We start from the raw sequence: 144,179 nt of genomic DNA, 5'->3' as shown, positions 1-144,179 counted from the left end.
AACAAGACAATAGATATTTTGACCGAGTTAGGGCAGACAGGGTCAAAGTACCCTCCTGCACAGGCCAGCAGGCTATAACTTAGCCAAAGAGCCATGAATAAACAGGAAGAGAGAGTCAGAATTGGCCCATAAAACTTACTTAAGCCGCTAAACTGAAGAAGAATATGAAAATAGAAGGCATTTGGTGAAGAGAGTAGCATTTGGTACCAAGCTTCAAAAGTTCATGAAAAAAATGGAACTGAAAGGTAATGCCATTTTCCCATGAACGTTTGGAAGCTCCACCCTGTGCATCTGAATCAAGCAGCGGGTGAAATCAAGGAGCAGATAGAAAAACTGTAATAAGAAAGCAGTATCAGTTGATATCAGTGAGGTGAATGTGTGAGGTGTAAATAGTTTGTCATGAATAGTTTTTTGGGTTTTTTGTACAATAAAGGTAATCCTGGTTCTCTGAAAAATTTTAGAAAACTCACAAGGAAACTTGGAATGTAAAACCTGTCTACAACCCAAAGATGATACTTAGGACATGTTTTCCTCTCCCTGGGAACACAAACACTGACATATTTTTGTCTATCTATTTATTATAACAGTAATTGAATGTTTACTGTGTGTCTAGATCTATTCTAAACATTTTACCTATTTTAACTCATTTAATCCTCATAAAAACTTTATGAAGTTAATATTATTATCACCATTTTGTAAATCATTTTACTGAGGTGCAGGGAATTTAAATAACCCACAGAGCTGTAATTCAACCTAGAAAGACTTAACTCTATAAAAAATTGTAATATTATATGTACATTTATCCTGAATATAAATAAAATGAAGCTGGTTCATTTCCATTAAAAATGTATCATTAAAGCAACAAAATAAAAAAAGAAAAATATAACCATCAACCACTTATCATAAATACATATATTTATAAGGCAATACACTGAGGTAGTGGACGGACTTCGGGCCAAGAACACTTTGCACTAACAACCTGGCATTCGGTTATGCTCACCCTCCAGGCACAATTGCCGAAGAAAGCTGATGGTGCCCAGCTATCAAAACTTATTGCATCTGGGGGTCTTAAAGGCTTGAAATTAAACAAGTGGCGATCTAGCAGAGAAGCAAGAAACTCACATGGAAGAAGGACATCAGTCTGTGCGATGAGGTGTCCACAGGATCAGGAAACATGCGCCAGAAACAAACAAACAAAAACATATTGTTGAGAACGAGGGGGGTCGGAGCAGAGAACCCAAACCCATCTGTAGATAATAGAACATGCCCGCACAGAAGGGTCACAAGGAAGGGAGGAGTCAACCAGGGCGCAGTATCGCACTGGTGAAGCACACAGTATTCCTCTGGTTCCTTCAGCAGCCCCCCTATCATGACCCCCGCTCTGCCTTTTACTTCGGGCTGGACAGGAGCATGTGCATGGGGACAGATAAGAGATAAGAGCTCAGGACGCATGGAATCCAGGAACAGGAATGAGAGTAGTCATACCAGGAGGGAAAGCAAGAGGGAACAGATCACAATGATCAGCACATAACTACCACCCTCACTACCCCCAGGAGGACAATCAACAGAAACCATGGGGGAAGGGAGACAGCGGTAGGTGTAAGATATGAAAATAATAGTAATTTATAATTTTTCAAGAGATCATGAGGGTGGGAGGGAGGGAAAAGGAACTGATAACTAAGGGCTCAATAGAAAGTAAATATTTAGGTGTGAGAATGATGATGGCAACAAATCTACATATGTGTTTGATGTAATGGATGGATGGATTATGATAAGAGTTGTACAGCCCCCAATAAAATGATTCTTTTAAACTAAATATTTAGAAAATAATTATGGCAACATATGTACAAATATGCTTGACATAATTGATGTATGGATTGTTATAAGAGGTGTAAGACCTCCCCCAATAAAATGATCTTTTAATAATAAAAAAGAACATTATCAACCAAGTCAAAAGACAACTTATAGAATGGATGAAAATATTTAGAAATCACATTGATGATAAGGGTTTAATATCCAGGAATATATAAATAATTACTACAACTCAAAAGCCATAAGACATTTTCAAATAGGCAAAGGACTGAAATAGCTATTTCTCCAAATAGAATGCAAATAGGGGAGGGGAAGCCCATGAATAATGATGGTCAACATCATTATTCATCAGAGAAATACAAATCAAAACCACAATGAGATAGATATCACTTCACACCCACTAAGATGGCTTTACCACAAAGAAGAAAATAAGCAAGTATTGGTGAGGATGTAGAAAAATCAATTGTCCATTGCAGCTGGAAGTATAAAATGGTATAGCCACTGTGAAAAGCAGTTTTGACAGATCTTCGGGAAATCAGACTTAGAATTACCTATGATTCAGCAATTCCACTCATCGAGAGATGCTCAAAAGAATGGAACAAGGGCTTACATACCCATGCTCATGGAAGCACGATTCACAGTAACTAAAAGGAGGAAACTACCCATGTGCGCATTCACAACAAATTATGAACCACATATTTCATACATAAAATATGATTACAAAAACAAAACACGGAAATGAAGTTCTGGTACTTGCTACGGTATGGGTGAAAACATCATACCATGTGAAATAAACCAGACACAAAGATCAATGTTGTATGAGCCCACTTAAGTGAAATATTTAAACTAGATAAATACAGGAAAACAGATGAATGATTAATAAGGAGACTGGAGGCTAGTGCTTCGTGGAGACACCGGTTCTGTCTGAAGTGAAAATAGAATCAATCACATAAAGACAGTTATTGTATGACGTCACTGATATGAATTACTTAAAATAGGAGAACAGATTTAATAATGGTCACTACAGGGGAGTCATTTTAGTTGCACAGAGTGCTTACTTCTGGTGATGGCAATTTAGCATTGGGTACGGGGGATGGTTACCCACATAACTGGTGTGATCTGTTTCGTGAATTGTGCATGTGAAAAGGTTGAATTGGCAACTGTTATATTATCTACATTTTCATAACAATAAAGAGCTTAAAAAATAATTAGTGCCTGTCTGATGTCATCATGGGCAAGCGACATCTCTGACCATTCATGCCTGCTGAGTATAGGAGTCAGAGAGGATGAAACCATCTCACCCCAGACAGGTGCGGACAGCACAGAAAGCACATAGAAAGGCTTCAGTGTGTTTGTGAGAGAGATTTTCATAGGGATTCAAACTAGTAATATCATTTTTTAAACTGGAGCTCTTGTATCAGAAATGCTATTGTCATACATCTGGCTTAGCACAGTATTGAGTCTTGAGATGCCAGTGACCCATTGTCTTGGTGTTCTAGCTCATGCTTCCTGAAAGAAAGACACGCTCTGGAATTGCCAGTGTCCACCACAGCTCCGCATGGCAGTTGAGGAACATTTTGTTGTCTTGTTATGAGGGGCCATTGATTCAGTGTCAACTCATAACACTCTTAAAATCTAATTAAATAAATAAATAGTGCATATGTGTGTATATAATCATCATGGCATATATACATATATGTGTTTAACATGTATGCATATACATGCTTCATAATCTTGTGGAAAATTTAATTATTGTTTAATTCCATTTTGTATAAACTTTTTGAGCCCCCCCTTTGTACGTGTGTGTGTGTGTGCGTAATATAAGTGGAATGAGAGTTCCAGAACAGTTACATGTGCACATGCAGAACCAGTACACAAACCAAGAGGCTGTTTTTTGTTCACACAGAACACGGGGATACTGCATAGCAGGGATCAGGAAGGGCGTGTCAGGTTGTATCCTTCCACCATCCTAATTCAATCTGTATGCTGAATCAATAATGAATAATTAGAGTGGACTGAGTATTGGAAGAAGAGTGTGGTATCAAGTGGAGAAAGACTAACAAGTTGTACTATGTAGATGAGACAGCCTGGCTTGCTGGACTGTAGGCTTCAGTAGGGATTGTATTTCAACGTCAAAAAGACAAAAACGCTCACAACTGGACCAAGGCGGCAACATGATACACAGAGACAAGATTGAAGTGGCCAAGATTGCACTTTGCTTGGATCCACAATCATTGCCTCTGGAAGCAGTAGCCAAGAAATCAAAGGACCTATAGTTTTGGGCAACTTTAAAAAGTAAAGATGGCACTTTGAGGACTGAGGTGTCCCTAACTCAAAGTGTGGCATTTTCAATTGCCTCTGAGGCATGCAAAAGTTGGACAATGAATAAGGAAGGCTGTTGAATAATTGGTGGCTTTGAATTCTGATGTTGGTAAAGAATATTCACTATACTATTGACTGCTCAAAGAATGAACAAGTTTGTTTTGGAAAGAGTACAATCCCAAGGCTTGAAGATGACAGGACCCGGGACTTACATTCAGGAGGCAGTAGTCCCATGAGAGGAACATCAGGTTTGATAGGATGTCAGCAAAGAGGAAGACCTTCGGAGTGATGGACTGGCATAGGGACTGCAACACGGGCTCAAACATGGCGATGATTGTAGCAGGGTGCAGGACCATCAGTATTTCTTTAATTTATGCATGGGTAACTGAGTCACAACTGACTCAACAGCATCCAACAACAATAACATAAATATATATATATACGTATATTTAACTAAACATATGTATTTAACATAAACATAGGTATTTAACATAAGTATATGCATTTAATCTAAGTACATATTTAAGATATACATTTCACACAAATATATTTAGCATCTTTCCAAGCATTACATATCCACCTTAGCTTGATACATTTGCTTATTATGTGTCTGATATGTCTTTATTTTTCTTTCAATCTGCAATGACAATTTCACTCAGAATGAAATTGTGATGACTAATTATTTTATTCCAGCAGTTGAAAGGTGTTACTTCATTATTTTCGGGTATCTGAAATTGTGGGTGGGAAGCTTGTTATTCATAAAATTGCCGTTTGTTGATAGACAATCTGCTCCTTTCCTTATGGGAGCCTACATTTCCTCACCTCCATTCCCTTACAGACTTTCCGGTCAGGCATTCATGGATCCACTTCATTAAAACTGCTGTTGACTAGTTTAAGACAGACCTAATTTAACAGTGACTTTTGGCAGCACGTGACATAGTTAGGTGCTCAAACTGGTTGATAAACTTTATTCACTTTGTTTCAAAGATCCCAAACCATCTATTTATTTCTCCCCTAACTTAGTAGTCATGTCTTCTCATTCTCCTTGCAAGTTCCTCTTCTTCTGCCAACCCTTGAGTCAGCCAAGTTGTCCCAGTCAAGCAGTAAGGATGTTTACGACCTCAGTCAAGATCAGCCAAACTGTGTCTTGGCTGATACTTGGCTGCTGGTACCTAAGGGAACTGACCTGCAGCCAGAACCATACAATAGACCTATAGACCCATGAGTAATCATAATTGATTGTCATTTTAAGTTAATGAGTTTTGAGGTGTTTGGCTTCAGACACCTGGCTGCCTGATACAGTAACAGACTTAGCAAGCCAGAAATGCTCATAGTGGGAAAGCCAACAAAAACCAAGTTGATTTCTCCTGGAAAATCTCCCTGTAGAATCAAAGCTATCATGTTTCATTAAAGGTAGGGGTGCATGGTGGAGCAAAAACTCTTGTTCAACATCAGTAAATGGAGTGTTTGGAACCTTAAATAGTTTTTCCAACCCAATCACCCAACAACTTCTCCGCAACTTTGACTTAAATGAGGTGTGGGGGGGTACACTCTGGAGTGGTTTTCCACTCAGGTACATTAGGCACATTAGGAAACAGAAGTGGTGAGGAATCACATTAAAATGAGGAATAATTAAAAGTTAGAGGTAAGGCGCCACAATGGTATAGGGCATTATACATTGGGCTTTTAAATCACAAGTTCAGTGGTTCCAACCCACTAGTGAACCTGCAGGAGAAAGAGGAGGTTGTCTGCTCCCATAAAGATTTAAAGTAGCGGTTCTCAACCTGTGGGTCGCAACCCCCTTGGGGGTTGAGCAACCCTTTCACAGGTGTCGCCTAAGACCATCAGAAAACACATACCATATATACTCATGTATAAGCCTACTTTTTCAGTACATTTTTAATGCAGTATTTGCAGTAAAATTAGGTGCCTTGGCTGATACTTGGGTTGGCCTATATGCGAGTATATACGGTATTTCTGATGGTCTTAGGAACTGAGACACCACTCCTTTATCTCCAGGTGGGTCTGCCCACACGCAGATACACCCACATACAGGTATACAGCGTGATGACATCATCTCACCAACCCCATCACATATACCCCATACAAATACAGGTGTATGTGACAGGGTTGGCACCATAATGTACTTATCTGGACCAGTCACACATGTAGAGATCAGCTACTGTGTAGAGAGCAGCTACTGTATAAAAAGCAGCTACTCTGTTAAAAGCAGCTACTGTGTTGAAAGCAGCAGTATTGGCGGTAAAATGACACTTCATGAATTATATTTACTGGGTAAATGTAAAATCACATACTGTAAAATCATCAACTACTGAAAAAAATATCTGTACCATGGGAACTTAATCTGGATGCTGATCGGTCTTTTTATATTCAGCTGTGGTTGATGTGAATATTTCCCCCTTGTGATAGTAACAGGTATGTAAAAAGAAAAAGAATGTTAACTCATAGGAAACTTTAATGAACTGGATTGACTGAACTATGCCATGTATCATCTTTTGTATTATTAAAGCAATTTTATCTATTATTTTCATTAGCAAACATCCCATGACAATGGACCATGTAAAGAAGAACATTAAGAAAAGAAAATATAGTAAGTATTTTTTACAGTATGGTTTTACCTCAATAATTACAGCAGGAATTAAGAAACTGCAATGTGTTATTTGTTGTGAAGTTCTATCAGCAGAATCTATGAAGCTAAAAAAACTAAAACACCATTTTGATAGCAAGTATCAGAGCTTTGCCAGTAAGGATACCAACTATTTTAGAAGCAAAACTGACGGACTCAAGAAAGCCAGACTTGAAACTGGTGGCAAGTACCACAAACAAAATGTAGCAGCCATTGAAGCTGTATATTTGGTGGCACTCAGGATCGCCAGAGCTACTGTTGAGGATTTACTGTTGCCAGTGGCCAAAGACATTGTTCGAGTTATGATCGGAGACAAATTTGTTATGAAATTGAATGCAATCTCCTTATCTAACGACATTGTCCACAGGAGAATAAATGGCATGTCTGTTGATATCCTTGATCAGGAAATCCAGGAAATTAACTCTGCTCCACTTCCAATATTTAGCATCCAGCTTGATGAATCTACAGACGTTGCAAACTGTTCACAGTTACTGGTTTATGTGAGGTGTATTCATGATGGCGACTTTAAAGACGAGTTTCCTTTTTGCCAAACTCTTTAAACAACTACTGCACGTGATGTGTTTGACACAGTTGGTTCACTTCTGAAAGAGCATCGGATCTCTCGGGAAAAGGTTGGTGGTGTTTGCACAGATGGTGCTCGAGCTACGCTAGGATGTGGATCTGGATTTCAACGTTTGGTGCTGAATGAGTCACCAAAAGTCACCAGAGCTCACTGTGTGATTCATCAGCAAATAAATATACGAGAAGTAATGGAGAGCATCAATTTTTTAAAGGCAAGCACTTTGGTCGACGATTTTTGCATCAGTGCAACAAGTTGGAAGCGCTGGATAATGCTTTATTACACACTGAAGTGACATGGTATCGAGAGGAAATGTTTTTAAATGTGTTTTTGAGCTTCGTGATGAACTGAAACGTTTTTTAAATCAGAACTCAAAACTGCATTTTGAAGCGCTTTTCGGCGATAACAGTGAACTGCAGAAAAGAGCTCACTTGGTTGGCGTCCTTGCCATCCTGAATGAGTTCAATTGATCACTGCAAGGACCAAATGCAACATGCCTCGATTAGTCTGAAAAGAGCTGGTGAATCCAAGTGAAACTTCAGCTTTGGCAAAAAAATTGGATGAAAATAAAATTTATCCCACCAGGCCCTGAGGGTGAGGTTCCCAATTAAAGCAGCCAGTCCACAGGGACGACCACACGGCTGGCCCCACTATGAGACATGACGCCCCTCACTGCCCCATAGCCCTACAGGGGACAAGCACCCAGGCTTAAAATCTTACAAAAGGATATTGGAGAGAAATATGTTCCTTCCAATTCCATTCAAGAAAAAAGTTTACACATATGGCCATGTGTTACTTAATGACGCTTCAGTGAGCTCCACCAGTTGACAAGCTCTGCTTCTACATACAGAGGGCTTGTGATTAGTGTTTAAATAGGAACTTCCCACCCAGCATCCTAAGTGAGGGAAGTCTTTGACATGAAAGCCAGAGACCAAACAAACAGCAAGTAGAATTGCAGATGAAATGAAGACAAGGAAGAAAGCTTATAGCAAAAAAAACAACAACAACAAAAACAAGACAAAACCAGAAAACCTAAAATTAATCTCAAAGAGAGAGGTGAGAAGATGCTGTGTCTATGAAACAAGATGAGGACACTATTTTAAAAAGGAATAATCAAAGGAAAATGAATACGCAGTTGCGAACAAAATGTCTGAACTAGAAAAAAGAAACTTAAAAGGCAAGTTGAAAGATGAAGCTGAGGAAATCTTCCCCCAAGTAGAACCCAAAGACAAAGAGATGATGGTAGATGGGTGGGGAGGTGGGGCAATCAGAAGAGCAACTCCAAGGGCTTAAATAACGTCCAATTGATTAAATCAGCATTGGATGACTTAAAATGGTTTCTAAGTTTTGCAGTTATCACAGCAGTTGTTTCAGAATCTAAATTTTGGTCTATGACATTATGATTTCCTTGGGATAAAGTTACAGGATGGAATTACTAGATTAAGATATATAAACATTTTATGGGCTTTTGATAGCTATTGCCAACCAGAAAGATTGTTTCAATTTATAATACCAGGATATGAGATCAATTGTTTGTGGATGTTTCTTAAATTCAATCTTGCTTGACTCAATTTCCTGGTAATGGGTTCCCATTGTATCAACAATAGGTATGGAAATTGGCAGTCGCAATTTAATTTTACTTTCCAATTGGATTAAACAAAATTTCATTGTATAAATTGTATACAATGTAAAAACTTCATTGTATAAATCCTAAATTGTCCTGCTTTGTTCCATAGATCAAAAACCCTGAATGAAAATACAGAGAAACTCAGTACTGCTTGGCAAAAGCTCCGTGACATCCATTTTCCTTCATCTCGCCGTTACTATTTTAGTGCTTGTTGATATTTATTCTGGACTTCTGTTATTTAGGTCACAAAACGTGACTGTCTGATTTCTGGCCAGCTTATGTGAGAAAGGAGGGAAAGTCTGGATTAGGTGAAACAAAAGAGGGCCTGAGTGAAGAGAAAGCCATTCTGTTCCAGAGATTTAGCTCCATTGGTACCTTAGAGCGAAAAACATGCTGATAGGACAGGAAAGATAGCGTTCCCTAACCAACATCTGGCCTCTGTGGCATCAACCAATTAGAAATGTTGAACTCGGCTGGAAGGTTCAATATTGATGCCTCCCAATGAGACGATTGAGGCACTCGGAGATGGACCATTGTGAGTGGGTTGCAGATACAGTGAGCAATTGTTAGACCAATTCCTTTTTCGTTTATTAAGTCGTTTTATTAGGGGCTCATACAACTCTTATCACAATCTATGCATACATCAATTGTGTAAAGCACATTTGTACATTCATTGCCCTCATCCTTCTCAAAACATTTGCTCTCCACTTAAGCCCTTGGCATCAGCTCCTCATTTTCCCCCTCCCTCCCCACTCCTTCCTCCCTCATGAACCCTTGATAATTTATAAATTGTTATTTTGTCATATCTTACACTGTCCGACGTCTCCCTTCACCCAGTTTTCTGTTGTCCATTCCCCAGGGAGGAAGTTATATGTAGATTTTTGTAATCGGTTCCCCCTTTCTACCCCACCCTCCCTCCACCATCCCAGTATCACCACTGGTCTTGGGGGGATCATCCACCCTGGATTCCCTGTGTTTCCAGTTCCTATCTATACCAGTGTACATCCTCTTGTCTAGCTAGATTTTTAAGGTAGAATTGGGATCATGATAGTGGGTGGGGAGGAAGCATTTAAGAACTAGAGGAAAGTTATATGTTTCATCATTGCTACACTGCACCCTGACTGGCTTGTCTCCTCCCTGAGACCCTTTCTTAAGGGGATATACAGTCGCCTACAGATGGGCTTTGGGTCTCCACCCTGCACTCCCCCTCATTCACAATGATATGATTTTTGGTTCTGATGATGCCTGGTACCTGATCCCTTCGACACCTCATGATCGCACAGGCTTTTTCCATGTGGGCTTTGTTGCTTCTGAGCTAGATGGCCACTTGTTTACCTTCAAGCCTTTAAGACCCCAGAAGCTATATCTTTTGATAGCCGGACACCATCAGCTTTCTTTGCCACATTTTCTTATTCACCTGCTTTGTCTTCAGTGATCTTATCATGGAGATGAGCACACAATAATATGATTTTTTTTGTTCTTTGATGTCTGCTAACTGATCCTTTTGGCACCTCGTGATCACACAGGCTGGTGTGCTTCTTCCATGAAATTTCACTTTTGTTTCCATATTTGACCTTGAAAACAAATCTCCATAAGACTAAATGATGTTGTTATTATTAGGTGCCATGGAGTCAATTTTTGACTCATGGAAACCCCATGAGACAGTAGAACGAATGACCCCATGGGGTTTTCTGGCTGTAGTCCTTAAGAGGAGTAGATTACCAGGTCTTTCTCCTGTGGACCTCATGGGAGGTTTGAACCGCCAACCTTTCAGTTAGCTGCTGAACACTTCTTAGGCAACCAGGCTTCTTTGATACTAGATTATCTGGTGAGATTTTTCTAGTAAGAGGAATATATCCCTCTTTAGAGGGATAGATGCTATTCATAATTGCCTAATGGACAAACTTGAATATAACTTCCTATTAGTATTAGACAGGATGATGACATTAAAATACTGCCCCAACACACACACACACAGACACACGAAAACATTAAAAAATGTAAAAACATAACATTTTAATGTTCAACATAAACCTTCAACTATGATCAAATTAATTTCACTTCTCAAAGAACCATTTGGTGGAGATTTTTGCCATTCATGCTTCAGGTTCCTCCAATCTAGCTTCCATTTTCACTATTCTGCAAAAACTGATCTTATCAAAGTCATCAGCTTCCACGATGCCAAATTTTGCATGTCTTTTTCTCAATTTATGGTTCAATGAATGGGTGAGTTTTTGTTAATTCTACTCCTATCTTACAATGAGTTTCAAAAAGACTGGGTTAATTAAACCCAAACTCATACCCTCAAGTCCATTCCAATACCTAAAGCTCCATCTGTCTCAGATCAGCTGAGGGTTTCAAACTGCTGACCTTGTGTTTTGCAGCCCAGTGTGTAACCCCCTGTACCTCAATGACTGCTGAACTAGGTTAGCAGGACATACTAATGAAACTCTTAATTCAAGGGCTGGGATGTGATGTTAGGTGTTTACAAGGGATGACCTTTCTTTCTTTTCTTTTGTCCTTATCTCCTCCCTCTCCCCTTCCTCCACTTATTCCTTTATATCTTCTTTCTCCAAACATTTATAGCGCATACACTTTATTAAGTAGACCAGTGGTTCTCAACCTTCCTAATGCCGCGACCGTTTAATATAGTTCCTCATTTTGTGGTGAACCACCCCCACCCCCAAAATTATTTCATTGGTACTTTATAACTGTAATTTTGCTACTGTTATGAATCAGGTGACACCTGTAAAAGGGTTGTCTGACCCCCATAGGGGTTGTGACCCACTAGGTGAGAACCGCTGAAGTAGACTTTCATTGCTATCCCTGTATGCTTAGCACTGGTACGGTGTAGTGAGTCATACAATGGCAGGACCAAATTTAGGTCCTAATGTGGGGCGATGTCATCCTCAGCTAGTATTATTTCCCTTTAGGCCAACTGAAGAATGTCAGAGTTGTAAAATGGAAAAGAACATTTTAACCTATCGTTGTCAGTCACTACCTCACGTTATATACCAGAATCACTCTGGCTAAAAAAAACTGTTGTCATTTTTTAAAAAAACAAATTTGTGATTCAGATCCTAAGACAAGTAATTTGGTGATTGAATTGTTTTTTCCTTGCCGTGATAAAGTAGAAAGTACATTGAACTTGGGAGCATCGAGCCACTGCTCTGACAAGGAGTTCCGTTTCAGATAGGACATATGACCTGGGAAAAGTCATTTGAGCTCTTTCTTTGACACTTGGATTCCACTGTTTAAAAAACAATTCTCCTGCCAGGGTGCTTGTGGATGTTCCAGATGGCAGAGCTTCCACTGGGCAGGGTTCCCGAGTGACGCTACCACAGTGGATAGGTAGCATGAGCAAGAAATTTGCTTTGTTCCATTGATCCAGTGAATTGGGGGTGGAGGTTGAGGTGATGGAGCTATTCGTTATTACAACATCTCTTGGACTATACAAATTACTAGAGAGGAAGTAGAGAAATAAGACAGAAACAAAGAAAATGTAAGTTTTAGGAAAAAATCATGTAGAATGGAAGAAAATTGAGTCTATTTCTAAGCGAAAATGAAAAAACTAATAGAAGTAGAAGGACAATTTGAATCTATTGGAGAAAAAGACCCCTGGGGGCAGAGACAAAAGGGTCATTGAAAGACGGGAGTCCATAAGCAGCTTTTGTCATATCAGAAGTCTTCATCTCTGCGGCTGAGTGCAGAGAAGTAAGGATGACTGGATGGAGATACTTGGGGGAAAGATGTCAAGGGAATTTACTCCTGGTCCTTCAATTGATTTCGTTGTTGCTGCTGCTGTTGTTAACTATTGAATACTGTTCTTTGATGAGAAGGAGGCATATAGGGAATGTCTAACAAGCACTTAAGAAAGTTGGATTGGTGAAGATTCCGAATAGTTGCTGATGAGAGAGGAATCTAACCAAGGACAAATGAAGGCTGCATTTGCCTCTCCCACTCAGCTGGGAGCTCTAGAGAACCAACGCTGTGTCTGTAGTTCTTTCTGTGTATTGTTTGTTGGCTTTAAGCATGGCGCCAAACTGGAAGTACTCAAGAAATTCTTGTCAAATGACTGTTGGTTATCACTCTTAAAACAATAGCTTTGCCACGGAATGGATGAAACTTTTCCTTTCCTTTAAAATATCAGCGTTCCCTCAGCCTCCCCTTACGTGTTCCCTATAAAAGTTGTTATTAAAAGAAATAAAACAAAATCTACTTCCCCTTTAGAACACACTAAATTCTAGCACTGGGCACCCAGAAGGCTAGTGTACAGACATTGTCAGACTCTGATTAGCCATGTTTTTCCTGTTATATTTCAAATTTTTAGCTTGATGGCGGCAACCTTCCAAAAGGACAGTTTTGTTTTTTTATCAGAACCTTTGTCACATTATCATTTCATCCCAGGCAGGTATAGTTAGAATACATTTGCAGTGTGAATTTCGGTTCATGTTCTAAAGAAACGTGAATTTTTTGGATGCCGAATGTAGCACGGTGGCAATTAAGCTCTGGAGGAGTTACATCATGGTTTCATTTGAAAGAAAGTGCATGCATTAAAAAAAAAACAGTTGAAATTTTTATCATGATAATATTCGCCCATTGCAACTGGTGAAACAGTGCAGAGCTATATAAATAACTTTAAAAGTCCCACCTTCTCCATTCCCCATCTGATGGAGATAATATTAATAGATTCCTTTTGCTTTTCTTCATGCTTACACGTGATAGTCCATGGAAGACACAAAGGAGCTCTGGTGGCACAACGGGTTAAGCATTGGGCTTGTGATTCATGAGGTTGGCAATTCAAACCCATCAGCCTCCCAGTGGAGAAGATAAGGTTATCTGTTAGAGTAAAGATGTACAATCTTGAAGTCTACTTTATGGCACTTGGTTGTTCTTTTTTTAGTTTATGGAGGACACAGTCCAATTTGCAACTGCATCTACAATTTGCTTATGTAATTGTATGACGTATCACCATAACTTTCCACGGATGAATTGTAGTTCTAATTGTGTTAGTAGGGTATTAAACTATTTGGCTATTTTCATACTCATGGATATTCAGAGATTTTTCTCATTTTCTGCTACAGAAAAAGACCAACAGACAGACATATTCAGCAAATGGACTTGATGTTTATATTTTTGTTTATTCTATTTCATAGCATCCCCCAGAAAAACCCTTTTTCCCTTTCTTTATGGCTGAATCTTTTTTTTTAAACATTTTATTAGGGGCTCATACAACTCTTATCACAATCCATACATATTCATACATCAATTGTATAAAGCACATCCATACATTCTTTTCCCTAATCATTTTCAAAGCATTTGCTCTCCAATTAAGCCCTTTGCATCAGGTCCTCTTTTTTTTCCCCCTCCCTCCCCGCTCCCCCCTCCCTCATGAGCCCTTGATAATATATAGATTGTTATTTTGTCATATCTTGCCCTATCCGGAGTCTCCCTTCCCCCCCTTCTCTGCCGTCCATCTCCCAGGGAGGAGGTCACATGTGGATCCTTGTAATCCTTGCCAACCCACTCACCCTCCACTCTCCCAGCATCGCCCCTCACACCTCTGGTCCTGAAGGTATTGTCCACCCTGGATTCCCTGTGCCTCCAGCTCCCATATGCACCAGTGTACAACCTCTGCCCTATCCAGTCCTGCAAGGTAGAATTCGGATCATGGTAGTTGGTGGGAGGAAGCATCCAGGATCTGGGGGAAAGCTGTGTTCTTCATCGGTACTACATCGCACCCTGACTGACCCATCTCCTCTCCTAAACCCCTCTATGAGGGGATCTCCAGTGGCCGACAAATGGGCCTTGGGTCTCCACTCTGCACTTCCACTTTCATTCTCTATGGTATATATATATATATATATATATATATATATATATATATATATATATATATATATATATATATATATATATATATATATATATTGCATGATGCCTTATACCTGGTCCCTTTGGCACCTCATGATTGCACAGGCTGGTGTGCTTCTTCCATATGGGCTTTGTTGCTTCTGAGCTAGATGGCCGCTTGTTTACCTTCAAGCCTCTAAGACCCCAGACGCTATCTCTTTTGATAGCCGGGCACCATCAGCTTTCTTCACCACATTTACTTATGCACCCGTTTGTCTTCGGCGATCGTATCATGGAGGTGTGCAGCCAATGATGTAATTTTTTTGTTCTTTGAATGGCTGAATCTTTGTTTTGGTTTGTTTTTTTTTTTACTTTTAATGGTGAAGTAAGTGGGGTCTTACATTTCAGATCATTTTTGTTCAGCTTACCAAACCCTTGCTTTGTGCCTTCTTGTGGAAGATTACTTTCCCTTTCGCCCAAGCAAATACCCGCCTGCCCTCTAGCCCAGCGGAGGGAAACCTGCCCTCTAGCCCCGCGGAGGGAAACCTGCCCTCTAGCCCAGCGGATGGAAACGCTGGGGGCTTTTGGTCTGGTCCTGCCAAGACAGCCACAGACGGAACTCAAAGTTCAATAAATCTGGAAGCTTTTTTCATAGCCACATACATTTATATTAGGTGAACCCTAATAATAATGTAAAATTGAGGGACAAGCAAGGAACACCCATTACGGAATAGACAGGACACAAATGAGTACATGATGAGACAGACACTTAAGCGTCTTGTCAGCTGCCCGCGGCTCTCCTGCAGGTATGTAATGACTCAGAAGGCAGTCAGCGCCAAGCAGGTTGAAGTGTATACTTCACAAAAATGTTAACACTTTACATCAAAACAATGGTAATCCGATGATGATGAAACGAGATGCAATCATATGCTTCCTCTGGATGTTGATGGTCTCCCCTCCAACAATGGACGATGATATTGTTGACTTTTTGGTTGACTTCTTTGTCCACCCAGCTGATACCTCCAATCCCCCTGTATCCTGTATCCACACACCTATAGTGAACAATCCTCAAGAGAATGGAATCTTAGATGAAGATGAAGGAGATCACAGTACACAGAAAAGACCTCAAGAGTCAATGATACAAACCGTGGATATGTTCCAAATCCTTGATACAGGATTAGAACAACGATCAACGCAAAATGACCATGTCCCTGGGGACACAGACAATGGGTAGTTATTGCCAACTTAAGCACTGTGACATCTTACAGATGGAAAATACAAAGAAAAGAAAGTCAATGCAAAGTGCCGATCTTTGTAGAGAAATGGACAGATGATTTTTGCTTATTTGGGGCTGACGTTGCAGGACCTCCTGTGTGCCGGATGCGTTAGCAGTAGCAAAGAAGCCAGTCTAGAAGGTGACTATAGCTCCCACCATGCTGAACCCAATGCCTTGGGGGGTCAAAGGCGTCTGGGTAAAAGCAATGCTTTCCGTGGGTTGGAAATCATAATAAGCTGCGTTCACGGGCCCTAAATGTGACCGAGACGATGCTATTCAGCTGAGCTGTGCAGTGAGTGGGCTAATTTCAAAGAAACCGAGGCCTCCCTCACGTAGGGGGAGAGCGTGTGCAAAGGTACGTGGTGGCTGCTGCGGCGGTGTTAGCACCAGAGCGGGTGACTTTGTCTCAGAGTATTAGTTTGCCTCAGAGAACCGTTTCAGGAGAAGCCAGGGCGGATGATCCCTTCAGGACCAGGGGTGTGAGTGGCGATACTGGGAGGGTGGGGTGGAAAGGGGGAACCAATTACAAGGATCTACATGTGACCTCCTCCCTGGGGGACGGACAACAGAAAAGTGGGTAAAGGGAGACGCCGGGCAAGATATGACAAAATAATAATTTATAAATTATCAAAGGTTCATGAGGGAGCGGGGAGCAGGGCAGCTAGGGAAAAAAATGAGGAACTGATGCCAGGGGCTTAAGTGGAGAGCAAATGTTTTGAGAATGATGAGGTCAATGAATGTACAGATGTGCTTTACACAATCGATGTATGTACGGATTGTGATAAGAGTTGTATGAGCCCCTAATAAGACGATTAAAAAAAGAGAGAGAGAGAACCATTTCACATCAGACTATTGACTTAGCACAAGATATTGAAAAACAACACTCAAGTATTCTGCAGAAGATTTTCCATTTTCCTCTCTGGTTTGTGACGAGACAATGACATAGCATTGCCCAACTGGCCATTTTTTCTTTTTCCCTGAGGGGATAAGTACAGTTTGACATGAGAGAGCTACTGTTACTGGGGAACATGCATGGTGCTACAAAGGGCAAAGACTTGTTTGAGAGACTTGTTTTATCAAATAAAAATATTTGAGCTAACGTTTAAAAAGTTAAGTGATCCTACTCCAGATCGAATTCCAGCCATGGTAAGTTAGACAGGGTTCTCTAGAGAAACAAAGCCAGGACACTTATGATTTTCTATACATTTAGATAGCTAGATATACCATGAGAAATAAACAGCTAATTAGTCTATAGAGCAGTACAAATGGCTCAGTGCAACTCACTTCTGTAAGACAGCTAATACACTGGCAGTACCTCAAGTCTTGAGAGCCACTGGGTGCAAGTGAAGGAAGCAGACAGCTGAGTCCTCTGTAAAGCAGTTCAGGCAATCCAGCCACAGGCAGCAAACAGCAAAGCAAGTTAAGCCAGATGACAGAGTCCAACAGTTTCCAGCTCAAGCTCCAGTAGCGAGACGAAGCAGGTCTTGAAGGAACCTCAAACTACAGCAACACAGTCCATGGGTTCGGTGTCCCACAGGTAGTGTAGCTTGCAAGTTGAGGCAGAGAACCAGCTAAGGTAACTGCACACTGGTCCGATCATCAAAGAGCAAGACACAAGAAAGGTGAGGCTCACTGAGCCATTTATTTCTCCACCCTTCAATTATTCCCACATGTTCATTGTTCAGGTTGGCACAATAAGCCTACCTATCACACCTGGTTTTATTGAAAAAAGGGTTCATTGCATTTGTCAAGAAAGAATAGTGGGGGGCGAGGGGGAAATGACTAATTTTGTCAAGAAAGAATAGTGGGGGGTGAGGGGGAATGACTGAATCGTCCCAGTCTTGATCCAAGTGATTTAATGATATGCCACTACATCATACACCAAGGAAGTCCCTGTGTTTAGTGGTCGTGGGTCAACAGTAGTATCTTGTATAAATTTTGTCCAAAGCAGAGGGCTTAATAGCCAAATATAGCAGGCTAATTTTTAAGTTGATAATTTTGTCTGGCTCATGAATAATGTTACAAATATTCAAATGGCCTTTGGCAGGAAAGATAGTTCCCCCATCCTGTTTCTAGCCTGTTGCTTCAGCTTGCTTCCTTTGCCCTCTCCCCCCCCACCCCCCGCCGATCATCAACATTCTGGTTTTTTATTATGAAAATCTTTTGCCTTGATTTTTTCTTTTATAAAGCAGTCTTATACGCTATTTGTCCATTTGTGATTGACTAACATACTCCACATGAAGCCTTCCAAATCTGCCCATGTCATGAAGTGTTTCACAGTTTCATCATTATTCTTCAGTGATGCATAGTATTCCATCGCACTATGGTTGTACCATGGTTTATTTATGTATTATAGTTTCATTATCCATTCCTCCACTGGTGGGCATTTAGATTGTTTCCATCGTTTTGCCGATGAACATGGGTGTGAATATATCTGTTCACATGGCTCTTGTTTGGCTCTTGTTTCTTCAGGGTTTATACCAAGTAATGGGATTGTCGGGTCCATGGTATTTCTACTCCCAGTTGTTTGAGGAAAAATCATACTTCTTTCCACATTGATTGTATAGTTTTGTAATCCCATCAGCACTGTATGAGAGTTTCAATCTCTCTGCATCCTCTGGCATTTGTTATTTTATTTTATTTTGAATTTTGTTATTAACGCCAGTGTGGTGGTATCTCATGGTCATTTTTATTTGCCACTCGTGGATGACCAGTGACTCCGAGAATTTGCCGTCTGTCTAGTGGCTGCCTGGAGAGCATCTTTTGTTTATCTTTTTCTTGTTGGGCATTGCAGTTTCTTTAGATTTTAGAGATTAGGACCTTGTCTTGATATTTCATTGCCAATTTCCCCTAGTTTATGAGCTCTCTTTGAACACTTTTGATGAAATATTTTGATGCATGTGTTTTTAGAAAGTTCCAGTCATCTATTTTATTTTCTGCTGCGTGTATGTTTTTCCTCTACATTTGCCAGTGTGTTTTTTGATGGTATCGAGGTGCTCTTTTTAAGTTGTCCTTATTTTTTCATTGATGTTCTTTAAAGTCTAGGGTTTATATTCAGATCTCTAATCCATCTTGAGTTTGTTTTAATATAAGGAGTGATGTGTGGGCCCTGTTCAATTCTTCTGCAAATGAAAATTCAATTTTGCCAACATCATTTCTTGAAGAGACTATCTCTTCCTCTTTAATGTGTTTTCAAATTTGCCAAATATTAGTCCGTAGGAGGATGGACTTACTGTGGGGTTCTATCTTCCATTCCTTGGTCAATATGCTTCTCCTGGTGCCAGGACCCGGCTCTTTTGACTGCCGTAGTAGAATGGTGTTGAAGGTGAGAAGTAAGAAGGCAGAAGCGAGTTTCTTCTTCTTCTTCAATACTGCTTTCCTTATCCTGGTCTCTTTCTCCTTTGTATAAGGAGAGCGATTTGTTTGCTTGTTTTCATTTTTCCAAAGAATGATGCTGGGATCTAGATCAGAATTGCCTTATATTGATAGAGCATTGGGAATAGTATTGGTATTTTCACAATGTTGAGTATTTCTACTCATGAACATAGAATATTCTCCCATTTATGTAGATATTTTATGGCTTCTTATAGTAGTGTTTTGTAGTTTCCTTTGTACATGTCTTTTGTTTCTCTGGATAGTTTCATTCCTAAGTACTATCATAAATACTATTATTTTCGTGATTTCCTTTTCAGAACTCTCTTCCTTGGTATGAAGAAATCTGGTTGATAGAGTCACCATGAGTCAGAACCAGCTCCCTGGCCCCACACAATCAGTGGTGATACAGCTTTCTGACTCCTTGGGTGGTTTGCTTGTGCATTCAACAACTGCTCATGGAGCACGCACTTTGTGCCAGGCACTATTCTGAACCTTTGGGATCTCCCAGTGAGCCAAACTGAGATCCCTGCCTTTGTGAAGTTTACATTCTAGTGAGGTAAGGAAACGCAAACTAATAGAGCTGATAAATAGGTATATTGTATATTGTGTTCTTGTTGAGTGCTGTCACATCTATAGCTGCTCACAGGGCCCCATCCAAATGTCAGAAGAGTACTGTCCCACAGAGTTTTGGGGGAGCAAGCTTTATAGGAATAAATCAATCATCAGGTGTTTCTCCCATGGAGCTGACATTTTTAAGTCAAGCACTTTACTGTTGCATTAGGAGGGCTTTCTTATAGATTGTATGCTAGATGATCACAAATCTTATCAAAAAAGAAAAAGTAGGCTAAGTGGGGGTGGGAGCAGGGTGGATATACGTTTAAGCTGAGCAGTCAAGGTAGGCCTCTTTCAAAAAGTACAATGGAAAGAGAGGTGGGAGATGATCGTTCGACACCTGAGGGATAAGTGCGCTGGTTAGAGGGAGTAGCCACCTCTTTAACAGGAGTGTGACAGGCACATAGTAGGGTGACTTGCATGACAAGGGGAATAAGACAGGGCAGCAGTAATGACTGCCATATGGGCGAGCTGTAAGGTTGTGTAACAGTTCTGTAAGCATTTTATATAGTCCTTTTTTCCTCCATCAGAATTATCCAGAATGCATTTAGCAATGCTTACATTTTTTTGATACAGGAATCATTCAGTAATAATCAATTCATTAATTTTTTTCATTAAATTTTTAAAAACTTGCTTGAATTATTTGAGCATGATACCAGAATCATACTAGCAAATAAATGCCCTTCTGCAGCTCACTATATCTCTAAATTTCCAACAAATTTGGTCTTGAGTTACAGCGAAACATTTATTTCTGCTTCACATTCATATCTGTGCTTGTTCTGTTGGCAAACCCTCAGTCAGTCAGCAAGAACATATTTACTCCGTGCTGGGCCCTGGTTCATTAAGGCACCCAGAGACCACATTCCAAGGGAGGAAAAAAGCAGGGTTCCCAGTGGTGCGTAGCCCAAGAGCACAGAGCCTTATGGGTAACAGATGTTTCTGCCCAAAAGAATGGCATTCTTATTTAATCTTTAGGTAAAGCAAGCGACCGTGAATGGTCATCTCTGGAAATTCATTGCAGGAATTTGTCTCATCTGCCCTGTGGAGACACTTTAACTTGGTGATACATATTTTACACCTGTGAAGTTGAAGGTTTTATGACAAATCTAACAAGGAAGAAAGCAGGTGCCTCCCCTGCTCAATAATCTCGAGCCCGGAATCCCATATATGTCAATTTTATTCAAACTTGTTTATAAAGGGCTCTGATTAAGCATCCAGTAGCTGGGAGTCTAATAAGTTACTTTTCTGTGTTCTAACAACTAAAGAAATATGAGGCTCATATTGAAAAAGAGGGACTGTACTTCAGGGCCTATTAAAAATTAGCTGTCCATGTGCTGTCCACAAGTACAATCTGTAAACTATCACATTGCTTGAAGGTGCATTGAAACTCTGAATCCACCTCCATCTGATACACCTCTTGGGCAGTCCCACGGGTGTTAAAATTATGACAGTGATTTCCCCAGTAACACAATCACAAATTCGTATGTGTGTGGGGGGAAAAATGGAAAAGAATTCACAAATTGAAAGCAAATCCTTCTGAGCATTGGCAAATCCATCAGCTACATGAGGGACCCTCTTTGGAGCTGGCCTCTGCAGGACAGAGGGCCCCCTCTCCTCCAACCTGGCCTGGGCTCTAATGGCCCAAGGGTTCGGTGTGTAATTGAACTTCACATCCGAACACCATTCCAAAGGCCTTCGATGGGCAGTTTGTTTTTGGCTAAGCACAATTTCAGGTTGAATTTGAGTTGTTTGCCTTTCCTCTCCTTGAAAGCAGTTTCCTGGAGCAGAATTGTTTTTTTGTGCCCTTTCGCTTTTCATGCCCATTTCTGGCTGGCTCTTCAATAGTGTGGCTGTTGGCACGAGCTGTGATCCTTGGGTAACTGGGCAAGCAATTAGTGGGGCCGGACAAATCTTCCTTCCTTCGGCCAAGCTTTCCTTGGCCCTTCCAAGCACGTCGGGCTAAACAACGCAAAGCATGGGAGGAGACCAAACAGCAAGCTGCTCCTTTCTTTAAAAGAAACCAACTCAAAACATTATTAATAGTTGCCTTTTTGTGTATGAGGACAAGATGCTTTAGAACCATTGCTATGGGGACAGCGCTCAAGGGGATGGCTGGATGTCGTTGGAGGCCGGCATTTCCCCTCTGGCCCCTTCCTTCTTTGCAGCCCATTGCCATAGCGGCACACATTCTGCTCCTAGATCAAAGCAAGGCTAACAGAAGAATCCCTTGCAAACCTCCGCAGACATTCACAGGGGTCAGTGTGCAGAGTAAAAACTGAGTAAGACACCTTTTCAAACATCTTGGAAACGAATAACAGATTAGAGCTGGCTGTAATTAGAGCCTGAGATTTCTTCCATCCTGGAAACTAAGCAAACTAGAGGAAAAGGGGAAAAAAGTTTTTTAAACCTCTGAAACATCCGAGTGTAATTTATAGACACAAAAGGGACTATTGAATTAGTGAGAACAGGCAAAAGCTCAAAGGTAAAGCTGGGCATGGATTCTCCAGGCACAGGATCAGATGAAATATAATTTTTAAAGCTTTCAGAACAGAATCCTTTTGCTTTGGGAGCACAGGTGAAGAAATGGAAAACAAAAAGAAAACCCCTCCACCGGAAACACTCTTGATGTCAGAGGAGCAGAGGCTCGGTTCTCGCCGGCTGGGCTTCTTCCTCTCAGGGATGTAGAGTGAGAGGCAGACGGAGTTGTGTTTCCACATTGCCCCTGCGGAATACGCAAGAGCCTCACCCCTCATCTTTGTAGACACCATATGGAATCAATCTTGGTGATGATGATAGGTCCTTGGTGACCATGATATTTCCATTTAAGATCCCTCAGACTTGACACGGGACTGGGGTGGAGTTGCAGGGGGAGGGGGGAGGAAAGGGGAGGAAGAGAAAGGGATCATAGGGGATGAAAGAGGGTAATGAATTTCAAACAAACCACAAGAGACAAAAAAGATTGGGTTCCTCTGAGAAGTTTCAACACTTTCAGAACAAGTAAGGCAGGGAGGCCTTGGTAAACGTTCCACCATGAATTGAAGGTAGTGAGAGGGGGGACTCTTCTGCATTCAGCTCTCTAAAGCCTTGAATAAGTTCCCACGGGCGTTTCTGTACATCGTACTCTAAGTCTTAATTTTTCAACTTGCTGTAGTTTGCCACTCCAAGGGGACACCTAACATGAAGTAATTTTGTGTGTTTCTCCAATTTACTAGAAGAATCCTGGGGAAAGAGCATGGTCTCAGGAGGTGGCTAGATGTAGGTTCCTGTCATTGTCAGCGTACTGTTTCTGCTCTAACAAAAGGGTGGGACTGGCTCTCAGCCTTCACTGTCCCCTGGTCAGGAGCCTGAGTGCAGACCCCCTGCTGGCGACCAGACACAGTAGCCCTTGCTTTATTTCAGAATGACTGTTGAGGTCCATCTTCCGGACAAAACTCAAATTGCCACCCATTAGTCAGCCACTCAGCAAAACGGAGTAGCACGATTGGGTAATTTCACAGGGAAATGATGTTAGTGTGGTATGACCCTGGTCACGCAGGAGGGAAACTCAGTTCTCAAAGAGCCAACACTCAGTTTTCCTTCTTCAAACCTCCTTTGAAAGTGAACTGCTTTAGCAAACCTAAACCTCTTTGCTGAAAAGAGAGTGAGTGTGTTAGGCTGGGTTCACTAGAGATGCAAATCGAGTGACACTCGTCTGTATATACGAAAGAAACATATCAAGAGGTAATTATAAGTGGTGAAGAAAGCTGATGGTGCCCGGCTATCAAAAGGTAGCATCTGTGGTCTTAAAGGCTTGAAGATGAACAAGCAGCCATCTAGCTGAGAAGCAACAACATCCACATGGAAGAAGCACACCAGCCTGTGTGATCACGAGGTGTGGAAGGGATCAGGTATCAGGCATCGAAAAACAAAAAAATAAAATCATTGTGAATGAGGGGGAGTAAAGATTGGGGACCTAAGACCCAGATTTAGGCAACTGGACATCCCCTTACAGAAGGGTTGTGGGCAGGAGATGAGCCAGTCAGGGTGCAGTGTAGCAAATGATGAAGCATACAACTTTCCTCCAGTGCTTCCCCCCCTTATCCTGATCCCAATTCTACCTTACAAATCCAGCTAGACCAGAGGATGTACACTGGTACAGATAGGAACTGGAAACACAGGGAATCCAGGACAGATGATCCCTTCAGGACCAGTACTGAGAGTAGTGATACTGAAAGGGTGGAGGGAAGGTAAGTTAGAAAGGGGGAACAGATGACAAAGATGTACATATAACTTCCTTCCTTGTGGCTGGACAACATAAAAGTGGGTGGAAAGAGACGTCGGACAATGTAAGATATGACAAAATAATAATAATTTATAAATTATCAAGGGTTTATGAGGGAAGGGAGAGTGGGGAAGGAGGGGAAAATGAGGAGCTGATAGCAAGGGTTCAAGGAGAAAGCAAATGTCTTGAGAATGATGATGGCAACAAATGTACAAATGTGCTTGACATATGGATGTATGCACAGATTGCGATGAGTTGTATGAGCCCCCTATAAAGTGATTTTTTTTAAATCACTATAGAAAAATTTCAAGGATGGTATAAAAATCCTTTTCTTTTGAATTATCTGAGAGTAAGCTGCCCACTGGGTACCTCCTCATCCCTGGATACCATGGTATCCCTTGCCTAGGTGGACAATCACAGATCAAGTGTCCGATTCAGCTTTAGGAAGTGAACAGAAACATCTCTGACAACAAAAACTCAGGCTTCAGTGTGGTTTCACCACTTGTCCCAATCAGGCCTTTTGTTTAGAAGATCCAGTACAGCACCACACATTGTGTGTGGTTGACTTTCCCCTTTGGTTCGTCCGTGGCCTCTCATGGTCATCCCCCACTTAAGATGATGGGCTAGTCTTTAAGAAAACGTCCCTCGATCTGGATTTCTCTGCTCTTGTCCTCTCGTCATATTGACTGTCCATCTTTGATATCTGTGATGCCGTCCTCCGACGTCCGGCATCGTAGCACAGCGCACACAATTTTGATGTGTTCTCCCACTGATAACATTCACGTTGCTCCCTCGATGTCTGCCAGGCTTCTTTCCTGTCCACTCTTCCTCGTTGCGAAGAGCAACACCCCACCACACCACCCCCACCACCACAGCCATCACCACCTCACCCACCACCACAGCCACCACCACTACAGCCCACACTTACATTGATTGATTTCTGTGTCCAAAGTCAGAAAAATCCTACTCATATTAAGGCGCTCCTCAAGAGTTGTGAGATAGTTTGGGGGCTACTCTATTGAAGATGTTTAATCCAGGATCCGAACACCAGAGCATTTAAGTGCCCTCACCCACATTATTTCCAGACACCTCTCATTCTGCTGGAGGAACATCCTGGTGTCAGGGGATCCAGTTCATTCAGAAATTTCTTCTCCATTTAAAATCATTGCTCATAGATCCTGTTTTTAAAGGATTTCCGAATGGTATCCCTAGGCATCTAGAACTGTGGAATCAGCACTGTGGGGACACACGGAGCCGAGGTCAGAGCCGGGACCTCTTTAGTGTTACGGTGTCTGTCTTTAAGGCTGCTGCTCTCGGGCATTGTCAGATGGACTTCAACTCTGGTGACTTCGCGTGACCCAAGAGAACAGCACAATGGGATTTCCTAGGCTCTAAGCTTTCTGGGAAAGATTCTGGTGGCATGGTGGTTTGTCATTAGACTGTGACCCAAAAGTTCTGCAGTTGGGAGACAGATGAAGCTTTTTACTTCTGTAGAGGGTTTCAGTCTCGGAAACTCTCAGGAGCAGTTCTACCCTGTCCTACAGGGTCGCTGTGAATAGGTACCGTCTCTCGGGCAGTGGGCTTGGTTTTTGGAATCTTTACCAAAGCAGACCACCAAGTGTGTCACTTAGCTAGGCTTGTGCAGTGGCTTCAAACAGCCCACCTTTCAGTTAACCGTTTAGCACTTAACCACCACAGTTCCTTCTCGTTAAGCCTAGACATAAATCAACATAAAATTCCTCATCATTTTTCTGGATCCTATGAGGCTGTCTGCTCCTATAAAGAAAGACTTGGAGCCTCAGAACGCTTACCGAGGATTCCCATGAGTAGGATCAACTAGATGGCAGTGGGTTTGGGATTTAAGCCTTGCTACACAGCCTCCCCTACCCACTCCCAGGGAGGGCAGTTCTGACCGAGGTATAGTTACTTAGTCACTCAATTTGCTTATTAAATGCCTGTGTTTCTGTCAGTTACTAGGTGCTATGAAAATATGAGCCATATCAACCTTATCTGCCACATAACCCAGTGCCCTGCTATAATCTTGATGGAAGCAGACACTAGGCCTTTCACCCATGGAACACATAGTCCAGCCTTAAATTTGTTCTTGAATTGATTAATATTTTCTGAGTATCTATTAAGATTTTATTGACTTCACATTATTTCATCTTCACAATCATCTTTCTAGACTAGGAGACAAAACCTAGGGAATTTAGTAATTTGCACAAGTGTGGCCTGAATTAAAACTCATTTAGAGAAAGAGCCCCTGATAGAGATGAACAGCAAGGCCTCCATGTCTACGTGCTTGCATTCAGCAGTCGTCTAGGTTGCTGTGGGAATGGAGTCCCCGGGTCGTACCAATGGTTAATGTGATTCACTGCTAACTGAAAGGTGTGGGGTTTGAATTCACCTAGAGGCACCTCAGAAGAGAAGTCTCAAGATTAACTTCTGGAAAGTCAACTAGTGAAAGTCAGCTACTGAGCATGGCTCTTCTCTCTCTGCGTCACACACACACACACACACACACACACTGGACTCCAACTCAGAGTAACCCTATAAGACATAGGTTTCCAAGACTGTAAGTTTCCAGTCTTTACAGCAGTAGAAAGCCTCACTAGTCTCCCAAGAGGTAGCTGGTAGGTTTGAACTGCTGACCTGTGGTTAGCAGCCCAACTTGTAACCTCCTATGCCACACACAGTGTCTCCATAAATCAATATCAAGCCAGTGGCAACTAATTTCTAGTGAGAACTAGCCCAGCTGATGCATAACACTTGCAACAGAGCCTGGCATAGAGTCAGCGCTTGAGAAATCTTAGGAATTAGCATAATTTTGGATTCTTAATCTGTGCCCTTTCTACTCTATCATGTGATTTCTTTTTGTTAATTAACAGACCCCCTTATTAGCTAATCCTCCTCCTTCCTAGCTAAAAGACTAACCAAAATGAATATAGCACTTAAGTCTGTGATTTAAAAAGACCAAAACCACAAAGTAAAATGGAAGACGCCTGGGTCCCCGAGACACCACGTAGAGAAAGCTGCCCACCCACCAGGAACATCTGCTCTAAATTTCTATATAAATGGCAAATTAATTTGTATTAGATTAAGCTCTAATTTATGGGCTTATTAGTTACAGCAGCCAGTGATACACTAACTAAAACATCTTTTTTGGTGAAACAGGGAGGGTGGGTAAACTAGAAAACAGCTGCCTCGTTGAATTGATGGTCACTGTCTCTTTGGTTTATTTGGGTGTTTTTCCTCTTTCTTTCACTCTCTTTCCATGTTCTCTTTATTCTTGTTTCTTTCTCCTGGAAATAGCACTCAAACATTATTTAGATTTTAGGAGTAATTGAGAAAGAAAAAAAAAAGGAGAAATCCTACGTAAGCCTGGGAGTGTAAACTAGCTGTGCACTGGGGAACCGGGCATTTGTAACGATGCTGATGAATTGAGTTTGGTTCGTTGAGTTTCCCTCGTTTCTCGTGAGTGTGGTTTCCAGAGCAAGTCTGTGATAAGGAAGGACTTGACCTTGGTGGAGCGCTATTTAGCATGATTTCAGTAGCACCAAAAACTCAGTTCTCAACTCAGCAAGAGAGTTTGTGCCTTTTTATTCAAAAGTGTGAATTTAACATAAGATTTTTCTGTGTTTTTTAAGTCATTTTCTTGGGGCCTCGTACAGCTCTTAGCACAATCCATCCATCCATTGTGTCAAGCACATTTGTACATATGTTGCCATCATCATTCTCAAAATATTTGCTTTCTACTTGAGCCCTTGGCATCAGCTCCTCATATTTTCCCCTCTTTCCCTGCTCTCCCCTCCCCCATGAACCCTTGATAATTTATAAATTATCATTACTTTGTCATATCTTACACTGTCCAACGTCTCCCTTTACCCACTTCTCTGCTGTCCATCCCCCAGGGAGGAGGTTATATGTAGATCCTTGTAATCGGTCCCCCTATCTACCCCACCTTCCCTCCACCCTCCTGGTATTGCCACTCTCAGCACTGGTCCTGAAGGGATCATCCGCCCTGGATTCCTTGTGTTTCCAGTTCCTATCTGTACCAGTGTACATCCTCCAGTCCAGCTGGATTTGTAAGGTAGAATTGGGATCATGATAGTGGGGGAGAGGAAGCATTCAAGGACTAGAGCAAAGTTGTATGTTTCATTGTTGCTACACTCTCTTGATAAGGAGCCCTGGTGGACTGGGGATTCTGAACTGCTAATCACAAGACTGGCGGTTGAAACCCACCAGCTACCTGCTTTATGGGAGAGAGATGAGCCTATCTAGTCCCTTAAAGATGCACACTCTTAGAAACCGCATGCAGGACTGTGATTGGTTGGAATTCATGCAATAGCTCCCGTCGGGGGTGGCTAAGTAGCCTCACAGTGAGCCTGTGTACAAAAACAGAAGGAAACAATGCCCAGTCTGAACCATCCTCACAAACATTGTTGTATGTTTGAGCCCATTGTTGTAGCCACTGTGTCAATCCACCTCCCTGCCAGTCTTGCCTTTATTTTTTCTGACTTGCCTCAATGGCAGTGGGGTTTTTTTGGGGGGTGGGGGGGGGTTATAATGGGTGCTTGACTGCTAACCATTTGGTTGGTCATTCAAACTTACCAGCTGCTCCTTGGAGAAAAATAAGACTGCCTGCTCCTATAAGGATCTCTAATCTCAGATACACCAGACAGAGTCCGCCGTATGAGTCAGAACTGACATCCACTCCATGGCAGTGGGTTTGGCTTGTGCGTTGAAGAGTCCCGGTGGTTTGCAGGGCAAAAAAAGTGATACGATTATGGTGGCTAGCTAAAACCCCAGACTAGATCATTTAGAATATAAGATTTATTACTTCAAACCAGTGAAAGGCAAGACCCCAGCATGCAGTATAATTATGAGATAAAGATTATAAACAGTAGCTATGAAAGCCAGCAGTACCAGGCTTGTTTTCAGAAGGTTTCATGTCAGATGTTAGAAAAACGCTCCCGTTGTCCCCTTCTCTGGTTGCCTCATTTATTTAGGAATTAAGTTGGGGCATTTCACATAGAAGATGAATCACCTCTTCCCACCTCCATTCAAGCCGAAATCCGATGATTCTTCAGTTGTTCACACAGCACCCTACGCACACATGCAGCCCAAAGAACTGTCACCCTCAGACAAGACCAAAACCCTACACCTCCTGTCATCAAGTTCATTCTCACTCATGGCAACTCATGTGTTTCAGAGCACTACGTTCTATTCGGTTCCCAGTGGCTGTGTTTTCTGAGGTAGCGTACGCAGGGGCTTATTCATCTCTGGTGGCCTGGTAAGTTATTCACTGTGCTGCTGGCCACAAGGTCAGCCGTTCAAAACCACCAGCCACTCTGAGGACAAATACCAGACTTTCTACTCCTTTAGAAAACTCACAGAGACGATTCTACTCTGTACTCTGTCCCAAAGGGTTACTATAAGTTGGAATTGACTCAATGGCAGTGAGGGGTTTGCTTTGGTTTGTTTTTCTGTTTGTTTGCTTGTATTTATCTCTAACACTCAGTAGGAAGTCAATAAACAACTCTGATGTAATTAAGTGAACGAGCAACCATTTAATCCTGCAACTACCTTTGTTATGTAAGTATTGTTGGATATGAAGATCATTATCCAAGCCCCTACAGAAATGGTAGATGCAGAGCTTACCCTTTAAACCAGAAACCCAAACTTTCTTCCATTAGTCAGTTCTGACCCTAATCGACCCTCTAGGGCAGAGTAGAGCTGGCCCTCAGGCTTCCATGACGAAATCTCGGTGGGAATGCAAAGCCTCATCTTTCTCCAGTGGAGGGAGTGGTGGTTTTGAACTGCTGACCTTGAGGTTACCGGCTTCCCTTTAGGGAGGGAAATTAAGTTTCCAGAAGCCTTTCAACGACTTGTGGGTATCGGCTTTTGATTCCCTAAGGACTCTCTTTCGTGTTCATCACTTCTGATGTGTCACGGGCCAAATTGTCCCGTCTCTCTAGAGGTTCAACATGTTCTTGGCTACAGAAAGCTGAAATCCTGCTACAAATTGAGCCTTGCAGGAACTTAAAAGGTTATGCTTCCCGTGGAAACCTGTCGGGCAGTCTGTCTTAAGTGAGACTCGGAAGCTAAAAGGAGATTAACAAGAAGGCGGTCCCAAGAGGGAATCGGAAGCGTTAGATCCCAGAGGAGCCTTCCACTGAGTCCAGGGACAGTGCTAATGAGCACCCTCCTGATTTCTCTCAAGGTGTCATGAAAATCAAATGACTCCCTTTCCTGGGCGTCCATGTGCACTGTAATTATGCTGGTCTTTTGTAGCGACTTTCATGGTTAAATTAGGCAATTCTCCCGCGTGTGTAGATAATGTAATGACTTTTTAATCATTTGTTTTCTACTAGCCAAATTGTTTCCATGATCCCATTAGCAAGTCTTCTGTAGTGAGTCCAGTGGAGTTATGGAACTCCTGGGAATAACCACCCTGACGAACTGCAGGCCGCCTGCTGCTGAGTCAGCCAATGAATAGCAAAGACCTTCCACTTGCTTTGGAACGCAAAAAGAAGCTAATATTTTTGATCAATGGACATGTTTCCTGGCATTCACCATGGAAGTTACAAAGAGTACCCTGTGGAGATGGTGGTTAATTTTTTTGGACTTATTGTTTTGCTCTGACTTTAAAGTAGTTATGTTATTACGATAAAAATTCAGGGAATAAACAAAGTTACCAAGAACATATAATAATTACTGATAATTTCACCAATTACTTAAAAGCATTTAGTATTTAATGTGATTTCCTTGTAGTTTTTCATCTTCAATTATTTCTACATCTAGCTAAGGAGTCTGGAGGTGCTCCAAGACAATGGCTGAACTGCGAGCTCACTGCTTTGGGGGAAAGAGGAGACTTTCTGCTCCGGCAAAGGTTTGCAGCCTCAGAAATCCTATATCCAATTGCTCTGAGTTGGAATCAACTCAATGCAGTGGGTTAGGGTTATCTATCGTCTATCTATTTATATTTACTTTCTTGCCTCTCTGTCTGCCTATCTATCCAAAATTGGGGCCATAACTTAGCTGGGTTATCCCTCTCCCCCCATTTTCCCATGTCATTGAATATTCTTTGAAGTTATAAATACTAATGTTGCATGGTATTCCATTATGTATATTTGTTCTCTAAATATTTGAGCTCTGATATGAACAAGCGCTGGATTTACTGTAAAGCACTTACCTCTTTTCCTATTGTTTGAACAGTTAGATCCTTTAAAAATACAAAGTACATCATGTTATATTCTTATGATTGCCTGTGAGGACCTTCATAACTGTGGCCAGCCCTTCCCTCTCCGACTTCATCTCCTATCCCCCTACCCTATTTATATCACTTCAGCCTTATTTGGCTTCCTCAGTTTCTCTTATTGTCAGACTGACTCCTGCCCCTGAGTCTGTTCCAGCTGTTCCCCTGGTCTGGGATGCCCAAGCACCCGCTGCTCAGAATCACATCCTTCCTCAAGTGGCAGCTATAAATAAGTAACCTGGCCTTCCCCTCCTCTGCCGCAGATGACTCCTTATCTCGCACAAAGTGTTCTGGTGTTTCTTTTTCTCATAGCATCTATTCCTTTCTGACGTACTTGCGTTTTTTACAACCTTTACTACTCATTATCTACTATTACTAAAATGTAAGTTCCACGAGGTCAGCGATTTATTCAACAATGCATTGTAAGTGCCCAGAGTACATCATGGCATGGAGTAGAGGTTCAATAAATATGTGGTGCATGAGTGGGAATATACTCCTCATTTTGGCTACTATAAATGATACTCATTGAATCTAAGTCTTCAGCTGAATCTCGCCTTCTTTTCTTTGGATAGATCTTAGAGATGTCATTGTTCTTTTCCCAAATTGCCTTTAAGAAAAAATACTTCCAAAAGAGGAGCTGATACCAAGGGCTCAAATAGAATGTAAATGTTTAGAAAATGATGATGTCAACATATGTACAAATATGCTGATACAATTATGTAGGGAATGTTGAAAGAGCTGTAAGAGCCCCCAATAAAACTATTTTAAAAATTAAAATATTGTCTGGGAGGCTGGTCCCAGCACCATAAATTAAGTGGATTCCTGCCCCTCCCCCAAAAAGAATTTGTTCCAAAGGACGACATTGACTCTGCAGCTATGGGAGATGGACATATTTGATCAGAGCACACGGGAGCAGATGAAGGGGCAGGAGGAGAGAGTGGAGCACAGCCTGGCCCACCAGGCCGTGATGATGATGTTCCTGAGTAGAGCAGCCAGTCCACAGAGAGAACAACATGGCTGGCCCCACTATGAGACATGATGCCCCTCAGTGACTAAGGGCGATACAGGGGACAGCACCGGAGACACAGTGTGGGAATTGCACCTGACCTGATCCCACCACACCGAGGCAAATCACTGGGGGAGTGCAGCGGAACAGCAAGGGAATGGAGTGGCAAGGTCCCCAGGGAATGCTGAAAGTGGACTTTGGGGCCAGGGCGTGGTGCCCCAACAGACTGGACTGGAAAATGCTCCTAAGGGCCAGCAAATGATCCCTGAACTAACTACAAGCTTTTCTCTTGTGAACTATTTTGTTCTGTTCTTTGTCAGTGGTTTGTTTTTGTTGTTTTGTTGTCTGGTTATATACTGTTGCTTTGTTTTCCTCTGTCTCGTTTTCGTGCATGTTAGTGACTCCACAGGTCTGTCTGAATAGGACAGGCTGGATGAACTATCTGGAGGAAAAACAACGGGACCGACAGTTCTGGGGGGACTTGGGGTGGGGGGGTAGGGGGGGTAAGGAAGTGGTGTTAACAAATCCAGGGACAAGGGAAAAACATGGGACCCCAAATGGTAGAGAAGGGGGAGTGGCAGGCCTGGTGGGAAATGATCAAGGGTAAGGTTGCTTAGAGAAGAGGTATACTCTAGCCCAGGTGGCGATGAAGCATGGTAGTAGGGCAGGAGGAAAGTCAAGGGAGATGGAGGAAAGAGCTAGGAGTCAAAGGGCATTCATGGAGGTCTAGACAAAGACATGTACATGCAAATATATATAGGAGGATGGGGAAATAGATCTATGTGTCTATATTTATAGGTCAAGTATTAAGGTGGCGGAAGGACCTTGGGCCTCTACTCAAACACTCCCTCAATGCATGAATACCTTCTTTTATTAAATTGGAACTCTATGATGCTCACTCTCCCGACACAACGGCTGGAGCCAAAGTGGGTGAACACGTAAATGTGGTGAAGAAAGCTGATGGTGCCCGGCTATCAAAAGAGATAGTGACTGGGGTCTTAAAGGCTTGAAGATAAACAAGCGGCCATCTAGCTCAAAAGCAACAAAGTCCACATGGAAGAACACACCAGCCTGTGTGATCGAGTGGTCCCAAAGGGATCAGTTACCAGGCATCAAAGAACAAAACATCATATCATTGACTGCACACCTCCATGATAGGATCGCTGAAGACAAATGGGTGCATAAGCAAATGTGGTGAAGAAAGCTGATGGTGCCCGGCTATCAAAAGAGATAGTGTCTGGGGTCTTAAAGGCTTGAAGGTGAACAAGGCGGCCATCTAGCTCAGAAGCAAATAAGCCCACATGGAAGAAGCACACCGGCCAGTGCGATCACGAGGTGCCCAAGGGACCAGGTATAAGGCATCATGCAAAAAAAAAAAAGATATAAGTGTGTGTATGTATGTGTATATATGTGTATATGTATATATATATCATATTAAATGAAGGGGGAAGTGCAGAGTGGAGACCCAAGGCCCAAGTGTCGACCAATGGAGATCCCCTCATAGAGGGGTTTAGGAGAGGAGATGAGTTAATTAGGGTGTGAGGTAGTATCGATGAAGAACACAGCTTTCCCCCGGATCCTGGATGCTTCCTCCCCCCAAATACCATGATCCGAATTCTACCTTGCAGGGCTGGATAGGACAGAGGCTGTACACTGGTGCATATGAGGGTTGGAGGTAAAGGGAATCCAGGGTGGATGATACCTTCAGGACCAAGGGTGTGAGGGACGATGCTGGGAGAGTGGAGGGTGAGTGGGTTGGAAAGGGGGAACTGATTACAAGGATCCACATGTGACCTCTTCCCTGGGAGAGGGACAGCAGAGAAGGGGGGAAGGGAGACTCCGGATAGGGCAAGATATGACAAAACAACGATGTATAAATTACCAAGGGCATATGAGGGAGGGGGGAATGGGGAGGGAGGGGGGGGGGGAAAGAGGACCTGATGCAAGGGGCTTAAGTGGAGAGCAAATGCCTTGAGAATGATTGGGGCAGGGAATGTATGGATGTACTTTATACAATTGATGTATGTATATGTATGGATTGTGGTAAGAGTTGTATGAGTCCCTAATAAAATGTAAAAAAAAGAAAAAAAAATTAAAATATTCTGATTTATACACATCTACCAGAAAATTATAACTGTGTTCTTCTCATTACATTAACACATGGATTGTTATTTTAAATATATCTTTGACAATGATTCGATTACAAGTAAAGCTGAAGATCTGAAAGTTGAGGTTTATTAGTCATTGGTATCTCTTGGGGGAGGGGCAGATAATCACATTGGTGCTGATTTTTCCATTGAATGTTAGGAATTAATTTTTTTTATTGGGAATAATTGATACATACCAAAGACTCTATACAGAAAGAAGTTAAAGAAGAGTCCACCACCCAGCTTAAGATGTCGGGCATCACCAATTCTGCTGAAACCCGTGTGCACCTCCTGGTGACATACCTCAGCATCTTCACAAGGAAACCAGGGATATTTTTTATGTGTCCCTAAATTGGCTATCAATTAATTTTGCCTTTTGAACTGAATACAAATGGAATCCTACTGTGTCTAATCTTCCATGTTTCTAAAACTTCAATACCATATTTCTAAAATTTGACAATGCTTGATTTCCGCACGTCTAGTTCTTAACTTTTTCCTGAGGTTTGGTATCCTGTGGTGTGTGTATTGTGAATTTTGGTGGCGGCCTGGATTGTTTCTTATTGCTAGGGTGAATAGCACTGCTTCAGGCGTCCTTGCTTCTGAGTCCTGGGGCAGTATATGCACAAAGTCCTCGCTAACGTAAGGACCTAGGTACTGAGTGTGTCATGGGGTGGGGGGGTGTTTATGTTCGACTTCACAAGATCATGACAAACTCCTTTCCAAGTTAGGCGTGTGCATCCATGCCTCCACTAGCGGAGCATGGGTATTCCTGTTGTTTCATGTTCTTCCCCAACACTTGGTACTATGTTGAAGTTAGTGAGAAATGGTGTCCCACTGTGGTTTGAATTTGCATTTCTCTGACTACTAATGAGATTGATTTGCCTTTTCAAATTATCCGTTTGAAACCATCAGCCACTCTGTGGGAGAAAGACAGGGCTTTCTATTCCCATAAAGGGTCACAGTTTCGGACACCCACCGGGCCCGTTCTAATCAGTCCTATAGGGTCACTATGAGTGGGCACCCACTTGATGTAGTAAGCTTGTTTGTTTGACTTCTATTTAAAGAATGACTATTATCATGACCACAGTCACTTATTGCATTCGACTTTTGGTGCAGCCCCTGGGTGACCCAAAGGGTTAAGTATTCTATTACTAGCTAAAAGGTCCAAAGTTTGAGTCTACCAAGAGATGCCACAGGGGTGAGAGAGAGAGAGAGAGAGAGAGAGAGAGAGAGAGAGAGAGAGAGAGAGAGAGAGAGAGAAAGAGAGAGAGAACAGAAGATAGTCCTGGTAACCTGCTTCCAAGAGATCACAGCCGTGAGCACCCCAATGGAGCAGCTCTACTCTGCCCACATGGGGTCACTGTGAATCAGAAACAACTTTCTGGGGTGCCATCCCTTGAATGGTCAATGTTATCCCCCACCACCTGTATGGAATGGATGTATCATATGTGGGTGGTGCAGTGGATTACTCATTGGGCTGCTGGCCACAAGGTCAGCAGTTTGAAACCACCAGCTACTCTGCAGGAGAAAGATGAAACGTCTGGTCCCATAAAGATCATAGCCTTGGACACCCAAAGGGGGTGGGCAGTTCTACTGTATCTATCTATAGGGTCATTATGAGTCAGAATAGACCCTCTGGCAGGGAGGTTTTTTGTCTGAGTTTTTTTGAGAGTGAGAGATTGCTATCGGAGTGTATGTTACAAACTGTGTTTTCTGAATGCTGGCCTCCGGGCCTTTATAACATGTGACATGAGGCCATAGACTATCCTGTGATTCCGTTAGGCTGGAATTTGTAACGAGAGGTGGCCACCTTCCAAAGCGTGTCTCACTATTTTTCAGAGATAACGTTTTAAATTATAATAGTTATATGAAAGAGAAAAATCCAAGCTTTACTCCAAGATCATTTCCTTGCTGCCTTATTGGAAAGGTCGAGGTCATTTTTTGAACTCGAGTCTAAACTGATACAAATTAGTAAGCAACTGTGTAAAAGTATGTGTGTGCCGGGCCAGCACACACTCCTCTCAGACACCAGTCAGTGACAAGCAGCCAATATTGTTTGTTCAAGGAGGGATTCTATTTGTTTGGTTCAAAAAAACCGAGCTGGTTGGTGATTAAGGTGAGTCAAGAATTTTCAATTGAAAATGGGAGTTACTGTTTTTTTTGAGTGAATCAATCCAATGAACTTGTATTTTGAGTTTGTGTACAAGACCCTATGGCATGCTCAGAGAGAGGAGACCAAGAGAATCAGGTACAGATCTTCACTCACTTTCCTGCTTCAAACTCCCCAAACCATGCTTCTTTTGTTTCGACTAGTTACAGTTGCATTTCTGGAGTGTGACTGGTATGTTATGGGTTGTTTTGAGGATCAGTACAGAGAAATTATAATCCATTTGTACACAATTCTTTTGTTGTTGTTGTTCGGGTTCACACTGGCTGTATTTGGGATGTTGGGGGCTGGGAGGGACGGGAGGGTGGGCACTGTCCACTTTGCTGCCATCGGCTGCAGTTGTCCTCCAAACGGACTTAGCTTGGAGTCCACAGCCAAGGGCAGACAAGAGCTCTGCTCCGGATCTCCAGCCTGTTCTGCGTGTTTCTGTCACGTACGTAGACCTCTGGTGCGTGGCAAGTGGAGAAGAGGTCAGTGCAATTCCTAATGCTTTCAACCATCTTATTTGCATCTCAGGTTAAACACCAGTTCGGAATGTTATCTCAAGTCCCCTGAGAGAGCACCAATAGGGAAGAGTCCTGGGTCCACAGAGACAACAAGAGATGTTGTCACTCTACTAAGCAGGCTCGGAGCCCTGGTGGTGGAGGGGTTATGTGTGGGGCGGTGATCTGCATGGTTGGCAGTTGGAAACCACCAGCAGCTCGATGGGAGAAAGAGTGGGGCGTTCTCCTCCAGTGAACAGTCTCAGAAACGCACAGGGGGTTACTATGAGTCAGCATTGATCTCATGGCAGTGTTTGGCTAAGCAAATTGGATCACTCATAACCTCTCTCACTTGATGGAGATGGTCCAATTAGGCCTGACTGTAGGAGCCCTGGTGACATAGTGGGTTACTCATTGGACTACAAGGTCAGGAGTTCAAAACCACCAGTCACTTCCCAGCTTCTACTTCTGTTAAGAATTATAATCTTGGAAACTCCAGGGGAGCTTCTGCCATGCCCGGGAGCTTTGCCTGTGAGTCAGCATCCACTGGGTAAGAGTGAGTTTGTTTTGGTTGCTAACTGCTGGTAGCAGTGGAAAGGGCTGAGACTTCCTAGTAACTCATCTCTGGGCCAAGCTAGCCTCAGAAAGTCCACTGGGTCATAGGGTCCCTGAACCCCAAGGTGGGGTGAGAAGATGAGCAAGAGGGACTGAGAAATGATGACACTCTGGGCCGGAAGTGACTCTGACTTTCCCCACGCAGCCCTGAGAGCTTCCTCCCTCCATTGTGGATGTGCTCTGCAGGGTGGTTTTCCTTAGGAGTAGAATTCAAACAATACTTGGATCTTAGCTCTCTCTCTCTCTCTCTCTCACTCACACACACACACACACACACACACACACACACACACTCAGCCCCTCCTCAATGTTTGTGTCATTCTCTAATCTTCAGCATATGTGGCCTTGTGTTATTAATAGCACTTTCAAAAACAACTTTCTGGGCATATAAACACTATGAAAGTCATACATTGTAAATGCACACTTCATAATTTTTAATAAATGTATCAAATAATATAACCCAACTCAGTTTGGAAACATCTCCATTGAATGAGATCTCTGGAGTCCTTTTGCAGTCACTGTATTTTCCGACTCTAGATATTTTATCTGCACGTGAAAGCTGAAGAGTGAGGAAGGAAGACAGGTGTCACATCGATGCAGTTGAGTTCTGGCATTGGTAAAGAATGTTGAACGTATCATGGGATGCCACCGAACAAATCTTTCTTAGAGGGCGGACAGCCAGAATACTCCTTGGAAGTGAAGTGCGGATGGCAAGACTTCGGCTCATGGTCCATGGTCAGGAGGGGTCAGTGCCTGGGAAAGGACTCATCTATAGTAAAGTGAGAACAGAAGATGAGCGGACCTCACCAAGATGAGCAGACGCACTGACTGCAACAATGGTCTCGAACGGATCAATGGAGAGAATGGAATAGGGCCGGGCAGTATTTTGTCCTATTGTACGTGGGGCACAGAAGTAGGACTGATTCAATGACCCCTAAAACACACTATTTTATGTCAATGGAAAGGAAGGATATGTAGTCTTTTGTGGCTTACTTCTTTCGTGCAGAATAAAGTTCATCTAGCTCGTAGCAAGTTTCAGTACTTATCCGTTCATTACTGGAAACAATTGTATTTTGTTTGAATATAGTGGTGTGGTTACGTGTTGGGCTGCAACCCACTTGACTGGCAGTTCAAAACCACCAGCGGCTGGGCTTTTTGCTGCCGTCAACTGTTGTTAGTCTTAGAAATCCACAGGGGTCACTGAGTGAGAATGGACATGTGGGCTCTTGCTTCCTTTGGGCTACTGTGACGCATGCTGCTGTGAACACCCCAGTCTAAGTCTTTACATCAGTTGCTGTTGATGTCCGCATAGGAAAGGGATGGTTGGGTCACGTGGTAATTTCTTAAGTTTTTAAGAAACGGGCAAGCCTTTTTGCCAGGATGGGTGTACTATGTTATAGGCCTTGTTATTCAGGTTTAAAATTTTTTTTAATATGAGTTCTGTCTCTTCAAGCTGTTGACCTCTCGAAGGCACTGCTACCTCTAGCCCAGTGTAGCCTTAACTCTGGGCCATGAATTAGTCAATAGCCCTTGACAATCATTCCTAAAGATGGTAGCTGAATGTGGCCACAGTAAAAGCTGAAACAAAGCAAAACCTTGGCGATAGTAAACATACTCCTGGGCCCAGGAAACAGAAGTTCTCCTTTCCTTTGGAGAAAGACTGTCTCATAAATTAAATGAATCCATTGGCTTATTCATCCATTCATTTTTGATCGTGCCCTTAACTCTATTTGATTGTCCTTACTCCATTGTGGACATATTTTTATCCCCATCTGAAAAGAAAATAGGCATCTGCCATTGTTTGGCTATGCTTTATTTTCCATTGTATCTAAGACACAATGATGGTTACATTATTGCCTATAATCATCAGGTGTGTAGGATTCTGGAATTAGACCGCCTTTATTCAAACACTGGCTCTGGGCATGTCATATCACCTGTTTGTGCATCATGGGTATGATAACTGCATATACCTCATAAGGTTGCTGTGAAGATTAACTAACTAGCAAATATTTAGCAACTTGCTTGCTGATAAAACCAAGCAAAACACAAGAAGAGTTCTGCGTTGTACATTTTTCCGACCATGGTTGATGTCAAGCTACCAATTTAACACCACTGAAGGCAGAGTTGGAAAGAGAGGAGCAACAGACCACTGTTAAGTATTGTCTGTATGCACATACCATACACATATATCACCTCAAAAGCATAAATTATAGTAAAATGGGAAGAGATTCGTTGTATTTGTTAGACAAATATAATTTACTTAAATAAAAGTTTACGTAACGTAATTTTCTACAATGGTTGAGTTTAACAAGTGAATCACCAATTACCAGAAAAGTAATAATTGATAATGTGAGCTGGTATAGACTGTCTCTAGCATATCTAAGTTAGTGTATGACCAGCAACAAAACCTGACATAAAGCAAATGGCATATTCTAGGCAATTACTGCTGCTATGACTGTTATTTGGACTACTGAGTACTGTAAAGTCTGGAATTAAACTTAAAATATATATACTCGAAGATCTCTGGTACTAACCTAGTGCCACCTGGTCTTATCCCCAAGGGCACTTTGTTCATTGTTCAAAGAGTTATTAAGAGCTTGGTGCCCAAGAACAGCACTACATTGGTAGAACAATGGGGGAAAATGGCACCTTCCTTATCTCCTTATCAACCAGAGGCTGGAGGTATTCAAACTACTTTGAACTTGAGAGTCATTGTTAGGAAGGTAAAAGGGGTCCACAGAAAAATATGGGGAAGGCAACAGTTGGGTTAAAATGTAAATTATGTGTATCTTGGAATAAACAACAGCTAGTGAGCGGCATAGTTAAAACTTGGATATTTTCCTTCCAGTTTACTGCGCACCATACTCCCAGTTCATCATGGGATGTGCTCTTTTGGTCTCTGCTCATCGCTTGATTTACAATGGATGGAAATAGGAGCAATGTGGACATTAATAATTGATGAAATGATCATAAATATAACTAAAAGGCATCCGATTTAAAGAAGTCCTTTGGCCAGGTTGCTGTCATGGGTTTAAATATCTTAAATACCTAGAAAATTATTTTAATACACATACTCCTTACTTATTGACATGGTTAAGTTACAAGTCATTATAGGGAAATAAGTGAAATTAGGCGATAACACATCAGATCACAAAGTGAAGGATGACCATATCATCACATAACTACTAGATCACATCATTACATAACTGCCAGACTACTGAGAAGCATCGCATACTGAGAAGCAGACACATAACCTTACTCCTACTCTTACTTCAAGACCTTGGTTTTCATTACTCACAGATGTATGGTGTTACAGGCAAAGTAGAATTTTCACTGTTATTGTAAACATGGAATATCAGAAAATGAGGTAGTCTATAAGTGAGGACTTGCCCTCCTATAGAGATCACTTAAGATGTGGATGCTACAGCAAATTAGATGGTGCCCGGCTATTAGAAAGACTAGCGTATGGGGTTTTAAAAACCTGTCTTAAAACAAGCAGTCATCTAAGTGAGTTGTCAGCTACATCCTCACAGAGGAGCACACCAACTTGTATGCTCCAAGGATTATAAATAATAAAATACAGGACTGGAGGAGGGAACTGTTTTAGAACGTAAATTGTGAGCACCTGGTTTTCAGAAGTCAATGGATGACAGTGAAAGCCCCAAATCCATTTGCAGGATCCCCACGTAGATTAAGCCTCCAGTGAATTCCCTTTAACCACTGACCAGGGATGTCAGCAGCCTTACTGTTTGATATAGTGCATTGGAAAGTGAATTAATGCAGATATAGTTAAGTTACAATTTAGCATCTTATTATCATTTGTTCTCCCGTTTGACCCATTTTAAATTTGTTCTAGGTTTTTATTGTTTTCTCCTTCTTTCTAAATTGAGAATTTTCTCTATTTTATTTTGTTGGTTTGGGGTTTTTCTTTTGTACATTTTTCTTAATATGAAACCCAACAAAGGTAAACCTACAGAGACAGTAACTGGATCAGTGGATTCCTCGGCAGCGGAGGCGGAGGGGAAATGGAGAGTTAATAATAATGAAGAGAAGAATGAAGAAAATGTTCTAACACTGCTTGTGGCGCTGACTGCCCAGCTGTTTTTAATATGTTTAAATCACCGAATTTCATGATACGTGAATTAGATGTTAATAAGACCGTTAATTGTTTTTAAGTGAGGAGCAGGTAAGGATTTCATTTATCTTTGTGTTGATGGGACGACTTTCATAAATTATCTAAAGCTTGAAATGCTCACAAAAATGAAATTGCTCTCTGATCTTCCTACAAATTAGAAAAACTAGGTGAAAACAGGTCCCTTGGCTCTGGAAAACATAGTGAAGAAAATAGGGGATTGACCTAAAACAATTGATTTAGAATTTAAACTAGGCGTGTGTTATGCTTGAAAATTGTGAGTTTCAGTTATCTCTGAGTTAGCAGCAAACTTTCTGTTCAAGAGCTGAGGAAAAGGCGAATGTGATAAACACCCAATTTTAGGGATTTCAAGTGACTTTCCCCCCATGTTTACACTTCCCAAAGTATGCTGTGTGGACTCGCATGAGACTGCTATCGCACCATCAGCGATCAGCGGCTGCAGCCCGCCCTTGGGAGATTGGTGAGACTACTTGCCCCCGTAAAGCTTTACCTGATCCCACAAAGTCCCTTTCGCGTTGCTAAAAGTTGAAATGACTCTATGACATTGGGGTTTGTGGGGTTTGGGCTTTAGGGAAAAGTTATTTTGGATCAAATATGTCAGAGGATGTTATATCCTGGTTCTCCATTGGAGATACATGAGGGGGGTGATTAATAAAGGGCATGGAAAGAATGGAGTTAGAGATAATAGAATTTCCCTACAAACTTTCGGAAGTCCTCTCGTATGATAGATACGTGGTAGTATGTATCTACCATGCAGTAATGCTTGCATTAACAAAGTCAACACCCTAACTTAGCGTTAGCCACCCCCGGCCCATTTCCTGGACATGTTTGACCCAGAATCCCATTTGCTTAATAACTTCTATTCCGATCCCAAGCAACTAGTGTTCTACAGGACACACTTTAATTTTTTAGCAGGCCTCTTAAACAGTAAAGTCAGGTTATACTGTGGACAAACACCCAGCGGGTCTGCATTACAAAAAGGGTGAGTGTCCTGAAACCCCGCCCAGAGCTAGCAGACCCTTTTGATACTTCTGGCAGGGACCATTGACCTCAGGGCTGGGATTTTTCCCCAAAAGATGGTTGTCCCTGATTGGCTGGGATGCAAGCTGTAGGACATGGCACAATTTTGGAACATTTGCAGTAGATTGCTTACAGCTTCTGAATCGGTTTGTTATCTTCGGCAAACCCTGGGTCTTGATTTTTTTTTCTTGAAATTAACAACCACTTACGGAGATGCTGTGAACCCGAATTTCTACAGACGGTCTCTAAAAAGTTCAGAATTTCTGTGCACCCAGTTTCAGCTATTTCTTAAGACTTTATTACTCCACTAGGACTTTGAAAAGTAGACGTCTGTGAAATGTCAACCTTGCTGTCTCTGGGTTGGCACACACCCCACTGTCATCGCTGGACTGACTCTTGGCAGTGCCAAGGAAGCTACACCTTGCTTTAATCTCAACCTGATGGTCTGTTTCAGAGGTCATTTGCTTCTTTCAAAGGAGTAACCATCAAACAAACAAATTTCCTTTAGTACACTTTTAGTCACTTACACCGAGACCAATTGTCACAGAATAACCTGTGTTCCCATCATCATGTCAAGAGCGCTTAAATGTGCAGCCAGGAAGACGCAGCCTGAGGCTCACCTTGGCTCTTTACTCCGAGCTACCTCCTCAGTCTGGTTTTGGTTTAGAAACAACATAGTACGTAATCCAAACAAGCTTGGTCAGGAAATCTAAATGACTGAAAAGCAAAACTAGCTTTAAAACTCCAGTCGACCACTTCAGAGTATAGCTCTTCTGGCAGAAGCCAGGGATTGATCATTCAAGATGTCTAGCGGATGAAGTGTCCACGGCTGTCCTTGGTTCTGTGTGGCTTGGGGCTCGAATGCACACTCGAGTGAATATTCATTGTTACAAACTACAACACCACAGACGGGCTTCTTTTAGCTTCGGCTGTTTCTAAAGTGAGATGAAGCTAATTTGGGCTCTAGGGATTTTTTTCTTTGGGGTTTCTGTCTTTTCATTGAATCAAGCTTCCATGAGTGAGCGAGTGAGTTAAAGTTTATTATGCCAACCTGGCCGATAAACACATGTGGGGTTAATTGAAGAGTGGAGCGATAAATGACTCGGTGAGCCTTAGTTTTCTAGTTCTCAGGTCTCGTGCTTTGTGATGGGCAGATCAGGGTGCAGCTGCCTTAGCCAGTTCCCTGCTTCAGCTTGCAAGGCTCACTTCCTGCAAGACATCCCTGAGGAGAAGCCACACATGGACCTACCCTAATGCAGCCCTGGGTGCTGGAGCAGCTGTGGGGAGACCCCTGACAGTGCTGAGATGTTTACACGTTCACTGATTTGGCTTTCCTCCTGCAGTCAGTGTAATTGCTTGTCTTGTGAGATGGAGGAGTACTTTGTGGATTGGTGTCAGACATATGGGTTAATGTTGGACTTGTGGGCTTGGGCAGCACTGGGTTGGGATGTTTTCTTGATGTGCACTTCCCCTTTATATAAACTCTCTTATGAGCCTCTGTGGATTTGTTTCTCTAATGTACCCAGACTAACACAGTGGAGATAAACTTTATTTCTGTCACAAGGCTTAAGATCCCAGCTCCAGCCAGGTTTCTGACTTTCTGTCTGCTAATAAGGTACAACAGTTATGATTTGGAATAATCCAAGACTATCCTTTTGGTTAAAGCATATTGTTTACAGAATTCAGAAAAATCTCTTCCCTGGTGAGCTATAAGCTTCAAGCTTCACATTCCTTCTTAAGCAGGAACTGAGGTTCGAAGAACTTGACTTGATACAAAGCAATCTACTTTCTCCTTAATTTGCCCTCCACTCTCTCTCCAATTTTGGTTTGCAGTGTTAATAACATAAGAAATTCAGTAACTCATCTATGACTTAACCAGTCTGGTGGCCAATGAGTCTTCATTCACAGGGCCTGGGACCCAGCAGCCCAGCATGAACTAGAGAAGTGTCGGGGGAAGATAAGGGAGGAAGAGATCGTTTGGCCTGTTCCATTGGTTTGTCATTAGGTGCCCTTGAGTCCATCCTGACTCATTAAGCCGTGTACCCAGCAGAATGAAAGCCTGCCTAGCTCTGCACCATCTTACGTCATTCATGAGTCTCAGTCCACTCTTGCAGCCACTGTTGATCCATCTTGTCGAAGGTCTTCCTCTCTTTCGCCGGCTTTCTTCTCCTTTCCCAAGCATGACATCCTTCTCCAGGGTCTGCTCCTTCCTGACAATATGTCCAAAGTGTGTGCGATCCATCTCACCAGTTCTTAAGGAGAGGAAAATGTTTTGTATTTTCCTTAAATGTTGCCCCTAGGTAGAGTCAACCCCAAGGGCATGTGAACCAGGAGTAGTTGCACACTGGCCTGAACTAAGGACCCCGATCAAAAACACTCAGAACCTTTTGCTGATGAATCCACCTGCGATTCTGAGCAGACCCGCATTCAGTAGGGTTTTCCATGGCCGTGCATCAGAAGAACAGCCTGAGGCTGGGTTTGATGCTCAGCTTCCCCAGTCTTGAAAGTCTTAAGGAGTTTTGAGCTTCGCTTTCATTCTGGGCTCATCAGTTGATGAAGCGGGCCCTGAAGTGGCTCGCCTCTGCTCTTGTCTTGTTCTTCTCTCAGCATGGATCCACATCCAGTCTCAGTTCCAGACTGGCCTGCCCATCACCTAGTCCCCAGGAGCAGAAAGCAAGAGTATTCACCATGCAGTGACCAGCCTGCGGTCATCTGTGGATTTCCTAGGCTAATTGTCATCTCAGAGTCGTTTTCTCCCATCACCCACTAGACTTCCATTTGCTTTCAAGAAATGCCAGGGAATTTCAACAGTTGCCCAAGACGCACATGATTAAGAAGGTAAATCTGTTGCCAGGAAAAAAAAAATCTTGCCATGCCAAAGCTTAATAAAGAGGGATTTTTCATTTGTAATTTTTGTACTCTTATTGACAATAAACCAGTAAACAGGTGCAAAATCAACTTGCATTTGGAATTTACATTAGAATCTTTAGAACCCGTACAGAGCACCTGACTACTTTGTTTTCTTATGTCAGTTTCCGGTGTGGGGTTTCTTCTTCCTGTCATAACATGTTGAGCCATATGGGGGACATTTAATTCAGTATATTTATTAAACATTTACATTTTCACCACTTGCCCACACTGCTGAAGACTTGGGACGATGAAACGCCTGTGTTTGCAGACGCCTTCATTTGCTTGCTGGCTTTTCCTATCGCTGTAGGAAAGCCTCTGGAAAGGGCAGCCTTTTTTCGGTGCCCAACTTAAAAGCCGCTCACCTCGATGTTCTCAGCCCCTCCCCCTTCATCTCCCCTACCGCGGAGGGAATGGTTTTCCTCGGCTGTACTTGACTGTGAGCATCTGTGCCTTCCCACGGAATATGAAAGGGAGCCATCTTATCTCGGATAACTACTGCCCATCTTACCGAGAGCACCGACCGTGTCACCGCCCGCTCTGACCCCCTTATGAGAATCCACAAAAGGCATTTCACCTGGTTCTCACGCGGAGCTGGCTGTATCGAGCGGAAACTGTGTCATAAACAGCTCTGGCTATTCTATGGGGCGGCGAAAAAAGAAGGTTCAATTATGACAAGAAGCCCGGATGATGAAATGGTTAAGTGCTTGGCCGTCAACTGCAAGGCCAACAGTTTGAACCCTCTAAGCGCTCCGTGGGGGTGGGGCAGATGAAGATGAAGCGGCTTCCATGAAGATGACAACCCTGGAAGCCTGGGTGGGGGGTACTTCTGTGCTGTCCCACAGGGCCGCTATGGATGGGAGGGTGCTGGAGGGCAATGGGTTTGTGTTTTCTAGTGTGTATGGCTGAATTGAGGAGAGGGTAAGACTTTAAAGTATCCATAGGTTCAGCCAATGTCCCTCCCAATAGCTCGGCTGGACTTAACTGTTGGTGTTCTGTTTGCTGAAAGGGCCCTATAACTTTAGGGATGGAGGCGAATGGCCTGGGGTCGTGGGCAGGAAGCCAACCCTGCCAGCAACTTGCTGTGGGTACTCTTGCTTCACACAGTTCACCTGCAAACAAACGGAGGGTGCATTTTGAAGATGATCCGTTTCAAGGGATCCCGCAAATTAGTTTGCTCCCAGCACTGGGAGGCTCTGCGGGTGTCTTTGGAGAAGTAAGACACGGGGAGAGAATGGATTATCTCATCATCTTCCTGCGACTGTATAACATGTCCTGTATCATATGTCCGTGCTACAAACAGCAGTCAACTTGATTTCCATAGATGGCCCGCGCAAAGATCACTCGATACCACTCAGAAAACTAAAGCAGCACTTTTATTTTATACATACAAATAGTATAAACGTCTATTATGTAAGAGCTGTGTTTTGTTTACAATATATTATATTGCTTCAAGCCAATGCAGAGTTCATACATTATAAGCCCCTATTTTATTGTGTTTACAATATATTATATTGTTTTAATGCCACTACTACAGTGTCTTTGCTTGTTTACTTTTGTTTTAATATCAAATTCTCTAGAATAATGGTAAAGTCAAAATATATTGTTTTCAGAATTAAAATAGTAAGAACCATTTTAAAAAATGCAAATATCTAAATACACGACATTAGGCTTTGAGATGGTATAACTTCAGCACGGTTCACCGCTTCACCCAAACCCTTGCCACTTCTGCATTTTTGGCGAAATTTACCTTCTCTAATGTTCCCCAGCCCTGGGACACCATAAATGTAATTGTGAAAATTATCTGCCAACTACACACTGAAAAGGCAACATTTTAACCTGATCAACTGACAATATAAAATCAGTACCAAAGCACCGAAACAAGAAAATCTATACCATCACGCTACAGATGTACTTAGAAAACTTAAAAGGAAGAGTAAATATCAGCTCAGTGATTTATAATGAAGCTAATAAAATTCAGGCCAGTATTCGTAACTGTAATGAACATTACTTGAACATTCAACACATGAAAGGTTAGCAAAGGCTATGAACTTGGTGTAACTTAAAACGTTTCAGATGTCGAGTTCACCAGACATAATTGGATTCAGGTGGGTCCTGGCGGTCCTCGGTCTTTTTAAGTGAGGGCGTGTGCTGCCTGAGCCGGGCGCTCACTGGCCTGAGGGAATGCACCAGGCTGGCTCCATACCCTGCAAAATGAGTCACAGCTTAAAAGAAAAGAAACTACAAAAACAGGCTCTTCGCATTTGCTATGAACCATGCCAATGAAACCATTTTCCCGCTTGAACCCAGAGAGCAAGACCACGGTGACCACAGAAAGCTACCTGAAGGAAGAGGCATTGCAGGTTCGAGAACTCTGCTGGGGGAGGAGAGCGGGAAGCAAAATGTGCCTTATTAACTCCATCGAATTTGCCTGCCACGAACTCTCTGACCCGCTATGCACATCATGGACATGCAGGAACTCATAAGGCCAAGTTTGAATGGCTGTGAGGGAAAGGAAGGCTCTTCCGCGCACGCAGGGACTGCCCACGCTCGGGGCCCTGGAGTCTCGATTCCAGTGATGCTTCTGCAGAAGGACGGATTGTCATTTCCTCTGCATCGCAAAACTAACCAAGGGAGATTGACTCAACTCAATATGGCAAAACCCACTCTTCCTGTAGATCCCACAAGCCAGTGTGGCTATTGCATGGTAACGAAATAGGAATTTGATAAGAATGTGGGGCTTCTAAGGGGTCACCATCAATGGGAGCATTCTGGTGGGCAGTGGGTTTGGTGGGTGTTGGTTACACTTGTTAAGAGGATGAGTTATGATTGGCATCAACTTCTTGTCAATGCTGGAAGCAGGCATTCTAACTGTTTCGAGCTAGGCTATAGGTGGATTGGTACACTGAGTTATACAATTGAAGAACCACCCAAGGCTCCCCTTCTTTTAATGCATGGAGCTTTAAAGGTGAGAGGGAAGAACTCGTAAAGGTTTTCATGGTTGTAACGCGATCCTACCCATTTCCTAAAACTGATCCGGGACACAAAGTGCGTTTTAAAAGTCTGTCTCCATCTTCCTGTGCTTGCGAGTCAAGGTTGGCATTTCATTTGTCCCGTCGGGGTATTTAAATGGAGGGTGCCCTTAAACAAGCACTGTGAGCAGAATCCTTTGTTCCTGAAAGCATCGCTCTGCATTGTCAGCTGCAGGCTCGTAACTCAATGGAATGGTCAAACTCGGAGCCATCCCTACCACGGCACTTTATATATTATTTGCACACACACATGTTTAACAATCTACATAGTATATTATATTACATGTCTATATGTACCTCATCCTTTCTAATTTCTATATCGGGGCTTATATTACAGGGTTGACATCATGTCACTCTGCTTGAGTAAATCCCTACCATGCTGCTTGCTCTGCCCCCCTTGCAGTGCACACCTCCCTGATGGCGAGGGTTGCCCAGCAGCCTCTGCCCTACTAACATGCCTGGAGTCCGTTCTTAGCAGAACCCTGTGCCTCAGAACTCCCTTGTCATCTCCCTCTAGTCAAAACAAACCCCATTCTTTCAGCTTCATTCTTTCTGTGAGTGTACCTAAAGGTTGGCAGTCTCTCTCCAAAAACACAGTACTGGGGCATCTTCCAGATGCAATGCTTTGATCTGACAGGTGTATATTGGTGTCACAAGACTCTAGCAGCATAATTTACAAATGGGGGCAGTACTTGTCAGCTGGCTCACGCGTTACATGAGGGTCTCCTATTTATTTCCATTTTGGAAGATAAACCAATATGCATTACCCTTTGCTTGTCTATTCACCACTCTTGGTAGCCACCAGGGCCCAGATGTGGGTTCCGGGAGACTTCTTCAAAAGTGCTCTGGGCTGTATGATCATATCTTAGGTCATCCCTGGGACCAAGGACTTCCGGAAGATTAGACTGGCTAGGAAAAGCCTGTATCCAGTTCAGGATCCCCTAAAGTGGTCGGTTTATTATTTTCCAAAACCTCTCCCAAGGAGGCTAGTCTCCTAGGGATCATTTAATCTAAATTGGGTTTTCCCCCTGTGTCCTGGAGGGCTTCCATTCAACCATTATGCTCTGAGTAAAGAGTTGGTTTTTTTTTTAGGTACTGTACTTTTATTAGGCTGTGCTCACCTGAAGCCAATTTTATTACCAATTCAGTCAGTTCAGTGGGGGGGGGGGGGGAGGAGAGAGGGGAAGAAATCAATGGTTTAACGGAGCTAGGCCAACTACCAACTTACTTTAAGTGAATATGCACATATATAGGACAGTGCTTCAGAGAGTTCATGGAACCGTTCCATTACCTTTCCATTCCACTTTCATGAACTTTTTGAAAGTTGTACATTATATGCACTTGGAGTAACATAATGTCAACCATGTAGTATAAGCTCCCAATTTAGAAATTAGAAAGGATGAGGTATATATAAACATTTAATATAATTACTATGTAGATTGTTAAACGCTTCTATATTTGTGTGTAAATATAATTAAAATGTATATGAAAATTAATTCCTCCTTTCAGGACCCCAGCTGGTTAGGGATCCCCTGGTGGTCCAATAGAAAAGCACTTCACTGCTACCTGATAGGCTGGTGATTCAAAACACCGATGGCTCTGCTGGACAAAGACCTGTCATCTGCCAGCTGTGAAAACCCTGTGGGGCAGTCTCACGAGTCACAATTGACTCAGGACACCCAACCAAACAACAACAACCCCAAAGACTTGGGTCCATAGTCGGTGGGATATGCTACCCCATGTACCATTGTTCTAGGATCACATCTGACGGCAGTTGGTGATCGATTCTCAGCCTGTGGAGCCAGGGAAGGAGAAGTGAAAAGGACGGGCTCCCAGACTGGCTTCTACTCACTTTTATTGCAGTGTCGTCCATGCCAGCCCTCTTGACACTGGCACTGGTTGGGTTCGTGGCAGGTTCCGTGTGCTCCGCAGCCGGGCTCACAGACGGCTGGAACCACAGCAGAGACAAAGCTTTGTTTCCCAAGCTCCCCTTCACAGAATCGCCCAGCCGCTGTCCTGTGGTTCCTTACGATGCCCTCACATTGGCCTCATGCCCTGATTTTCGTTCCTTAAGCGCCAGCTATAGGTCAGCTTTGGACGTTGGGGGAAAGCCCTGCGTGCTCTTACGCTGTTGCTATTTCCCATTCACAAAAGACACTAGCAAAATTTTGAAACAGGTAAGCAGGAGAAATTGATTTTCCTTAAGGAAAATAAAAGTTGGATTAGAGGTGTGAGTGCGTGTGCATGGCCTTCTTTCAACTCTTTTTGGTCCACATCCCAGAAGCAGATATGCCCATGAAGGGCAGGCTGTGAGCCCTAGGCACCATGCCAAAGGCCCGGGAGTTATGTAATAAGAGACCACTGCTAGTCTAATTATCCCCTAACCAAGATTGATGATGTGTACGGAGTACTTACGCTTTGAGCAGAGGTCTCCTTGGTAACCTTTGGAGCACTTACATTTACTTTTACCAATGCATTTACCTCCATTTCGACAGGGCTGTGGACATTTGCCTGAAGTAAGACAAGGGTACAAATCAGCAAGGGACGCACTGCCTCTTCAAGAGGTGGTAACATTTTACAACGGAACCACAGGCTTTGAGAAAAGAAAAGCTTTTAAATAGCAGCTCTTTCCATGCTACAATGGTTTTATATGAGCTTCCTCGTTGAAAACAAACAAATAGGCTACTTATGATTTTAGATCGATATCTTTTATAATCAAAATCATGTTTACATTACCCTTTAATAAACATGAGAATATTTTAACGGATGCTAAGTGCTTACACCTTGAGCTATATATTTCTAGAAATGAAAGACAGTTCCTGGTCCCTGCCAAGTAATCTTTTCCCGAGTTCTGAGTTTTGAATATCACCTTTCTGAAAACTAGGCCTTCATCTAATCCGAACAACATCTGTCTTAACTGAGGGGACTCGGGAAAGCAGGGTTTGCTTGCAGGTCTTGTATCTGAGGAAGCAATGCTAAGAACTCGGGTGGAGGGGTGGGAGAGCCCACACGGAGGTGTGTTGGAGACGGGTTCCTATGCCGTAGGTGGGTAGCTAGGTTTGATCTTGCTGGAACCTTCGTCCCGAGCTGTCTGACTGAGCGAAGGGACTTAGGGACAAAGGGACTTAAAGCAGTGGCTGTTGAGTCCACTCGGCCTTGTGACCACCACACACTTGTCGGTATAGAACCATATTTCACAGGGTTTTCAATGATTGCTTTTCCCAAAGTAGATGGGTCACCAGAACTTTCTTCTGAGGCATTTCCGGGTGAACTTAAAACACCCTTTGATTAGCAGCTCAGCACCTGTACACCATCCAAAGACTTCTGAGGTCAGGGAGTACCTGTCTACTGTTGGTCAAGGACATGCTTCTACACCGAGACCGTGGGGGGGGGCAGGTCCCAGAAAAGGCTCTGAGTGAGAGTGAAATAAGTGTGCACAGCTAAGAGGAGGTGCAGTTGGGTTGTGGCCGTGTAAAACTGGAAGCTGTGGGCATGGCTGGAGCAAACAGTTGAAAAGATATGAGGCAGAAAACACCCCAACACCACAGTGATGTGTTTTTCTGGAATGTCTTAGATCCTAACAGCACATTCTTTTTCTTTGCACCAAATAAGTATTGCTACTGTTTTCATGATTCTTTGACTCTTAGATGTAAAAGTTACATATTTTTTTCTTTCTTACTCCAGTCTATTTACTCCAGAGTCTATTCATTCTAGCCTCTGTAGTCTAGAATTTGCCATCCTTAAACTGTTTTCGAGGCAAAACGATATAGTGCAGTTCATTCAGCCCTGGAGTCGTGTTTTATCATTGGTTTACTACTACAAAGAGAGCAAACAGTCATTATATTTTGGTTGAAGACAACTTTGGATTTGTGGTTTGTTGGTTGGTGTTATTTCTCTTGTTTTCACTTTGATAAAACTCATTACAAAGGTCTCTGGATCAAACTCAAACCACAAACCCACCGCCATTGAGTTGATTCGGACTCATAGCAACCGTATAGGACAGGGTAGAACTGCCCATGTGGGTTCCCGAGACTGGAACTCTGAACAGGAGGGGAAAGCCTCCGCTTCCCTGCAGAGCGGTGGCTGGTTTCACGCGGTGTGCTATGCCATGAGCGTCCCAACTCCGCCCAGTACAGTGCCGCTGCGCTCCGTAGCTTTGTCCTTTGGCCCGTAGTGTGTTCACAGTGTCCACAGAAGGCCATCTTTTGCGATAGGTAAAAGGAGAAGTCATTTTAGCAACTGATTGCCATTTAGGAGCCCCGGTGGCATGGTGTTTGCGAGTTGGCTGAAATCCACCGGTCAGCAGGTCAAAACCATCAGCTGCTCCATGGGAAAAAGAGTAGGCTTTCTACTCCCGTTAAGTTCAGGCTTGGAAACTACACGATCATTCCACACTGCCCTGTAGAGTCGCAAGTCAACATCGACTCTATGGCAGCGAGTTTTGAGTTTTTAATATTTTGGAGTTTTATATTCATCAAGCATAGTACTTGTCAATAAATAGATATCAGTTTGCTTGTTTGAAAGCTTCATTTGGCCATAGGGGGCAAAAAGGCCTTAGAGAATGTACGATAGGTTTGGAATGAGGATTTCATTAATTCTGCTTATGGCCCTAGGAAACAGAGGTCTCTGAGATAAAGCATGTGGCTGAGTCAGTCAACAACTTTGGAAGACCCCGTTGTAGATCTGCCAAAAGTAAATTTGTCAACAGGCACAGCTTCTGGATAAATTAGCAGGAAATATACAACTCCTAAGGGCATACAAAATTAGCGGGAAATATATAACTCCTAAGGGTATACAAAGCATACCCTCAGGAAGAGAAATGAATAAATATCCATTAACACGAATACATATAGGATTCAAAGTCTGAGACTACGTATGGAGAGAAAATTGACAGGTGGTAGGTTCATAGACATCTTTTTCATGTTAGACTTATTAATAAGAATAGAAACCACATCCTGACGGTTAATTTGGTGTTCTATGGAGTCTTCCGAGGTATTTCATTTGAGCTCCATGAAATGTGGTTCCTTCCTCTACTAAACCTTCATAGACGGTACAAGAACCACAAACAAATTAGCGGCTGACAGTGAAAACAAAGTCAGACTTTTGGCTCCACTGTAGAAGTGATGGTTGTACCAAACTGGTATTTTAGCAGATACCGTGCAGCTGGAAATGAGAATACTGAGCAAGTTTCCTTGGACACTTGTCAGAAAAGGGACAGAACACCTTCAACAGATGGGCCATGTTCCTCTGCTCCATCCTGGGCAGGGCCCTGTGCTGTCTCCTTGGTCATAAACTAATCTCAGATGGGGTTAGCTCATTTCTGAGTTCAGTAGGTTAACTGAGTTGTAGAGGTTACCTGGCTGGTAAATGGAAGAAGTCATTTGGGATACTGATTCCCCGAACATTGATTATTCGCCATATTACACCCTTACGTGTATATGATTTTTTTTATTAACGGATGACATGCATATGTTGTTGTGTGCCTTTGAGTCACTCTGACTCCTGGTGACCCTACAGGACAAGTAGAACTGCCCCCAAGCTGAAGTCTTTCCCAGAACACATCACAAGGTCTTTTCTCCTGGGGAGCGGCTGGTGGGTTTGAACAGCTAACCTTTCGATAGTGACAGAGTGCTTCACCATTGTACTACCAGGGCTCCTTTATCATATGTGAGAGAAGGCATAAAGTGTACTGATCTTAAGGTGATTATTTTTATGTGCCCTCTGGTCTCAAGACTATGGCCACAGGGATATCAAGGTCACCAAGAATAATTTGGAGGTTGCCAAGGACTTGTTTAAAAGTGCTTGCAAGTCTGACCGAGAACTCTGACATTCAGAAATAATACTAAAATATGAGTGTTTAAAATCATGTTTTCTTTTCAAAAAAAGTGTACTGATCTTACATTTACAATCACTTTTTAACATTAGTAAACACTCCTATATCCCTCTCCAATTGAAAAATAGAACCTTTTCCACAATCCATTAAATCCCTTCATGTGAGGAACCACTGTTTTGATTTCTACTGTCAGCCCTTAGTTTACGTGTACTTGAACTTCATGGAACTAAAATTCTGCAGTATGCACTCTTTTGTGTCGGCCTCCTTTTACTCACAGGATGTCTGTGAGATCGAGTCATGGTGTTCTGTGTATGTGCTGGAAGTTCACCCTTCGTTATTGCCGTCAACACACTCTTTTCTTGGCTCTACCCTTTCCCTGTAGATTGGTTCCTACACTCATCTGGTCCAGAGTATCTGGCAGGAAGAAACCCCTCTAGGTCTGCAGGTAAGTGAACAAATCCCAACTACTCCAAAATTCTGACTTACAATTCCAGAGTTGAAATTATGGGCTTGAAATAATGAGAAAGGAATACAAATCAAAAATGAGAAACAACACAACCTATGATATAATTTAAATGCAGACATGAGTGAGACAGAAAGCATCTAAGGTAGCAGTTCTCAACCTGTGGGTTATGACCCCTTTGGGAGTTGAACGACCCTTTCACAGGGGTCCTCCGATTCATAACAGTAGCAAATTACAGTTATGAAGTAGCAGCAACAAAAATAATTTTATAATTGGAGGTCACCACAACATGAGGAACTATATTACAGGGTCACAGCATTAGGAAGGTTTAGAACTATTGATCTGAGGGGAGCTGGGTCATTCTTTGCCTCGCCATTAGCCAAAATAAGTGGTTGCTGAATCTAGGGGAAACAAGCTACTTGGTTTAACACCCAAGCCAGCTTGTCATTCTCCAGGGGCTTCACACACAGACAGTTCTAAAAGACTTAGGTCACGTTTCTAGAAATCCTTGGGTGGCCCAAATGGCGAAGCATTCAACTATTAGCCAAAAGGTTGGTGGTTCGAGTACACTTGGAGGCACCACAAAAGACAGTTCTAGTGACCTGTTTCTAAAAGAGCACACCGAAGAACTCCAGGGAGGGATCACAGGTTTTAGCATTCCCACCCACCCAACCCCCCCCCCGAAAAAAAAAACAAAAAAAAGGCGCAGCCGATGGAGAACAGTTCTCTGCAACACTTATGGGGCTGCCATAGGTTGTAACCCCTTAACCACGACAAGATGACCTTTCTAAGGCACCAAGCAACCCCGCAAACCACCATGTCTTGAAGCAAGGAGAATGCAGAAGGTGGATACTCACTTATTTCACACTGTTCTCCCTCTAGTCCCGGAGGGCAAATACACTTTCCAGGGTAGAAACAAGTACCTCCATTCAAGCAGGTAGTGGAGCAGTTTGCTGTCAGAATGAATAACAGTAGGTTAAATCTAACAAACACGTCACCTAAAATGAGATGAGACCTAGACACCTGATACTTGCCTACTTCAATCGTTGTTTTGCTGATAAAACTGCGTGACCATCTACAGACTCCACTAACATAGTGGATCTACAGACACGATCTACTAACTACTCCGACGGGTTTATATCTTAGTGAAAATAGTGCTTTCATGCATTTTTAGTTATTTTTAATCATTTTATTGGGGGCCTGTACAGCTCTTATTACAATCCATACATACATCCATTTGTACATTTGTTGCCATCATTGTTTTCAAAACATTTTCTTTCTACTTGAGCCCTTGGTAACAGCTCCTCTTCTTTCACTCCCTCCCCCACCCTCCCTCCCACATGAACCCTTGATAATTTTTTTTTCATGTCTTACACCAACTGATGCGTCCCTTCACCAACTTTTTTGTTGTCTGTCCCCCTGGGAGGGGGCTATATGTAGATCACTGTGATCAGTTCCCTCTTTCTCCCCCCACCTTCCCCTTCTTTACCTTCCTGTTATTGCTACTCTTATTATTGGTCCTGAGGGGTTTATATGCCCTGGATCCTCTGTGTTTTCAGCTCTTACCTGTTAATGTGCTCATGCTCTGGTCTAGCCAGATTTGTAAGGTAGAATTGGGGGTCATAATAGTGGGTGGGAGGAAGCATTAAAGAACTAAAGGAAATTTGTATGTTTCATCGGTGCCATACTGCATTCTGACTGGCTTTTCTCTGCTTGCATATATATTTTTAAAGTATCTATGTGCTTAAAGGGAGAAGAATGTTGCAAACCTGGTAAAATGTTTTTGTTTTCTTTAAAAAATAAAAAATCAGATCGTGGGATGAAAATCTAAACTAAGCCATCCAGTTGATTCCAACTCAAAGAGCCTGATCTAGGATTTCCACAACCATATGGAAACAGATAGCCTCATGTTTCTCCTACAGAGCGGCTGATGAGTTTGAGCTGATGATCTTGTGGTTAGCAGCCCCACACTGATCTCACAGGGCCACCAGGGGTCCTGGGAAATGGAAGTAGAACAAAAAGGAAAAGGGAAAAAAAACTTATTCTGGAATAGCTACAAAAGGAACTAAAAAAACCCACACTCACTGCCCTTGAGTCAATGCTGACTCATAGAAACCCCCTGTGGGTTTCAGAAACTATAATTTTTAAAATCATTTTATTGGGGGCTTTTACAACTCTTATCACAATCCATATATACATCCATTGTGTCAAGCACATTTGTACATTTATTGCTATCATCATTCTCAAAACAGAATCTATAACTTTTTATAGGAGTTGAAAACTCAGCCTTTTTCCCACAGAGATGCTGATGGTTTCGAACTGCCCATGCAGATCACAGCCCAACACCAAAGCATTACACCAACAGGGTCCCTAGCTACAAAGGGAAAGAAGTCTTAAGTAACGGGATTTGACGAGGGAGAATAAGATGGACTCTCCCCACCCCCACCCACTGGAATAGAGAGCATCTTATAAGAAATTTTTAAAATTCCCGACACAGTCGCTGAAGACAAAATGGTGCATAAGAAAATGTTGTGAAGAAAGCTGATGGTGCTTGGCTATCAAAAGATAGAGTGCCGGGGATCTTAAAGGCTTATCATTAAACAAGTGTCCATCTAGCAGGGAAGCAATAAAGCCCACATGGAAGAAGCACACCAGACTGTGTGATCATGAGGTGTTGACAGGAAAAGGTATCAGAAGTTCAAAAATATACAACCAACTCAATGTGAAAGGGCATGATGCAATAGAGACCCCAAACTCACCTGCAAGGTAACTGGACACTCCCTCTCAGAAGCACCACATGGACAGGATGATTAATCCAGGGTGTGGTATGGAACTAGTGAACCACATAATTATCTGCTACTTCTTTAATATTTCCTCTCCTTACTATTAAGGCTGTTATTTGTTTTACCTCATTAATCATGTTAGATTTGCATATGTTCATTTGTATATTTAAGATTGTTTGGTACATGAATGCCGAGATAGAGAACCCTTCAGCAACAGTAACAGGAGTAATGGTTCCTGAGGGGATGGGAATAGAGCGGGGTCGGGGAAGGGGTATGGGGAGCTGATAGCATTGATGATTGCGTAACTCTACTGGATGGGATGGTATGTGAATGGATATGTTGAATTGTAAAAGATATGTCAATAAAAAAATAATAATATTTTTAAAGACTTTAATGATGTTTTGAGAAAGAATTACTTCTTTCTTATGGCAGGATGGACCACAGAACCTCCTGAGAGAGTGTCCAAGCCCCACTCATTGCCATCCAGTCGATTCTGACTCAGAGCCATTGCAGGGCAATGCAGGGCAGAGTGGGACTGCCCGGTCAGGTTTCCCAGTCTGTAAATATTCATGAAAGCAGATTGCCATACCTTTGCCCCATGAAGCTGCTGGTGGGTTTGAACCACCCATCTTTCAGTTAAGAGCTAAGCATTTAATCACCGTGCCACCGAGGCTCCTGTATTAATCTGAGGGAGGCAGTTAAGCCAATGGCTCAGGTAGTAATCACACTGTTTTTGATTGATCCAAAACATTTTCCTTCCTTTTTAAATTTCTGGAATTTCACTGCTTGCTGTACACAAAACAGAGCAGTTAGAGAAATGAAGCTCAGGAAAGAGCCAATATTTAAAAATAAAATCTAGCTCATTCTGGAAAAGGAGATTAAAGCTGGCGCTTGGAGGTTCCGCAGCTCCATTCATATGGCCTATTTGTCTCCTTCCATGTAAGACAGACAGGCCTACATTGGCTACAGATAAACAGAAGCTAAATAAAGCTTCTAGTAGGAAAATCAGAAAGGAAATCCAAAAATTATCAAGGTATGTTTTCTTTGTGGGAGAAAAAAAACCTGACTAAAAAGTTCTAGCAATGTCAAGCTTCTTAAGTGATAAGCTTTGTGTTCAAAATCCTAAATATTTCTCCGATGAAGGCCATCCTGTGCTGGCTTTGGCAACACTAAGTTTCTGGATGTAAAAGGAGCCAGCAGCATCCGAGTGTAGGAAAACCAGTCTTCTGGGCCTCTGCTTTCAGTCGTTGTTTTTGTAAGTGTGCCCTAGTTCCCTACTGTCCTTGACAAAAACAAAACACACATCAGTATCTTGGTTGGCCCGGGCTCTACCTACACTCTCTTTGACTCATGGGTAGAATGGAATTTGAACAAGTCCACAAGAGTCAAAATGCGACCTTGAGTATGTATATCCCACCTAATTTTCAAGAACATCCCAAGAATCTATTTGACTCATTGAACACAAATTACAGAGAACTTGAGCTATAGGGTGGCATCAAGAGCAACATCCATGAAGAAAGCAAAAGGTCATTAAAATTTTTTTAAAAAAACAAAAAAGTGGATGTCAGTGGAGACTGAAACTTGCCCTCAATCATAGAGTAGCCAAAGCAAATGGCGGAAAGAATGAAGCAAAATAACTGAACAAAAAGACAGCTCCAAAAGGCAGCTCAAGAAGACAAAGTATTATAAAGTGTGCAAAGATTTGCGGAGAGAAAATTAAAAATGAACATGCTCAGGATTTAACACACAGAAGGAAACACAGTAGTAAACAAATCAAATGACATATTGCATTGGGTAAATCTGCTTCACGAGCTCTTTTTAAAGAATTGAAAAACAAGGATATCATTTTGAGGACCAAGGTGCATTTGACCACGGTCTTTTCAGTGGTCGCATATGCCTGTGAAGGTTGGACAATGAATAAGGAAGTCCGAAGCAGAACTGATGCCTTCCAACTATGGTGCTGGTGAAGGACATTAAAGATATAATGAACTGCTAGAAGAACAGAGTACACTATCTTGGAAGAAGTGCAGATAGAATGGTCCTTCTAAAAGGACGGCCAGACTTCATCTCACATACTTTGGAAATAGTGTCAGGAAAGACCAGACCATATGGGAGGACATCGTGTTGGCAGAGAGTGAGAGAAAAAAAGGCAGACTCTCCATGAGGACTCATTGACACGGTGGCTGTGACCGGGGTTAAAACTGTGTTACTCACAACTGTTGTGATGCGGCTGGTGTGACTGGGCAGTGTTTCATTCTGCTGGACATTGGGTCGCTATGAGTTGGGGCAGGCTTGATGGCACCTGACAACAGTAACATGTCTTCAAATACGTAGTACTGAGCTCAAACCCCATGCCGGTAATAAAACTGTATTTTTCAGAGGTTCCACACACTCCTCCTGGACAATGAAGGCATCCTTGTGTTGAGCTGGTGAAGAACGTTATTTTTAAAATAGTCTCAGATCTCCTGTGAGATCAAGTGGGATTTCAACAAACTTTCTGAAAGAAGTAGAATAATAAATGACTGAATTTTAAAAGTAGGAACGTTCTCTAAAAGGCAAAGTATTTCAAAATGTCCCAAGTACTAGAATATATATATATAGGTGTATTCCTCCGATAAGTACTGTACAGTGTTTGCGATACCATGTCATTAAGAAAAACCTCGATGAAATGCTTTGAGAATGATTGGGGCAGGGAATGTGTGGCTGTGCTTTATACAATTGAAGTATGTATATGTATGGATTGTGATAAGAGTTGTATGAGCCCCTAATGAAATGTTTAAAAAAAGGAAGAAAAACCTCGATGGATGTTCTGTTGTGCAAACCACACTAATCATGACTACATCACACCCACATACCCATGGCGTGTCTCTGTAAGCTAGTGTATACTTGAGCTCTGTCTCGAAGTCTCTGAAGATTTCATTCTATAGCATAAATTCTGCTTTCTTGAATTCCTAATTTTCCAACAAATTTAATTAAATACAAAGACATTCCATAATAAGGCATTTGGGCACTAGCTGTTAATTATTAGTAGTGATGTTGGTGCTTCATCTTTATAAATACAACTACAACTGTAACACTATGGGGTTTTTTCTTGTTTTTTTTTAACACTATGTGTTTGTTTTTTAAATCATTGGGGGCTCATACAACTCTTAGCACAATCTATACATCCATCCATTGTGTCAAGCACATTTGTACATTTGTTGCCATAACCATTTTCAAAACATTTTTTTCTACTTGAGCCCTTGGTATCAGCTCCTCATTTCCCCTCCCTCCTCCACCCTCCCTCACGAACCCTTGATAAAATTTTTTTCATGTCTCACACTGACCAATGTCTCCCTTCACCCACTTTTCTGTTGTCCATCCCCCAGGGAGGGAGTTATAGGTAGATTACTGTGATCGGTTCCCCCTTTCTCACCCAACACTATGGTTTTTTAAAGAATTTTTTTGTTTATGAAGTATAGAGATGCTTTCACGTTTTATCTCAATTAACTAATTGAACTCAACTAGCTTAATTCCAGGTTTAGAGATAGGCAAAGCATGGCCCAAACCAATATGCTGTCATCTAATCCAGGTTGACTCACAGTGACCTTATGGGGTAGAACCACCCCTGTGAGTTTCTGAGACTTTTTTTTTTAATGTTGTGCTTCACTTTATTGATTCTTGAAGATACTGTTTTGTCTGGGTTTTTGTGTTTGTTTGTTTGTTTGTTTCACAAACTGAATGTTTGTGACAACTCCGCATCAAGCGAGTCTATTGGCACCACTTTTCTAATGCCATTTACTCCCAGTATGTGCTCATGTTGTGTCTGTGTGTTGACACCACCACAATTAAGCAACGATCACAAATGTATTTTGATTTTCCAATCCTTATAGTACTAATACTTACTTTACACTAAAGTCTATTAATTGTACAAAAGCATAATGGAAAATTTTGAGACTGTAACTCTGTGTGGGAGTAAAAAGCCCATCTTTCTCATGAGGGGTGGAGGCTGTTTTTGAACTACTGACCTTGCAGTTAGTAGCCCAATGCATAACCACTATGCCGCCAGGGCTCAAGGGAAATTGACCTGTGGGGGAGGCCTTAGTTATTGTAGCAGTCAGTTTTACTCTAAGTGATATGCCTAATTTTCAGAGCTATTATGAAGAGTGATGATATATTCAACTTATTTTAATAAAAAATGTTTAAACAAAGGAAGAAAAAAGGAAGGGAGGGAGTAAAAATAAGAGAGGGAAAGGGAGGAAAGAAAGCTGGAATGGAAAGGAGAATGAGGGATTGGTTACCTTTATCACAATTGACTCCATAGAATCCAGGCGGGCAGATGCAGAAGCCAGGGGTCACACAAAGCCCTCCATTCATGCATCGTGGCGTGCAAAGAGCTTAACGGAGAGAAAACCCTGATTAAGGCTAAACTGCATTTGAATTAGGACCAGTTTAGAAAGTCAACAATACAACAGGTCTACATTTTCAAGCCTTCTTGTTGACTCTCAAATAGTCTCTCATTTTGAATCCATGTTTCCTATATTAAATCAGACTATATTTTAACTGCATCTCAGCCAACTGCATACAAGAGAATTTTTTAATTATTCCATTTGTATGCCTGATTAACTTTTGTCCATAGTCATTATTTTTAACCAAGATATTGGCTCCTTAAAATGGCACATATGTTCTCTCTGCCCTTTATTTACATCCTTGGACTTCCAATTCCAAAATAAAGGCAAATAAGAAAAGATTCTTATTTATTTTTGAAGAAAAATATTTGCCATTGTCTGGTCAAATGAGCTTCTGTGTGTAAGAATCTGGTGAGTAACACTCACCTTCTTGTTTCTCTCTTTTTCCTTTTTCATAGAATTCACTGAAAAGTCTTTTCCCTGAAATGGATGTACTTATTATACAAATTATTTTCACCTCTTTGCTGCATAACTTCATAACTCTTTAAATTTAACAATTGTGAATCAAACTGCTTTCTATTAGAAAAGAACATTTCAAACCACTGCAAATTCTGGCCTTCTAAAAGTTAGTTTTCAAGGTTAAAGATTTTTAGCTCCAGTTTAAGGGAGGCATAAATCCTCCAGACTTTAATAAGGTTATGCCAAAATGCAGTGTGTGTACTAGTGAACTTCGCGCTGAGGGCAGAGACCCTAAAGAGGGCCGATTCTGCAGCACGGTGCTCTACCTGGTCTCTGCAGATTGAACTGAACAGAAACCCATTTCCAAGCATTTCAAAATTTTCACTATATCATGTTAATGTGACCAGAAATGTAATTTCAGGGGATGTGTTAATTGCATGTGTGGGCTCTGTTGACGAAGCACCTGTGCCAATCCCACGCTGATTAGGAATGACCCAGGGAGGCCAGGTGTGCATACTTTACCTTTCTCGCAGTGAGGCCCGTAGAATCCATCGGGACATGCGCAGACGCGTCTTTCGTTACACAAACCGCCATTCCAACATCCTCCGGGACACTCAGCTTCGGCAAGGAGAAACAAGTCTTAGGATCACATTAGGTCAGTTACAGCCAAGGGGAAGAAGTCCTTCTTCCTCCGGTGCCATGATTTATTTAACACAAATCCACTGACCTCTCTCTGTCTCTAGAGGGCTTTTCCCTGTGAGGAGTGAGGGGCACGTGGCGGGCATTTTCACTCCCCTCACATGCCTGCAAGATGTGGGCAGTGAGGAAGGACAACTGAAGGCGAGTCGATGGAATGACTGGACCTGCCGTGGGTGGCAGGAGAAGAGACCACCGGTCTTGGAGAAGTACAGTCATCATGCTCCTTGAAACAAGGATAGCAAGCATCTGTGTCACTTCGGAGATGACACTTTAGACATGTTATGGGCAAGAAGCAGTCCCTGCAGAAGAACCACAGGCTTGCTAAAGAGCAGAGTCCTCAGCGCTCTGGATTAACTCAGTGGCTGCAATGGGCACCAGCGGGCTCCAGCATAGGAATGAGTGGGAGGGTGGCGTAAAGCAAGCGGTGTTTCGTTTTGTTGTCCAAGCGGGGGCAGTGGGCTTCCATAAAGATCCGTAGCCTTGCAAACACCACGAGGCAGTTCTGCCCCGCCCTACAGAGTCAGCACAAGTTGGAATGGACTTGTTTGGTTTTGTGAGCCACTTGTCAGGGGCCCTGAGTGCAACGCAAGGCAATGCTGCCCAGGCCTGTGCCGTCCTCTCAGTTATTGTGCTCCAGCCCATTGGTGCCGCCACTGTGGCAATCCATCGTGTTGGGTCTTGCTCTGTTACACTGCTCCTCTACTTTGCTGAGCGTGATGTCCCTTTCCTGCGGCCCGCCTCTCCTGATAACCTGTCCAAAGAGCATGAGACCAAGTCTCGCTACCCTTGCTAGGAACATTCTGGCTGTCCTTCTTCAAAGACAGATTGGCTTATTCTTTTGGCAACCCATAAAACACAAAACTCAACTGCCATCGAGTCATTGCTGACTCATAGCATCCCCAGTGGGTTTTCCAAGACTGGACCTCTTTACAGGAGTAGAAAACCCAGCCTTTCTGCCACCGAGCTATTGGTGGTTTTGAACTGCTGAGCATGTGGACTGCAGCCCAATGCGTAACCGCTACACCACTGGGCTCCTCTTGGCAGTCTGTGGCGCTTTCGATAGTCTTCGCCAGCACCGTAACTCAAATACATGGATTCTTCTTCAGTCTTCCTTAGTTAATGTCCAACTTCACATGGATATGAGGTGATTGAAAAGACCACAGTCCATCCACAAAGTAACATCGTTGCTTTTCGGCACTTTAAAGATGTCCTGTGGAGCTGCCTTACCCAAGGCAGTGCGTCATTCGATCTCTGGACGGCTGCTTCCATGAGCACTGATTGTGGATCCAAGGCAGACAGAGTCCTTGACACTTGTGCTCCATCGAGTGTTAAAAGTAAGACGTGGGCCTCCTTCTGTCCATCTTCCAAGGATAAGGGGCTCCTTTAAGAAGGTTTTATTCTGCTTGTAGCCCAAACTATCATTTACTGGCCCTCCTTAAATTCACATTGTGATGGAATGAAAGATGCTGTCATCAGTATTCATTTTAAGAGGAGGGCACGATCATTTTTGGCCTATCTCTTGAGCACTGGAAGGCTCCAGAGCTTCACTTCTATGATAGGGAGGCTTGTAGGGATATGGGAAAGGAGCCAGGTCTTCATGTTGAAATGGAACCTGAGGTCTGGTGGCGAGATGCTGATGCCATTGCCCAGCAGGATCACTGATGTGATGATGTCATCTGACTTTGCTGGCAGTCAGCAGCATCAAGCACTAGGCAGTTGATGTAGACTTTTCCCTTTTGGCAGGTGATGGTTGCTGGTAATGATTGGTAATCTTGACCCAAGGAACCAGTGCAAGAAATCTAACCAGGGGAGAAATCTAACGATAATATTTTCAGGTAAGATACCCCTGAAAAAAACCCAAAATGGTGTTGGGGGGCGAAGTAGGATAGAGCAAGGAGAGAGACCGAGAGAAGGGTTATTAGAATTCGCAGGGTCGCAGGTGGAGGCCAGGTTGCGAGAGACTTTGGTAAGACTCCTCTTGCCAAACCCTGTGCTCACCACTTCCTCCTGCCATCGGTGCAGTTGCGATTATATATCAACACACATGACTATAAACCATATGACATATAGAGATGTCAGCCATAGCAAGAGAAAGAACTAAGCAGGAAAATCTGAGGATGCTGATGCAGTTTGGAAGACGCTCTTGAGAACTACAGTGGACCGCTCTAGTGGGCGACCGAGAGTGGAGCCACGGGCCCTCGCCGTCTGCGCTTCTGGTGCTCACACGCAGCTACAGTCCTCTGGCCTTTGCTGTTCGTTCATTTACGACAAAAGTGTAACGAGGTCTAGGTGATCAATAAAAAAGATACAACCTCTCTCCTCATTAAAGAGCTCATGAGAAGCTCTCATAGAGGAGGAAAATATTAATTGAATATATATATATATATATATATTCATCGTAGGTGAATTGCAGCCAATGTGGATTAGAAACTCACTTACACAGCTCCAGGTGTATATTAACTCCATAACATGTTTACTGAATGGTTTTTTTTTTTAGATTTGTTGTTTTCTGATGCTGTATAGAGTTACCAAAGTTTCACCGGCATATTTTCTTTGTAGGATAAGTTATTTCTAAAAACTTCTAGAAAAGCTAGTCCTATTCACACTATGTGGTGTAACCAAGACCAGGGACAATCCCTTCTCTATGGTTTAGAAATTCCACTTTTCATCTCCTTGCGCTTTGCAAACTGTGAAAAGGATTCTGGTTTTGTGTCTCCCCTATTTCCTGCAAAGGTTGCCCCTTTGCAGATGTAAGTCTGGATTGGGGGCAAACAGAAGCCAATCTTCATCTATGTAAACTAGACTTCGACACCCTGTTTGAGTGCTTCTCACCTCCATGTTCTTGGTGGGATTTGTACTTCTCATAGTATTGAACTATAAGCTCTGAGCTCGATACAGACGTCCTGCCTCTAAAAGATAGAGAAACGTCTATAGAATGGGCCTTATGTGTGATCTAAGGGCCTTGTCTATGACTCTACTTTATGCCTATATATCTGAGAAACAGATCCTTCTAGTTCTATAGCACAGAGATCAGAATTGTACTTGGATCAGGCTTTGGGGGAAGGCTGAGAACTACCGTCATACCTGAGCACATGTACTGCATCCTACTACACAGAGAAAAGTCACACTGTAGGAGCCCAAAAGCACCTGCAAAAGTGAGGTGGGTGGTTCCCAGCAATATCCAGACTAAGGTCCATGTGAAAATTCCCCGCTAACTACATGTTTAAGGCTAGGTCCGGAAGGACATAGTTAACTTTCCATAAGCTCAGATAGGATCTTCCCTCAGATTTATCATCTGCAATTTTGTGGCTACTGGGAAGGATCTTGGAGTCTGCAAATGTGCATCTCTCTCTGTCCTGGGGAATATTACTGATCTCCCAACTGTTTCCTGATTGCCTTTGTTACCTTTGAAGTTAGTTAAACCTCACCCTGAAAGTCCCTGGGTGGTACACATAGTTCACACACTTGTGGCAGCTAACCAAAGGGTTGGAGGGTCAGGTCTACCCAGAGGTACCACAAAAGAAAGGTCTGTCCATTTACTAGCCCTTTCCCCACTCCCACCCCCCCCCCAAAAAAAAACCCTCAACCACTGAAACCCTTTGGAGCACTGTTCTACTCGGACTCCGTGATCATGGGCTGCTGGGCGATACAGCCTGGAAGTCCCTTCACTTGGTGTTTCCATTTGCTTGCTTCTGCCTTTTACATTTGCCAAGCAGAGTGATCATGTGGGCAGCTAGGGACTCTGGTCATGGGACTCCTTTTAGTTCCCATCACACTTTCCCCTGCCTTCATGGGCCATGTGACACAACCTCAAGCATTTGTAAGTCTCTGGGAGCTTGGAGGTTTCTAATCTTAGTTCATGTCTGTCTATTTCGAAGAGGAGAAGGAGAAAGGGAGACATAAAGGATAGTTTGGTTATATTTATTTACTTTATCGGCTAGAGTTCAAAATCTAAATCCTTTACAGAATAGTTCTATGTGTACTATTTTTAATGAGTCAGATGAAGACTCCTGGTGGCATAGTGGTGACCCATTGGCCTAACTGCAAGGTGCACAGTTCAAAACCAACAGCAGCTCCAGGGGAGAAAGACCTGGCTTTCTGCTCTCATAAAGAGTTACAGTCTTGGAAACTCACAGGGTCAGTTCTGCACTGTCCTATTTATAGGGTTGCCATGAGTTGGCATCAACTCAATGGCAGTGAATTTTTGGAATGAGTCAGAACCTATTAAAGGATCTCTAAACCTGTATGATTATTTTTTATTGGATGATGAGAAACAGTATAATTTAATAGCCTCTAAAATCAAATTCACTGCCATCGAGTTGATGCCAATTCACAGTAACCTTGCAGGCTAGGGTAGAACTGCCCCTGTGGGTTTCCAAGACTCCTAACACTTTACCATAGTAGAAAGCCCTGTCTTGAGGTGCAGCTAGTGGTTTCAAGCTGCTGGCTTTGCAGTTGGCAGCCCAACGCTATGCCACTGCGTTACTATGCCATGCACACACTCTGCCACCTGGGATCCTTAGATTTAATAGCCTAGAGCCTACATTTTGGAGTCTGAGTGACATGGTTCAAATCGCAGCTCCCCCACTTACTAGCTGTATGGACGTTGACAGGATCTTTTACCTCATCTGTAAAGTGACATTGTGAATACTGTGGAATTCATTAGATTGGTGAGGGGAAATGAGAGAATGCCTGTAAAGACTGGTGATGTCTGGCTAATTCAAAGTAATGCTCAATTACTGTTAACTATAATTAAAGTCAGCAAAACTCGTGGATATGACTGGGGAACACAGCATTTCCTTTCGTGAAAGTTGATGGAAACACTGGATATTGTTAAATAAAGATGATTAGTTTCCTACGATGTGCCGGTCACTGTTCTAGAAGAAAGTTAAGCTATGGAGCTCTACGTAAGAAGGGCAGGAGGAGGCCATTCCTTTTCATTGCCTTGATTTCATAGATCACAGATAACTTAAAAATAAAAGTTAAGAACAAGGTAAGTAGGCGAGCACAGTTGCCTGCATTACCTAAAACATAGAACCAACATGTGGCCTGATAGTACCAAAGTTCACCTTTGCCCAATTGCCCCTGAACACCCGGGAGCTTTCTCTGGGCTCATATCAGTGATTACCTTGTTGACATGTCTTAAAGAAGATGGCGTTCTGGGGTGTCTGGAGGATGGTGTCGCCTTCAGAGTTCATTATAATCACAATCACTTCAAACGCTGCCACTCCGTCTTGTTTTCCAAGACACGGGAAACCCACTTGAACAACTAATTGAAAACCAGAGAACATATTCAGAGTTAATGGATCGATCTGATTGCAATTTTATAGAAATTTGAGGAAGAAAGCTAAAGAACAAAGAAAATAGGTTTCTGTTTCACGATCTGATCTGCTTTTTATCGCCATTGAAATAGGGCCGCATTTTCATTGCCTAGGCATCCTCCACTAAACCTCACACATCGTCCCAGGTGGAAAAAGAGCGAATGACCCCCACTCGTTTGTAACCCACTCATCGGGAATCAAGGAGTCTCCGGGGTGTTGTGGACCAGGCACTGGGCTGCCAACCACCAGCCTCCCAAGGGAAGAAAGATGAAGTTGTCTGTTTTGGTAACAATTTATAGTCTCAGAAACTCTATGGAGCAGTGTGCTACTGCCCCCACGAGTGGAGCCGTAAGGATCCAGGGGGGTGCCAATGCAGACACCTACACTTTACCCTGGCTAGAGTACAAACATTTTTAATTGGCTGGAGTTGCTGAGTCAATTTTGGTTTTCCGAAGAGGGGGCTGGTCGGCCAAATGAGCTTGGGAACCTGTGCTACAAAGAGTTTCTCTTGGTTGGAGTCAACTGCCTGGCAGTGTGTCTGGGGCTTTGGTGGAACAGCAGGTAGGTGCTTGGCTGCTAATTTAACATTCCAGCTAACTCGTGGCTTCCACAGGAAAAGAGCTGGTGACCTTCTCAAGGTCACAGTGGGAGCTTGTTTTCCTCCAGAGCCACCATGAGCAAACGGAAATCAGGTGTCTTGCGTGTGACCAGCCGAACCGATGGTCCTGGCCCACTTCAAGGAGCGGGAGGGCTACAGGGAAGGGCCCATTATGGACACCAAGAGGATCCAGCCTCAGCTCCCAGAAGAACATGGCGACCACAGCTACAAAGAAATCGACCAGCCCCAAGTAGTGGATTTGCAAAAAGGAGATCTGTCAGCTGAAGACGTCACGAAAATGAAAGCAGAGATTAAGGCAGCCAAAGCGATGAAGAACCCGCACCGCCGAATTATATACGGAGACCAGTCAAGCTTTCCTCTGATGTGAATTACTCAGGTTTGACAGCAAGTGCCAAAAAGATGACGATGGATGGAGATGAAATAAATAAGCAGGACTCGGTTTAAGAGAACTCACAAAAGCAAATCAGAAACAGTAGCCTCCTCTCTGTTGACAATGCTGATGAAAATGAATAATTGTACATATTTTGGACTTAATTTATGGGATATTTTTTAAAATTATATTTTGTGTTTATAAAAGTCAGACAAGTTCATTAGAGAAATTATGGGAGAAAAAGAATAAAACTGTTCATCCATCAATGCAGAATGCAAAATGCCAACCACATAAAAATTAACTAGTGATGTCTTATTATTTACATGTATGGAGATGTGTATATAAATTATGTTTTTTAACACACACACACAAGAGTAGAGCCTAAGAAACCCCGTGGGGCAGTTCCACTCTGTCCTGTAGGATCACAAAGGATTGGAATGGGCTCAGTGGCCCGCAACAGCCACAACATGTAAATGGAAATAAAATAAGACTTGAGTTACAGCTTTCCTCTGAAAACTAAGTGCAAAGAGGCAGTGTAGAACTGCCGTCTCAGAAACCCACCGGGTGGTGGGCCTTGTCCTCTAAGGCACCTATGCGGCTCCGTGGCAAGGAACTGGAGTGAGTTTTGTTCACAGGATGAAGTGCTCATGTTGTAGATTGACAGGAGTGTTTGACCAGATGACAGCCTCATGGATGGGTATATAGCTGATCATTTTGTTTCATAAACATGACACAAGTGGCAAAAAGCTGGTTTTTTCAACTCCTCCAATGGTGCCGTGGAAGAAAGGCCTGCCAGCCTGCTTCTGTGAAGATTACAGCCAAGAACCCTTTCTGCAGCAGTTCTCTTCCAGAGCACTTGGAAGTGCCATGTTTCGTGAATTGACTTGACAAGAGGATTTTTTGTTTTTATTAGGGTCCTAAAGTGCCACTTCTTTCTCGAAGGCCTAATGATTGACTGGTATATTGAGATGTTGGCAACACAGCCAGGAAGCCACCAGTAGGGTTACTGTACAGAGTAAGGAGGCTCACGGGTGATGGAGGGTAATGGGACAACTGAGATGTGATACTGGCTGAGAGACTGATTTTATAAATTATCATAATCTACTAGATGATTCTAACCCACTCACTGGGAAATACTGATCTAGCTGATGCATCCGTACTCTAGTTCTTCCTCACAAGTAAGTCAGATGTTGCTAATAGGTACCCATGTGGAATTTTGCCTTATTTTTTTTTTCTGTGACTGGTTAAGGTTCATGCCAAGTTTGGACAAATCATATCAAGCCAAGACAAACCCTTTCCTTTTAGGGTTTTCATACCCTTTTCCCTTATAAAAAAATCATTGAGCAGGAAACCAGTCTAGACTGTTCGCTGAGGCATGGCACACAAGCCAGTTATATAACCTTCTTAATGTGGTTGGCGATTGAAAACCCCTCTCTGGGCATTGGCACTGCCAGGGTTGCCTATGGTCCCATCCCCAAATCAACAAGGATTTTCAATTCCCTGACTCTTGAGATCTGAGCAGTACAAATTATTTACTAAATGATGAAAAGAAAATAAGGGTATTTTTATGCCAAAAAAAGAGTGTGCAAATAAGAGAAAGATAACCACTTGTGTTAGAATTTCTAAAGTGAGAGAATCACCATTGAAAACTTTAAGAAAATCCTTTATCTGAATTGGAATAGACTCCACGGATGTGTGTGTGTGTTTTGAGTGGGGACACAGATGAATATGCTAATTTATATAACCAATTAGAATCCTTTGACAGATTTTCACTTCAGAAGGAAGAAAGGGAGTTGACTAATTTTTTCATTGTTAGTGTTTCCCATGCATTTACGCTGGGAACAATTATAAAATTCCATTTATCCTTCTTAAGAATCCTTTTTGCATGATGGGCAAGCACAATGCTTGTTGAGCCATAAAAGGTGGAAGACCTTAAAGACAGCCCTTTCAGAACCTTCCTGACCACATGCCATCATCCCAACTTCCTTATGGTCTAAGTATGGCTCTTTCAGTGGTACCTTCCTCCAAAGTGGACCACCTATTCCTTCTTCCTACTCTGTAGTCTGGAAGCTCCCCCAAAAACCTGTCCATCCCGGGCAACCCTGGAAATACCAGGGTTGAAATACCGAAAGCGTAGCTTCCAGCATCACAGCAAGAAGCAAGTCACTACAGTATAACGAACTTACAGATGAATGGGGAATCACTGTGTGTGTAGGTGATTTGTGCTCCTTGCCATATTATAGAAGCATAAGTTCAGAGATTATTTTAGGTCCTCAACACCGACATACCCCTACCTTTTCCCCTAACATATATGTCATACAGCAGACTCTATTGAATGGGCTAGTTAACTGTGATCCAAGAGCCTGGGCCCATGTATTTGAGAAACAGATCCTTCTGGTTCTATAGGCAAGATCGGAATTGTACTTGGACCAGGCTTTGTGGGGAGGCTGAAGGTGACAAATGAGAACTGCTGTCATGCTGAGTATTTCTACTGCATTCTACGATACGGTCAGAAGTCACACTGCATAGCCCAAGTGAGGCAGTTCCTGATGATATCCAGACTAATGTACGTGCCAAGCTCTCCTCCAGCTCCATGGTGGCATCACGGTTACATTATTAAGACCCTGCCCTCAGTCGTATCTCCAGTGCTGTCTCGACTAGGCTCCCCTCGGCTCTACAACATGTGACGCATAGCCCGTGTCCTGACTCTGCATGCCCCATCCTGCCGCTCAGAACCTTCTCTCTCCTCCTTTGATCCAGTGCCCGCCCACCCACTTACCTTGCAAAGTCACAATGAAGGGGCAGCTGAGATGGTGGCATCTGACCACCTCTGACTTCACAAAAGGGAAGGAGACTCAAACTCATCCGCTCAAGGCCAATTCCTAAGAGACCGCGGTCAGACATGCCTCCACCCTCCACCCTCCTTTGCCGATTCTGACACCAGCTAACCCTCTCACCGTACTGTGCTTAGCAGCTGGCTTCTCGTATCCATCTCAGTGACTGCACAGAGCTCACAGAACATCCAATGATTATGGACTTCACTAGGGAAGCTAACAGGTCACATGCCTGGAACAGAAACTCTCAGATACAGTTCTTTACTCAGTTACGCCTCTTTTGTGGTTAAGCCCACAAGCACACCTCTCTTTGGTCCTCTTCTTCTCAGTGACAAGGCCCCTTGACCTCTGCCCTGCTTGGGCAGGTTACAAACCTCTTTTAGAGCTGGTGGTAAATGCCCAAAGGGTACTACACACTGGTATAAGCCTTAGCCCAAAGGCACTCAGCTCCAGCTCAGTGGATTCGGAAAGTTGTTCTTGTTGTGGTTAGGTGCTGTCAACTTGGTTCTGAGTCATCGTGACCCGGTGCACAACAGAACAAAATGCTGCCCAGTCCTGTGCCATCCTCACAATTGTTCTCATGTTTGAGCCCATGAAGGTACTGTGTCAATCCATCTTGTCGAAGGCTTTCTTCTTTTTCACTGCCCTCCACTTTACCAGACATGGTGTCCTTCCCCAGGGACTGGTCTCTCCTGACAATGTGTCCAACGTATGTAAGATGAAGTCTGACCATCCTTGCCTTTAAGGAGCACTCTGGCCTCACTACTTTCAATACAGATTGGCTTGTCCTTTTGGCAGCCCATGGTACTTTCAGTATTCTTCTCCAGCACCACGATTCAAAGGCATCGATTCTTCTACAGCCTTCCTTATTCAGTGTCCAACTTTCACGTGAATGTGAGGCAATGGAGAATATCATGGCTTAGGTCAAGCTTACCTTAGTCCTCAAAGGAACATCCTTGCTTAAGAAGCCTTTCTCCAGTCCTGATGCCTGACTCTTCTTCATAAAATCCAGCTTCTCTGTGATGTGCTCAGCACATAGATTGAACAAGTACGGTGAGAAGATACAACCCTGATGCACACCTTTCCTGAGTTTCAACCAGGCAGCATTGCCTTGTTCTGGTCACACACGTGCCTCTTGGTCCATGTACAAGTCCTGCATGAGCACAATGAGGTGTTCAGGAATTCCCATTCTTCTCAAGGCTGTCCACAGTTTGCTCTGATCCACACAGTCGAATGCCTTGGCGTTGTTCATACAGCACCAGCAAACCTCTCTCAGATATTCTCTGCTGCAGCGTTCTCCATTACAAGGAGCCTCCTACCCAACGGCATTCAACTTGGTCCCCTGGGTCAGCCAGGAGTCCCACCGCTCAGTTTCATGCTCTGCGGTTGGTGCTGCTACCACACATCGGTCACCCCTCCACTGCTTCTCCGGTGTCCCAGCCATATCAAGTAAAACACCACACCACACATTCTCTTGGTACACTTTCCTAATGCCCCTGGCCTAATTTCACTGATCGTTTGCAAACGCCCCTGTAGGTGAGTCTGTCGTTTATAATTCTGCATCCTTTGCTAAGGATGAGATTTTCTAAGGTATGGACCATATATTATATATTTGTGTATTCTCGGCCCCTGGCATATTGCCTCTCACCCTGTTTTTTTCCTGTTGCTGGCAAGTCACTCTGACTCCTAAGCACCCTGTATGTCTCAAGAGTACAGCGGCGCTGCCTAGAATTTTCAATGACTGGTTTTTCATAAGTCGGCTGCCAGGTATTTCTTCTGAGGTGCCCCTGGGTAGACTCAAATTGCCAACATTTTTGTGGGCAGCCAAGCATTAGACCCTCAGAGATGTACATTATGGCTGACACACCCATATTCCCATACACACAGCACCTTCTTAGACACGCACATCTGTACATGGAGTCAGAGATTCACCAGCGACTGCCTGAGACATAAGGAACATACAAAATATTAGCAACGTGCCTTCAGAAACACACCTGCAAAAAGAAGGTGCCATCAAAGGCAGCAAAAACGCAGGCTCCGGGCTGGCAAGGAGTAAGAGGAATGCAGACACCAGCACTGTGTTCTTGCAACAAGAGCCCACGAGAGCCTCATCCACTAAAGTCAGATGACACGAGGGCAGATGCTGCGAATGCCAACGTTGTCTAGGTCGTATAGTCTACATATATGTTTACATATAGTAAAACAACTCAGAAACACCGACAGCACAGTGAACGTAGCTCACATAGCTTTCAAGTACAAATGGGCAAAGGATTGCCTGCTCTATAGCAGACGTAAATAATGGGTTTACTCTGACTGAAGACCTCCCTGCTCCCCCCAGAAGGCACTGGGCCACACAGCCTCAGCCTCTGGTCCAGCAGCTGGAGAGGGTGGGGCTCGGGGTGAGAGCTCATCCTCAAAACTGCACACTTTAACCCGTTACATGTTGATACATTATCCAGTGCACATATCCATCAATGATGTTCCCAGCCCAGCCGACAGCTATCCATTGCCGCAGCAAACACACTGCACCCCACTGGGTCCCGGCTTCTTACTCTGCTCAGAACGGGCCAGCAAGAAGGCGAGGCATCTAATATTAGCACCTATTTCAGGATTTCTAGACATGGAGTTCCGGGAAGTGTTAGCTGAGAAACCCCACTGTGTTGTTAGGTTCATGGAATGACAGAGACAGTGTTCAAAGAGACAAAAGTCTCAGCTTCTCAGAAAACAGTGGGGTTTTTTTTCTTTGGGGGGGGGAGGGTGGGGGGTAGGTATTGTCATACAACTCAGTAATTTTCCTGAAACCCCCTGCTGTTTATATTTCCTGTTTTTTGTTCTCTTCAGATGCCAGAAGGCAGGCGCTTCATCAGTGTTAAAGATCAATCGCTTGCCTTGGTGCTTTTTCTTTTTCTGTGCCATGTTGTCCACGCGCTGTGTAGGCATCGTGTGGACGGGATGAAAGAGCAGCTTCCCAGCTTGAGGGCAGAAAGCAGCCCCACACAATAATGAATGTTACCTGGCTTCTTGGGAGCAGACACACACTGATTCGGTTACTTTTTAATAATTCAAGGTACTTTTCCGCGTGTTCCCACTGTGGGCACTGGGTTAACGAGGCTAATGAAGAACTGCCCGGCCATGGACTAAGTGCCCATAAACTTCTGGCACCTGCATTTCTGCAACCACCACTAAATTCGACACCTGCCTCCAAAGAGCTGGAATTGGACATGTGAAGCGTGTGTGTGAGAAAGAGTGTGTGTATATAGGTGTCTGTGTGTCTGTCTATGCACATACTTCACCTTGTCCCAGAAAAAGCTTCTTTGTAATCATCATGTACTTGTTTCCCACGGTTCCCTCTATTTCCTTATTTGAAAAAAAATCTATAAGATATTAGAAAATGGTGTTTTATCTAAATATGGTCTATTAAAATATTTCCACATCACACATTCAACATCTCACTGTCTTACTCCCCTCCACTGCTAACCCACTGCCAGTGAGGGGAATCTGACTCACACCGACCCTACAGGACAGACGAGAACTGCCTAATGGGCTTTCCAAGGCTCTGAATCTTTACCCAAGCAGATTGCCATTTTCTCCTCCCTGGTGGATTTGAATCACATCCTTTAGTTGGCAGCCATGTACTCTAACCACTCAGCCACCTAGGCTCCTTGTCATACCCTAAAAAGTAGAATGTCAGTAAGTTTTCTACACTAGACACAAAAAGTGAACGGCTCCTGATACAACCATCACCTTAGAAATCCAAAGATCCAAGATCCACTAGCGGTCAAGCAGGTCTGTGGAATTAACTTAGTCGATGTATTTTAAGTGGGCTGAAATTAATGTGTTCTTTTAATAACGGACAAAAACCGACAAAGAAAGATGTTTAAAATGTCGAATGGCAGTAGAAGAGATGGGTTATTGTTTATTCCTAACTACTTGTAAAAAATTATCATAATGCATAGATCTTCGATGAGAAGTTCTGGGCAAATGTCAGGTACTATTATTTTCTTACAAAGTAGGATGATTAGACCCAAAAGTATTAGGATACTTTTCAGCCCTAAAGGAATTCCATATGAAGTGGCAGGAGACTGAGAAATGGCCTTTTTATAAGGACTTGGTGGCTATAATGTCTTTCTCCTCATCTCCAAGATGTACTAAGTCCTAGGAGTCGCATCAGGATGGCAATACCGTCCTCAAGCCACTGAGTCTGCAGAACCCACGGCCTCATGCCTCAGCTAGATCAGAAACGGATCCTCTGCAATGGCTGCTAGCCTTTCCTACATCACTGGGATGACCCAAGAGGCACCTAAGTTCACTCTCCTCCTCTCTGCATCCATATTGCTATTTATGCAGGAAGCCAAGAAAGCCTGTGGTACCCAGTTCTTGCAGTGATGGACACCGGCATGCCGGATCCCTTGGAATTGGTAGAAACCCAACCACACCCAGGAATGGCCTTTATAAAGGTGTCAGGTTTCCTAATGCTTTAAGAGATTTAAATTCCTGTATATACTCGTGTATAAGCCAGGTTTTTCAGCACATTTTCAATGCCGTTTTTGTGGTAAAATTAATTGCCTGGACTGATAATCGGGTTGGCTTATATTCCAGTATATACAGTAGCTCCTAATGGGATTTTCAGGCATCATCCTGTTATTCTAACATTCTCCAGAAGAATAAGACTAAAATTATTTCTTTTAAAGAGACAAAATTTTGCTACCAATTAATTTCAAATGTTATAAACATAAAAATGTTACAATAGCATAACTCTGAAATAAACTATTTGTGTAGACAAACAATGTGAGAAAAAGGATATCTTTTGGGTCAATGAGAAAGGCGAATGAATTCAACCTTTCGCATGAGGAAAAAATGATGACTTGGAAAAATGTAAGATTATAAGATTGCAAAAATAAATTTTCATAAAATACTAGATTCATACGAGTTATCACTTCAACTGCTCTCTGGAATAGGAAGATGTTTCCAAACATGAAAGTAATAGGATTGCTCATTTTCCATTTGTTCTAGTTTCTATTCTGAAAGCTTTAGCATTGAGTTTTCTGTGTTTTATTTGGTTGGGATTATTGGGTTTTTGTATGATTTTCTTTATATGAACTCCAGGATAGGCCATCCATAGCAATAGTAACTAGAGTGATCGTTCCTTAGGCTTGTGGCACGGGAGGGCACGGTGAATGGAGAGCAAATAACAATGGGCACAAGAATAAAGAAACACCGTACAATTGTGGTGGTGATTGCACAACCCTTTATAAGAGATTTAAACCATGGACTCATAAGGCATGTGAACTATATGCCAATAAAACTTTATTTTTAAAATCATTTTATTGGGGGCTCTTACAACTCTCATAATAATCCAGACATCCATTGTGTCAAGCACATTTGTACGTATGTTGCCATCATCATTTTCAAAACATTTCCTTTCTACTTGAACCCTTGGTATCAGCTCCTCATTTTTTCCCTCCCTCCCCTACTATCCACCCTCATGAACCCTTGATGAATTATAAGTTATTATTATCATATCTTACACCATCCACTGTCTCCCTTTACCCCTGTAAAACTTTTTTTTTAATGGGAAAGAGATAAGAAAAGGACAGATTTTTTCCCATACAATCCATACATTTGTTGCCATCATCATTCTCAAAACATTTGCTTTCTACTTGAGCCTTTGGTATCAATGCCTAATTTTTCCCTTCCTTTAAGAACCCTTGATAATTTATACATTATTATTCTGTCATGTTTTACACTGTCAAACGTCTCCTTTCACCCACTTTTCTGTTGCCCGTCCCCTGGGGAGGGGGTTATATGTAGATCATTGTGTTCAGTTCCCCTTTCTACCCCACCTTCCACTTGTCCTCCATGGAGAATTTTTAAACCTCCACATACACAGAAGGGGAAAAATAGTATTCTCTCTCTATATATATATAATGAAAATTTTAAATATAGCAATAAAGGATAGACACACTTAACACAAAGAGCTCTGGAAATCAATAGGAAGATCACCAAGAATATTATCTCCGTATACAAATGAATAGAGGACATAGGCATTTTACCTTGGCTAATACCACACCAAAAACCAAAGTCACTGCGTGGAGGCAGTCCTGATTTATAGCAACCCGATAGGGCAGTGTAGAACTGCCCCTGTGTGTTTCCAAGACTGTCACTCTTTACTAGAGTAGAAAGCCTCTTCTTTCTCCCAAGGAGTGCTTGGTGATTTCAAACTGCTGACTGACAAGAAACAACTATGGCACCAGGGGTCCTTACTTTGGCAAAGAGATACAAAAACATATATCCTGCCTCAAAAGTAACTTTTAGAAAGCCAATGAAAAGGATACCAGAAATGACTTTCCACTCTTTCAGTCAAGCAAGGTGGCGAATGTGACCAGTAGGCCCTGGCCATGCATTACAGTGAGCAGGCACTCGCCCACCCTTCTAGCCAACGTCCAAATTGGACAGTCGTAGTAGAAAGGTATGTGGCATTTGGGCAATTTTTCTGAGTCTTTCAAATTTTCATAGTTTATCCCGTGACACAATAATTCCCCTTCAAGAATCTATCTTAACAAAAGTAAGGAGATGATGATTGCTTCTCAACCTTTGGGCTAAGTAGTACCTGTGCTTATCAGCTTAGTATCTGATACCTGTATCAGAGGACAAGATACTAGATGGGTTTTTATAGCGAGGGGATGACATCGGAGCTTACTCTGTCCACTCCACACATTGACCTAGTGTTGCAGTACCTCCTGGAATGGTGCACCCCCTTGGGATGGCAGCTGGTAAGGGGGGCGGGGATATTAAGATGAGCCCAGAGTTTTCAAAGAATAGCTTCTAAGGGTCTACTCTGTGCCAAACCCATGTGGGGCGCCATGGAACAGGCCAAATATGGCTGTGCCCTGATGAGCATGATGATCCAGTAGTTAAAAAGAGAATGCTAATCATGTGTTATTTCTACAGTACAAACTCTAAAAACAATCTAAGGAACCCAAAATAAATTACGATATACTCAATAAAATTGCTCACAGTTCCTTTAAAAGACTCCAGAATGGCATGGCAAATTGCTAGGCAAAAACCCGAAAAGCAAAAATGAAATCATGATTCAAAACCAAATATACAATATTATCCCAATGGCATAAAAATATATTCATTTTTTCAAAGACTATTAGTAAATATATGAACATTTCAATACAGGTAATCTCTGTGCATTTTTCTAAAAGGCCCTAACCCAGACTCTAGACGTCATTCTACTGTAGCTACTAATATGGGACTTTGGGCAAGTTAGTTAAACCTCATCAATCGTTTTTTTTAGATGTACATCTAGCCTGGACTCTCTCTCAGTCATCAGATTCATAGCATGTAGGTATTTTGTAAGCTGAGAAGCTCTATACAAATACCAGGTGTGTTAGTTTTCTCAGCGAAGAAGGATGAGTAGATCTGAAAGGCTGAATCCTTTACTTCCATTTTTCCATGTCTCTTCTCTCTGTACCAAAAAAAACCAAAACCCAAAAAAACCAACAACAACAAAAAACACCCCACTGTTATCAAGTCTCTTGTGGTTCATAGTGACCTTAAAGTCGGTTTCCGGCCCTGGGAATCGCTAAAGGAGCAGACAGCTTCATCTTTGTCCAGAGGAGCAACTCAGTGGGTTTTAACCACAGACCACACCATTCGGAGCCCAAATCCCAACTCAGGTGCCTCTGGAGTTCCTTCTTCTCTCCTCAGATTCCTATTGATTCAAGGCTCATTTGGGAAACTTGCCTGTGTCTCGCCTGTACTGTTTGCGCCGATCACTTTGCTTCTTTTCCACATGTATGTGCACTGCATTGAATCAACATTTAACTTGGCCAGATGTATCTTACTTAATAGAGTCTTTCCAACTTTTTGAAACCATTTATGTACTGGGTGTAGCCAGGGCTATCTTGAGTTTTTAGGAAATTATGAAACCGTCCTTTCTTCCCTCCCACCACATTCTCTTGCCCAAAGGATGGATAGATGTATAAACCGGGCAGCCTCAAAATCAACATTTCTTCCGGAAAACATTCCATCATCTCTTTGATGGATGGCATCTGGATCCTAAGGATTATTCCCATCACCACTAAGATGTAAGTGAAAATGCTTCTGCAAGGACATCGCCACTCGATTGTAAGAGCCAACTTTTTCCAAGGAGAGACCACCCACCTGAGGCCTTGTGCGGGACCGCTCCCAGCAGAGGGACGTTGACTGTGGGATCTGCCATGATGCCTTTATCCAAGGAGCGCAAGGACAGGAATTCATAGAAGTACTCTGCCTGCAACAGAAGGCATCGGCCATTAGTCCCACGGAAACTGTGGAGGGGAGACAGCCCTTCTCAACCCGTCCTCTGTCAGGTGGGAGTGCCATTTCCACGCAGAACTCGAGAGCACGTGACGTTTAAGATAACATGTTGGTATCAATCACTCGTCTGTTTTCAAACTATAGAATTGGAATATCTGATCCCCTGGAATCATTAAAAACACTTATTCAAAACATCCACCAAAAGTAGCCTTTTAGCTTTAATGATATTATTTATTTGCTTACCCTTAAAAATAAAAAAAAGGTTGTGAATGAAATGCTCTCAAGGAAACACCTGATCTCAAAACAATCTTCAACAAACCCTTAAGAAAATTCAGATCAACTTCTGTCAGTCTTTCATGCCTTTCAGATCTGATGTGAGTCTTCTGATTGGAAATTGGGAGCTGGCAAACATAGGGGATAATGTAAATAGCAGTTTACTTATAAGTACCAAAAGAAAATATTAAAGTTCAAAATGTAATGACCTGTTAGCATTTACTTTCCTGTCTCATTCTCTTTGGGGGGTTTATTTCAAGGTTTCAACTTCATTATAGGGGAGAAGGCTTAAAAATTCAAAAAAAGTCACTCCTTCAGCGTGACAAGCTATTAAACTTTATACTGTAAATATTTTCACTTTCCCACTGCATCTTTAGTTGAGAAAAATATTCCTGCTACTTAAACAACCTTTAAAAACTAAAAGTAGTGATACATTCTCTCACTGTAGAGTATTGGTGCTTACCTGATTCCCAACTGGGTTAGTAAAAGCACTTATGAAAAGAAAACATACGCAGAAAAACACATAGTAGAAATACAAAAATAGGGAGCACATTGAATGGATCGGCAGAGATCAGTAGAAATATCCAAATCTGGATAGATTAATTTTTTAATTAACTATATAAATGTGGGTTCAGAGGAGATATTTTTAAAGGAACTTGAGATTTGATGATATGGAGTGTAAAATCCGTTTTCCACCATGGAAGATATGATGAGCTACATGATAGGCATTCAAGTAACGTTCCTCTTTTTATCATACCCTTAATATCAAATGTTCGGTGTTCCAAAATAACTATCTGTAGCTGTTCAGGCTTTCTGATCCATAACAATCCCAGAGGACAGAGCAGAAATGCCCCCAGGCTTTGCCAGGCTATAAGTCTTTATGGCGGTCGACTGGTCTCCCTCCTATTGGCTGGTGTGTTCAAACCCCCAATCTTCCAGTTAGCAGTCAACCTCCATCGGGCTCCTTTTTAGTGTGGATAATTTCATATGAAAATGATAGGGAGGGGGATAAAAAGGGGAACGCATCACAAGGTTGGCTATATAGGCCCCAATCCCAGGGGACGAATAACAGAAAGGTGGGTGACGGGTGACAATGGACAGTGTAAGACATGAAATAACAATGATAGCATATACTAGATCAAGGATTCATGAGGGTGGGAAGGGGTGGGGGTAGGGGAAGAAGAGCTGATACCAAGGGTTCAAGTAGAAATGTTTTTAGAAATGTTAATGGCAACACATGCACACATGTGCTTAATACTATTGAATGATGGATAGTTATAAGATTGTAAGAGCCCCAATAGTTATTTTTTTAAAAAAAGAAAGATAATAATGCCAAGCATTAGGTCTCAGCAGGTACAGGGATATTGTCTGCGTTTGCAGTGAGCTGAAAACACTTCATGGTCTCACGAGGTCAAAAGGAATGCATCCATGGACCAGCTACCCATTGCAGCCCCTCCCCTGAGTGGTGGCATCCTTTCCACTGTTGGTGGGTCCCTGAGTGAGTTAATAAATCACTCATTAGCTGGTCCCTGAATGTCAAGGGCCATAAGTCAGACCCTTTTCCAGTCTTTCCGCTGTCACTTTCCTCCTCTTGCCTCATAGAAAATCACCAAGACCCAGCCCTCAATCCTTCTCACTTGATATTCTGTCATCAAAACTCACATTTTCCAATGGGGCCCATGATTTCCTCTGAGGAAATGATGCTCCACTGACCCATTCACACCATGCAGACCAAGGAATGCAAGAATTCTGATGAGAGGAGTGCGGTCTGGAAAGGCAGTGCCATGGGGAACAAGTTCCTTCAAAAACAGGAACTTTGTTTCTGTGACTTTGGGAAAACCTGAGACGCTTGAAAGTGGGCAATCCCTTCCACAGACTCCCGTTGGTGCGCATGTTTGCAGTGACTTTCCTCCTAGCTGCTTCCCCTGCACGTCACTGGACCATCTGGACCATTTTGTTAGCCGGCATTGAGAAAGGAGTGAGTGTTGGACGCCCTCGTAATTAATAACTTTGGGATTATTTATATTACCAAGTACAGTTAAAAAGAATAAGCAGCAGTAATGTTAACGAACACCCATCTAATGTATACCAGGCACTGAGACTTATTCTAAACATTAGCATTAACAGGATATATCAGGAAACGATGGAAAGAACTGAGTGGATACTACGCAAAATCTTTGTAACAAAAACATGTCAGTGGCTATATTACTTCAAATATCATACAGTGAGAAGTTATCATTTACTGCTTGTACTTTATCATATTATGAATTAAGGTAGTTTTAATATTATAATCTGTTTAAAAATTCCATTTGTAAGAACTAATTTAATTTTTAAAAGAGAGCATATACAGGAGATAGTTCATTTTTATAAATCCTTTTTTCTCATTAATAAGAAAAAGGATGGCAGATGCCTAAATGAAAACAATGATCATGTAGAACTGATGGCAATTCATTTTTTCCCTCTTCCAATTATTTCCATCTTACATCTCTGCCCTTTATAGCGGCATCAACATGCGTATTTGAAAGCAAGCATTAACGAGGCAGCCTACTTTTAGTTCCGTTCTGCTGATGATATGCCTTGGCTGTGTTTGTTTGGCTCTCTGATCATAGATGAAAGATCTTTCTGGAAATATTTCCGTTGTTGCTCATACAACAACTTGATTTAAACCTCTTTCACGTCTCCTTGAAAGTATACTTCAAGAACACAACCCTCAGTATTACAGTAGCTTCTGATCATCTCTTTCAAATCCTTTTGATGATGTTCAAAGAATGGAGAAATGAAAGCATTTCACTCGGACCCCAGACGCAGGGCTTCATAGAGGGATCAAGTCTCCTGTTGGTGCTTTGGAGTGTGTCCACCTCCAGGCATCTAGTAGGCTGGGAAGGGCCCCCAGTCCATTCTGCTCAGTGGCCGAGGGTTTGTGATTAGCACGGGCATGCCTGTCAATAGGATGCAGCTGGATTTCATGAACTTCCCAGAACAGCCCATACTTCCGTCTCATCTTGCTTGGAGCCTCTCAGCAAAGGCAGCTGCAAGAGTAATCGTCTTTTTTGTCTCTCTGGCTGAAGATAAGAGTGGTGACTCCGTTTCTGACGATCTGTTATTCCCTTTATACTTGGGACATTCGGGGAAGAAGGTGTTTATCCTTCTTTTTTGCCTGTGAGTTGTTTTCATTGCCGTTTTTGGAATACTGACTAGGAAACCCTGTGTACAGGTCGCTGTGGACTTTCTGAGCGTATGGCTAAGCTTTTGTACATCGGCTCAATTTGATGGCACCTAACACCACCAATCACAACTGGGAAACGACTTAGAAATTGACTAACACTTGGTCTCTGATCTTAGCACTGACTTCTTTCAGTTTTACGTTGTTATTGTAAAGAGACCTTGCTGAACTAACAATATCATCTAATTATTTCCATAAATACATGGTCATCACCATGAGGTAATGAGTAAATACCAGGGGGCTTCAGAAATACCTTTATCTTTCAATTCGGTTCATTCGTGTTCATTTTCTACCCGTGCCCATGATTCAAAGCCTTCACTTAAACTGAGGGCTTAAATATTTCCCTGAAAGCCACAGGAAGTGGATGATGAAAGAAAATATAGATTTATAATGCCATACTCTAACTTTTAGACAGGACTTTCTGTTTTTACTTTATTTAAAACCTAATAAATATTCCTAGACCCAGTTCTCTCCATTGGAAAAACTTATTTGGGGCACAAATAAACCATAAATTCTCTGCCAACAAGAACACAGAGTTAGCTTTAAAAGTTTTGGGAAAGAGTTTCACAAATTATAGATTTATTACTTAGATAAAAGGAAGTTAGAGCATGAAATGTAATAGGGAAGTGGTGTATTAGAGAGCATGAAACTTCTATTAGGAAAAAGTACATTTTGTTTCATTAACTGACACTCGTGGAAACTCCAGTAGAGGCAAGCAAGGTGCTTGCTGGGGAAATACATGAAAAGGTTGCCTTGTATTCAAAGAAAGAATGGGTCTACTCAGGAGAATTCACTTCTGAAGTACATTGCTGAAACATTTTGCTGGCCTGGTTTGCAATATAGTAACTTTTCTTTTCAGAGACAAATATAAAAGACACCCAAATATTATCAAGAGAGGAGTGTTGGAGGATATTGAACTTGTTTCCAAGCAACTTGGCAGAATATTAGGGCCATTCCTTCCAGCACAGATGAAGACGCCATTTAAACAGCCAAATGGAGCAGCTCATGAGCCCTTCCCTCTGGCTCTTTCTTTTGGAGTAGACATGGAGAAAGGAAGCAGCGCGTTTCATTAATCATTGGTAGGAACAGAGCGAATCCAGGGCTGCTATTTCACCTTTGAAGTCCTGGCTTTATGGTGCGCACTTGATCTAATAAGCACAATAATTACAGGAACTTCTGAGGTAAAAATCAAAGGTTCTTCATAAAACTACGCCCCTCAGACCGCTTTTCACTTGCTAGCGCATGATACGCACCCAAGTGTTCATGGAAGAATACCAAAATGTCAAAGCCATCACCTTTCTCTCATAGAAAACTTGTGACAGTTAAAGACACAAAACACCTAGGAGGTTGTCTCTGAGGCCTAGTGCTGCCGTAACACAGCAAAAGCCACGGAAGGAGACGAAGATATGTTCTCACAGCCCAGGAGACGGAAGGCTGACAGCAGGGCATGGATCTAGACCAGAGGGAGGTACCTGTGGTCTGCTTCCGGTTCTAGTAACCAAGAATCCTTGGCATTTCTTCACTTGTAGATGTATCTGCTGTGTATAACTTCGCATAGTGTCTTCTCTCTCTCTCTCTCTCTCTCTCTCTCTCTCTCTCTCTGTCGTGTGTGTGTGTGTGTGTGTGTGTGTTCCTGTCTGTTTCCCTGTTTTATAGGACTCCACTCAAAAAGGAGTAAGTTTAGGACCCACCCTACTCTGGTGTGACCTTACACTCTTTAGAAAAATCTCTATTTCCAAGCAAGGTCACAGGGATTAAACTTAAACAAAACTTTCTGATGGACACAATTTAACCATAACAGAAACCAGAAACTTTGTAAGTTTATAAATATGCGTTGTTCAAAATTTTACAAATAGTGTTCACTGTACTCAAGACACTGTAATTTAATTCTCACATCAACCTATTATGACAGCACTCAAGTGAGTGCAGATTCATGGGCAGTGAGCATGAGAAGCACTCATATGTAAAATCACTCCTATGCTACATAAAAAAGGCAAAACCTAAACCAAACTCCCTGCCACCAAGTCAATGCTGACTCATAACAACCCCGTAGTGCAGGGTAGAACTGCCCTTGTGGCGTTCTGAAACTGTAACTCTTTATGGGAGTAGAAAGCCTCATCTTTCTTCAGCAGAGTGGCTGGTGGTTTCAAACTGCTGACCTTGCAGTTGGCAGTCCAAAATGTAACCCACTAGGCCACCCCAGATCCCTTAGACCAGTGGTTCTCAACCTTACTAATGCCGTGACCCTTTGATACAGTCCCTCATGTTGTGGTGACCCCCAGCCATAAAATCATTTTCGTTGCTACTTCACCACTGTAAGTTTGCTATGTTGTGAATCGTTCGGCCCCTATGAAAGGGGCATTTGACCCCCAAACAGGTTGAGAATCGCTGCCTTAGACGAATGTCAGGAACTTTATTGATGAAGCAAGCAAGGTTTGAAATAGCTAACTATTAAAGTCCTAGACAAAATAAAGAAGCATTACCTATGCTTAAATGAATAATCCAACCGTGAATATCTAGACCAAAATTCATCGGATGATTTCATCGTTGTTAGATCTCACCTTCTTCTTCAGTTTTCTGTGGTCACCTTTCTAACACACTTTCTGCCATAATCATCCTTCTAACTCCTGGGACACTCTGCCGTGTCTCCTGGTCTGCCTCATTTTCCTGCCTTGCCTCTGTGACTTCTCCTCACGCCCCATAGACAATCACTAAGATACAGTCCTCAGTTCATCTCTCACCTTTTCCAACTGATGCCATGACTTCCTCTGAGGATATTATGTTCAATTGGACCATTCACAGCATGCTTCCAATGTGAGGACACCTCTCACCATCTGCCTCCCGGGCCTGCTCCCGAGTATGACCTACTGTGATGTTGTATGGAGCCTCCTTGACCATCACCGTCTAAAATCAGCTTCCTTGCCTGATACGCTTATAACTGCCAACGGGACTATCATGTTTCCAGTACCAGGGGCACTGACCCTCGGAGTCACTGACTCTACCTTGTCTCCCCATCGTTAATGCAACTTTATGTGTTCTCATATTTACACTATTGTGCTCTTAGAAGTATCCTTCTTGCTTGCCTCTAAGATATATGCCACAAAATAAGGCAATAAAATACATCGAAATACTATCTTGTCTCCAAGATAAGGTCTTTAGACTGGTCCATGTATTCCACAACCTGGCTCCAATCTTCCTTATCTCTAACTCTTCTCCAACAAGGATTCTCTTCTCTTCTGGAGCTCAACTCTCTCTCTCTCTCTCTCTCTCTCTCTCTCTCTCTCTCTCTCTCTCTCTCTCTCTTAGAATCTCTCTCTCTCTCTTAGAATCTCTCTCTCTCTCTTAGGATCTCTCTCTCTCTCTCTCTCTCTCTCTCTCTCTCTCTCTCTCTCTCAGTGACCCCGTGTGTGTAAAACTGTGCTCCGTAGAGTTTTCGCTGGCTGGTTTTTGGAAATCAATCACCAGGATTTTCTGAGGCCTGAATTGCTTGTCCCAATCCTTTCTACATTATTGTGAGTTCCCTGAAGCAGATTCTGACTCAGCACTGCCCCTATGTTCTGAGCAGAACACCTCCATCAGGTTTTTAAGGCTGCGACTTGAGTGTTTGGAAGCAGCTTAGCAGGTTTTACCTTACAAGGACCTTCTGGGTGAGTACAAGTTACCAAACTGGTGCTGAACCATGTGCTCTACCCAGGGATGCCTATACTGAACGGCAGTAGGACTTGAACCAGCTTGGTCTTAAATATTTACTACCGTGTAACCTACTTACATGTGCATATTGTATATTGACGTCTCAATTTTGAATGCTTTGTGGTTAAGGATGAGATTGTGTTGTTTTCAAATACACTCTTGGGGACTCACTCATCATTGTGCCCAAGGTATTTCATAAGTATTTGCTGATCCAAGAATAGCCTACTGAGAAGCATCCGGATGTTTAAACTCAGTGCATTCTACATCACACTGTTGTGGCGAAACGGCATTAACCTCTGATTCCACTCGTCCACAGCAGCTCTCTGTTTTGGCAATGTCGAATTACATTTATGGGTCAACCACTTCTCTCTTAACTTGCTGTGTGGCCAGACACCACAGCCCACATAGAGAACAGAGAACACTCTTTTTTTTATAAAGATCAATCCAGTGAACATTGACATTTGATACTTAGCCAATCTGCGTGTAGTTTGTGACTGTTTTAATTAAGCTTGTTCTGGGACAAAACTTTGGCGATGAGGGTCCCTGTAAGAATGTAAGCAGATAAATGTAAACATGGTCTAGTTCAGAAATGCCTGCCCAATGCTCTTCTTTTTGCTTCATATTTTCCACTTGACTCTCCAGGCATTTTTACCTTCTATAAACTCTAATGTGTATCTGCAACAACATTGGAAAGCTGTGGGAAATCAGAATTATTATTTGCTAGCTTTCTTTTGAAGCTAGCACTAACAAAACAAAATCAAACAGGACCTTCTTAGGCAGAACACTGACATAATTAATTCGCTGTTCTTGGCTTAAATTGTTTGAACATGGCTTCAAGAGAGACTATCAGTCAGCCTGGCTTTTGGTCCTGGTCTTTCTTTTTACACACCAAACTAGACCAAAGTCAGTGGGCTGGAGTGATGGATTTAGTGGAATATAGTAGTAATACTAAAACATAAAATTTGAGTAAACACATCTGAGACCATGAAAGCTTTGTAAACTAAAACTGGCCGACGATCACACAGTCTGGCTTCTCATGAATCTGGAATCTCTAAGACATTTTCCTTTCTTTCCTCCTAGGGCTTGGAATCACCACTGCTCATGCAAGCCAGAAACAGACCTGGTTACCAGGCAAATCACTGGCGCTCGTGTAAGACTCTTAAAGATAGAAGTAGTGGCACAGTGGTTAAGCACTCAATTGTAAACTGAAAGGTTGGGGGTTCAAGCTTACCAGCCACTCCCATGGGAGAGAATGTGGCAGTCTGCTTTCATAAAACTTTACAGCCTTGAGAACCCTATAGGGCAGTCTACTCTATCCTGCAGGGTTGCTCACCCACTGCTGTCCAGTGGAATCACCCCATAGGGTTTCCAAGGCTGTAGATCTTTATGGGAGTACACACCTCATTTTTTCCCTTCAGAGTGGCTAGTGGGTTTGAACTGTATGCCTTGACATTAGCAACCTGATGCTTAACAGCTAGCTAGTTTGCATAAAAGTAAGCTAAAATGGGCTAAAAAGAAAGTAAAAGAGCAAAGCATTGGGGAATGGAAAAAAATTTTTCCCCCAGTTCTTCTGGAGAAGTGAAAAAACAAAGGGTAGAGGTCTAAATACCAAGAAGGCGCCAAACCAAATCCAGACGCCCCCTGCTCCCCTCTCCCTGTTGTGGGCGCTGCCTCTACTACAGGTGGCCACAATCTCCAATGGGTAGGGATTGCAAGCAGGCATGGGGCTCCTTTCCAGCTCAGCTCAGGAACACCACGGAAAGATCCGTTACCTTCATCCCTCCAGGTTTCCAAGATAACTACTTCTGATGGCTGTTGCCAATTGCTACCGAGTCAGCACCAATTCATGGAGGTCTCATATCTGTCACAATGACACGATAATCCATCGGGGTTTTCAATGGTTAATTTTTCAGAAATAGATGGTCACACTTTTCTCCCAAGGATGGACTTGAACCTCCAACATTTTGGTGAGCAATTGAGCATATTGTTTATCGTGCCCAGGAACTTTGGGTCCCGTGCCTAAATTTTCCTCATCTCAAGACATGGATTTGAGTATCTCTTTTTTTTAGGGTCTCAGAAGTCGTCACTGGGTATTCATATGCGTGGAAAAAGAAAGCGAATTGGGTTGGGAGTTATTTCTTTTTTTATAAACAAGCACCTAAGCATTTCCATCATATGTTTATTTTGTACCAATGTCACATTCCATCCCCCTCCCAAACTTCATACATTTCAAATGGTGATCTACTTTGGCACATTGCATTTCTAAGGATAGAGTGCCATTTATAATTTTACAAATCAATTTGGAATGCCCCTCCCCACCAAAAAGGGCAAAATTGATGTTCTCTTTCCTTCAAAGTTCAGGTAACTATAATGTATAGTTATTTCTAGTATCATATTTATTTCATTTTCTTGATAAAGAGGGTATCTGAAAATGATTAACTGACAAAGAATGTCACCAGATATTCTCAGATATGGCTTTCAGCTTATTTCACATTAATTCCTGTTTTTCTTAGTTTGGGCTTCAGGGAGTTTGCTTAAAATTTTTAATATATGTATATACTTTTTATTGAATCAACATGGGCAATATTAACTTATTTCTGTGATATAAAACAGAAAATTTCCTGTTAGCTTAATGTTTTTGATAAATGCATTAAACTACTTCAGCGAAGGTCATGAGATAGCCCTTAATTGGAGTTTTTGCTCGTGTGATTTCAATTTGCTTTATCAGAATATTATGCTACAAGATGTCCTCATATAACTAGTTTGTTTTGTTCCAGACAGAAAATAAACAAGAATGTCAAAAAAGTGTGCAACTTTTTTATAAAACACATTTTCAGTGTCCAAAATTTAGGGCCTTGGCTTACTAGCAGATGATTCAAAGGACAGTGAGCACTCGGTGTGTGTGTGTGTTTCACACTTCAGAAAAAGCCCTTACCTGTTCATCTTCTGACTGCCTCTGGATACTGGGGATTCTGCTCCTCCGCTCATACAGGGTGGGTAGAGTTTAAGAAAAACAAGCTGAAGTAGAGCTGAAGTGATTTCCTGAGAAACCTTGATAATGCAAATCCATTATCTGAAGACTAACTCTCCAACGGTCAACTTCAGCCTTCTAGTTCTCAGCAATTCTTTTAAATGTTCCGTCTTTCCTTTCTGCTCCACACAGTCACACCAAAGCCATTTCCTTTTCTACCATCCTCAACTGAACTAATGACAACATCCTACTGACAAAGACACAGAGATGAGTACATAAAAAATAAAAATTCTGTTGCCTGCCATTTACCTACAAGTAGTCTGCCCACACCCAACCCTATTTCCATCCCTTAGTCTTGAGACTGACTCCATCATTTATCTCTTCTGTCTTCCTGTACATGTGTTAATGTGATGGTGTGATTCAAAACTGGACCCTTTCTCCACAAGGTTATCTTGCTTCTTCCCCATCATTACAATGCTTCAAGAAGGGTCTATGTTTATGACTCCAATATTCTTGTCTGTTAGTCCTCACCTCATTATAGTATGGCTTTTGCTCCCATAACTATTAAAAACCTAGTCCAGATTAGCCTAGAAAATGGACTGCAGCCTGTTTTCCATGGCTAGCCCATGGGTGTTTAAAATACCAGTGGCATACCTTCCAGAATCACAGCAGTACATAAGCCATCATGGTATGACAAACGGACAGATGGGTGGTGAACTAATGCAGTAAGAAAGGCCTGGTGGGAAAAAAATGAAAAAAGAAAACAAAAAGGCCTGGTGATCTACTTCCAAAAATTTGCAAATGAATCACAATAGAACACAGTTTGCAACAGTGCTGGGTGAGGAGACCCATAGAATGGAAGACATGATGCAATGGCTGCAACAATAGACTCAAACGTGGAGATAACTCGGGACCAGGCAAGATGTGTTATGTTGCACATTGGGTGTGTTAGGTAGGACACAATAAACTAACTATCTCATTGGGTAACCACACGTGTACGGCAACTTGACGCCAGCTAACAATTAAAATCTGCTACTCATTTGTTAGTTTGTCATACTGCGGTGGTTTGTGTGTTGCTGTGAAACTGGAAGTTAGGTCACTGGTATTTCATATACCAGCAGAGTCAGCCAGTGAGCTATGGGGATTCCATCAAGATCATACATGAAGAAAGCAAAGAGTCATTAAAAAGACAGGAAAGAAAGAAAGAACCAAAACGTGTTTTAGAGACTGTGAAACTAGCTCTTAATCACAGAGTAGCTAAGGCAAGTGGAGGAAATGGGGAAGTCAAAGAACTGAACAGAAAGTCTCAGTGTAGCTCAAGAAGACAAAGTACAGAATTATCATGAAATGTGTAAATTCCTAGAATTAGAAAACCCCAAAGGAAGAGCACACGGAGCACATCTCACACTGAAAGAACTGAAGAAAAAAGGCAGGCCTCGCGTTGCAAACTTGAAAGATTCTGTGGAGAAAATATTGAGCAATGCCAGAAACATCAAAAACAAATGGAGCGCACACACAGAGACACCATACCAAAAAGCACTAGTCATGACTGACCCATTTCAAGAGGTAGTATATAAACAAGAACCGATGAATGGTGCTGAAGGAAGAAGTTCAAGCCACACTGACGGCATTCACCACAAGCCAGGCCCCAGGAATGAACAGACGACTAATTCAAGTGTTTCAACAAGCTGATGAAGCCCCGGAAGCAGTCACTCATCTGACAAAAAATTTGGAAGAAAGTTACTTGGCCAACCGACTGGAAAAGATTCCTATCTGTACCCATTTCAAAGAAAGGTGACCCAACAAGCTGCACAACTTATAGAACAATATCACTGATAGAACATGCGAGTAAAATCTTTGCTGAAGATCATTCGGCAATAGTGGCAGCAGTTCCTGGACAGGGAGCTGCCAGAAATCCAGGCCAGATTGGGAAGAGGATGTGGAACAAGTGATATCATTGCTGATGTCAGAGGGATCTTGGCTCAAACTAGAGAATACCGGAAAGATGTTTATTGTGCTTTGTTGACTACACCAAGGCACTTGACTCTGTGTATCATAACTATGGATGGCCTTGAGAAGAAAGAAATTACAGAGCACTTCTTTGTGCTCATTCACAACTTGTACATGGATCAAAAGGCAATTGTTTGAACTGAACAAGGAATAGGGATTACTGCATGGTTCAAAATCAGGAAAGGTGGGCTTCACGGTTGTATCCTCTCACCATACTTATTGATCTGTATGCTGAGCAAATAATCTGAGAGGCTGGACTACATGAAAAACAATGTGGCATCAGGATTGGAGGAAAGCTTATTAACAACCTGTGATATGCAAATATACAACCTTGCATGCTGAAAGTGAGGACTTGAAGCACTTGCTGATGAAGATCAAGGATTGAAGCTTTCAATAGACATTATGGTTTAATATAGAGAAAACAAAAACTCTCACAACTGGACCAAAAGGTAACATTATGATAAAAGGAGAAAAGATTGAAGTGGTCAAGGACTTTGTCTTGCTTGGATCAACAATCAATGCTCAGGGAAGCAGCAGTCAAGAGATCAAATGACGTATTGCACTGGGTAAATCTGCTGCATGATTCCTCTTTAAAGTATAGAAGCACAAGGTTGTTACTTTGAGGACTAAGGGACGCCTGACCCAAGCTGTGATATTTTCCATTGCTCGTGTGTGTGTGGAAATGGGACCTTGAATAGGGAAGATCAAAGAAAAATGAAAGCATTTGTATTATGGTGATTTTGAAGAATGTTGGAAGTACCACGGACTGCTGAAAGAACAAACAAATCTGTCTTAAAAGAAGTACATCCAGAATGGTCCTTGGAAGTAAGATGGAAAGACTTCATCTCAGGTACTTTGGGCATGTTGTCAGGAGAGACAGGAAGAAGAAAGACATTCCTGGATAAAGCAGAGGGGAGTGAAAAAGAGGAAGACCTTCGGTAAGCTGGGTTGCCATGATGGCTACAATCATGGGCTCAAACATAAAAACAATCGTGAGGATGGTGCGGGGCCAGGCAATGTTTCTTTCTGTTGTGAATCTGGTTGCTGTGAGTAGGAACCAATGCAACAGTGCCTAACAACAGTTAAAATGCTTTCACTGGAGGTTGCTGATGATCTCCAAATGTCGAATCATATTAGCACTCTTCCATCTTCAAGTCTCTTGTCTTCTCTAAAAGTTTTTATTACTGTCAATTCCCCCATTTTTGTCTTATTCATAGCAAAAATATTGTTGGATTCTTCTCCTTCACTGTTCACTCTGTCTTTGAGTCATCTCCCAGTGATTCTCTCCTAAAATTGCAATTTAAGAAGGAGTTGTAAACAGGGACCAAAGCACCCTTACAGGAATCAAAGATTTCTTTTACATGTATATAAATGATTTTCTGGGGAGATGAGGCTCCTGAAGGAACCCATGACACCTCTGCTCGAAAGGTTGATTGTTCCAACCATGCTGATCTGTTATTCTTACCACTGCTCTTTTCTTGAGCTACCTCATATCTTCATGAATGCAACTCACTGCCATTGAGCCAATGCTGACTCATAGAAACCCCCTGTGAGTTTCTAGACCATAACTGTTTATGGGAGTAGAAAGCTCAGTCTTTTTCCTGAGGAGCTGCCAGTGGTTTTGAACTTCTGACCATGCAGCTCATAGCCCACCACGTAACCACTACACCACCGGGGTGCCGTACCTACATGTTAATGACCTCCACATTTTTTAACTCCATTCCTCATCACTTTTCCAAGTTCTAGATTCGTATTGGCAGCTGTCCACTAGACACATGTCTTCGGACTTGAACTTAACTCATTATCTTCCCAATGAATTACTTGTTTGTATTTCATAAGGTAACACCACATAATGGAGATTAACCAAGAAGTAATCTTGGCAGTTTTTCTAGACTCCCAACTTCTCGCTCGCCAACCACCTCCACAAACGCTCAACGATTTCTCCAAACTATGTCCTCCTTTCTCTTTCACTGCCAAAATTCAGAGGCCCATACTTTCTCACCTAAGCTCATGTGATTGTCCCCTAATCTACTGCCCCCTCAACTTTTCCCCTCTGGTTTACACTATCATTACGTTTTTTATTTCTTAATGTCAGCTGGGTGACATCACTTCACCACTTAAATGCCTTAAGTCATTTTTAATTACAAGGAAGAATGTGGCCTGGGCCACTATTCCAGTTTCTTCTCCCATATCTCCCCTTACAGTCTGTGACCTTGCCTCACTCAGTGAGTTTGAGTTCACTGAACCACCCTGATCTCTCACGAATGTACTATTCCCTTGTTCTGGAATGTCCACTCCCTGATTTTCCTATCTACCAGGAAAAATATCACTTACCTCTAGAGGCGTGGATGGAATGCCCTCTTTGTGAAAAAGCTTTCCGGCCCCAGAAGCCTCTTCCCCTGTACACACTCATCTTTCCAGTTGTGCTAGCCCTGAAAGCCTCTTTGCTTGTTCCTCCCATTAAACCAAAAGTTTCTCCATGGAAGAAACTCTATCTCTACTTATTTTAGTCGCTCATACATTACAATAGCAACAGGTCCTGTTCAAGTTGATTCCAACGCATGATGACCCTATGTGAGGTCAAAGTAGAATTGACCCACAGAAGCTTCAATGGCTGATTGTGCTGGAAGCGACGACCAAAACTTTCTTCCTAGCAACTTTGGGTAGATTTGAACGTCCAACATTTCGGTTAGCAGCTGAGTGTGTTAAACCTTCGTACCACCCAGGGACTATATGAATCCCCACTAATGAATACATTTTTATTGGCTTGAAATAATGGTAAAAGATAGGATTGCAAACATTGAGTCAAATCCTTTACCCAAAAAAATCAATAAACCATGATTGACCATCCCCATCTCAAACCATGCAATTTCTGGCTTCGAATGAAACAGAAACCCAAGGAAGCCAAGTCAAGAAGGCCTGATCAAAAGAGGTCAATATTGAGATGCAAATTACAAATCTGAAGGGAATGTGAAATAAGATGAAAGCCAAGAACGAGGAGTATATGAGCCAAGTAGTAACATCCAAATAACAACATCCACAATGCTGGGATAAATTCCAGTGAAATCTGGGTTGGTACCCGACCAACTTGGCTTAAATTCTAACTAGCTTGTCTTGGACACACGGCTTAGCCTCTCATTCATTCAACACATGCAACGATTGTATCAGGCACTAGGCATTGTGTATACAAAATGAGTACAAAGAGGCTTAGTACCAGTCCTCATGGAGTTTGTAGCCTAAAAGGGAAGTAACCTGTATCAAAAATCATTTTACAAATGAAGACTGCGATAAGGGAAGGCAGTGGATAAGTATACAGTGCTTTGAGGATATGCAACTTACTCAGTGTGAGGGTCGAGAAGACTTGCCTGAGAGGGCTAAGCAATGGAAGAAGGAAACACCATGTGTATGAGCCTTGACAGGAAGAAGTTTGGCAACTTTGAGTAACTAGAGAGACTAGCCCCACTTGATGGTGTTTGGTGAGGATTAAAGTAATGTCTGTAAGGTGGTCAGCATACTGTAAGCACGCAGCAAAGGTTGTTGTTGACTCATAGCGCCCCTATATGGCGGAGTAGGACAGGCCCATTGGGTTTCCTAGGTTGGAATCTCAATGGAAGAACCCTGGTGGTGCAATGGTGTTGAACTACTCACTAAAGGGTCAGTGGTTCAAACCCACCAGCCGCTGTGAGTGAAAAAGATGAGCCTAATTGCTTCTGGAAAGATTTGCAGCTGCAGAAGCCCTGCGGCAGACTTCTCCTCTGTCCCATTGGGTCACTGTGAGTTGGAATGAACTCAATAGCAGTGGGTTTGGGTTTGCAGGGATATTCTTTCTGGGAGCAGGTCACTAGGTCTTTCTCCTGTGGGCACAAGAAGCAGGGTTCAGAGGGTAAGCGGGGACTGGGAAAATAGTCAAAGTGACCTTTTCCTTTGCTCCTTATCCCAGATGGGGGCTAAGAGTTCCATGTCTCATCTGTAGACTTTAGAATGACTACACTGTTGATTTCGTTCTAACAATATTATATATGCCTGATCCATTAATTTATAAAAATTTAGAGGTTAGGAAAACATGTTAGGTTACACAGCAAGTATATAATTAACAAAATCCAGATTATGGGAAACACTATAGAAAACAACAACAACAAAGAAAACCAAAAATGAGTTTCTTTGACAAAAAGTTGGGCTTTTTTAATCCTTTTATGATTTTAAGAGCGTGGGAGAGAGGTATTAAGGGGAAGCCTTTAATGTTAAAACAATCACAACAGGTGGACCTTATTTGAATCCTCAAGCCTGTATTTACAACAGGAGGCTAAGTCATATTGCTACAAGATGATGTTGTTTTTAGGAGTCATCAAGTTGCCTCCCACTCAGCAACACTGTGTACTCCATAATGAGACGGTGCGCAGCCCCGTGCCGCAGCCACGCCATCCTCACGGTGGGTGATGGCCGTCAGCCCTTGGTTGCCATCATGAGATCCATCCATCCTGCCACAGGTCTTCCCTTTTTTTCACTGAGCCTCTACTTTGCCAAATATGACGTCCTTATCTAGGAACTGGTCTCACCTGATAACATGTCCAAAGTACATGAGACCAAAATATTACCATCTTCACTTCTAAGGAGCATCCTGACTATACTTCCTCCAAGACAGATGTATTTTTCTCCTGGAAGGCCACGATACTTTCAGTGTTCTCCCCAACACCATAATTCAGTTGTGTTCTTTTCCCGTCTCCCTTATTCGCTGTCGAGTTTTCACATGCATGTGAGGTTGGGATCGGCACACTTAGTCCTCAAGGGGTTGGCTTTGCCCTTTAGCACTGTAAAAAGTACGGTGAAGCCAATGTGTCTAGGATTTCATTTTGCTTGGGTCTTCTCACTGTTTGGATCCCTGCTGGCGTAGTGACTATGAGCTAGACTGGGATCCGCAAGGTCAACAGTTCAAAACCAGTAGCTGATCTGAGAGAGAAAGACTGGATTTTCTACTCTGGTAAAGAGTTACAGTCTCAGAAACTCACAGGGGCAGTTCTACCCTGCCCTGTAGGGCCCATGTAAGTCAGCGTCAACTTAAGGCAGAGAAATTTTTTGCTCTCTCTTTCTTTTGATCATACTGGTCCACTTGCGAGGATTTGTGGCTTCTTTACATTGAGCTGCCATCCATAGTGAAGACTGTAGTCTTTGACCTTCATCAGTAAATTCTTCCAGTCCTCTTTGCTTTCAGAAAGCAAGGTTGTATCAATTACATACCAAAAGTTGCTAAGGCGCCTTCCTACAATTCTGATGCTAAATTCTTCATGTAGTCCAGTTTCTCAGATTATTTGCTTCGCATATAGATTAAATAAGAATAGTAAAAGGATGCAGCCCTGACCCTCACTTTTCCTGCTTCTGAACCATGTAGTATCCATTCTTTCCGAACGACTCCTTCTTGCTCTACCTTTAAGAGCCAACTTCAGAATCTCTTCTGATATCCAATTTCATCTTGTTCTTTCTTTCTTGTATTTTAATGATCTTTTGCTTTCTTCATGTATGATGTTCTAGATGTCACCATACATGTCTTCATTCAGTCTTTATGCCCACTCGTTAATAGCCAGTGACTCAAATCTGTTCTTGAGGTGGTCTCTAAATTGAGGTGGGATGAACTCAATGTCATATTTTGGCTCTTGTGAATTTGTTATAATTGTCTTCACCTTGAACCTGAATTTGCATATAAACAATTAATGGTCTATTTCACAGTCATCCCGTGGCCTTGTTTTGGCTGATGAAACTGAGCTTCAACATTGTCTCTTCACAAAAGCAGTCATGTCATTCCTGTGTATTCTATCAGGTGAAGTCCACATGTACAGTCACTGCTTATGTTGTTGAGAAAAAGATATTTTCAATGAAGAAGTCATTGGTCTTGTAAAATTCTTTAATGTAATCTCCTGCTTCATTCCTATCACCAAAGCTATATTTTCTAACTACTGAACCTTCCTCTTTGTTTAAATTTTTTACATTCTACTCAACAAGTTTCAGTGCATTTTGATTGTATGTTTGATTGATTTCAAACTAAAGAAATTGCTAAAATACTTGGCTTTCTTCATCATTGGTTAAATTTGAATAACATCATATTAACTGATATTTCTTGGAAATGTATAGATATTATCCTGTCACATACAACATTGTATTTCAAGATAGATCTTGAAATGTTCTTTTTGGTGATGAATGCCAATGCTATTCATCTTGAAATTGTCATTATCATCATAATAAATAGTATGCTTATCTAATTTGAGATTGTCAATTTCAACAACTAATGTCTCATATATCGGTTTTCATGCATTCCATTTCATTTTTGATGACTTCCAATTTACCTGAATTCATGTCTGTACCATTGATGAATGTTTCTCCTCATTCTGTTTCATGCTCCACCTACAGATGACGGTCCCCAAACCTTTGCTCCACACACATCATTACGGTTGACTTCACTTTTAGGAGGCAACTCTGCTGCAGTTGTAATATGAGTGCCTTCACCCAAGGTACTCCCCTTCTGGCATGATATCCGTGTTCTGCTGTTGTTCAGAACGTTCTCGGGGCGAATCCCTCAGAAGGGGATCACCTATTCCTTCTCCCTAGTCTGCCCTTCTTCTGGATGCGCCACTGAAATCTGTTCACCAGGGGTGACGCTGCAGGTAACTGAAATATTTCAAATCGCTTCCAGTGTCACAGCAACACACAAGCTACCACCTATGACTAACTGATAGACGAGTGGTGGGGGGAAAGCACTACATTTTTTGTTGACAAAAAATGTCAAACTAGAAACTATTGTCTCCACATATCCTCTGTCCCATGAAGGTGATGCTTCCTCTCTGAGTTGGCTCAATGGCAGTGAGGTGGGGTTTTTTTGAACCCTTCCCTGAAGAATTCTGAATTCCTCAATTTATACCATGTCAAAAGGACAGTTCTGGCGTCTATAAGAAACTCAATTTGTGTTCCTTTGAAATTTTCTTTAAGTTTGGGGCCACCAAATAGAATCTGATGGGACAAGATCATGGATGGGATAAGGTTTCCCACACACACACAAATTCTCATAGAATAGCCCCTTAATGCCCTAAAAGAACAGGTGCATTGTCAATTTTAGGCAAAAAATTCCTCAATGTAACTTTCCTGGCCTATTTCTTACTAAAGCCGTTTTCAATATGACTAAAACTTTTTCATAATGAGCCACCAAGATTGTCCTGTGTCCTTCAAGAAAATCTATCAAGATGACACCTTTGGAATGCCAAAAACTCACCATTACCTTCTCAGCTGACTGCTTGGCCTTGAGTTGAACTGGTCTAACAGATCTCCTCAGAACCCATTGTTTTGATTGGCTTTTCAAGACACCCTGAGAAGACGAAGAGCTCTAGAATATGGGTTACCAGTGGGGCTGCTAACACAGGGTAATAGTTCAAAACCACCACATGCTCTGTGAGGAAAAGATGAGGCTTTCTGTTCTCAGAAAGATTTACAGCCTTGGAATCCCACAGGGGCAGGTCTACTCTGTCCTATAGGGTCACTGTGAGTCAGAATCAACTGAATGGAAGTGAGCTTGAGTCTCCATAAGACCAAGATGTGTTTATTACTGAGAGAACTTGTCTGTAGCTTTCCTCTGACCACAAAGACACACTTCAACATATTTTGTGTGGATTGAACCTAAGCATGTATGAACTAGAATCTTAATAGGGATACTTTCTGACTCACCTTAGTGTGACATTTGTGAGATAGTTGAAAATTTAAACACTGAGAATGTTTGACATATCCGGCGATTGATGTAATAGTTTTGAGGTTATATTCTTTTAAAAGTTCTTATTTTTTTAGCAATTCATAGTGTAATATTTCTGGATGAAATGATAAGATGTCTGTGATTTCTTTCAAAACAATATGAAAGAGGGGAAGTGAGCGGGGATTCTAAATGAAAAAAGCTGGCCATGAGTTTATACTTCTTAAATTGGAGGATGAATAAATGGGGCTCATTTTAGATTCTGTCTACACTGTGTGTGCTTCAAATTTTTCATAATAAAAACCTTTTCTTTTGAAGAAAATCATATTGGCATCTTTACTACATGAATAAACCTCAGTTTATAAAAAATTGTACATTTTCAAGTTTTTAGGTATGTGTTCAATTTTTTATGAATTTACCAACACTTATACTCCCCACTTGTATCAAAATATGCACTTTTTAATGACAAAGTCAATGAAAGAGATAGTATGTTAAAAATAAACCATTCGTATAAAAGTGTTTATGGCCTGAATCACCTAACCCAGTATTGGTCAAGGGAGGAGCTTACAGAAGTCGTTAGTCTAGCTTTTGAAAAACTCTGATAATGGTGCAATTTGCCTGAAATTTAAATCCCTGGGTGGTGCACATGGGTAACAGGCTCAGCTGCTATCTGCAAGGTTAGAGGTTCAAGTCTGGCCAGAAGTGCCTTGAAACAAAAGTCCAGGGAACCCCTTAGAAAATTCAGCCATTCTAACAAGACAGAAACCTGAAGTGACCAGAATCCACGGCTATTGGACTAAATACTTCAGGTTGCACTTCCTTATTGCACTGAACACCCACAGCCACCCCTCTAGCCACACCCTCCAAAACTGCATAAGAATCCAGCTGAGAGCCCAGCCGGGAGAGCTTCTGGCCCGCTACAACAGAACAGAACTCTCCCTCCCTCCCTCGCTCTTACTGTTAAGTCTTGCCTTTGTTTTTTTTCTTAAGTTGCTATCGATATGTGTGGATGCCTGTTGGAATAAGTTTGTTAAAAGACAAGCAAGAAAGAAAAAACGCTATGGAGCACAACCACCACGAGTCAGAATCAACTCAACAGCAACTGTTACCTGACCTTAAGGAAATGAGAGAATGTGCTTCTGTTTAAACTGAATGCAGTATCGTATCCCATACAATCGTATTCCCATTTGAATTAAACAGAAAATAAGACACATCCCAAGTGAAATATTTCTGCGGTCAACTCATACCATGATGAAATTTCCCCAAACATGCTTGAGGTTCCAAGATCTTGCCTTTACTCTAGGGGTCAACTCCAGTCATTAACTTTGATCGTGGCAAAACTTAATTTAAAAAATAACAACAACAAAACCACACTTTCTCAAATCGGAAGACTATGTCTTTCTATGGAGCTGATCTTTCTTTAATTCACTCAATAAGTATTCATAAGACAGGGTAGAACTTGTCTCTGAGTTTCTGAGACTACACCTCTTTGGGGGAGTAAAGAGCCCTGTCTTTCTCCCCAGAAGGAGCTGGTGGTTTCAAACTGCTGACCTGTGGTTAGCAGCCCACTGCATAAGCATTGTGCCACCAGGGCCCCAAATTCCCCTTTAGTGGTGTGCAATAAATCTGCCCACTCTCTAAAACTACTGAGCCAATCCCTACTGAGAACAAGTTCTTATTGATAGATGGATTAGTATAAGAGCTGTAAGAACCCCCAGTAAAATGATCTTTTTTTAAAAGAGAACAATTTCTTCACCTTCACCTGCAGCACCTGGATCTTTTAAATAAATGAAAATGCTTCAAGCCGTTTCTTCCATTAACCCAGCTGCCCCAGCCATCAAGTCAATTCTACCTCATCGTGACCCACATAGGGATCCCAGGACTTTGAGGCTGGCAGTTCAATGTTTACCTGACAGCTCCACTAAGGCTCCTTTTCTTGAACTAAAAACCCAAACTAAACTTGCTGCCATCGAGTGATGCTGACTCACAGTGACGCTAGAGAACAGAGTAGCACTGGCCTTAGAGTTTCCAAGACTATATCTTCTCGGGAATAGAAAGGCCCATCTCTTTCTGGGGGTTTTGAACTCTTCATTCCAGTAGAACGGTGGTGCTCAACCTTCCTCATGCCATGACCCTCTAATACAGTGCCTCATGTGGCCGTGACCCCCAACCATAAAATTATGTTCGTTGCTACTTCATCACTGTCATTTTGCTACTGTTAAGAATTGGGCAAACCCTGTGGAAGGGTCGCTTGCCCCCCAAAGGAGTCGCAACCCAGAGGTTGAGAACCACTGCAGTAGAAGGGATTGTGAATGCCAATGCCCCAGGCTGGCACCAACCTGGCGTGTTCAGTGGGTAGCAAAGGGTCCCACAAGTTGGGGGTCAGGGTGAGCGGGTGGGGGTTATGAACACTCCACCCTAGGGCTCTGGGAAAGCACTCTTAGAAACAAAATCGGCTCTGAACCTCGTCGAGAACAAAAGGAAACCCTGTGGGAACCCAAATTTCACCTCTTGTCTTTCTTTTCTGTGCTCCCCACCCACACCCCAGCCCTCAACACCCGACGACCCAGTGAGAAGAATCCACCAGGTTGTCTTCCAGGCCTCAACTTGTAATAACGGGCAGAACATGATTACACCAAAGTGGCTATTCTAAGGACTGAATTGAGAACAATCTTGGGACTCAAGGAATCAGAGGCTAGTTTACTGCAGAGGGGTGACTAGAGAAATTCCAGCTTCCCTGGGAGGATTCCGCCCTAAGCCCAGGTCGCACGTTTCTGACAGCAGGGAGTGGCGTGGAGAAAGGAAAGGTCCGTGCGCTGGCCCCCGGTGGCGTTTTGCTGGGATACTCAAATTGTTTGCAGCTAGTGATCTGAAGAGCCAAAGAGGGAGCAGCCACCTTGGAATGGGAACCAACCTCAGAATCTTCCTTTGTTGTCCATTAAGTCCTGCTGGAGGACGGCGGCAAGCCAGAATCCCCGGCCCCACAGCCGCGTGACTTTGTACTTGCTCTGTCAATTGTTGCATTCTTGAATGACATTCGCTTCCATTGCTGAGAACCCTTTCCTGGACGTGTTTAGTACTTGCACCTCCCATCGCTGCCCGGCCTCGCTAGTGATAACCGCTCTCGTCGGAAAGCGCGGTGACAACTGTGGATGCACACGCTTCACAGTTAAACGGTCATGAGGCAGATGCGAACAGACACCATGCTTAGTCGAGCAGGCTCATTTGAAGGGGAAAAGGCACATTAAAGCAGAATCAACTGTCATCTTTTCGTGATGACTGTTGATCTGATGAGACGAGCGAAAGTTCAGGCACGTGGAGATGGTGATTTGGCTCCCGGATGGTCGGGAACATCATTAACTCCTAGGGGCCGATCTTGGCCCTGGTTCAAACTTCGAAGCCTTTGTTCTGGGGGCTCCGAGGATGGCTTTGAAGTTCAGGATAAAGCTCTTCTAACACACCATTACCAAAGAGTAACCTTTTGATTATGATCTCATGAAAGTATAATCAATAACTTACATAAGTTAAACCCATGGCAAACAGTGACGGTCCTGTAATTGGACCTTTATGAATTCCATATGTTACAATTTCTGTGTTCATTCGCAGTCTGGCATAATACATATAGCTCTTCCCCAAACATAGCCGTTGAACTGTCTTAAAAGGCTATGAAACTTTTCACAGCTACTGTCAGCCTTGAACTCTGCAGGCCCCTAAGCTTGGGTGAAGGAATCTTGGAAAGCTTTAAAGAATAGAAAGGCATTTCCCCAAAGTCTAATGAACAATCATTTGTGGAAAGCAATTTAATCAAAGTCAGTCATTTTCTTCTTAATTGCATGTCCTCTGTGCTTTAAAAAAATATATCATTGGAAAAAGTCTTTCCCAACAAATCATTGTTAAACACTTAAGCGCAAACAGGTTGGCTTAGCAAGGGTCTGTTCTTCTGCAGGAATCCCGAGGTTGTGAAAGAAGATAATGAGTTCAACTGCTAACCAAAAAAAGTTGAAGGTTTGAGTCTACCCAGAGGTGCCTCAGAAGAAAGGCCTGGTGATCCACTTTGGAACTTCCCATGAAAATCACTAGGGATTGTAGTTCTGTTCTGACATGCATGAAGTTTACATGAACTGAAATCAACTCAATAGCAACTGTTTTACTCTCATGAACAGTTCTTATATGACTGGAACCAATCTGCATAAGCTAGGATTTGTATATTTATTCTGTCTCTTTTTGTCTGCTTGGTTGGGCAGTTGATTAAGCTTAATTATACTTTTATTAAATTTAAAATGAGGGTATTAGCATAGCTTAACTTGCCTTCAGTTTGGGAAGAAAGGCAGTAAGCAGGCAATAAAAGATTTGGGATGAATGATAACTAACCCATCACCACAGCAGGAAAAAACAAAATTAGGGGACCTTTCTGACATTTCTAAGGGGACATGGAGTAAGTCTGGCTTGAAGGAACACTTAATGGCAGAATAAAAGCTGTTTTAAAAATTACTCTCACCTTTTGGGACTAAAAATCAGATTGTTAAAGACAGACAGGTCTACCAAACTAAAAGGAACAAAGAGGGGGCATGTACAATAAGTTGTTGGGGTATCTTGGTCTCCTTCCCAAGGCCAAACCAAACCCCTGCCACTGAGTGTATCCCAACTCATAGTGGTCCTCTAGAGCAGGGGTAGACCTGCCCCAGAGAGTGTCCAAGGCTCTAAATCTTGATAGAAGCAAACAGTCACGCGAGTCTCCCACAGGGCTGCAGGTTGGTTCCAACTTCAGACCACTTAGTCAGCAGAAAGCTTTCATAACTGTGCTGCCACGGAGCCTCCTGGCCCTGCAATAACGATCATTCCCGAGTCGATTGTGTTACCTGTTTCCATAGCATTCCTCCCCTATCTTTTGGGAACTGATTCGAAAGTTGCCCAAACTAATTTCAGGGGGAAAATGTATTCATAGATTCCTTAGTTCATATACCACCGCTACCATAAGTATTCTCTGTGACTCTGTTGCACCTCCAGCTTTCCATCGTCTTTCAAGTGAAAATTCAAATGACTAGCTTACCACGCGTTCGTTAAATCAAATGTCATGTCTGGCCCCATCCCTCTTTTACTTCCTTACAATGACTAAAGGCAGAGACTACAATTATTTACCATTCTATTGTTCATCCACACAGTTGTGTTCAACGTAAGTGATTTCTAATGTGTTACCAATAGAGCTGGGATTGGGGCGAGGGGAGCACTGTGGAAAACTAGTAACAAGAAAGAGTAGGGGGATCTGGCTCTCGCATCTTCCACCTGATTGTCGTTTCTTTAAAAGCAAATGGCAAGCTGGTCTCAGCCTTCAGTTGTGAAAGAAGGATAGCAGGTGGCATGAAGAAGAAATAGCACAGAGCAATGGGGAAAAGAAGGGTGCGCTTGATCCAGCCAGGCTGACATCACCTCAGTTGGCCTTTGTGGGGGTGCAGGCCCTGAAAGGTTCTGATAGGCACTTGCAGGAAAGGGATGGCTCTGGGGAGTGCAGGTCAGTCAACACCTGGAAAACAACCTAGACCTCAGCATGAAGTGAAGAAGCCAACAGCAGCAGGGCAACCTAGTCTCCTTCCTAGAACCAGAGGACAAGAAGCAATAGAAAGCCTACTCTTTCACAGCCACGATTGGATTGGCAAGTGACATTCAGGGAAGCAACAGCCAAGAAATCACATGGCAGACTGCCTTGGGCAAATCTGTTGCAAAAGATCTTTAAAGTGTTGGGAAGCAAGGATGTCACTTTGAGGACTATGATGCATTTAACCCAAACCATGACGTTGACAGTCACCACGTCTGATGTGTAAATTGGGCGATGAGGAAGGAAGACTGCCGAAGGATTGATGCCTTTGAGTTACGGTGCTGGGGGAGATTACTGAAAGTACCAAGGGAGCCAGAGGAACAACAAATCTGTCTTGGAAGTGCAGCCAATATGTTGCTTCCAACAATGATGGCAAGACTTGGTCCCACACACATTAGACATGCTATCTGGAGAGACCAGTTCTGGGAAAAAGAACATCATACTTGGTAGAGAGTCATTGAGAAAGAGGATGACCTTGAAGGAGGTAAATTGGCACAGTGGCTACAACAATGGGCTCAAACATAACAACCATTGGGAGGGTCTGTTGTACTCAGGCTCCCTATAAATCAGACTCAACGGCACCAACAACACCAACAGCGACAACCATGGATTCTTGCATGTGGTTTACTTATTGACAAAGTGAGGAGTCGACCAGCCTCTATGGAACAACTGAAAACCTCCATTTAAGACCACACCTAATTTTTTTTTAAAGACCACCCTAAAGCATGAAGCCAGGGCAGCCTGAAACAATCATTTTCAGAGAAGTTTTGAAAACCAATTTATTGCAAATTATTATTAGTGACTCTGATTTTTTTTTAAATATAAAACTACTCACAAAAATCCGTGGCTTTCTTAAAGTAAATACATCGGCTTAATTCTCTGGGATATTGAAATATCCAAATGTTCCTGACCCATTAAAATGGGATAGCATGAAAACAAGAATCATTGTTTGTGTATCTCTGAGCAGATTCCAACTCACAGGGAATTTAGAGGATGGAGAGGAACTGCCGCCCAGGGTTACCTACACGGAAGTCCTTAAGGAGGCCAATCGATAACTCTTTTCTTTTGTGGAGTCACTGGATGCGTTTGAACAACCAAACTTTGAGCACTTAGCCATTGTGCCAGCGGGGATTCTTAAAGCTGCCATAGCATATTCAACCACTGAAGCATAATGAGATAACTGAAATAGGAAAATCCAAGCTCAGACCAAACTCTTTGCCACTTAGTCAATTTTGACTTATGACAACCTTGTCATGATAGAGTAGAGCTGCCTCTTTAGGTTTCCAAAGCTGTTGAAATCTCACAAGAGCATAAAGCCTCATTTATCTTCCCTGGGGTGGCTGGTGGATTTGAAGCGCTGACCTTGTGGCTAGCAGCCCAATCATAACCCACTACGCCACTAGGGCTCCTTCACTAGGCAAATAAATCATAGCTGGAAAAGCATGGTTTCCTATAGGTGGAATATGAGTGGGCAATTTTATGCTGTGTAGAAAATGTCAACTGGGTTATATGAAACTTATTGTGTGTGAAATTAGGCGAAAAATTATTTACTCAGACTATGCCTTTGCTACAACACCCATATCTTTTAAAAATCATATGAGTGAATCAAAGGATTCAGAGAAGCATATCAACGCCTTACTAAAACCAAGATTAATTAATTCTTTAAAGTAAATTGGATACACTTAATTTGTGGTTTCTTTTTTTCCACATATAATTCTTGAAAATCTGTCTCAAATCTTTGTGAAATTGCTATTCTTCTCAAGTCCTTAAAAGTACAATTAAAAGAAGTGAGATTTCATGATGGCAAGGAAGATGATGTGTGGGCCATCAAAATGATGAGATGATTGACTTCTTACGAAAGATACTAGGTGGCTATCCCCTTTTCCTGTCAGAGACTGGGTCCCAGTCTGTTGACATTAAAAGGTTTGTTTGTTTGTTTGTTTGTTTGTTTAAATTGGCAGTTTGGGTGAAAGTTTGCAAATCAAATTAGTTTTCCATTCGATAATTTATACACGTTTTAAGATGATAGTTATACTTCTCTGGATTCTTCCCCCTTCTTCCCTTATCTGTTCCACCTTTTTCCCTGGCTTCTGAGTTTGGCTTTGGTACAAATGTTGCCTTTACAAGACAGATAGCCTCTTGGCCCTTATTCCTTCCTCACTCCTCTTGCTCTGACTAAATATGCTGGCTGCTTCTTTTTTCTTCTCTGTCCATTACCAAGCCTTATTTATTTCTGCTACTCTGGATTACTCTTCCTGATCCATCCAAGATTATTTTGTTTCAAAATATCAAATCCTTCTGCAACATTTATTTCTAAAGAATAAATCCACACGATTTCAATAGGACTTCCCCTCACATAAAGGTCACAAGGAAGGGATGAGTCAACCAGGGTGCAGTGGAGCAGTGATGAAACACACAATATTCCTCGGGTTCTTTGAGGCTTTCCCCACCCCCCACTATCATGACTCCAGTCCTACCTTTCAGTTCTGGCTAGGCCAGAGCATATACACAGGTATAGATAAGAGTTCATTACTCACAGAATCCAGGTCAGATAAACCCCTAAGGACCAGAAATAGGACTATTGATACCAAGAGGGTAGGGGGAAGGTTTGGGGAGGAGAGGAGGAAGGGGGAACCGACTATAATGATCTATACATAATCCCCAGGGGGATGAACATCAGAAACGTGGGTAAAGAGAGACAGCAGTTGGTGTAAGATATGAAAACAATACTAATTTATCATTTATCCAGGGGTCATGAGGGGGAAGGGGAGAAAAAAGGAGGGGAAAAGGAGGAGCTGATGCCAAGGGCTCGAATAGAAAGTAAAAATTTAAAAAGAGGACTTGATGCAAAGGGCTTAAGTGGAGAGCAAATGCTTTGAGAATGATTAGGGCAAAGAATGTACAGATGTGCTTTATACAATTGATGTATGTATGGATTGTGATAAGAGTTGTATGAGTCCGTAATTAAAAAAATTTTTTAATCAGATTTTAAAAAAAGAAAGTAAAAATGTAGAAAATGATAATGGCAACATATGTACAAATATGCTTGATATAATTGATGTATGGAATGTTATAAGAGCTGTAAGAGCCCCCAATAAGAAATTTTAAATTGCCATTTTAAAAAAAGTCTAAATAACCTGACTACTAAACATTTTTCAACACTGGTTGAAAAATGTGTATTGTAGTTTCTTTGGGTATTATCAGAACGTCTACCCCGAGGGACCTCAGAGAACAGAGTAGTCTTCACAAAGCCTCGCTGGGGTAAAATCACAGAAAAGGGCATTTAGAGCTAGATAAAATCCTAGAAGCACATGTGGGTCATGACTTCACAAAGGGGAAACTGAGGGCCCAAGGCTCGTCCAGTGGGAGCAGCCCAGCCTGCTCACTTTGACACTATATTTTGCCCCCCCCACATACACACACACACACACACACACACACACACACACTAAACATTAGTGAATTAAATGGAAAAAGCAACAATGGCATTAGCCCAGATTTAGGGGACTTACCACTGTTGAACACCTGCGTGTTCCAGGTACTATGCTGGGCAAAATGTATCACGGCCAAAAAGAACGTAATGGCATTGGTAACAGCCCATCCAGTTATCATCTCAAAATGGAGCATTGAAATGTGTGTCTGTATGTGTGTGCTTATTAGGGTGGCTAACAGAAACACAGCGACTCCTCCATGCCCCATACTAGGAAGAAAAACTGCAGGTGTTCTTCTCCCCTTCCTCATTTCACGTGACCCCTGAGCTACGGTGCTACATCTCCTCACAATGTAAAGCTTCCGACTGAAACCGCGTGGAAAGTTCTGCTCTGGTTGTCCAAAGACATGTGGGTCAGCAACTGGTGCAAGCTCTCTGGGATCCTAGAAAGTCAGTCATCATCTTTGACCCTGAAATCCCATTTAAAAACAAGGCAGTCAAACCAATCTTGAAGGTGCCTTCTACTTTTAAGAGTCTATAATTCTTTTTTTAAAAAACATTTTATTAGGGACTCATACAACTCTTATCACAATCCATACATATACATACATCAATTGTATAAAGCACATCCGTACATTCTTTGCCCTAATCACTCTCAACGCATTTGCTCTCCACTTAAACCCTTTGCATCAGGTCCGCTGAGTCTATAATTCTAAGAGGAAGTCAGCTCTTGACACAAACGCTCTCTTTAAGTAAAATAGAGTCTGAACCATTGGGAAGTGTCACTCGACGTAAGTATTGAGATAGAGATTTGATGGTTCCAATAGAGAGTTTGTGTGAATGCTAAAGCAAAGTCTTCCTCAGTGTCTGCATCCTGTGCTCCTGGTTCTGGAGATCTGAATCATCAAGATCCTTGGAGGTATACTTTTTCCCTGCAGCAATTTCTGGGGCATAGCTACTTTTCCTTACCAACTTATGACCTTATTTAGGATGCTCCAGTGCATCCTAAATAAGGTCATAAGTTGGGAGTGGTGTTTTGTTTTGTTGTTTCACAAATCATGTTACTGGGGGCTCTTACAACTCTTACAACAATCCATACATCAATTACATCAAGCACATTTGCACATTTGTGGCCATCGTCTTTTTCAAAACCTTTTCTTTCTACTTGAGCCCTTGGTATCAGCTCCTCGTTTTTACCTCCCCAAAGGAGGGAGGGGGAGGGAAAAAATGGAAAGCAAGCTGATTCCAGGAACCCAAGTGGAAAGCGAATTTTGAGAATGACGAGGGCAACGAATGTATAAGGGTGCTTTGCTCAATTAATATATGTATGGATTGTGATAAAAGTTGTATGAGCCCCAATAAAAAGATTTATTGAATTAAAAAATAGTGTGCAATTAGATATCCTCTGAATAAGATAATGTTTAGAGGAGGCACAGGATTACTGTGGAGCCATTTTAAAATTATGTTGATGGGATGGGTAACCATGAGGGAAGCTGCCCGAGATCCTAAGCAGATGACCAGCAGAAAGGACACACACTGCTACTTCCATAGAAAAAACCACGCAAAATACTAACATTTCCTGAGATGAGCCAGCAACATAGGACTCTCCTCCAATCTTTTTTTTTTTCCCTTTTCCATAGTTTCAGAAACAAAAAAAAATTTTAGAGGCGGCACCAGTTTATGATGGAAAAAAGTAATGAACTTAAAATAAAACTCTTGTCTGGATTCATTTATTTTTTAAAAAGTCATGCCCAGGAAATCAAGCACTGAAACTCTAATGAAGTCCAGTCTTATGTTCCTCAGTGAGTACTGGATTTCGCAAGTTATAATTACTACAAAGACAACTAACAATGCAAAACCTCAATTTAGAAGAGGGAGGCAACGTCTCAGAATTGATTTCTCTGCTCTTTGGAGATCCCAAGCCTGGAACGAATGTCAGGAACCTCTACATAGGAGTTACCAATGTGAGACGGTCTCAAGAGTGTGGGGAGGAAGAAATGCTGTTCTATCCACTGCGGCAGTTTCTTTCCCAACGTGAGCTTATTAGGCAAGCCCAGGGAAATGAAACACAGCTGATGGGAAAACCAGACAGGTAAAAGTCGCCTAACATGGGTTGTAATTGATTTTGCTAGCATTCTTCAGGTAAACAGCATCTTGAAAAGTTAATTCTACTCAAGGGGTGTTTGATTGTTAACTGTATTGGTTAAGCTATTCTTCTTGCTGTAATTCGAACTCAAAACAAACAAAAAACTCTGAGAACAATATGGAAGTGACCGTAACTAATAAATCTCAGACATTTAGCACTAAAAAGAACCCCTGTCTTACAGATGCAAGAGGAAACAAAAGAGTTGTCTCGGATTCCAAAGACTAGTCGAAGGTTGGTGTGAGAGTCAGGCTGGGAGCCAGGTCTCCGAGGCCAACTCAGTGTGACACTGTGAGTTCAGGGATCAGAACCGGGACACCAACAGGAACCGTGCAATCTGGGCAGCTTGCCAGCACACTCCCCAGCTTTGAATCTGGCCAGCTACCTTTCTTTGGCCTCCCACCTAGCACTAACAGCTCATTAATGCAAAAAAGAAGAAAAGACCCTCCTTCTTCAGTGTCTACTATGTGTCAAGTACTTTATCCACATTATGCAACTTATTCTTCTGCCTCAGTAAGCGGTAAATGATTTCTTTGTGGTGCTTAGGAACCGAGGCTCCAAGCGTTTCCGTTGATCAAGATTTAGCTGGGTGGAATAAGCTCTAGGATCTCTTCCACCCTGCCGATTCTATGACTTCCAAAGACACGCTCCAGGAAAGCAAAGATGAATGGGAAACGCCATCCCCAAATTGACTCCTGCCTGAATTTGAGTAATTGTACAAAGGAATAAAATACAACAATTCTTGTTTTTAGTTCTTTAGAATGTATTCTTACACCTATGATGAATTTTAATGCTACTTCTGGCATTGAATTTGAGAACTTTATTGAACAAATTAAGAGCTTATTGAAAATGACTTGCAGGAAGATCACATTACCCCACAATCGGCCTCTGTTAGTCAGAAAGCACTCACGGCCTTAAAGAAAAGTTGGTATGGGAAATTCCACATAAAAAGGTACCTTTACATTGCCATCTGCTGGCTACTGCTCTCAGTGACAGAAATGGAAATCCGGAAATCGCAAACCCTAAGTCAAGTTCCAACTTGAAATACTGATTGAACTTTCAAATGAAAGAAATCAAATGGCTTCACCAAGTACTCAAAAGGCAAGTAGCACAGTCGTTCTATAAATTTATTTGGGATCGTGGACCTGTCTTCAGATGTCAATCCTCCCAGTGGCACTAATACTGGAGTAGCCCTGGGAACCAATGCATCCTAGTAAGCTCCACAAAGTAAGTGTATTCAGACCTCTCTTCAACACCCATAACCCAGTCTCGTGTTTTTTAATCATTTTATTGAGGGCTCGTGTAGCTCTTATCACAATCCATCCATCCATCCATCCATCCATCCATCCATTATGTCAAGCACATTTGTACATTTGTCGTCATCATCATTTTCTGAGTTAGTTAGTTTATTGTGCCAACCTGGTCGATAAACACATATGGGTTAATTGAAGGGCGGAGGGATAAATGGTTCGGTGACCCTTGCCTTTCGAGTTCTCGGGTCTCTTGCTTTGTGATGGTCACATCAGGGTGCAGCTGCCTTAATAGTTCCCTGCTTCAGCTGGCAAGACTAAAGACATCCCCAAGGAGAAGCACATGGACCTACCCTGATGTAGCCCTGGGTGCTGGAGCACCTGTGTGGAGAGACCCCTGCCAGCACTGAGATGCTTACACGCTCACTGACTTGGCTTTCCCACTGCAGTTGGCGTCATTGCGTCTGCTTTGTGAGATGGAGGAGGACTTTGTGGATTGGTGTTGGACATATGGGTTAATGGGTTAATGTTGGACTTGTGAGATTGGGCAGCACTGGGTTGGGATGTTTTCTTGAGGTGTACTTAACCTTCATGTAAAACCCACTCTTATACATAAGTTTCTGTGGATTTGTTTCTCTAAAGTACCCAGACTAATATATTTTCAAAACATTTTCTTTCTTCTTGAGTGCTTAGTATCAGCTCCTCATTTTTACCCCACCCTCCCTCATGAACCCTTGATAATTTATATTATTTTTTTCCATGTCTTACACTGACCGATGTCTCCCTTCACCCACTTTTCTGTTGTCTATCTCCTCAGGAGGGGATTATGTGTAGATCACTGTGATTGGTTCCCCCTCGCAACCCCCACCTTCCCCTTACTCTCCTGGTATTGCTACTCTCGTTATTGCTCCTGAGTGGTTTACCTGTCCTGGCTTCCCTGTGTTCCAGCTCTGATCTGTACCAGTGCACATCCTCTGGTCTGGCCAGACTTGGAGTCATGATAGTGCGGGGGGAGGCAGCATTAAAGAACTAGAGGAAAGTTGCATGTTTCAACGGGGCTATGCTGCACCCTGACTGGCTTGTCTCTTCCTTGTGACTCTTCTGTAAGGGGATGTCCAATTGTCCACAGGTGGGCTTTGGGTCTCCACCCCGCACTCTCCCTCATTCACATTGATATGATTTTTTTGTTCTGGATCTTTGATGCCTGAGACCTGATCCCATTGACACCGCATGATGACACAGGCTGGTGTGCTTCTTCCATGTGGGCTTTGTTGCTTCTGAGCTAGATGGCCGCTTGTTTACCTTCAAGCCTTTAAGACCCCAGACGCTATATCTTTTGATAGCTGGGCACCATCAGCTTTCTTCACCACATTTGCTTATGCGCCCATTTTGTCTTCAGCGATTGTGTCGGGAAGGTGAGCATCATGTAATGCCAGGTTATTAGAACAAAGTGTTCTTGTGTTGAGGGAGTACTTAAGTAGAGGCCCAATGTCCATCTGCTACCTTGATACTTAACATAAATATATGGACATAGATCTATTTCCCTATCATTGTATATAAATAGATTTATGCATACATGCCTGTATTTAGATTTTTATGCCTGTATGTACATGCCTGCATGTAGACTCCATGCCTGTTTGTACATGCCTGTATTTAGACCTCTATAAGTGCCCTTTGCCTCCTAGTTCTTTCCTCTATTTCCTTTCGTCTTGTCCCATTATCATGTTCAGCCTTCATTCAGATTTCAGTAATTCCTCTCAGTTACATTGCCCTTGATCAAGCCCCACCAGGCGTTTCACACTTCCTTTGCCATTGATTTTAGATCGCTTGTTGTTCCCTTGTCTCTGGGTTTGTTAACACCCACTTCTCCTCCTCCCCTCTCCCCCGTGTCCCCCAGGTTTTCTCCCCCAGATTGTTTATCGCACCTATCTTGGCCTTCAGGAGTGCTTTCCAGTCAAGTCTGATGTGATGCCGTGCCCTGGCCCCAAAGTCTATTGTTTGTAGTTCCAGGGGACTTTATCGCTTTGCTCCCCTTGATGTTGTGTTGCATGCCTTTAGCATTTCACGCAGTGCAACCCAGTCTCTTCAAGAATAACTCTTGAGTTTTCATTATGAAATGTTTGCTTGGTCTTTCTTGTAGTAGTAGTAACAGTAACATTTTTCCTAATCATTTCCAAATATAAATGGCAAGCATGAGGGGGCATCAGAAATTAATGAAAAAATGGAATTAAAGGATAATGTAATTTTTCCATGAACTTCTTCAAGGTCCCTTGTATAAAGCAGACTGATGTAAATAGCTAATGTACTTAACCGCTAAACAACAGATTCAAGTCTATCTCGAGGCACCTTGAGAGGAAGGCCTAATGATCTTCTTGGGAAAGAAAATCTACCTTTGGAAATCCTGGGGAGCAGGCAGACACTCATAGGGTCGCCATGAGTTGGAATAGATGAGAAAGCAACTGGTAAAATAAGACAGATTTCATTAGGTGTAAGTTATCTCAATGACATAAAAACAATGTTAAGTTAGGCAGAGAAAAAGTTGTTCTAAGTCAGTGGGCTTGGGGGATGAGGACCAGAGTCTCGGGTCAGGAGGGTCAACTAGCACAACACAGTCCACAGAGTCAGGGCTCTGCCACCTACTTCAGTGAGCAGCGACAGGAGCACTAGGACATGGGAGTGGCCATCAAAAGCATAACTACTTGTCTTTGTCATCCATAGAAACAATTAGCTCAAAGGACTAATGGGCTACACAAACCCCAGCCTCCACAACCCCGAGCCCAAGAGAGGTAGACGATATCCGCTGAACCCCCCCCCCCCCCGCCACTTTGCACTCTAAAATGGATCACAATGAAAGTTCCTCAATAGAGTGGAAGAAAAAATGTATAAACTAAAAATCCTAACAAAAGACCAGGCTTACTGATCTGATCGAATCTGATGGAACCTCAAAGATGGTGACCCTTAGAAACCCTCAGGCCTGGAATCAAATTCACCTCCGGGGATCAAATTTCACCCAAACAATAGACAGGTTATAAGGTGAACAATAACATCCGGGAGGTAAGCCCTCCCTAGAAGAGCCAACCAAACAAGATGAACAGGGCAGCATTGGCCCGGGAGCTGCCGGTCTTGCTCAGCCAGCAGGCAAAGAGCCAAAGGATGAACACAAACGGCAAACATAGGGAGAAAGGGGAAAGAGTACGGTTGCATTGTGGGATTGCATGCGATGGTGCAAAGCAAAATGTGTGTGAATTGTTGAACGGAAAACCTATTTGCTCTGTCAACGCTCCCTTACATCACAAGAAGGAATTTGCCATCATCATTTTCAAAACATTTTCTTTCTACTTGAGTCCTTGGCTATCAGCTCCTCGTGTTTTCCCTCCCCCGCCCCACCCTCTCTCCCTAATGAACCCTTGATAATTTATATATTATTACTATTTTTTCATGCCTTACACTGGCTGATGTCTCGCTTCACCCACTTTTCTGTTGTCTGCCCCCATGGGAGGGGACTATATGTAGAACACTGTGAGCAGTTCCCCCTTTGTCTCCCCACCTTTCCCTTCCCCTCCTCGTATTACTACTCTCATTGTTGGTCCTGAGGGGTTTATCTGTCCTGGAGTCCCTCAGTTTCCAGCTCTAATCTATACCCATGTACATGCTCTGGTCTAGCCAGATTTGTAAGGTAGAATTGGGGTCATGATAGTTGGGGGAAGGAAGCATTAAAGAACTTGAGCAAAGTTGTATGTTTCATTGGTGCTATACTGCATCCTGACTGGCTTGTCTCTTCCTTGTGACGCTTCTGTAAGACGATGTCCAATTGTCTAGAGATGGGCTTTGGGTCTCTACTCTGCACTCCCCCTCATTCACATTGACATGATTTTTTTTGTTCTGGGTCAGATTATTCCTTATTCTTAGAATAAGCACCTTCTCCACACCAACCTTAGCCATTTTCTACCACCTGCACATCATTCATGACTGTGATAGGTAGGTTTATTATGCAACCTGGCCAAAAGGAACATGTGGGATTAATAAGGTCGCAGTTTCATTGGAGGGCAAAGAGATAAATGACTCAGCAAGTCCTGCCTTGCTCCCTTTGCTCTGGTGATCAGACCAGCATACAGCTTCCAATTCGCTGTCTCTACTTGTGAGCTACACTACCTGTGGGACTGTCGGCCTTGTGGATCATGTCGCTAGAGCTTGAGGTTCCTTGGCGACTTGCTTTGCCATTATTCTGGTGTGTACATCACTTGAGCTTGAGACTGTCAGATCCTGTCATCTTGTTTGCTATTGGTGGCCCACCCTGCTGTTGGCTGCCTGTGGTCGGACTGCCTGCATTGCCCTACGGATGACTCAGCTGTCTGCTACCTTGACCTGCGACTCAGTTGCCCTTGTGAGTTCAAGGACTTTCAGTATATTAACTGTTCCACAGAAGTGACTTGAACTGAGCCCTCTACTATTGTGTGGACTACTTAGCTGTTATATGCCTTCATGTTATATCTATCTATATCTATCAATCTAGCTATACATGTAATCATAAATGTCCTGGTTTTGTTTCTATAGAGAACCCTGTCTAACATAATGACCCACTCAAATGGTATCTACTCTGTGATGGCTTCCAGTCATATTGTTTTTGTTGCTGTGTGCTGGAGAGTTGTTTTTTTGAGTCACCAATCAATGTGACTGAGTAGGGCTGCTCCCAGGAGTTTTCTATGCTGACATATTTTAGTAATCATAAATTTGTGGATTTTACAAAATCCTCTAATTTTATGTCCAATAGATTTTTCTTAGGCCACTTCCTGAATTCATAGGAAAATCAAGTCATTAAGCAAATTAGGGTAACAGTGCTCCTTTGGGGAGAGGTCGATCTGTGTCAGGGAATACTACTTAACAAGTAAGATAGGGACTGAGTTCCAGTTCTCACTTGACTCTTTGGTCAGGTTCTTGGGTGTAATTCAAAACCTTTGGCTACTTTTCGTGTTGGGCCTGAGAATTTACTACTGTTATTATGACTGTTTTTTTTTTTTTAGGCAACTATGGGTTCCTAAAGGCAGCTGATGAATTCCTAAAGGCAGCTACATCAATAATATTTGTAAGCATCAAGAAATGTTTGGAGTGAGACTGTAGATTTCTTCATAGCAGCACTAAATACCTAAGACAGTAACCCAACGAGATATCATGAAAGTATCATCCTGTATTGGTCTTTGAAGGAAGGAAATCAAGCAAGAGCATAGCAGCCAAATGAAACAGCACGGACATGGAGGGGGATGCCATGGTTGGGTTGCTCTGCTGTTGTTTTGTTTTGAATGTTGTTCTGTCTATGAACTCTAGGATAAAGATATAGAGAGAGTAAAAAAAGAAAAAGGAAATGTTTGGGATGGCTAATTCTTGGAATGTGGTGATAGTCCAAAGGTCATCAGAACAAGAGAGATCCATGAAATAGTCAATTGGAGTTAGCTTCTGCTGAGTGTGTAGCTGAATTTCTTATGCCCAGTTTCCTCTAAACGGGGAAAATAGCACCTCCCTCCTGGTTCTTAGGAGGCACTGGGGAACTTGGATCTGCTAAGTTACTAGAAGAATGCCCATCCCAGAGGAAGTACTACTGGAGGGCTGGCTGTTCATCAACATGGGGTTAAATAAAGGGATCTTCGGAGGTGGATGCTTTTATCATTTGACAAGTAAGGCAATTTTGGAGAGAAGCATCTTTGTGTCTTGATTTTCTAAAATCTAGAAAGAGATATTGCATTTATTTTTACATTACCATTGATGTTTAATTATTAAAGATGTTTATTTAAGAAACAGAATTTTTAAAAAAAGAAACAGAATCATACATTTGAGAACTTTGGGATATCCAAATCCAAACTGCTTTTTTTTTTTTAAATAGAAGAATTAATTGAAACCTAAGATATTTCCGTGCCCTTCAGGGTTTCTCCCCCTGGCCTTTAGCAAATGCTCAGCCTCTGGCCCCCACCCACACTTCCTATTCTCACTTTCACACATCAGTCCCTCAAGCCCAGCAAACCTTTCTCGGGGTGCACTTCCCCAGCGCCCTGCCTTGGCCTGTGAGGACCCCTCCTTCTCTACCCTACTGGTGGCACATCTTCAGGAACATCTTCGAGTGCCAGTTACATTGTTCTTTCTCCTCCTATCAAGCCTTCCTACCTCCATTTCTTCATCCCAAAGTGGCTCATTCCACCTCTGTCTTCCAATAGACCGGTGTCCATTCTGTATTAAGCACCAATCAATGTACGGGCTCAGGATCCAGACTGTCTGGATTGGAATCCCAGATCTCCCACATACCAGTTGTGTGACTTGTGTTTTTCTGGGCCTCAGTTGCCTTATCTGTGAAACAGGACCTACTTTATTTATCCATGTATCCAACAAAGATTTATCACCTGCCTTTCATGTGGCAGGAGCATTTGCAGGACCTGGAGATTATGGCAAACGGCATAAAGTCCTGGTGCTCCTGAGCGCCCCTTTAGATAAAACCACAAAGCCTGCTATCATGAGGTACCATCAGCTGTTCTCAGCGACAAGTAGAAATAGATGGCAGAGAAGGGGACTGAGAGTGGTGGGAAAAGTGCTCGTTTCAAGGGTAGAGTCAGGGAAAGTCCGTCAGAGGTATGGCATTTAATCAGAGTCATGGAAGAAGAGAGGGAACAAGTGGGCAGAAGCTCAGTGGAAGAACACTTTAGGCAAAGAAAACTCAAATGCGAAGGTGCCAAGACAGAAATGGGGGGTGGTGGGGGAGCCAGAAAGACTAACAGGTCTACTACCAAGTTAGTAAAAGAGTGGAGTAAATGAACTGATGATCAAAATCGATGGATTTCCCCTTCAGATTCCTTGTCCCTCAGATATGAATATTGGTCTGAGTGGCTACAAAAGAAGGAAAGGTAAAACTGAAGTGGACTTGAAGTCTTTAATAACGTACAAGTTCATTTCAAACATGGGGGAAATCGACAGATTTCATCTCCTGAATATATCCTCAGTACATGTGTTTCTTCTCATCATCCCTGATCGCCTGCAGTTAAGCACGACTCATCTCCATCCTGCCAACAACGTGATGGAAATATGTGACTCTGGCCCTGCTGGCCTCTGCTTCATACCTTGCCATTGACCAACTCTTCCCCATAGACTCTGTCCCAGGTGCTCTACACAGTGACCCAGCCCCTGCTTACCTCTCCACTGCTAACCTTGCACAGAGTGCTGAGCTACGCCCAACTACTAGGAACCCCATTCTATTTCTTGTCTCTGTGCCTTGAAAATCTATTTCCTTTCCCTAAAAACCATCCTTCTCCCATGTTTTTCTATGGCCAACTCCTAGTTCCCTCTGAAGTTACTTTTCCTCTGTGATCTCAGTATAGCCTGGGAAGAGCTTAGCACTTCTACAATGCCACTTACCAGAAACTAGTAAAAAGGTCTGCTTATGTGTCTGGGGGGTTTTGTTTGTTTGTTTGTTATTTTCTAGTTAGCTTCTAATGTTCTCAAGAGCAGGGAATTGGCTCTTCAACATGATGTGCCCGGGGGCATGAGCTGAGGACTGGCCAAGGGTAGCTCTTTTCTCAAGTCATCTGCTCATTCTCTGATCAGTCCTTGGTTCCGTGCCCACACCATATAACTGCTTGGTGAGAGGATATTCAAGTAAATGGGTTTCCAAAAAATAGCTGGCAATTGCCAATATTCTTTCATCACTTTCATCCATTAACTCTAAAAAGAAGATAAAACATACACCCAGAGAGCAGATATCCACATGCCTTACCTGGGGAAAAGATCAGATAGGGTTCTATGACTTTGTAATTTCAGCTAAAAGGAAGATTTCTAAGAAAATAAAATATTTGAAGAAGCAGGCTTTGTGTTAGATAAATCGATTTCATGTTTTAACATCTCATTATTTAAGTTGAAGTTTCATTCGACCTGCCAAGTTCAATGCTCATGCTTTTATTTGACTTTTTCTGAGAACAAGAATTCAGAATAGATGCTAGGATAATTCTTTTTCAAATGAACATGTTTTTCGTCATTGTTTGGTCTCCCTTTTATATAAGGTTTCAAGTCCAACACACAATTCTAAAATTGAATTTTGATTTTCTTTTAAATTTCACTGCATTCAGAAAAATTACCTAAAATCAATTCAACCTGGTGCTGAGGCCTAACTCTTCTGAAAGTTTAGTGAAGAAAGAAGACACGAGTGGCTATTGTGGAAAAGTTGCTAGCTATCCACCACGCAATGGGAGATTTACCACACACACCTCAGAAGCAGACTTGTACGATACTAAGGCTGTTACAGAGAAAAGGCAGCTACCCTGACTCGCTTCTATCTTCTTCCACTCCCCCAGAACCTTCCCCCATAATATGATCCTAATCCCCTTTATTGGGTTCGCCTTACCTCTCAAAAAGGACAAAAGCCACCTCCTGATCAGGTAGAACATGCCTTTCCCGTTATGACTTCCACGCATTGAAGATTCCTGTGCTCTCCCCAGGGACTGCTCACCTGAAGAGTACCCATCCATCCTTCGTGAATTTTGTGTGTCCATTGACGCGCCTATGGTTCTCAGTGGTTTGACCAAACACTAATCTAGTTGTTGTCACTATGTAGGGGTGGTGGTGGTTGCTATTGTTGTTGCTAGGTGCTATCAAGTTGGTTCCGATTCATAGCCACCCCATGTACAACAGCATGAAAGACTGCTCGGTCCAGTACCATCTTGACAACCACTGCCATGTCAAGCCCATCACTACAGCCACTGGGTTAAGGATGTCCTTCTTCAGGGGCAGATCCCTCCTGATACTGTATCTGAAGCACTTGAAGATGGAGTTGCTCCATCCTTGTTTCTACGGAACATTCTGCCTGTACTTCTTCCAAGCCAGTTCTTCAGTCAGTCAATTTTATATTCGATATTGTTCATCAACACCATAATTCAGGGACAGCACCTCTTCTTCAGGCCTCCTTCTTCACTGTCCAGCTCTTGCATGTATATGAAGTGATTGAGAATACTATGGCTTATGCGTGTATATGAAGTGATTGAGAATACTATGCTCTGGGCATGTATATGAAGTGATGGAGAAGACTATGGTTTGGGTCAGGTGCCTCTTAGTTCTCTACGTTCTCTTGCTTTTCCATTTCAAACAGGTCTTTTGCAGTAGACTTTTCCAATGCAATATGTTACAGTAGTTATGTATGATTAAACAAGTCAATCAGAACTTTCCTAATGTATAGTAATTACCTAACCAAATATGTAGTATAATATAATCCCATTCTACAATGCCATAATGTTATCCCATGCCGTAGTACAATCTAGTCCAGTATAGTCAACCAGTCTGTTGAGATCATACCAATACAGTGGACCTAAACTTAATCACTTCTGAGTTATAAAAAGACACACACACACAGACACACGAAGAGACTGGAGACTGATGCATCTCTAAGGATTGCTGACAGCTACTAGAAACTGAACCCTGGTAGCCTAGTGGTTATGAGTTGGACTGCTAACTGCAAGGTCAGGAGTTCAAAACCACCAGCCTCTCCCCCGAAGAAAGATGAGCCTTTCTACTCCTCTAAAGATTTGCAGTCTAGGAAATTCACAGTGATAATTCTGTCCTATCGTATAGAGGTACTGTGCGTCAGAACTGACTCAATAGCAGTGAGGAGCTAAGTACTCGAAGTTGAGGGAAACAGGGGTGAACCTAACTCAAGAACCCATTAAATTAGGACTTCTGGCTCTTGATTTGCTTAGGTAAGTACGCTGCAAAAGAGCTCCTTAAAGGGTTAGAAGCAAAGATGATACTTGAAGGACTAATGTGCCCCTGGTCCCATCACCTCATATGCATGCAAAAGCTGGACCAGGAATAAGGAGGATGAAACAAAGTGATGCATCTGAATGACAGTGTTGGTGGAGAACACTGACTGTACCATGTGATGCTAGAAGAATGAACACATTTGTCTTGGAAGAAGTGCGGTCAGAATGCTCCTTAGAAGGAGGCCTGATGAGACTTCGTGCTCAGAAAAAAGACATCATGCTCAGAAAATAGAGGGTAGCCGAAAACCAGGAAGACTCAGTGAGATGAATGAACACAACGGCTGCAACAATGCGCTCAAACACAGCAAGGATGGGGAAGAGGGTGCAGGGCTTGGCAGCATTTCCTTCTGTCGCACATGGTGTTTTTACGTCAGAAGGGTGCATCAGCAGCACCTAACAGCAGAAGTCTCCTGAACTGTGTGAGAATAGAAATTTCTAGTATGATGGCACCGGTTCTGTTTCCCTGGAGAACCCTGACTAAGACATCTTTCTACCTTTATTTTAAGTATCACCTGCTCAGCAAAACCTTCCTAAGCCCTTCCCTGGACAGCCAATCCCTTAGCCGATTCTGTACTTTCTAGCCTCATTGAGGTGTGTGTGTGTGTGTGTGTGTGTGTGTGTGTGTGTGTGTGTGTGTGTGTGTGTCAAAATATGTTTACTAGGCTGTGAGCTCCCTGAAGGCAGGGACCGTGCTCACTCATCATTGTATGCTCCGTGCCTACCATATGTGTTTATAGATTCAGAGGGTGGATGAACTGGACACAAAAACTGAATGGCAGAACATCTCAACTCCGCTGGGTGGCAAATGTGACCGGTTGGCTAAGTGACCGCGGCAAGAGAAGGCTTGATCTGACAAGACCTCCTCCAGGGATCCCATGAGAGGATGAGGAATACTTTCCCTAGACCAACTTCCCAAAATGTTGCTCTTACAATACCCACTGCATTTATCAGTGACATTAGCGTCCAATGAGTTTAACTCAGAGCACAATGCTCTATGGCGTATCGTTCCTCTGCGCCTCACAACAGTTTAAGACGTTCTTTTCTGTCACGAGTAAACGCAGAGGGAGAAGGTTTGTTTACGCGTCTTTACACCCCCACGTAAGGAAGCCGCGGTGGAAGTTGCATTTATGCCACGTAAATCGCTACAGAACCAGATGTGGCTTACAAGGTGCCGTGTAACTCATCTCCGCTAAGCAATAAAGCCTTTTTCTTTGCTTTCTTTCTTTTTCTTTTTTTTTTTTCTGGCAAAAGTTTGAGAAACGTACTGCTGTTTTCTATCAGCAGATACAACAGATGGCTGGCACATGTCTGCTTTGCTCAATGAAATTGGCTCTCTGCAGAATTACTCTTTGATCCCTAGTGGCATGTCCACAACACCACAATGCAAAATACCACGGCATAACAGAGTCTAAACATTAAAGGTTTAAAGCTGTGCTTTTGATATGAGCACCTCCTTTTAAAAAAATCATGCCCACAGTATGTAAACATATTCACATGCCCACTTTGAAACGATGGAACAGGGGTCAGAAAATGAGGCATTTCCTCCCTTTAGTGACCTGAAACCAAGCCGAAGGGATGACCGTGAACCCCAGGAGTGCCAAGGCATGCAAGTGCACGGGCTCTGATTTCCAAAGCCATCATACTTCCATGCGCAGAAAAAATGTGGATACCACATAATACGAGATTTGAATAATTATCATAAGTGTTACTGCACTTCAGGTTTGGAAGGAGGTATTTGAGGATGTGGGGCAGTTCCCTTGAAGATGGAAGGGAGTATTTGAATTAAAATTTACTCACTATTGTTTTCCTTTGATTTTTGTCAAGAAGAAAAAGGAAAATGGGGGAAAAATAAATTTGGTACAGGTCTCCTTAACTACACCAGGAAATTTGAGATTGCCAACTACAACCAATTTAATGGGTCCTGTGTTACATAATATCAAACACAAGCTTGATAAAAACAAGCTCTCTGAGGCTTTCCATAAAACCAAACTCACCATTAAGTTGATGCCAACTCACAGCGGCCCTACAGGACAAGGTAGAACTGCCCCTATGAATTTGTGACACTGTAACGGTTTACCGGAGTTGAAAGTCCATCCTTCTCCCACAGAGCGACTGGTGGTTTCGAACTGCTGACCTTGCTGTTAGCAGCCCAACACACTTCTCCCTGGGGTTTTAGGGATGTTTTAATGATGGAATTGGTTTATCCAGTTGATGTCACATATCAGGAGAGGGAGTCTCTCTCTCTCTCTCTCTCTCTCTCTCTCTCTCTCTCTCTCTCTATCTCTCCTCTCTCTAATTAGCAAATTAGTTCATTGTCAGGAAATGGCCTATTCAGGTATCTCTGTTTTTCCCATGGTGCCCCCACAATCCAGGAGCTCTCTAGCTTTCCTGAAACTTGATGTTTTGTTGGTTTTTAAACTGTTGGGCAGTTTTCAATAATTCAAGAAGCCCTTTTTAATTGATATGGACTTAATTAAGGTCACGAACTCATTTTTAATGACCCTTGCACATTTCATTTGACATGCCGTTATCTTCTGCATCCTTCACATTATTCTTATTTCAGTCATCAAACATAAAAATCAAGGGGCAGGTTATGCAATTCAACTCAATAAAATCCACTTGTTCCCACAGGAGGCACTTGATCTCCTAGACCGTAGGGCAATAGACAGAATTGTCTTTTTTCTCCCCTGTATCCACGGCAACAGTTCTAGGTTAGGTTTGGGGGTATTTTTTGATTGTTTCTTCCTTTCTTTAGGCATCTTGAAATTGAGACAATAAAGCTACACACTGACTTCTAGTGGTTATAATTATTCTGCACATCCTACATCAGAGAGGACTTCCTCTACAATCTGGACTCGTTGGGACACATGGGTAGAATGTGCTCAGTGACCCAGGTGGTAGGTTTGAAGCTAGCATTGGCTGATGATCTTCACTCAGAGCATTTCTATTCCAAAGACACAAGTTTCATCCTAAGCCTTGCCTCCCACTTCAGTAATGAAAGTCTTGAGGCCCAGGAGGCTGGAAAACTACCTTATCTGGCTCAGCAAAAATCCTTTACCACTGCTAAAGAGGTCTACATAGACAGAGATGCCCCATTAACTCGGCATTAAATCACAGGACCTCAGCATCTTTCGTCAGGTTATAGAACATACCTAGTTGTTAAGGTCAAGTCTACAAAGTGGCAAACATATGTAAACACAATAGTTTGGGCCTTAGATCAAAGTGGTTCCTATGGAAATCACCAGTAGTCTCTCCTTCTTAGAATTCAGATTTGTCTAACAAAACTTCTCATTAAAATTTTACATGAGAATCATTGTGTCTAGAAAGGGTCAGTTTTCCATATAAAACATTTAATTAGTGCCGGGTTTAGAAAGCCAAAATGTTTGCTCATGGTCTCTGCCTAAGAACAATATCTCCAATTTAGGGAAAAATTAGAATAAGGCATGCCTCGTTGAAGAATATCAACTCTCAAAAGGTTATTCAAATAATCAAGAATATTTTCTCTTGATTTCTAAAAGCTCTTTAAGCCTTTTAGTGGCAACCTCTCTCTCTTGTGAAAGCCTCAGAAAGAGCCATATTAGAAAATTTGGGTTTTAAATAGCAGCTCCAAAGGAGGTAAGGCTCTCCAAAGAAACTAAGAATCACAGAAAGAGAGAGAGGTGGGCCTGGCAATGTGGTTCGGGCAGGAAAGCCTTTCGTAGTGGGTATACAGGAAACTCAAAAGAAACTGGTAAATGAAAACCAGAGAATCAGACACCTATTAAAGAATTCTTTGGGCCTAATAGTTAGGATTAGTTATTTTGCTATTTCGTTGAGTCATATGTCATGTATAAATGAACAGTTAATATATTCAGAACATTATGAATGTTTGAGCTCTAAAATACAACTTTTCATGCACATTTAATGGAATTTGTTGAATGACTAAGAGTTTACAATTTACAAACTGCAAATCAGAAAGTCATATACGCTGATCTAACCTATGTGAACACCTTGACAGCTAGGATGATTTTTTCTGTCTGCCTATTTTGTATACAATGTTATAGAATAGCCTACCTACTTTGTTAGTGAACCTCTTTTTTTCTTAACCCTTTGTTCTGTGATGTTTTCCCTCTAATTTATTAATGGGAGTTATTACATATATCATGTCCTTCCATAGCTCAACCACATCAAGCAGAATTGTGCAACTGCTAGCAGGGGGATTTCCCAGCATTCCTGTCAATGCTTCATTGGCCTTTCCTGTGTAAGTCAGTATTCACTTAACCTCTGCATGGTATCCATTTTTACTTTCATAAACACCAGGATGAGGAACATGCTCTGGCATACATGTTTATATATGACCATGATTATTTCCTTAGGGTGAATATCTCGTATAAAAATGTCCCAAAGGATCTATACCAAATTGTCTGCCATCATAATCAAAAAGGATGAATAAAAATGCCAGCAATATACTCCGGAATTCTAAAATCACTTTTAAAAATTTCGAGCACCACTCTTAACTTTCCCTTGCCCTTGTTTGATGTAGAACATGAAATGTATTTTGAATGTGCTCAAGCATGCGTCCGGGCTAGACCAATGATGTACTTACTGGAAGTCAAGTAGTGATTACATTGTCTCCACTGGCCGGAAGTCTCACCTACTGCCAAAAACTTGAAGTTTAAAATTGTATCAATCAGCTATGTGCTTTGCTTACACAGAGTTAAAATGCCTACATGTTTTATATTATTTGGGTTAAATGATTATATTGTGGAAGGAAGTCTTTATTTTCCATGTAAACGCTTTGATGTGGTTTAGCTTCCAAACAACTTAATGGGCGAACGGAAGTCATTATTCTTTCCAACGTCGGAATTTCCCTGCATTAAAAAATTATGGAAGGACGATGGCAGTAAAGGTACAAATGTGCTTGACATAATGGATGGATGTATGGATTGTTATAATAGTCGTACGGCGCCCCCAATAAAATGATTTTTTTAAATTATGATGCCGTTAGAATCGCATAACTCCATTGAGTGGAGTCAGTTATACTTAAACAGTATCTGTCAGAATCAACCCATGTCAGTGAGTTTGTTTTGAGTTAAAACATCTTGCTGTTTGGTATTAGGTAGCCCCTTCTTGCTCCCTCCTCCCAACAACACAGACTCCAGATTTCATGTAGCCACCTGCTAAAACTGCTCCAAGACAGACAGAGCAGAGGAGAGGTCACTCAAATGAGGTGCTAATAGTCCTCTGTGCAATAAGATAAGCCAGTACCTAAGAGGGAGAGAAAAAGATGCTAGAGGGTTCACCTCTATGCCATTTCTATAATCCTCCCTAATGCCCTACACAAAATTGCGCTGAGATTGTTTGATATGTCAGTCCATTAAGCTCAAGGGAAAATGGCATTAAAAGATAATGGGATTTTTCCCACCAACTTTTTGCCCCCTGTATACTATTGTTTGTAAACATGCACCAAGTTACAAAGCAGCAGGGAAGCTGAAACACTCTTGCAAAAAAAAAAACACAAAAAAACTATTAGAGCTGTTAGCATTGTCTGCTTCTCCTACCACTGAACCCTGATGGTACAGTGGTTACACACTGGACTAATAGCAGCAAGGTTAGCAGTTCAAATCCACCAGCTACTCCACAGGAGAAAGATAAGGCTTTCTACTTCTATAAGAGTTACAACCTTGGAAGCCCAGAAGGGCAGTTCTGCCCTGCCCTACAAGGTTACTATGCATCTCAGTTGACTTGATGGCAGTGAATTTGGGTTTAAGATCAAGTCTATTTAGTGGCAAACCTGCATCAATACAATAGTTTGGGCCTTAGACTAAAGTGGTTCATATGCAAATCAGTAGTAGTGTTCCATTTTTCCCATTATTTGTCTAACAAAACTTCTCAAGCAGGGGTTGAGGGAGGATTATAATTCAAACTAATAATGGTTCTCATAGATCCATAAAAGTATAAATATTTCTTTTAAATACAGAATTAATATTGAGACCATTCTAGCATGTGATCATGTATAAGTAAATAAATTCAGGTGAGAAGAAATAGGGATAATAAAAGGTCACTCGTTAATTTATTACTGATTTTACAATAATCTGAAGTTAATTTTCTAGAGTAGTTATAAAGAGGGGATTAAGGAGAAAGGTTAGAAACTGCTAATGGTGCTGCTGTCAGGCCAACGGGTAACCACTATGCCCCCATGGCCCAGCGCCAGGAGAAGCAACAATGCTAACAAAACTAATACTTTCTTGGCAAGAATGTTTCTTCTTCCCTGTTGCTTTCCATTGAATTATACAATATAACCAAAGTCTTGGTGAACTTGTCTGCAAAATGGGAGCCTTAGAGTAGCTTACTGTCTTGTCATGAAGTCAGTGAATTGAAAATAATTATATTTTGACAAAACAATGGAAATGTGAAGGTTCTATATTTGATCTACTTTAAAGAGAATAAGACCCCAAAAAAGTATAGAGCTGAGGAAAATAAGACAGAGCTAAAATAGTCAGGCTCATTCTATAACAGGTAATTAGAGGGTACCAAAGTGGTTTCTCAATTCAAAATAGTTTCTTTTTATAAAATGTTTTCTGGAGCCCATTCTTCTTGATTGTAACCATTTTAAGTAATGTAAAAAGACCTGAAAATGTGATTTTAATTATAATGATTTTCGCAGTGGACACATTTTCATAACTAATGCGCAGCAAAATAATTCATTATTTACCAGTTGTCCTCTAAGGTAAATTTTCCAATTGCACAAAAGAAATTAAACTGACACAAGCATTTTATCCTCCTCTTTCTAAAAGTAGAGATTATCCTATGCTGAAAATAAAGAAAATATAGCATACAAAGATGTTAATGTGCTCAGGGAAAAAGGAGTGTTTCTTCCTAGAGATGAATGATAGTCTTCTTTTTCCATATGAAAAAGAGTTAAACTGGTAACTTTAAAATTTTGCATGGCCTGAAATATTTTACAAACTTTCTTACTTTGAGTCTGTAAACTTCTCCAAGAAACATGTTCATGTGCTAGTGAGTAACATTCAACACGTCTATTGTTATTTTTTGGTACAATGTCAAAAACACATATATTCTAAAATTTGTGTACATAATGCCCGAGTATAAATTATGTAAACAGTGCCACAATTGAATAGTACATACGATAGGGGGGCTTTTAAAATATTATGTTAACTTTTCACGTCAGGGATCACAGAAGTGTTGGTCTTTGAGCTCTTAATCACTCCAGCAGCCAGAAGACACCAAGTCTTATCAAAATAGTGAATTCAGACCCATCGTCTGCCCTTTTTATGGTCTCTTGAGATCTTTAACTTGTGTGGCAACTTGACAAAGTGGGAATTAGTTCATGCTTTGGAGATTGTTTTGGCAAAAAAAAATTGCTTTTAAGAATTGAAAAATATAGCAAACTAAGCACTACACAATATTATTTCTACCTTTCATTAAGCCGTACAGGTCCCAAAAGGTAATTTTCTCCCCACTTGTTTCGGCTGCCAGCACATACCTGCCCTGCAGCTTGCCAGGTGAAGTTCATGGACTGGATATTGACAGGAATCGCTGGCATTCGCTGTTGTGCTTTCCTGAAATCATGCGTAAAGGGGGCCATTTTCCCCTCTGACACAATCAGAATGTCCTCTTCAAATCCTGTCATTAAGAGACAAACAGAACGGTCACACTGGATGGATTTAAGATGCTTACAATCAGAAGATGCAACAATGAACCTCAAAGAATCAGCAGGGATCCTTTCTTTGCACAAGACACCTGCCTCGCTACTGAGGCCCGCGCTCTTCTGCGCGTGGTAAGAAGGATGCCCGCACACACGCGGAGTTGGCACCCCTGAAAACGCAGGTTGCGTGATCCGAGCGCTAGTGTAACTGATTTCTTGACAGGGAAGTTTATAAGCTTTCAGATGAAGGGATACTTGTGTGAAAAGGGAGGGAATCCCATCTTTGAAATTAAGTTTTGGAAAGATAGGCTGCATCCCTTGCGCATGGGACGCACGGAGAGGGAGCGAGAAGGCCCCGGGGAGCGCGCCCTGGCCTCGGGAGCCTTACCTATGAGCACCCGCGCCTGGTGAGCGTCGATCCACAGGTACAGGCTCTCCTCGGGCGGCTGCCCGCCGTCCGCCCGCAGGGCCAGCAGGCACGGGAGGATGCTCCAGAGGCGCAGCGCGGCCGCCGCGGGGAAGGCGCTGCTCCGGGCCATGCTGCTCGGGACCTGCGCGCTGGTGGCGCTCGCTGCTGCCGCTCCTTCTGCCGCACGCGCTCAACCTGCAGCCGCCGGACGCAGCTAAGGGCTCCCGGGCGGCCCCAGCGGCGGGCGGCGATCGCGCTCCGACGGCGCAGCCCCGGCGCGGCGGGGAGGGGGATCGAGCGGCGGGGGCGCGGCTGGAGCCCGGCAGCGGGGAAAGCGCGGTAGCGCGGGAGATGCCAGCACCGTCCGCCGGGCCAATAGGCAGCGGATTAAATACCGTGCGAGGCAGAGCGGGCAGGGCCAGCGCAAGCGAGCGGCCAGCGAGCCGCCAGCCGAGCCGCGCGCCGCTGGGGGCGGAGGGGGGGCGCCGGGGCGGGGCCGCGCGGGGGGAGGGGGGCGGGGGCCGGCGGAGGAGCGACGGGTGTCAACGGGGACGCTCGGGTCGCCTCCGCCTCCAGCCCGGAGGGGGGAATGTGGTGAACAGAGGAAACGGAGGCTTAATTGACGGTGATGATGATGATTACGATGACTTGGTATCTCTCATTTCTCCGCTAAGGCTAAGAGTATACCTGGCCGTCTGCAAACCCGGCCCTCGCTGCTCTGCTCCAGCGCCGATGCGGGTGCAATCCGACTCCGTTAAAAGCTCAGCGGGCGGGGGGGGGGGGGGGATATGTATATATCCATCCCTACCAGGCTCAGCTATATATATATATTCCCCTCCAGGCTCAGTTTTTAACGGAGTAGGGATATATGTATATATTCCCCCCACTCAGGCTCATATATATATGAGTCTGAGCCGTTTCCCTTAGCGCGCTTGACTGCAGCGTAGACCCCTAAACCAGCAGCGCCTGCGAAGTTGTTTTTTTTGGGGGGGGCTGGGGGGTGCCGACACTGGCGTCACCAGGGAGAGCAGACTGCACTGGATGTCACTGGCAGAGAGTGTGACACCCACATGACTGCCTATAAAAATGTTGTGCCATTTTTCAATTTTAAAAGTCCCTGTAGTTAACGATAACACTTTTCGGACGCTGAGTTGGCATGCACCAAGCCCTACATGTACCCACCAGGGCTAAACAGCGCTATTTCACTTTTTGAACCTTTTCACGCACGCCCCTCAGAGCTGTCTCAATTACAACGGTGCTCCCAGCCACGTGGTTTGCCTGCACCCCTGGCAAGGACACGCTGTTATTTTCCTTGCTGGGCAGGGAGGTGGGGGGGGGTTGTTTATAGTTGCTGACTTTATTAAAAAAAATTGTGGTGTTTTCGCTACAATTCTTTGGAGAATGAAGTCGCAGTTAAAGGAAAAGGAGGGGGAAATTTAAAGACTTCTACTCAGTTATTAAGTGTTAGAACGAATTATATTGTCATTCAATGGAGGAGATTTTACAAAACAATTTTGCTGTTAGTATTCATATAACCTAAGAAATGTTGCATTTAAACAATTTACAACTAGATTTATCACATATTCTATGATTAAAATAATAAACCTGTATAACACTTATCAATTATATAAGAAAATGGTCGTTTAAAACACAAAGTGAGGGAAATGCTGTTTTGTGATGCATGTTTGCAAGTATAATTTAAATCTGAAATTCAGGTTATGAAAAATTTTAGTTTTTTAAAAAGCGTCTTTAAAGCAAGCATTGTCTTGCAAATATACATCTGGTTTTAGTAAAAATTTCAGGGTTTGAATTTGAATTATGGTTTTTTTAAAAAGTGGTGGCACATTAAAAATTTAATTTTGCTAGTTGTTCATAGCACTACTTACTGCCATTTCATTCTGTGACATATAGAAGTTATAATTGATGGATAACATTAGTACAAAAAATACAGTACTGAGGATTCGGTATGGTCTGCTCTATGGACAGAAAGAGGTCCATGGGGGTGGGGGGTGTGACACCATTAGTGTGCTGGGTGACACCCACTTCAAGGATACCACTAGTTGAACCCCTGGTGTGGGGCTCACCAAAGTCATAAATATATTTGCTGGTGTTTCAAGAAACTTGGATGCATTCATAAGTACAGAAATCCCAGACTTCTTGAGGGGAAGACAGAGATCCTGGCCTTGATGTCTGTCTGATTCCTTGGATGCACAAAGAAATTAGAAGCAAAGGGTTTTTCAAAACCTTGGTAAGTTTTCCGCCTAAGAAAAGGTTTGTTTACTGCCTTATGGACAGCACCAGAGTTATGAAACAACCCCCTGAAAGCCTAGTGTATTAAAATGAAAACATTGTGGGAAAATGGAATTTTAAATAATGGAATTTTCCCCTGGACCTCTTGAAGCTCCCCTCTTACAAAGGTTCACAATAACAAACAGACTACAGCCCATATCAAAACATTATTCTTATGATAATATGCATTATTATGTTAAAGTTGTTTTCATTGTTGCTTCAATGGGTATTTTTTAATGCATTGAACGCTATACTATATACTGTATACTAAGGCAAACGTTTGATTAACTGATATTAGTTAAGAACAATGCCTAACTGTTCCAATTTACATATAAATTCTACTTAAAGACAGATTTAGGAACCAATTTCATCCATAAGCCAGGGGCTGCCATCGTTGCCAGGGAGTAGATCCCAGCCCTGGTGAGCCTATGATGAGCAGGAAATCGAGCTACTCCTCTGGGCTTTCTAGGCTGTGCCTTCGCAGAAGGAAATTGCTAGGCCTGTCTTCGGAGGTGCCTCTTGGGCATCCAGCCTTTGGTCAGTAGCCCAGCACCTAACTGTTTGCAGACCCAGAGCCACCTACCTGTTTGAAGTAGGTACAATGAGGAGGCCTGGTGGCATCGAGGTAAGAGGTTGGGCTGCGATCTGAAAGGTCAGCACTGCCGTCGAGTTGATGACAGAGAGATGAGCCCTGTTGGTGTAGTGGCTATACATTGGTCTGCTAACATCAAGGTCAGCAGTTCAAAAGCACCAGCTGCTACTCTGGGGAAAGACAAGGCTTTCTAGTCCAGTAAAGAGGTCTGACTTCAGAATTCCACACTGTCCGTTCTACTTTGTCCAATACCGTTATCATGAATCACAATTGACTCGATGGCCATGAATTTGGTTTTGAGTTTTGTATGAATTTGGAATCGACCTGATGGTAGTGGGTTGATTTTGCTGTTGTCTTGACTTATTATTTCTCTCATTTTACTTATGAAGAAACAAAGCTCCAGAAGGTTAGGTAGCGGGACTGTGGTTACTCAGCTGACAAGCAGCGGAGGCAGGGCCTCTTATTTGAGAGCCCATTCTTAGCTGTATGGTAAAGAAATTACAGTTATAGCTGTCTGCATACCAAGCTTCACAGCCATTTTTCCTAAACACACACATAGAGCACATTTACTTCGCTTCCAGCTTACAGGATCTATGTAGCTATATCAGGCTATCTTCAGAGCATGCTTAATATTGTGATGCCATGAGACACTCTGTTTTAAAAAAAAAATTCACAACAGAATAGAGGCTTCCCTCTCTTAGTAGTGCTTAAACTTTTATGGCTCTTAGTGCAAGGATGCCCTCTACAGGTCGTTTTAATTAAATACTAATTGAAAACCTAACGTTTCCTTTTTGGTGAAAGGACAAAATAATGCTCACCTAACTCAACTCCTTCTGTGAGTGAAGTTCATCTGTATGTAGCAGCCAGATTTGGTGTTAATGATAATGGCAAACAATCACGATTTTGAAAATGTCCCTGGTGTGCTTGTTTTCTCCTCAATTCTCCCCATCAGCGGACGTTTAGTAAGATTACATTTTATTTCAGCTGGAGAAAAATGCTGTTTTAAAATTCTTGATTTTTAGCTTTTTTTTTCTTGTAAAGGAGAAGGAAGTAGCCTACATTGTGCTGTACACCTGTCAGCTGTTTGCAAGGGTGTCTGGATGGATCTTTTTAGGGGGATGAGCCATTTAGGGACTGAGTGGGGCTTAGCCCTCCTTTCTGTTGTTTAAGCGGCAGTTGGAGTGGCTCTTTACCTTGGGAGTAGAGTTTTGTCTTAAGCTTATCTACTTCAATTAAAAGGTGGCAATACTGATCTCCATGGGATGAAACCCATCATTGAGTTTGAAGCTTCTGCCATAGACTTCTGAACCATTATGCATCTTCTCTGGTATGACTGGTTCTCACCCACCAGATTTGCAGGCAGCTTCATTCATTCAACAAAGATATTCTAAACATCGACTATGTGCTAGACATTGTCCTAGAAACTCCAGGAGGAAAGAAAGGTGGTGGAAAATGTCATGAAACTACATGAAGGGGGAAAAAAAACTCAGCCCTTAAAGAGCATTGGAGGCATTAAAATGAGGAAGGCGAGCACATTGCCTCTAGATAGATAGATAGATAGATAGATAGATAGATAGATAGATAGATAGATAGATGATAGATAGATAATTAACTAACTCGCTGCCATCTATTCAATTTAGACTGATAGTGACCCCAGAGGACAGAGCAGAACTTCCCCTTCGCATTTCTGAGTCTGTAAATTTTTTATAGGAACACAGAGCCTCTACTTTCTCCCTCACAGCAGCTGCTGAGTTTGAACTGACAACCTGAGGTAAACATCCCAACAAATAACTCACTACACTACTAGGATTCCTGAAAATACTCAGGTAACCATAACATGGTAATGCAAAGGGTTAAACACCCTCAGCTGATAAGTGAAAGGTTGGAGGTTCAAGTCCAGCCAAAAAGGTCTCAAGAGAAAGGCCTAAGAATCTACTTCCAAAACAGTTAGTCACTGAAAACCCTAGCGTAGCACAATTGTGCCCTGACACACGTGGGGTCCCACAAGTCAAGTCAAACCAACAGCAACTGGTTTTTATATAGTACAAGGTCAGACGTGGTGATTGTTGACAAGGGAGAAAGACTGGAAATTCAAAGATGTAACCTGACCAAAGACTTAACCTGACATTTGGGATTCTGAAAGCATTGAGTTCACTCATTAATTCATATGAGTTTGCTAAGTGCCTCGTGTGCAGGAAATAGAAAGGCAAATATAAAGAGCAGCTGCTGCTATAAATGAGCTTTCAGTCTAACAGAGAGTGAGCAATAGAGAATGATGGATGGGTATTTTGGGGGCACAAAAGAAAGTTTCTGTTATGGAAAATCTGTGTTCCTCCAAGATATGAATTTTAACCCCTATGAAAATCAACCCCACTGTCATTGAGTAGATTCTTACTAATAGCAACATTTTAGGTCAGAATAGAATTACTCCATAAGGCTATATCTTTATGGAAGCAGAACGCCACATCTTCCTAGAACTGTGGACCTCAAGCTCAGCAGTGACGAGCTCTCACTACTGTGCTAAGAGGGCTCCTTGTCACCCTATTAAAAAACAACAAAAACAAACTCATTGCCATTGCGTTCATAACGACTCATGGTGATCTTGTAGGACAGGGTCAGGCTGCCCCTGTAAGTTTCTGAGACTGTAAATGTTCACAGGAGTGGAAAGACCATCTTGCTCCCGAAGAGTGACTGCTGGTACCTGTGTTTATAATCCCATTTAGGACTGGGTTGGGGTTGTTGGTTTTTTAATGTTATTGAGCAGATTAAGCAAGCAGAAATAGAGGAAACTAAATGCTAGGCACTAAGAGATCTGGGAACGGAAGCTGAAAAGCCACGGAGCTTCACACAGAGCCAGCACAGAAAGACTTCCCTGGAGCCAGCCCCTCACCGCTCCTCTGACAGTTTACCTTCCTGTGGAGGCTGTGTGTGGCCATGATGCTGGAAACTATGCCGCTGCTATCTAAAATAGTAGCAGGGTCGCCTACAGTAGGTTTTAGTACAGCTTCCAGACTAAAGCAGACTAGGACAAAGACCCAGGGCATCTACTTCTTCTAAAAGTTGGCGACGGAACACCTTGTGAATAAGAGTGAATTGCTGTCTGAAAGAGCCAGAAGATAAAGTTCCCAGGTTAGAAGACACACAAAATACTACAAAGGGAGGGCTGTATCCTCAAGTCAGCCTTACTGACATGGAGGGACTAAAGCTTTCGGGACTGTCATTTGCTCAGACGACACAGCTCAAAATGAAATGAAACAGGTGCCAACGTCCATTAATGATCCGAGTAAAAAATAACAAGAACAACCCGAGTTTACGATGTATGCATCTAGAAAAATCGGAAGTGATAAAAAAAGTGAAATGGAACGGGTAAAGGTTGATTTCCTAGGCCTTCCCAAACTGAAATGGACCAATAATGGGCATTTTGAATGACTGTCTCAGGAATGGTCAACTGAAGAGAAATTGTGGTACATTCATGGTCAAAGAGAACATTTCAAGACTTACCTTAAAGTACAACACTGTCAGTGATCAAGGAAGACAGTAAATAGGACGATGATTCAAATTTATCTACCAACCACTAATGCCAATGAAGGAAAATTAAAGATTTTTAACAACTTCTGCAATCTGAAATTTATCATTCTATCAAGATGCACTGAAAAATACTCATGATTGGAATGTGAAAGTTTAAAAGGATCGGTTGTTGGAAATATGGCCTACTTCCAGGAAATAGCATATGATCAGGAACTAATGCTATTCAATGAAAAAGATCAAGCTGCAATGAAGGTATTATGGAAAAACAAGCTTCCGGGAATTTCCAGAATATCAACTGATTTGTGTCAACAAATAGATGTCATACTAGAAGAGCTCACTCCTCTATGCTAAGAAATTTGAAAGACAGCTACCTGGTCAACCGGCTGGAAGAGATTCACATTTGTGCATATTCCAAAGAAATAATGATCCTTCCTTTGGAATGGGAATTCTTGAACAAAATCATTAATATTGCATGCAACTAAAATTTTGCTGAAAATAATTCAAAAGGGTTTCAAGGAGCTGTCAGAAATTCAAGCCAGATTCAGAAGAGGTTGAAGAAAGGAGATATTTCAGATGTCAGGTGAACCTTGCCTGAAAGCACAGAAAAACAGAAAGATGATACCCTGGTCTTGCCTATGCAAGGCAATCAACTGCAGGGAGCACAACCAATGGCATAAACATGGCAAAGGATGGGAATTCCAGAGCATTTCCCATGTCCTCGCAGACCCTGTCCACTGATCAGGACACAGGCCTTCAAGCAGAGCAGGGAGCGACTGCATGGCTCCTTTCCTTACACTATACCTACTCAATCTGTGTGTCGAGCAAATAACCTGAGAAGCTGTGCTGCGTGAAGATGAATGCAGCCTTCAGATCAGAGGAAGACTCGTGAACAACTTGCAATATGCAGATGACACCACCTTGCCGGCTGGATGCAAGAAGACCTGAAGCCCTTACCGTACTGATGAAGCTCAGACATCAGCCTTCAGTATCGGTCACAGTTCAGTGTCAAGAGAACAAAACAGTCCTCACAAGTGTGTTGACAAGTATCAAGACACACGGAGAAAAGATTAAAATTGTCAAGGATTTCATCTTACTTGGATCCACAATCAATATCCATAGGAAGCAACAGTCAGGAAATCAAATGATGTATTGCGTTGGGCAAATCTGCCACAAAAGACCACCTTAAAGTGTTGTAGGCAAAGATATGATATCAAATTAAGATGCACCTGATCTACGTCATGGTATTTTCAATCATGTCATAGGCATGCAAAAAACAGATCATGAATCAAACTGAAGAATAATTGATGCATTTGAATTATAGTGTTGGTGGAGAATGATGAATAAAATATGAACTCTCAAAAGAATGAATAAATTGATCTTGGATGAAGGATAGCCAGAATGCTCCGTAGAACAGAGGGTGGTGAGACTTTGTCTCGTATACTTAGGACATGTTAGCAGTAGGGACCAGTTCCTAGAGGACATCATGCTGGGTAAAGTAGAGGTTCCTGGAAAAAGAGGAAACCCGTATAGACTGACACAGTGACGACCACGATGGTGCAGATGGATTAGAACAAGTATCAGTAAGGATTTGCAGAAATTGAAATCCTCACACGGGGGTGGTCTGAATGTAAATGGTGCAGCCATTTGGAAAAAAAAAAGTTCAGCAGTTCCTCAGTTGAACACCATTTCCATAGAGGAAAGAGCTGGGAGGAAAGGGCATTTATGGAGGTCTAGATAGAGACATGTACCTATGCTAATTTATTTATATATGAGGATGGGGAAGTAGATCTATGTGCACATATGTATAGGTTTGGTATTAAGGTAGCAGAAGGACATTGGGCCTCCACTCAAGTACTCACTCAATGCAAGAATAGTTTCTTCTATTAAATTGGCATTCTATGATGCTCACCTTTCTGACACAACCGCTGAAGACAAAGCAGGTAAATAAGCAAATGTGGTGAAGAAAGCTGATGGTGCCCGGCTATCAAAAGATATAGCATCTGGGGTCTTAAAGGCTTGAAGGTAAACAAGTGGTCATCTAGCTCAGACGCAACAAAGTCCACATGGATGAAGAACACCAACCTGCGTGTTCACGAGGTACCGAAGGGATCAGTTATCAGGCATCAAAGAACAAAAAATCTTACCATAGTGAATGAGGCGGGGAGTGCGGAGTGGAGACCCAAAGCCCATTTGTAGGCCACTAGACATCCCCTTACAGAAGGGTTTCGGGGAGGAGACGAGCCAGTCAGGGTGTGATGTACAATGATGAAAAATACAACTTTCCTCTAGTTCCTAAATGCTTCATCCCCCTTACCCCTACTATCATGATCCCAATTCTACCTTGCAAGTCTGGCTAGACCAGAGGATGTACACTGGTACAGATAGGAACTGGAAGCACAGGGAATCCAGGATGGATGATCCCTTCAGGACCAGTGGTGTGAGTGGCAATACTGGGAAGGTAGAGGGAGGGTGGGTTGGAAAGAAGGAACCGATTACAAGGATCTGCATGTGACCTCCTCCCTGGGGGATGGAAAACAGAAAAGTGGGTGAAGGGAGATGTCGGGCGGGGAAAGATATGATAAAATAATAATTTATAAATTATCAAGGGTTCATGAGGGAGTGGGGAGCGGGGAGGGGGGCTTAAGTGGAGAGCAAATGTATTGAGAATGATGAGGGCAATGAATTTACAAATGTGCTTTACACAATTGATGTACGTATGGATTGTGATAAGAGTTGTATGAGCCCCTAATAAAATGATTAAAAATAATAAAATAAAAAATGAAGAGCAAAAAACAAAACAAACACCATTTCCACATGATTCAGTAATTCCACAGCTAGGTATATGATACCCAAGATAAGGGAAAATATATGTGCACAGAAAAACTTTTACATGAATTTTGATAACAGCATTATTTAGAAATGTAGTATTATCTATTTTTAAAAAATTTTAAGTGAAATAATGGTTTAAAAATCCTATCGCAGGAATCCAGGATGGATGATCCCTTCAGGACCAGTGGTGAGAATGGTGATACCGAGAGGGTTGAGGGAGGGTGGGGTGGAAAGGGGGAACCGATTACAGTGATCTACATATAACTCCCTCCCTGGGGAATGGACAACAGAAAAGTGGGTGAAGGGAGACGTCGGACAGTGTAAGATATGACAAAATAATAATTTATAAATTATCAAGGGGTCATGAGGGAGCGGGGAGCAGGGAGGGAGGGGGAAAATGAGGAGCTGATGCCAGGGACTTAAGTGAAGAGCAAATGTTTTGAGAATGATGGGGGTAACGAATGTACAAATTTGCTTTATACAATTGAGGTATGTATGGATTGTGATAAGAGTTGTATAAGCCCCCAATAAAATGATTTTTTAAAAATCTACAGCAATTTTAAACTCCATTCAGGGCATGCCCTCTTCCATTGATAATCAAGTTCTTCTGTAGAAGGGGGAATCAGTTAGTTTACTCTTGAGGGCCTCATCATTAAAAAAAAAAATTAAGAAGAAAAGATAGTTTCTTTCCTCCTTTAGTCAGTTTCTCCCAAAGTAGGCAGCTGCCACCAGCCGAGGCCAACACCTCTTACTATATTGCTTACACAGCCTATCACTTCAGACCCTTGCACCACAACATCTCCCAGTTGGCTGTGGAAGCACAGCGCACTACGTTTCCCACCCATCCTATGCCACATGCTCATTCCTCCTTTCTCAGACGATGGCATTTCCCAGCAACCGAGCACACACTCGCTTCCAGAATCCGCCTACACGATTTTCCCGTCATCCAGCCCCTCTCGTTCCTATATCCTTTAACACAAGTGACTGTTTGCTACGTCAGGGAGACAAAGGGAAACAACTACACTGGCAGCAGTTGAATAGAAAAACAAAGTAGGATACATTTCCCAAATGAACCATGATTAAAGCTACACTCAAAATAAAGGACATTACCATAATGGAGGTTAAAGTGTGGTGTAACCAGAAGAATTGACAGATCTGTGATTAATGCCTACTGGACGACGGTGGCGCCTTGAAAAGGGCTACCTTGAAGATGAACTTTTACAAGATTTTGAGCAACTAAATAGCAACAGATGGATGACAAAGACATGTAAAACTCATTAAATAAAATTTATTAACATTAAATAAAATTTATAAAAAAGGTTTAAAAAAATAAATAAATAAAGGGCATTATCCATCACTCTCAAGAGATTACTAAATTATACATTTTAAATACGCATGGTTAATTATGTCAACCATATTTCATTAAATCTGCTAGAATTTTTTTTTAATCATTTAATTGGGGCCTCATACAACTCTTTTCACAATCCATTGTGTCAAGCACATTTGTATATTTGTTGCCATGATCATTCTCAAAACATTTTCTACGTGAGCCCTTGGTATCATCTCCTCATTATTTCCCCTCCTTCCCCGCTCCCCACTCCCTCATGAACCCTTGATAATTTATAAATTATTATTAGTTTGTCATGTCTTACACTGTCCGACATCTCCCTTCACATACTTTTCTGTTGTCCGTCCCCCAGGGAAGGGATTATATGTAGATCATTGTAATCAGTTCCCCCTTCCTGCCCCCCCTCCCCAACCTTCTCTCCACCCTCCCGGTATCGCCACTCTCACCACTGGTCCTGAGGGGTTCATCTATCCTGGATTCCCAGTATGTCCAGCTCATATCTGTATCAGGGTACATCCTCTGGTCTCTGCTAGAATTTTTTTAGGACATAAAAAGTAATTGATGTTTCCATATCAGAGCTCTTGACACACAGAATCCAGACCAGATAAACATCTCAGGAACAGTACTGGGAGTAGGGATACCATGAGGGTAGGTGGGGGAAGAAGTAGGAGAAATGGGGAACTGACTACAATGATGGACACATAACCTCCCCACCCCATCCCCAGGGGGACGAACAACAAAAACATGGGTGAAAGGGGACAGGGAACATTGTAAGATATTAAAATAATAATTTATAATTTGTCAGGGATTCATGAGGGTGGGGAAGAGAGGGGAAAAAAGAGGAGCTGATACCAAGGACTCAAGCAGAAAGAAAATGTTTTGAAAATGATGGCAACATATGTACAAATATGTTTGATACAATTGATGTAAGAGTCCCCAATGAAATGATTTATTAATAAAAATGATGTTTCATCCAAAAATTGGTTAAGTGAACTATATTAAAATGAAAAGCTTATTTTATCAGACAATAACATTGAAAATGAAAAGATAAGGGGCTGATACCAAGGGCTCAAGTAGAAAGAAAATGGTGATAGCAACAAATGTTCAAATGTGCTTGACACAATGGATGGATAGATGGATGGATGATGATAAGAGCTGTATGAGCCCCAATAAAGTGATTCAAAACAAAAGAAAGAAAGAAAGAAAAGGAAAAGAGAACAATAGAGTGAGAAAATACATCAGCAGTGTATCGGACCCTTCTGCGGAGTCTATAACAATGAGAAAATGAACAGACCATCCACTAGAAATGTAAGCAAAAGACTTTCATAGGCAATACACATAAATGGCCAATACCTAAAAACACCTAACTGGCCAATCATCATATGAAACAACTGAGATGCATTCAGCATCAGTGAAACACGAATTAAAACACTAGGAAGCCATTGACACTATCCGAATGACTCTATGAACAAGAAGACATACAGAGTGATGAGACTCTCATAGCCATACTCACAGCCTCTGGATGGAAGTGTAATTTGATATAACTGTTGTTGGAAGACTGTTTGGAAGTAACTACCAAAGGTGAACCCAACTATTGCACTCCTAGATAGAAGTGGGGGCATTGTACATTGTCGTCAAATGACACTTCCTAATGGCCCCAAACTAGTTACACCCCAAATACCAATGAAGTTTGTGTGTATTCCTACACTATAGCTGCACACAGCGTGAACGGTTCTCATGTTGAGCAAAAGAAGCCAAAGGGGCACATACTTTACAAGGGGGCTTCGAAAGTTTACAGAAAACAACGTCCATTCCCTTTTCATTAAATTTTTCCATGAATTTTAAGCATAGGTTACATGTATTAAAAAACAGGGGAAATCCATCTGTGACATTAGAGGTCAACATCATAACTGCCCTTGGAGGGTGGGAACGATTGGAAGGGTCATAAAAGGAGATTAAGGGGCTATATTCCATGTCTTGACCTGGGCGTTGGCTCCACAGGAGTATTTACTTTGCTACTATTCATGAAGTTACATACTTCTGATTTGTTCATTTTTCTTTATGTGTGTCATACTTTAATAAAGCTGTTCAACTAAAAAGAACATCAAACAAAATCACAAAAGATTTAGGAGGAAACCTTGATGAACGTATTTATAAGCTTAGTATGACGAAGGCTATTAGTAGCAGCATATTATTTAAAAGCTATAAAAAAGTGAGATA

General features: G+C 42.4%; 1 protein-coding gene and 2 pseudogenes across 1 annotated transcript; 2 read left to right on the top strand and 1 right to left on the bottom strand.

The window, feature by feature from the left end:
- Positions 1 to 47,642: 47,642 nt before the first annotated feature.
- Positions 47,643 to 130,905, bottom strand: WIF1 (Wnt inhibitory factor 1). The gene is made up of 9 exons (XM_075552792.1): positions 130,803 to 130,905; positions 81,094 to 81,202; positions 68,906 to 69,046; positions 63,601 to 63,696; positions 62,512 to 62,607; positions 56,306 to 56,401; positions 51,568 to 51,663; positions 51,005 to 51,100; positions 47,643 to 48,327 (listed from the first exon to the last, which is right to left on the bottom strand). Exons 1-9 carry the CDS (start codon positions 130,902 to 130,904, stop codon positions 48,206 to 48,208), a joined length of 954 nt encoding a protein of 317 aa, XP_075408907.1. The 5' UTR covers position 130,905; the 3' UTR covers positions 47,643 to 48,205.
- Positions 69,411 to 70,230, top strand: LOC142450554 (uncharacterized protein KIAA1143 homolog pseudogene; annotated as a pseudogene).
- LOC142451976 (U2 spliceosomal RNA) lies at positions 79,501 to 79,680 on the top strand (annotated as a pseudogene).
- Positions 130,906 to 144,179: the final 13,274 nt, after the last annotated feature.

This window comes from Tenrec ecaudatus, chromosome 6 (genome assembly GCF_050624435.1).
Source record: "Tenrec ecaudatus isolate mTenEca1 chromosome 6, mTenEca1.hap1, whole genome shotgun sequence".
NCBI classification, from domain to species: Eukaryota; Metazoa; Chordata; class Mammalia; order Afrosoricida; family Tenrecidae; genus Tenrec; species Tenrec ecaudatus.
This window is presented reverse-complemented; position numbering and strand designations above follow the sequence as displayed.

Coding starts and splice junctions, on each gene's coding strand:
- WIF1 (XM_075552792.1), bottom strand. CDS start 130,904: ATGGCCCCCTTTACGCATGATTTCAGGAAAGCACAACAGCGAATGCCA. Junction 81,203..130,802: donor CCTGGCAAGCTGCAGGGCAG/GTATGTGCTGGC, acceptor CTTCTGTTGCAG/GCAGAGTACTTCTATGAATT. Junction 63,697..68,905: donor CTTTAAGACATGTCAACAAG/GTAATCACTGAT, acceptor TCCTTGCCGAAG/CTGAGTGTCCCGGAGGATGT.